The sequence below is a fragment of the Sturnus vulgaris genome, chromosome W (assembly GCF_052056855.1).
Source record: "Sturnus vulgaris isolate bStuVul1 chromosome W, bStuVul1.hap1, whole genome shotgun sequence".
NCBI lineage: Eukaryota > Metazoa > Chordata > Aves > Passeriformes > Sturnidae > Sturnus > Sturnus vulgaris.
The window spans coordinates 30,584,508-30,728,686 of record NC_142282.1 but is presented as its reverse complement, the minus strand read 5'-3'; positions in this window follow the sequence as shown (position 1 = coordinate 30,728,686).

The window sequence follows — 144,179 nt, the reverse complement described above, 5'->3', positions numbered from 1 at the left end:
TTGTGAACATCAGCTGCCAAGAGGAAGGACATTTCCTCCAGTTTCACAGAATACTTGGTCAGTACATCTGCTATCTGTGCAATCAAAGAACACAGAAAAGCAACAACAATGAAAGGAAGAACTCAAATATCAATTTCCCAAGTTAAAATCTACATGAACAAGACAATTTTTCCATTCAAGTGAATTCGATTTAATTAATTCATTAACTACATAAGTATCATTCTCTCGTTCAAGAATAGAATTCAAAGAATCAACGTTGCTTCTTCTGAGACATTGAAGCCTCAGTAGATCCCAACTTCAAATCTATTAGGACGGCATGAAAGCAATACCTGCTACATTTAGTACATGTAAACTACAAAGACATCTTGAACAGCTCTAAAAGTTGAACAAACCCATGAACTTTGAAGGAGACGCTAGCAAGAAATGTGGAAATAGGCTTTATCTGCCCAGTGCTTTTCCCAAAAGCTTGGGCAGTCCTTTGCGTCAGTGAGAGTCTCTGTCTCATTATACAGCAGCTGGCTTAGGGTAAAAAAGGATGCATGCAATCACTTCATTCCTGTTCATGACATAAACTTACTGCATCATCATGGAAGCCATTTAATTGGAAATATAGCCTAAAATATAGGTGTCAGACCGGGTACATATCTAGGTTGCTATGAGCAAAACCAATTTATTTTTAACAGGAAAGCCATACAATATGCCTGCCATGGCAAATATTAGTCTACTAGCCCTGCACTTCAACGGGCAGTGAGCTGCTCATTACACCAAATTTACGTTGGGCAAGGAGACAGTCTATTTATTACAAGCCCCTAGTTCTAGAACCAAGAATTCAGGAGTTGCTCCTTCCCAATGAAAATCTGTCCATTTCAGACCTTTGGGGTTTTATGCTTCTGTTCTTTACCTGTCTTGAGTGTGGCTTTCTTGTGAAGTCACTGATGGGTGTTTTTCCAACACATTTCGACTGATTACACGGTAATTGCATGGCATCAGCAGACTTCTCTGAATGTCTCTTTAAAGTATGCTTTTTACTCTTCTTAGAGGACCTTGTCTTCTTCTTTTCTTCACCCAAAAGGTGGGCTAAGTGAGCCTTCAAAGAACCATCATCTCAACAATTAGAATTCTTTCAAACCTACTGAATGGAGAACAGCGACAAAAAAAATTTAAAAAAAATAGTGTGTGAAAGACAGCAGAAGAGAAAGGTGAAATAATGAATCCTACATGCCACATGAATAACTCTCTTCATTCGAGGCTATTTTCAAAATGAGAGAAAAAAAAAAAAAAATATCATCTTCTCCTCAGAGAGGAAAAGTGGAGTAACTGGATTGTGTTGCCTTGCTTACAGTTACCAGAAAAGTCAACAGCAGAGTTGAAAACTCCTGAAGCTGGCTAACTACACCTCTAAATGTTTTACTACTGTGTTATGATTCTGTCTTCGGTTAATAGAACCTGATATACAACAAAGAGATGGGAGCACATGGAGATGCATTGGAGAGCCTACGCTGGAGGTAACACATTCATTATTTACTCAAACAAATCCAAAATAGAAATGTTGAAAATGACCTGGGGCCATTTCAACAGCCAGCAAACTGACTAACACAACCAACCTTTGGCTTTTATTCCATCCTTTGCTTGTTTTACCTGGGCCTTGAAGATCTGTCTGCAGCCTTCCTCTCTGCAAATATATCACACTCGTCCTATTGAGAAGCCATGGCTCATCACAGCTGCTTGGCCAGGCCTGCTTCTAGAAGAACTGGCATCTACAAGCTGGGAGCCAAGAGATACAACACTTCACTTGGAAAAGGGCCTTTCATGAATCCTAGAATCCCAGAATGGTTTGGACTGGAAGCGACCTTAGAGATGATAGATTATCTTCTTCCCACATCCTGACATGGGCAGGGACACTTTTCCACTAGTCCAGTGTCCTGGGTTTGGGCAAATTTGGGGGAAAACCTCCAGAAGGAGCCCCCAGACAGCAAAACCCACGACTCCTCCCCCCCCACCCCACCGGGTTCGGGAAGAATTTCCTTGGAGAAGAGTGGGAGAAAAAACCTGTTTATTTAACAAGCAAGACACTCCCCAGCACAGGGAAAAAAGACAACACCAGCTGACAAAAAAAAACTCTTTCACCGTTCTGAAGGGATGACAAACTCAGTCTCTCTGGCGAGTGGTCGCTCAGTTATCAGTCTCTGGCGCTGGGGATGACTGCTGCAGGTGACAGAGTGTAGCCTCCCGGTGTTTCTTGGGGTTCCCAGGTCCCCGTCCGTTCAGATGGTATCCAGGAGAGGGAGGGGACGGGGTGGAAGAGAAAACAGTCCAGGGAAAAAGTTGGACTGCCTAGCTGAACTAACTAATAAGCAGAAAGCAAGGGCAAAGCGAAGGAAAGAAAAAGGCAGAAGCGAGCAAGCAGGCAAGCAAGCAGGCAAGCAAGCAAGCAAGCAAGCAAGCAAGCAAGCAAGCAGGCCGAGCTAAAACCTCTCCTAAACATAGACCATGGGGGAGGTGAGCCGGCTGATAACAAGACAAAACAAAGCTTCACTCTCAGACTCAGTCCTGGAAGCACAGGACATAATACCAAACATAATCAGGACACACGATTGGAGATAGAAACACCATAACATCACCCTAGGACATTCCACCCCTTATCTCCATATCGTGAACATACTAAACAGCATGTAAAAACTTCAGCAAGTAGAAATTTCCATCTTTCACTTATTCGGACACATTTCCTTCTGTCTCATGCTGCCTCACCCCACAATCAGATCTCCCTGAGGCACACATCGTGTTGTTCCAACTCTCTGCATTACCCACCATGTACAACCTGGTCCTTGAGCAAAGACAATCCCACGAATGGGTTTGTCTGTACTCGGGGCAGAATTGATCCAAACTGCCTTCCCCAACAAACCTCTGATATGTGCCACTGGGACTTTGTCTCCATCTACTATATTCAGGGACTTAGACTGGGCAGGGCCCGCTCGGTTGGTGGAACCCCGGGTGTTAACTAACCAAGTGGCCTTTGCCAAATGCTGCTCCCAGTTTTTGAATGATCCCCCACCCAATGCTCTCAAGGTGGTTTTTAACAGTCCATTGTACCTTTCCACCTTCCCTGCAGCTGGTGCATGGTAGGGGATATGGTACACCCACTCAATGCCATGTTCCCTAGCCCAAGTGTTGATAAGGCTATTCTTGAAATGAGTCCCATTGTCTGACTCAATCCTCTCAGGGGTGCCATGCCTCCAAAGGACCTGCTTTTCCAGGCCCAGGATGGTGTTACGGGCTGTAGCGTGAGACACAGGGTAGGTCTCCAACCATCCAGTGGTGGCTTCCACCATGGTCAGTACATAGCGCTTGCCCTGGCGGGTTTGAGGCAGTGTGATGTAGTCAATCTGCCAGGCCTCTCCATACTTATATTTGGACCACCGCCCCCCATACCAGAGGGGCTTCACCCGCTTGGCTTGCTTGATGGCAGCGCACGTCTCACAGTCATGGATAACTTGAGAAATACTGTCCATGGTTAGATCCACCCCTCGGTCTCGTGCCCACTTATATGTGGCATCTCTGCCCTGATGACCTGAGGCATCATGGGCCCATCGAGCCAGGAACAACTCTCCCTTGTGTTCCCAATCAAGGTCTATCTTCGACACCCCTATCTTTGCAGCCTGATCTACCTGCTGATTGTTTTTCTGCTCTTCATTAGCCCTACTTCTGGGAACATGGGCATCTACATGGCGAACCTTCACAGGTAATTTCTCTAACCGGGTAGCGATATCTTTCCACTCTTCGGCAGCCCAAATTGGTTTTCCTCTACGCTGCCAGTTAGCCTCTTTCCATCTCTCCAACCATCCCCACAGAGCATTGGCTACCATCCATGAATCGGTATAAAGGTAAAGCTTTGGCCACTTCTCTCTTTCAGCAATGTCTAAGGCCAGTTGAACCGCTTTGAGTTCAGCAAGTTGACTGGATCCACCCTCTCCTTCAGTGGCCTCTGCTACCCGTCGCGTGGGGCTCCATACGGCTGCTTTCCACCTCCGATTCATCCCCACAATGCGACAGGAACCGTCGGTGAATAGAGCATAGCGTGTTTCCTCTGCTGGCAGTTGGTTATATGGTGGAGCTTCTTCAGCCCGTGTCACTGGTTCTTGTTCCTCATCTGTGACACCAAAACTTTCACCTTCAGGCCAATTTGTAATTACTTCCAAAATCCCAGGGCGATTCAGTTTTCCAATCCGGGTGCGCTGTGTAATGAGGGCAATCCACTTGCTCCATGTAGCACTGGTGGCATGGTGGGTTGAGGGAACCTTTCCTCTGAACATCCACCCCAGCACTGGCAGTCGGGGTGCCAGGAGGAGTTGTGCTTCTGTGCCAACCACCTCTGAGGCTGCTTGGACCCCTTCGTAGGCAGCCAAGATCTCCTTCTCTGTTGGGGTGTAGTTAGCTTCAGACCCTCTGTAGCTCCGACTCCAAAATCCTAATGGTCGGCCTCGAGTCTCACCAGGCACCTTCTGCCACAGGCTCCAGGACAGACCATGGTTCCCGGCTGCAGAGTAGAGCACGTTCTTCACATCTGGTCCCGTCCTGACTGGGCCAAGGGCTACTGCATGAGCAATTTCCTGCTTTATCTGGGCAAAAGCTTGTTGCTGCTCAGGGCCCCAATGGAAATCGTTCTTCTTGCGGGTGACCAGGTAAAGAGGGCTCACAATCTGACTGTACTCAGGAATGTGCATCCTCCAAAAACCTATGGCGCCTAAGAAAGCTTGTGTCTCCTTCTTGTTGGTTGGTGGGGACATAGCTGTGATTTTGTTGATGACATCAGTAGGAATCTGACGCCGTCCATCTTGCCACTTCACTCCCAGGAACTGGATCTCTCGAGCAGGTCCCTTAACTTTACTCTTCTTGATGGCGAAGCCGGCTTCCAGGAGGATTTGGATGATTCTCTCTCCTTTCTTGAACACTTCTGCTGCTGTGTTCCCCCACACAATGATATCATCAATATATTGTAAATGTTCTGGAGCCTCACCTTTTTCTAGTGTAGTCTGGATCAGTCCATGGCAGATAGTAGGACTGTGCTTCCACCCCTGGGGCAGTCGATTCCAGGTGTACTGCACTCCCCTCCATGTGAAAGCGAACTGAGGCCTGCACTCTGCTGCCAGAGGAATGGAGAAAAATGCATTGGCGATATCGATAGTGGCGTACCACTTTGCTGCCTTGGACTCCAGCTCGTACTGCAGTTCCAGCATGTCCGGCACGGCAGCGCTCAGTGGTGGAGTCACCTCATTCAATGCACGATAGTCTACGGTCAGTCTCCATTCTCCTTCAGATTTACGTACAGGCCAGATGGGGCTGTTGAAGGGTGAGTGGGTTTTGCTGACCACCCCTTGGCTCTCCAGCTCACGGATCATTTTATGGATGGGAACCACGGCATCTCGAGTTGTTCTGTATTGTCGGCGATGCACTATGGAAGTGGCAATTGGTACCTTTTGCTCTTCTCCTTTCAGAAGTCCTACAGTACTTGGATTCTCAGACAGTCCAGACAAGGTGTTCAATTGCTGGATGCCCTCTGTCACCACAGTTGCTATCCCAAATGCCCACCTGAATCCTTTTGGATCTTTAAAATACCCCCTTCGGAGGTAATCTATGCCCAAAATGCATGGGGCCTCTGGGCCAGTCACAATAGGATGTTTTTTCCATTCATGTCCAGTCAAGCTCACATCAGCTTCCACCAAGGTAAAGTCCTGTGATCCACCTGTCACACCAGCAATAGAAACAGATTCTGCCCCCACATATCTTGATGGGACTAATGTGCATTGGGCACCAGTATCAACCAAAGCTTTATACTTTTGTGGTTCCGATGTGCCAGGCCAACGAATCCACACAGTCCAGAAGACACGATTTTCCCTCGCCTCTCCCTGGCTAGAGGCAGGGCCCCTCTAAGCCTGTTTATCCTTCTTTCCTTGGGCATATGTCTTAGAGGTTCCTTCAAGGGGATCAGATATATCATCATCATCATACTTGGCAGCTTGGCTACGGGCAACTGGAGCTGCTCTCCTTTTGGTGGAACTTCCTCTTTGGGTCTTGCCCTCCTTCAATTCACGCACCCGTTGTGCCAGAGCAGCAGTAGATTTTCCATCCCATCTCCTCATGTTTTCTCCGCAATCACGTAGGAAGAACCACAGCTCAGCTCGTGGGGTGTACCTCCTCTCCCCATCAGGGGAACGTCTGCGTTGGATACCAGGGCCTCTAATTTGTACTGCTGAGATTTGGAGAAGGTCCTCTTTAATCTCCTCCCTGAGTCTTTTATGATTCTCCTCTATCTTGTCTTCTAATTTCTGCAGACGTGTTTCCACAGCTGCAATTCTGGCATGTGTTGGGCCATGCACAGCATCTGCATATGCTCGGAGCTTCTTTGCCATATCAAGCACGGTCTCATCCCTCTCGTCCCGCTTCATTATTGCTAAAGCAGAAGCATATTCATGGGGCCCAAGTCGTACAAGTTTTCGCCACATCACAGATGTACATGGTACCAAGTCCGGATTCCTAGTTGTTATGTCATCTGAGAAGATAATCTCTGCCACTGCCATTTCTCTCAGGCGTTGGATCCCTTGTTCTATCGTCTTCCAGTGGGTCTGCTGCATATAAAGATCATCTGCACACAGGTATCTTTGTGCTACACTGTCCAGGACCCGTGCCCAGAGGCTGTGAGGGTTAGGCCCTCTCATCATTCCTTGGTCGATGACAGGATCATGTGACAGGGATCCCAAATGCCTGGCTTCAGTGCCATCCAGAATTGTAGCCTCGCCTGCAGCATCCCAAAGACGGACCAACCAACTAATTATAGACTCATCAGGTCGTCGGGTGTAATCCTTTCTTAGGCCACGGAGGTCCTTTAGGGAAAAAGACTCAATATTGGCCTCTGATCTTTTACCAGTTGCTTTGACTCCTGGTTTTATGTCAGGAGGCGTCGAGGGTCCTTCTCCTGCATCATCATCATCATCATCCACTGGTCGATCAGTCTTGTCTGTGCACTTTCCACTTCTCGTGCTGGTAGCAACAGCCATTGGTTGAGGCTTACTGACAGGTTTAGCTGCTGGCTTAGGCTCACTGTCTGGTGTAGTTGTTGGCCTCGAGCCTGGGGTGTTGGCTGCAGCCTGAGTGACTGGGATAGTGGCTGATTTATCTGCCTGTCCCCCTTCCTCTGTCTGCTGCCCTACAGTATCTAACAGGGTACGGTAAGCATATGCCAGGGCCCAGCTCACTGCAATGATCTTCTTCTCCTTAGAATTACCATGGCACTTCTCTTTCAGGTACTTTGCTACCTCAGCTGGGTTCTGAATTTGTTCACATGGAAAATCCCAGGATGTAGGGTCAGAAAATTCCTTTAAGATTTGGCCCATATCCTCCCATTTCCCACACCATTCAGGATTCCTCACGCCTGGCTCTACTCTGGGGTCAAGGGTCTCAGCCCCTCTAGAAATCTCAGCTCTCATTCTAGAGAAACTGCAGACTGTATAGAGAAAGCTTACTATATTAAACACCAGAAAGATGGTCTCTTTAACACTCAGGGGGAACTGAACATTCTCTAATAAGGATGTAACAAATTCAGAGGAGAAGAAGGAGAACAAAGGCTGAAAAGCCTCATCCCCTGCTTCTCCTCTAACAAACTGAGTGCACAACCACAACCAAGAACCATACATTCCTGGAACAGATTCCAGCACCTTTATAAATCTCCTGCAGGCCATTAAAACCAAGCCCAGCCCGATGGATATTTTGGTCAATGCCCCTCTGCTACAGAAACTACGCATTAGGGACAATACCGGAGCTATTTCTGGATAAGCAAATAAACCCAGGGACCACAAAGGTATTAAGACTTCAAAAAACCCTAGGGACCAAAATCCCATGCAGGTCTCCACCCCAAAAGACATGAATTCCAACAACATAGCCAATAACTGCTCTATACCAATGCAAAAGAATTTGAACCAAATTATTATTATTAGAACAGGGTTTTTTTCCCACTTTCTCGAGCCTCGAGTTGGGCGCCAATTTATTTGTCCTGGGTTTGGGCAAATTTGGGGGAAAACCTCCAGAAGGAGCCCCCAGACAGCAAAACCCACGACTCCTCCCCCCCCACCCCACCGGGTTCGGGAAGAATTTCCTTGGAGAAGAGTGGGAGAAAAAACCTGTTTATTTAACAAGCAAGACACTCCCCAGCACAGGGAAAAAAGACAACACCAGCTGACAAAAAAAAACTCTTTCACCGTTCTGAAGGGATGACAAACTCAGTCTCTCTGGCGAGTGGTCGCTCAGTTATCAGTCTCTGGCGCTGGGGATGACTGCTGCAGGTGACAGAGTGTAGCCTCCCGGTGTTTCTTGGGGTTCCCAGGTCCCCGTCCGTTCAGATGGTATCCAGGAGAGGGAGGGGACGGGGTGGAAGAGAAAACAGTCCAGGGAAAAAGTTGGACTGCCTAGCTGAACTAACTAATAAGCAGAAAGCAAGGGCAAAGCGAAGGAAAGAAAAAGGCAGAAGCGAGCAAGCAGGCAAGCAAGCAGGCAAGCAAGCAAGCAAGCAAGCAAGCAAGCAAGCAAGCAGGCCGAGCTAAAACCTCTCCTAAACATAGACCATGGGGGAGGTGAGCCGGCTGATAACAAGACAAAACAAAGCTTCACTCTCAGACTCAGTCCTGGAAGCACAGGACATAATACCAAACATAATCAGGACACACGATTGGAGATAGAAACACCATAACATCACCCTAGGACATCCAGGTTGCTCCATGTCCGCTCCAGCCTGGCCCTGGACACTTCCTGCCATGGGGCTCCCACACAGCCTCTTTGAGCAACATGTACCAGGCCTCAGCACCCACACAAGGAAGAATTCCTTTCCAATATCCCGTTTACCCAAGCTCTCTGGCAGTTTGAAGCTATTCCCCCTTGTCCTGCGAGTCCAGACCCTTTTCCAAAGTCCCTCCCCATCTATCTTGGAGCCCCAGCAGGCACTGCAAGGGGCTCGAAGGTCTCCCTGGAGCCTTCTGTTCTCCAGATTGGACACCCTCAGCTCTCCCAGTCTGTCCTAGAGCAGAGGAGCTCCAGCTTTCAAAGGAGCTTAGCAGCCTCCTACCCGTGAAACTCAACGCCACCGCAGGCCTTTTGGGCCCTACGGATATCGCTTCCGGTGTCGCTCAGGGTCACTCCCGGCTCTCTCCCCGCCCCCCATGGGGCCCTTAGGCGATGCCGCTCGGACGCCACTCCTGCCGCTGTCAGACCAACGGGAGGCGCTGGGCCAGCCCAGCCTCATCCACAATCCACAGTGTCCTCGGCGGCTGCTGCAGGCTTATGGCGCCCCACACACCCGGAAGCAGTGCTCCAGAACAGAGGATCATAGCCCCACATTTGTGGTCGTCTCTGCACAAGGCAGGCCAGAATTGCCATGCCCGGACTTTTCAGTTCAGCACGAGAATGAGAATACACCTGTGCCATGTGGGAGGAAACCTCTAAAGACTCCCTCATTTGTGGTCTCTCATCTTAATGCCTAGGCACTTGCCAATCCTGAGGATACACTAACACCTTTTTTACCTTGCGGGTAAGAAATGCCATTGTTCTGGTGTGCGGCTAAAGGCGCAGCACAGGCAGGCCAGGCCAAAAGTTGGGGCAGTGCCCTTCCTCACACCTTCACAGTGGTGTACTGAGGCTTTTGCTCTGCCCTAAAATAGGGTTCTTCACCCTTCCTCCGGTCTAGCTCATGTGTTAGGATGACGCCTCCAGGGACCTTGCCTCATTGGCGTAAATAAGATAACAAAAGGGGCTCTTTTCCCTGATGAAGTTGCAGGGTTTATTTCTCGTGGGGAGCTTGGAAAAGAGGGAGAAAGAGAATAAGAGAAAAAGAAACAGAGGTCAGGGGGTACAGATCTTTTCTAGGGTCTGAAAAGGGGGTCGGGGAGAAATTGGATGCCAGCCAGCCCTGTATGGCTAGGAGGGGAGAGGGACCAATCTACAGGGCATAGCAGGGGGCACGGAAAGTACCATTTACAATGCATCTAGGAAATGCAACATCTCCCCATTTTTTGTTTAACAAAGTTGAAAGAAGGATATTAGTTTCATTCAAATAATGATTTTGCCTACCACCCTGTGAGTCCCCAGCTTTTGAACAGTCCATTGAACCAATCTTCAGATTAGGGTAGCATGGATGTTAGGAATTTTTGAGGTTAGGTCCATACAGCAAAGTCCTTCAAATTCCTGGCACTCATGTCCGTGCAGTAGTAGGAGAAAATCTGTAGCAGCACGATTTGGGAGTGGTGTGCCAGGGTCACCCAGATGTTCTGACGTGGCTGAAGGACGATTCATGCAGCTGCTAAACTGTTCAGCGTTAACAGGAATACAACTTGAATGGGGTTCCTCGCAGGACCTAGAGAAGGGAAGCTTTTCTCTAAAAGGAAAGACAAACATTATAAAACCTGTTAAAAGACTCTAACTGCCAGAATGTCATCCTTTAGGAGGATTTCTTTTTCTTTTTTCTGGCAGCGTCTTCTTTTTGAAGCCACAGCCACCTGCTCCTCGTTCCCCTCAGTTGGAGCAGGATGTTTGGGGACATACGGTTTCACCCACGTTTGGGGAATCCACCGAGGGCCTGAGGGAGTGGATACGCACACATAGCCACGTCCCCAGGTGATGAGCTCATAGTGTTGCCCGATGCCCCAAACAGAACACAAACTAACAGAGTTAGTTTATGCGGTGCTTTATTCAGGGCCCGGGGAACCTGCGGACTAGCGTCCAAAGTCAGGGTCCCACAGTTCCCTTTTTCGTCAAGTTTTTTATACCTTTTTACAAAGTAGTCTACGTGCAGAGGTACACATTCTTCAAGACAATACAGATACATAAATCTTGTAGGTATCATTCCTAAAAGTTATAAATTTTGCATGCTTGTCTATTCAAAACTATAGGCTACCCCCCTTTAATTCCCCCTTGCATGTTTTCCCATCACCAGAACCCTTTATTTATTATTATACTTTAGCCTTATCCTGAAAGTTTCTAAATGTTCTATATGCTCCACTAAATTCTTTAATTATCTTTAATTATTGTTTCCACAGTCCCCAGCTCATTCCCAGAGCTGGTTCCCAGGGCCTGTCCGAGAACTGCAGTTTTCTAAGCCTTAGCATGACTACTACTATATCTACATTAGTCCTTTTTCTCATTATTTTGGTATCAACTCCCCCCTTTTGAGCATTCTTCAGATTTTCTGCAAGGATGCTCAATTCTGCAAGTTATGGTTTCTAAGTAGGATGGTGAGTCTTCTTTTCGAGTTGGCAGGATTACTTCTTTCCGGGTCAGTGCTCTCATAACACGTCGAGTATGAGTTCCTTCTCTGGCAATCATTCCTAAAAGACATCTATACATAATCATGCATACTACAATAATCAATACAATCATTATTACATATTGTACAATTGATGATATCCAACCAGAGACTTGGATTCCTAGGGAGCTAAACAGTGCTCCTACCCAGTTATGTTCAGCTTCCTCCTGGACTTCATGCACTTTTGTTTCAATTTGTTCTAATTGGCTTATGTCTTTTTCTACTTCTTCTGTGACATTTGGGATATGTACGCAGCAATGGTCAACCTTTCCTTGGAGGTACCCACAGACTCCATGTTCTTTTAATAAAAGCAAATCTAATGCCATTCTATTTTGAATTGTCATTCTTGTCGTTGCCTGCAACTGTAAGTTTAGATCCCTAAATCCTTTCTTTGTAACTGCGGCTAGCCTCTCAGTTTGTCCTACTAATTTGTACAGCATCTCCCGGTTTCTTTATGTAGAAATTGGTGCAAACAAGGATTCCAATACCCATCCAAATTTAACTCCTGATGAGGGTTCATGCCATTCATCTTCATCTCCCAATCCTAGTTCTTCTGCCACTTCATTTGTTTCTCTCTTTGTTCGTGACTGCATCTCTTTCTGTGTTAATTTAGACTGTTTCCAAAAAGGGCAAAGTGTAGGGACTCCTAAAGTAATCTGTGTGACCGGGCCATTAATAGGCATATGAGTAGTCCACTATCCGTGCCCCATTACCCACACTGAATGCCCTGGACTCCTGATGGTAGTCGTCTGACAGTCTTTCCATGCCCCTTTTATTTCACCTGTTATTGTATGATTATACCTTTGACATTCACAGCCCCATTTTAATAGTATCCATACTGGCACTAAACCAATTTGGGATTCAGGGGTATCACAGGTGATGATTTTGCTACAATTCCAGCTAGGTGTGAGGGTCACTCGATCCCGTCTTACTGTTTCAGTTCCTAACACTCCTAGATGTCCTTGCTCTCTCTGGCCTGACCATTCGACACACCAATGTACTGGTCCTATGTAACTGTAAGGTTCTAACAAACTAGGACCCCAAATCGTTTTCCAATGTTCACATTCTTCCTTCCCTTCTTGACATACTATCTCATAAGAAAATTCTGTGACTGGTTTTTGTCTTTTTTGTCTTATGTCATAAGTACACCATCCTACATTCTTGAACCGTCCAATTCTTGTAAAAACTGGATTTAGTAATTTTAGGCACTCACTCCTTTGTCCCGGTGTTGACCATTTCCCTCGAACTGTATAGGTTTCCTCTATCATCTTAGTATGATTCCGTATTTCTTTATTACATCTTTTTGTCCCATTTATAGTTACTGGAGGCATTTCCCCAACGGGAATGATGCCCCATGGTATTGGATCTCCCGCCGCTTTAGGTAAAGGTAAACATGCAGTGATGGACGTAGTATTTTGTACTTGTCCAAAATCCCTAACTAATCCCACTATTAAATTCTCTTGTCCCAATTCTTGTTGTGTTTTTCCAGCATCTGTCACCTGCCATGTTCTCCCATTCTCTTTTAGAATACCTACATTTATGTTCCCATAATCAAAACTTTCTCTAATCCGCACAATGCATGAGAATTGTCCTACCTGATCAGCTTGCATATGAGATATTGTCAATGTGGTGTTACCTCTTTGCTGTTCCATATCCCAAAGTGTCACAATTCCTTCTGTAAATACCTCGTCTGTGGTGATTTGTCTCCAGGCTGCATGTACTTCTTTTAATCCAGTTCTCTGGTTGTCAGAAAACAAACAGGTTAAATTTACTCCCGCACCCTCAGGCACCATTACATCTGGCTCCGGAACTGTAATTTTAACAAACGCTTCTCCCACCTGCATTATACAGACTAATGTTAAAAGAACTAAGGCCTTGCCCTGAACACCAGCTTTGTTGCTGACAGAGGCTGTACTTCCCATCTTGACGGGACCTTCTTGATTCGAGTGTAGTGAATCCAGTTTTCGATCCCTTGGACTTTCACTGCCGTGTAGGTAGTCATGATCACCTGGTGAGGACCGTCCCATACTTCTTTCAAGGGTTCCGTATTCCAGTTTTTCACATATACTTGATCTCCTGGCTGTATGTCATGGACAGGATTCTCCAAGGGCAGAGGCCGGTTCCACTGCAATGCTCCTCGCAGCGCTGTAAGGACTTTATTTAAAGACAAAATGTAACTCAACAATACTTGATCTCCTACTAAGTGAGGGTCCCCTTTGTAGGTTGTAGCATGATATGGTTTGCCATACAAAATTTCGTATGGACTTACTCCTATCCTTTCTCTGGGTTTAATCCTGATTCTTAGCAAGGCTAGAGGTAGTGCCTGAGGCCACTGTATCTTCGCTTCCTGACAAATTTTCTTAATCTGCCCTTTTAATGTCTGATTCATCCGTTCCACTTGGCCACTAGATTGTGGTCTCCAGGGCGTATGGAGATGCCAAACTATCCCTAACACTCTGGCTACCTCTTGGACTACTCTAGCTACAAAGTGAGGTCCTCTATGTGAGGACATTCCTAATGGGATTCCAAATCTAGGGATGATTTCCCGTAGTAAAGTTTTAATTACTTCCTTTGCTTGGTTAGTCCTGCATGGGAAGGCTTCTGGCCACCCTGAAAAGGTACACACATACACCAGTAAATAACGGTACCCTTGTGCTTTTGGTAGCTCTGAGAAATCTATTTGCCAATAGTCTCCTGGTTGCGGCCCCACTTGTAACTTTCCTAGTTGTATTTGCCTTCGTGTCACTGGGTTATTTTTAATACAGACTGGACACATGGCGTTAATCCGTTTTGCCATTGTTAACATCCGATTGGAAATCATCTCACGTTTTAAAAATTGTACCAATGCGTCTGCTCCCCAATGGCACTTGTTATGTTCGATTTCTAAAATTGTTTTCATTACTTTTGTTGGCAGTACAACCTGACCTTCAGCTGTGACATACCATCCTTTTTCGTTCTTCTGGGCCTGAACAAATTGAGCAAGCTTCTCATCTTCATGTGTATACCATGGTTTCTGCTCAAGAAAAGAAGTGGCAGGGTTAATTCGCACTGGCAATAAAGCTAATTGTGTCCATACCTCTCGAGCAACCTGTTTGGCAACTCTGTCAGCCAGCTGGTTTCCTTGAAACGCTTTTCCCTCTTCCTTTTGATGTCCTTTTACATGCATCACTGCTACTGCCTGAGGTTTATGCACTGCTTCCAATAGTGCTAATATTTGTTCTTTGTGCTTAATTTCTGATCCTTGAGAATTCAACAGTCCTCTTTCTTTCCACAGTGCTCCATGTACATGTATTACTCCAAAGGCATATTTTGAATCAGTCCAAATGTTTACTCTTTTCCCCTGACTCAATTCTAAGGCTCTTACCAGAGCTTGTATCTCGGCTTTCTGGGCTGAAGTTCCCGGGGTTAAAGCTCGAGCTTCTATTATTTCTGTCAAAGTCACTACTGCGTATCCCGCATACCCGATTCCGTTTTCCACAAAGCTGGATCCATCTGTAAACAGTTCCCATTCCGGATTTTCCAAAGGCTCATCTTTCAGGTCCTTCCGGCTGGCATACACCTGTTCAATGATTTCTACACAATCATGTGTCAATTCGCCTCCTTCTTCCTGGCTGCTGCTCCTAAGAAGTTCTGCTGGATTGAGATGATTGGTTATTTTTAATTCAATGTCATCCTGTTCTAGGAGGAGTGCCTGATATTGTAACATGCGACTCGACGAGAGCCAATGCCCCCCTTTTTGTTCCAAAACTGCAATGACCATATGGGGAACAAATACTTCCATCCTTTTTCCCAAAGTCAATTTTCTGGCTTCTCGAATTAGGAGCACTGTTGCTGCCACAGCCCTAAGACAACTGGGCCATCCGGCACTTACAGAGTCTAGCTGCTTTGAGAAGTACCCCACCGGGCGCTTCCATGAGCCCAATTTTTGGGTGAGAACCCCTATTGCCAGTCTCTGTCTCTCATTTACGTATAGTTGAAAAGGTTTTGTGAGATCTGGCAATCCTAGTGCTGGGGCTTCCTTTAAAGCTTGTTTCAGACTCTGAAATGCCTTTTCTTGCGTTTGTCCCCACTGAAACACAGGGCTTTTGGCTGCTTCATACAAGGGTTTTGCTTTCAGTCCAAATTCCGGAATCCACAAGCGGCACCACCCTATCATGCCCAAAAAGGGTCTTAACTCTTGTGGATTTCGTGGTGTGGGTATGGTGCAAATTGCTTGTACTCGATTGATTCCTAACTTTCGCACCCCTTGTGAAATTTCGCAGCCTAAGTAAATCACTTGGGTTCTTACCAGCTGAGCTTTTTCTTTCGATACTCAGTATCCAGCCTGTCCCAGCATATTAAGTAATTCAATGGTGAGTCTAAGGCAAAATTCCTTTTCTGCGGAGGCTATAAAGATATCATCAACATATTGTAGGAGAACATATAAGAAAGGTGATTCTTTTACCTGAGTCATCTTCCATTCTTCTAACTCTCGAGCCAATTGATTTCCAAAAATAGTTGGTGAGTTTTTGAATCCTTGTGGTAGACGCGTCCAGGTGAGCTGCTTCTTGCGTCCCGTGTCTGGGTTCTCCCACTCAAAGGCAAAGTATTTCCTACTTTCAAGTGCCAAGGGGATACAGAAAAATGCATCTTTCAAATCAATCACTGTGAACCACTTAAACTTTTCCGACACAGCTGTCAACAATGTATACGGATTAGCTACTACTGGGTGTATATCTTTAGTGATATTATTAATCGCTCTTAAATCTTGAACTAATCTATACTTACCATTTGGCTTTCTAACTGGGAATATCAGAGTATTGAATTCTGACTCACATTCCTGTAAAATTCCTAAGCTAAGAAATTGTTCAATCATAGGTGCTATTCCTATTCGTGCTTCCAATTTCAAAGGATATTGTTTTACCCTTACTGGGGAGGCTCCTTCTTTTAGTTCTATTACAACCGGTTGTGCCGCTTTTGATTTTCCAGGTACTCCTGTTTCCCATACCCATGGTACTACAGCTTGCTCTATTTCTTGTGGTATTTCTACTGCTTCTACTTCTTTCACTACAAACAGCTTAGCAATATTCTCCTCGGGAAATTCCAATCTTACTCTACCTTTTTCAAATATTATCTTCGCTTCTAACATTGACAATAAATCCCTCCCAAATAGTGATTCTGGGCTATTTGGCATATATAAAAATCGATGGTCAAATTCCTTCCCCCCAAATTTTATATCTAATGGCCGCAAAAATGTTCGTTCCTCAACTTGTCCCGTAACTCCCACTACTTGAATAGTAGAATCACTCAAAGGTCCCATCTTAGTGTTGACAGCTGAGAATGATGCCCCAGTATCTACTCTAAATTCTAACGGTTCCCCATCTACTTCCATTATTACCTTTAAATCCTGGTCTAGTCAGCTCTGATTCTGGTAATTCCCCATCATAAAGGCCTGGGCGACACCTTGTGGATTTCCCGGGAAAGCACCTGTATTATTCATCAGTCCCTGATTTCCATCCCCACTGGCTATAATTCCTCCCCCAAAACCCATTCCTTGGTTGAGAGGACACTCATTTTTCCAATGTCCTCTATTTTTACATAGAGCACATTGATCTATCCCCAGCTGCATTCTTCCTCTTCCCATATTCAATTGTCCCATGAGTCCTCCCGCCCCCATTGGCATTTCCCCCTTTGCTATTCCTCTTCCACTTCCTCGTCCACGTCCACGGCTCCCTCCTCTCATATTATTTCCAGCCACTTGCTGTAACACCGCTAACATAGTAGCCTGTTGTTTCCTGGCCGTTTCTTTTTCCCTGTTATTATATACCTTCCACGCAACTTCCAATAGTTTATCTAAATTCCGAGTATCTTCTCCCTCCAATTTTTGTAATTTCTTTCTAATATCTTCCTGGGACTGCCCCATAAAAATTAATGCTAGCTGTAATTTTCCCAATTCTCCCTCAACTTCTAAATTAGTGTATCTACGAGCTGTCTCCTTAAGCCGCTCTAAAAAGGTTGATGGAGACTCATTCTTTTCCTGTCTGACCGAATATAACTTAGACCAATTCAAAGTTTTTGGTATTCCATTCTCTATTCCTTCTGTTAACAAATCCTGATAAGCTTTAAGTCTCCGAGACCCGCCCGTCGAGTTGGGATCCCACTCGGGATCTTCCCTAGGCACTAAGTCATTTACTGTACCATCCGCAAGCCGCAACCTAATCATTTCCCGTGCTTTCTCTGTCATGGCTTTAAACACCATTTCCTTTTCAGTAGAATCCATTATTGTGTCTAACAGAACTTGTAAATCATTCCAATCTGGGTTCTGAGTCTTAATTACCATTTTTACCACCCGCGCAGTTCGTTCAGGATCCTCCCGATACGCCCCCGCTGATTGTTTCCAAATTAGCAAATCATTCGGAGAAAAGGGAACTTTCACTATGACCCGTTCCCCCTGCGGCCCGACTGCTTCAAGCAGCGGAACCATTAAATGAGCACCTCCTCCCTTTTTCTTCCTTTCTACCTCCCACCGCCCTCTCCGAGTTCTTTCGCATAAGGGGGTTTGTGGTATATCTGTGGTTCCTATTTTTGTTTCTTGATCCTCCCTTTCTGCCTCTAACATACTTTCTCCACGTTCTTCCATCGGAGGGGCACTAGGGGCTATCAGCAAAGAAACATCCTCTTCAGGTTCCGAAAACTTAACTGAGCATTCCTTCTCTTTCTGCCACCCCTTACATCCTTCACAATTCAGGTTTAATGTTTTCAAAACCATGATCCCACACTCCTTTTGCCACTCTGGTTTATCTTTCAAATAATAAAAGAGGTCTAGGTACGGTATTTCATCCAATTTTTCATTACTTTGCAGGAAATGCATCAAAGGTGTAATAATGTCAGGATTCAGTGTACCGGTCCTAGGCCATTGCATACCATCGGGTTCATATAAAGGCCATACATGATTACAAAAATCAATCAATTTCCTTTTACTTAATTCTTGACCAAAGTTCCCCGCATTCCAGTGTTGTAATAAACAGCCCAATGGATTTCCATCCCGGAACTTGCTAGAGTTTTAAACGTTTTTAAAGGCATCATTACACTTTATTTTTTTTTTTTTTTTTTTTTTTTACACAATACACACCACACACAACACTCACACCCTTTCCAATACACACCACACACATCACTCACACCCTTTCCACAAACCTTGCCTTTCTGGTCTCTGCGAGTGGCAAGTGCTGAACCTGCGCAGTCACTGCTGCGTCTGACGGTCAGCGCCTAGGCTTTTCCACAACCTTAAAGACGTCTGTGACCCCCGTGCGGAAACGCCGTTCCGACTTAATTTGCAGGCCCCCCTTTCCCTCGATAAAAGGAATAAAGCACCTTCGGGCTTACCTCCTGGTCATCCGTCAGGCGCGGGGTTGGGCACGGGTTGATGTCCTCCCCAGAAATCACCTGGTGCCGGCGTGGAGTGGATCAGCCCACGAACCGCCCCTGCCGCCTCCGGAGTCCCATCTGGGGTGCCAGAAAACTGTTGCCCGATGCCCCAAACAGAACACAAACTAACAGAGTTAGTTTATGCGGTGCTTTATTCAGGGCCCGGGGAACCTGCGGACTAGCGTCCAAAGTCAGGGTCCCACAGTTCCCTTTTCGTCAGGTTTTTATACCTTTTTTACAAAGTAGTCTACGTGCAGAGGTACACATTCTTCAAGACAATACAGATACATAAATCTTGTAGATATCATTCCTAAAAGTTATAAATTTTGCATGCTTGTCTATTCAAAACTATAGGCTACCCCCTTTAATTCCCCCTTGCATGTTTTCCCATCACCAGAACCCTTTATTTATTATTATACTTTAGCCTTATCCTGAAAGTTTCTAAATGTTCTATATGCTCCACTAAATTCTTTAATTATCTTTAATTATTGTTTCCACAGTCCCCAGCTCATTCCCAGGGATGGTTCCCAGGGCCTGTCCGAGAACTGCAGTTTTCTAAGCCTTAGCATGACTACTACTATATCTACATTAGTCCTTTTTCTCATTATTTCGGTATCAATAGGGACCTTTGATTTCCCAGGTTTCTGGGTCCCTAATCAAAACTGGAGGATGTTGGGATAACTTGAATTGTTTACTACTGTTAAAGTGACGTACCACAGGTGGACTCATGTTCTGAAATGAACAATTCAGGAAATTGATAGTAAACATGGCTTTGAAGAGCTTCTGCTGTGGAGACATCCACGCAGTTGAATTGCTCTGTGTAGCCAAAACCTGCTTGAGCATCTGATTAGCTCGCTCAGCAACACCTTGGCCTGTGGGGGAGTGGGAGGTGCCAGTTTTATGTTCCACTCCCCACTGCCGGACGAATTCTAGGAACTCCTTGTACTTATACGCTGCGCCCTTAACAGTTTTGATTTCCTTAGGGATCCCCAACACTGAAAAGTCTTGCACTAGTTGTTTTTTGGCGTGCATTGCCCTTTCTCCTGCATGGGCAGAGGCAGAGACGGCGCCTGAATATGTGTCAATGCTTACATGCACATATTTGAGGCGAGCAAAACTAGCAATGTGTGTGATGACTGTCTGCCATACCTCACAACTGCCGAGACCTCGGGGGTTAACCCCCATGCCCATTGAGGGCATGGTGTGCAACTGACAGTTGGGACAGGTGGCCACAATGGCTAGAGCCTGACTCCGTGTTAGCTGGAACTGACGCATTAGACCTGGTGAATTTTGGTGATACTGCTGGTGGCTCAGCTTTGCCTGTTGGAAGATGTCAGGAAGGCATGCTTGTTCTGCTGGGGTTGCTTGTTCTGGTGGGGTTGCAAGGGAGTCTGCCTGACGGTTCCCTTCTGCAATTTTGCCTGGCAAACCTGTGTGTGCTCTCACATGCATCACATAGAACGGGTGTTCTCTAGGAGAAATCAAATAAATTAGTTTGGAAAGCAACCTGAAAAGCTGCTCGTTCTCGAAGTCTCTGAGCACTGCCTGCTCCGCCCTGGACACTACCCCCGCTGCATAGGCTGAGTCTGTTACCAAGTTGTTTTCCTCTGAGAACTTCTCAAAGGCTCTCACGACTGCTGCCAGTTCAGCTACCTGGGGTGACCCCTCCACAAACTCAACACCAGCTTCCCAATGCTGAGTCTGAGGATTTCTCCAAGTCATCACCTACTTGTGGGACGCCCCAGATGCATCCGTGAACACAGTGAGAGCTTTGAGTGGTCTCCCACTCCTCTTCTCACGAGGAATCAGGTGGAATTCCTCATTGAACAGCTTGTGAGATGGGGCATGGACTGATATTTGTCCTCTGTAGGTGTCCAGGGCTAATTGGAGACTGGCATTGCTCTGGAACAAGTGCTCATATATCTCTTTAGTCAATCTTTCAGGAGAGTTCCTTCCCTCCTCAGACAGTTTAACAGGGAGGTGAATACATGTGAAGTCACAACCAGCTAGTTCATACAGTCTCATCCTTGCTTTCCGAATCAGCTGAGCTATCATTTCCTGTGGCTTAGTGATAGTTTTGGATCTTTGGTGGGAGAGGAAGACCCACTCTATGATTAAGAGTGACTCTCTCTGCCCCTGGATCCATTGGAATATTAACCCGTGTAAGCGTGGCAGTTTTCCTAGGACAATGAATTTGAAGGGCAGCTCGGGCTGGTAACGGTGAGCTTGCCTCTCTCCTAAAGTCTTTTGAACCTTTTCGATTGCAGTCTTTCCCTCTGGGGTCAGTTCCCTGGGAGAAAGCAGCTCTCTCTCCCCCTTCAATAAATTGAAGAGAGGTTCTAGGTCCTCATTAGTGAGGCCTAGCCAGGGCCTAACCCAATTCAATGACCCACACAGGGAATGGAGATCTGCTAAGGTTTTTGGATTACAATTAATTTCCAATTTCTGCGGAACAATGGTCCGTGCAGAAATTTCCAAGCCCAGGCACTTCCAAGGTGGCATCCTCTGGACTTTGTCCTCCTGCAATTCAAATCCAGCAGAGGTTAAAACTTTAACCACTAGGTCAAGTGTGTCTTGGAGTAGAGAGTTATAGGGGGCACACACAAGCACATCATCCATGTAATGAAGGATGATGGCCTCCCCTCTCTGGGCAAGCACCTGGCACAACAATGAAGCCACATGGCACTGGCAGATGGAGGGACTACATTTTAATCCCTGGGGCAAAACCTTCCAGTTGTAGCGCTTCATTGGGGCTTCTGGATTTATGGCAGGGACCGAGAAGGCGAACCGTGGGGCATCTTCTGGGTGTAGAGGAATGTGGAAGAAACAGTCCTTGATGTCTAGAACAGCCAATTGCCAATCTTTAGGAAGCATTGTTGGAGAAGGCATTCCAGGTTGGAGAGACCCCATCCATGTCCTCAATTACTTTGTTTATTTCCCGGAGGTTGTGGAGAAGCCTCCACTTGTCCTTCCCCGGTTTCTTTATCACAAAAACCGGGAAATTCCACGCACTTGTAGTCTCCTCTATGTGGCCTTTAGCCAATTGCTCCTCCACAAGCTCCTCAAGGGCCCTGAGCTTCTCCTTACTCATCGGCCACTGTGCTACCCACTTTGGGGTATCATCTAGCCATTTCAACTTTTGGGTAGGGCCCTGTACAGTGGCCGCCTCTAAAAATCCCGAGGAGTCTTAGGAATAATCAATTTTACCCCCCACTGGGACATGGTGTCTCTCCCCCATAGAGGGCATTTATAGTCTGTAACAAATGGACGGATGCTAGCCAATTTTCCATCCGGCTCCTAAATTTGTACGATTCTTTTTGATATTTTTGCCAATTTTACTCCTCCTACACCTTGGATTTTGCCTGCCACAGGCTGAAGTTCCCAATGTGACGGCCACATCCTTTCGGGTATGATAGTCACATCAGCACCTGTGTCCAGTACGCCCTCCACATGGAGGTGATCTCATCCGCGGGTTAGGTTGCATGCCAGAGCAGGTTTGTCCTCACCCACCACTTCTGCCCAGTAGACTTCAGATGATTTTCCATCTACTGGGAAGTCTGCTGGAACAGGAATGGCCTGGGCAAGGATTTGTCCCTCAACCAGGTAATATGGTGGTAGAGGACATCATGCCAGGAGAATGAGGCCAGTTATGCTTCCCTTGATGGTCATGGGAGCTACCTCAATCTCTGGGGGTGTGTGTGCTGTGTCCCCGACAACAAAGTACTCACTGTCCAGTTTCATGTGGTTTAACGTCACGTCCTGTGTACTGTTAGGTAAGTCCACTGTAATGACTGTCCAATCAGGTGACCTGAAATGAAAACCTTTGTTAGTCACAAGCCTAAAACCGCCTAGTGGCTTCCAAACCTTGTTAATTGAACATTTAATATTTTGATTGCCATGCATCCCCACACCCTCTATCCCATCCTCCCCCTTTTTGTTTATTAAGAGAGAGTCCTTTGCGCGTGCGGAGCCCGCCGCATTCATAGCCGAGCGCGCTATTGTGTTAATGGCAGGTACGGGCTGTAAAGCTAGTTTTTTTGTTTGTTGGTCTTCTTCTGTTTCTGGTTGTGTGGACAGTCTCTGGCGAAGTGTCCTGGCTGCTTGCACTGGAAGCAGAGGATGTGCTGCAGCTGCTCTGGTGACATTGGTTGCTTCTTGGCTTCTGGTGTTACAGCTGCCATGGTCTTTGGGTGTGCCAGTCCTGGATTTCTCTCGTGTCCACTGAGCAGTTCTGCTTTCCTGGCGCAGGCTTCTATCATCTGTGCTAAGCTAGGTGCTGGCTCGAGGGGAAGGCCAAGAACAACCCAACGGCAGGTTTCATTAGCATTCCTCTGAGCCATCTCTTTAATTAATTCAGTTTGTACCCCTGGATCAGACACCTGTCTTTCCACTAGCGCACGAAGGCGGTCCACAAACTGTAAGAAATTCTCAGAAGCAAACTGTTTAATGTTAACATAACTGCCTCTAGTATCTACTGTTGGTAATTGATTAAAAGCCTTTTCTGCAACATTGCATATTTTATCCAGGACAGACTTGGATAGTACTCTGGTTTGGCTTTCGGGGCAATGCCAATCCTTTTCCCCACATAGGTGTTCATATGTTATGTCATTATTATCAGCATCTTTTGCATCATCTGAGCTTTTTAAAAGCTCTAGTAAAAGCACTTTCAAAGATCTTTTCCACAGGCTTACCCATAGATCATATTCTGAAGGAGTTAACAGACATCGGAAAAGCTCTTTGATATCATATGGAACCAGTTCGTTTGAGTTAAAGGTGGCTCTCATCATGCCTTTAAAGATGTCCCTATTTCAACCAAATTCTCTCTGTAATTTACAAATTTCTTTTTTATCTTGGTAGGACAAAGGTTGATAACTTCTTCTACCATTCCTCTTACCAAGATAAACTACAGGAGCAACTGATGGTATATACTCTTTTTCCTGGTGTTGACTTTCAGGGCTGGGCATCCCCCCCCCAACCGGACCCGGGGGCTGCCCACCCCCCCCCACCACGGGGACACCATCAGTCCCGCAGGGGCTGTGAGATGATCCCTCCCCACCCCCACCGGCACTGGCACTGAAACTAGCAGGGGCTCCACTGCCCTCCCCCACCCCGCAGCAGCTTGGAGGGAAGGAATGTGAAACCGGAGCGGGGGAGGGGTGGTGGGATTCAGGGTTGCGGCACCTGTGGGCGGGGTCGCTGGTTGCCGTGCAGGGCTGGGTCTTGGATGGGGGAGGGGGCAGTGGAGCCGAGGGCAGGGATGGGTTATGGCAGGGGACAGGCTTAGGGGCAGCGTCCGGAGGGTGAAGGGGGTTGCGGGATGATGGAGGAGACACGTGGCTGCCACCATATGGGACCCCCCCCCTACGGGCTGTATCGCATGGCCAGAGCTATCTGGGACCCCGACACCTTCAGGTGTAGCCACGTGGCCGTTGCCCAGAGGGGAAGGGAACAAGGAAGGAGTGCTGACAATTTTCGAAAAATTATCAGAACCGGGATACCGGGGAGGACCCATGGACTCAGAGCAGCCACAGCAGTGCTGGGAGCCCTGCACCCCCCAGGGAGACCCGTGGGTCCCCTCCAGCTCTGGGTTATAGGGTTTTGGGGAAAGGGAAGGTGAGTCTGAACCGTTTTGCTGCTGCTGTCTGTTGTTTTCTGTCTGAATTAAAAGTTTCCGAATTTGTAAAAACTTCGGGAGGAATACAGAAGCTGTTTTATCTCCATTTTCCACTTTTAAAGTTAATAAATCCCCTATTTCATCCCAAAATGAAATCGAATTTATATTTTGCAATTCAAAGTCAGATTTTTCAACAGACAGCCAGCTGGCAAAACGGGCTAATTTTTTCTTAGATATTAAAACATTTCCTGAACTTAATATTTCCCTTAGTTGGTTTCTTATACTCTTTTGTAAGGCAGATTGCTGTAAGCCCATGATGTTTAGCAATTTGCCACTAAATCTACCCCACTACAGTTAAAAACACAGGAAGACAGTTAGTTGTTAAGACGTGCTAGGTACACTATGGTTTTCAGGCTTTACCAGATGCGGAGCCGATGTTAATTTCGCCGTTTCTGTCGGTAAAACCCACGTGGCACCCGCGCCGCTGTAGGGACCGACCCCGCAGCAAAAACCCACAAAAACCGCAAAAAAACGCAAAAAAACCTCCGTGCCACCGGTTTGAAACCGATCAAAGCTGCCTGCCTGCCACCGCTCCGTGTCTCTCCTCGAGAGCAGCGCCACGCCAACCAAATGCCACCAGTGAGACCCCCACACGGAGCTCCAGGAACCCACCCGCTGCGAAAGGAGGCTTCCAGTCACCTTTTTTTTTCTTGCAGGCAGAGGGGTCTGAGTAACTGTAGTGTGTCTACTTCCAGAACCGACCTCCGTGGGCTTCTGACAGGCTCCCGGTTCGTGCTTAAAAGTCTTCGAACTGCACAAAATGCAGATAAAAGAAATTTAAGCTAGTTGATCAGCTCCAAGGCTTTCTGAATCCTGAAAATAGGAGTCACAGCTGAACGTGGGGTGCTCTGTAGAGACCATTCACGTTGGGCGCCGACTGAGGCTTTTTCTCGGCCCTAAAATGGGGTTCTTCGCCCTTCCTCCGATCGAGCTCAGGTGTTAGGGTGATGGCTCCCGGGGCCCTTTCCTCAGGGACGTAAATAAGATAACAAAAGAGGATCTTTTCCCTGATGAAGTTACAGGGTTTATTTCTCGTGGGTAGCGAGGAAAAGAGGGAGAAAGAGAAAAAGAGGGAAAAAGAGACAGAGGTCAGGGGGCACAGATCTTTTCTAGGGTCTGAAAAGGGTGTCAGAGAGAAAGTGGATCCCAGCCAGCCCTGTATGGCCAGGACGGGAGAGGGACCAAGCTACAGGGCATAGCAGGGTTCACGGAATGTACCATTTACAATGCATCTAGGAAATGCAACAGTCTTTCCTACCTGCTCGATCAGAGGTACATTAGAAGAGCAGTATGGACCTGAGGGGCAGATGCACATACCTTCACAGACTTGGCAGTGGGACTGTGGCTAGAGCTGGAGGTTTGATATTCTTCCTGATAATTTGAGCCGTTAAAACAAAGCCAGAGGTAACAGACCAAGTGAAAATACAATGCCATGTTGCAGAAAGAGAATATTACCTATCTGAACACCTACATAAATTCCCCATCATTCTCTTTGTTTAGGAGACCAAGCCAATGTCCGTGTAAATGAAAACAAGTGTGAATATTGATTTTTCTTGAATCAAGACTCCGCTCTATGTCCAAGTCAAAGGCCAATAAACCAGAAAGGCTCCGCTGAGCAGAGTGCAGAACTAACATGGAAGACAGTAATTTGACCTCTTATGTAAGCAGTTTTGGAATGGTTCCCCATCCAAAAGGAAAGATGTCAAATGCTGCTTTGGAAATATTTTAACTTCTGTGCATTTCTTTCTTTGTAATGAACTAATCTCTAACAAGCCAGGACGTGATTGTGTTCAGTAGAAACAGATCAATGGCAACATTTAGCCCAAAGGTTTTATGAGATTGATCAGGAAGTTCGATTTAGATTTAAAGGCACTGTAGTCATATTTAATTTTATTTCTCTCCGTACTTGAGTCTCTTAAACAGGGACCTTCAATTGGACAGGAACGGGACACTGAAGCAAATTGTAATGGATGACGTAATGGCTTACCCGGAAGCATTTCGTGGGAATTGATTTCTTCTAGGTATCCATCAGCCAGCATTTTAGTGTTTAGGGAATCTTCAAATAGGAAAAAGAAAAATTCCCGTTGTTTTAAAACCTGACTGCTACATTAATTTTTCACTTTTGAGAAAATTTTCATGACCTTTAAAATTCAGAGTATATCAAGTATTGTTTCAGCCATTGAAGAAAGTGCTTTTGAAAGAGATAGGAGAGGGAAACCAAAACATTTCTCAGAGCCACACTTTCAACTCTGTCCTTGTTACAAATGGCACTTGAGCAAATTCATTTACCTTTGGAACAGAAAACGACAAGGTAACAGGCTTATCATTACGGATTTGAGTGTTCCAGGTCCTTTAGATAGTAAGTGATCTATTCAAGATGATCTCTTACTGAAATAGATCCATTTTGACAAGGGAAATGGATTTCTTAGAAGAAAGCAAATCCCTATGTTAAAACGGTGTGGTGGGTGTTTTTTGTTGTTGTTTAGCTTTTAGAACTTGCAAGGCACAATCGACTTCATAGTTCGAGATCCAAATAAGACCACGACATTCCAAACAGCTGTTTCTTTTTGTTTGTTTTTCAATCTGTATATCTTTGGATTGTAACCAGTAGAACTGTGCTTGAACTGGAAAGAAGTAGCTGAGGTTTCAGAAGTGGAACATACGGTGGAACAGTAAGCTGTGAGCATTATGCAAGGAGAGGAAAGAGGGGGAAATGGTAAGAGTTTCCTGAGTCGGAAGGGACCCCTAGGGATTGTCAAAGTCCAACTCCTGGCCCTGCACAGACACTCCAACAGTCCCACCCTCTGCATCCCTGAGAGCATTGGCCAAACGCTCCTGGATCTCTGGCAGCCTTGGGGCTGTGCCCATTGCCTGGAGAACCTATTCAGTGCCTGACCAGCCTCTGAGGAAAAAACCCTTTCCCTGATAGGCAGCCTAATCGTCCCCTGACACAGCTCCTGGCATTCCCTTGGCTCCTGTCCCTGGTTGCAGAGAGCAGAGAGCAAAGCTGTCCCTGTGCTGCCCTTGAGAGGAGCTGAGAGGTCCAAAGTGAGGTGTGAGCTCAGTGTCCTCTCTGCAGCTAAACCAAATGCCTTCAGCCACTCTTTGTATGGCTTTCCCTCCAGCCCCTTCACTATCTCTGTGTCCCTCCTTTGGCCATTTCTCCAATAGCCTGAGGTTTTTCAAACGGTGTGGCATCCAAAATTGCCCCCAGGGCTTGAAGAGAGCGCAGTCCCAGCCCAGAGCAGAGCAGGACAATCACCTCTCTTGAGTTAGGGGTGCCACAAGATAGGGAAAGTTGTCAAAAATCAGCTGGAGAAACAAATCTAACAGAGAAACAGGTGATATAGGCACATGAAATGGAAGAACTAGGGGAAGAAGAAGATGAGGAGAGGATTCCTTGTAAAAGTGAAGAAAATGAGCATGCAGAACAGGGACTAAGCATTATGCAGGTAAGTGAGCAAGAGAATAATTTTGAAAGTGAAGGCAGTTTTGTCAAAAAGAAGGAGGAATAGCAAGTCTTTTTGCTGAAAATTAATAGAAAGGTATTTTCCGTTTAGTTTGTATACGAAGCGCTGAGGGCTCTAGATCCTTTTGTGGGAAAATGGAGTGTGTAAAGTTGCCAATCATTTTGGAGCGAATTTGGAGGGTTTTGGGGTCCCAGGTGAAATTTGGGTAGAATTCTGGGGATTTGGGGGTTCCCAGGTGAATTGGGGGGGGGAATCAGGGGAGATCCAGGTGAGTTTTGAGGGGTCCCAGGTTGATTTTGGGGGAGAATTTGTGGAATTTTGGGGGATCCCGGGTAGCGAGGTTTGGGGTTGTGTTGGTTTGAAAGTAAAACCAGTGAAAGACTCCAAGTCAGTCATACAATTTTATAGGAGAAAAGAGAAAAAATAAAATAAGTGCAATAATATATAAGAAAACCACCAACAAAGTCAGAAATACAACCTGACACCCTGTCAGGCAGGGTGTTGGTTGTAGTCCGTTTAAATGGTGGCTGCAGTCCTCCTGGATGACAGATGTGGTTCAGTTGAAGCAGTGCTCCTGTAGAAGGTGCAGTTTTCCTCCGAAGATCCAGCGATGATGTGGAAAAAGGTCCGACTTTCCTCTGGGATCCAGTGGAAAGGACTGACTTGGTGTTCCAAATCTGAGTTTTTATCTAGGTAGGAAATGTTTGTCTCCTCCCCCTGGCTGGAACATCTCCCAAAGGGATGATGTAATCTTATCAGTCACACAATAGGACTTAATGGCCCATTAACAGAATCTGTCTTCTGGAGGAAGGATGGGTTGTGAAAAGATAACGATGATCATCCCCCTGATCTTATTAGATGGCACATCAGCAAAGGATATCTCCCACAGAGATAAGGATCACCACCCGTCCCACATTTTAACAGATCTTGATAGAATACACATTTTTGCATTGTACCCCAGGACAGGGGTGAATTTGTGGAATGTGGGGAGTCCCAGTTGAATTTTAGGGTGAATTTGTGGAATTCTAGGGATCTCAGGGGAATTTTGGGGGAATTTGTTGAATTTTAGGGTATACATGTGAATTTAAGGTTTCTCAGGTGAGATTTGGGGACGCCAGGCGGATTTTGGGGTGAATTCTGTCGATTTTGGGGTATCCAGGTGAGCATTTGGGAGTCGTGGGAGAATTTTGGGATGAATTTGGGGGGATGCAGGTGGATTTTCCAGGGAATTTTAGTGATTTTTGGGAGTCCCAGCTGGGTCTTGGAGTGAATTTGGTGGATTTGGGGGTATCTGGGTGGGTTTTGAGGGGGATTGGAGACATTTTGTGGCGAATTTGGGAGGTGTTCGAAGGACTGGGTCTTGGGGGTAATTTGAGGGATTTTGGGGGTTGCAGGTGGGATTTTGCGGTGAAGCCCTGGGATTTGGTGGTTCCCCGTGAATTTTGGGGTGAATTTGTGGAATTTTGGGAGTTGCCAGGTGAGTGCTGGGCATCCCAGGGGGGACTTCGGGGTGAATTTTGGGGATTTTGGGTTTCCCAGGTGAATTTCTGAGGTGAAAATTTTCAAAAAGGTTTTTTTTGAAAACAAATTAAAGCCAGAAGATTTTAGAAAATTAATAGATGTGTTGCAAGTAGCTAATATGCAGACAATACACAGCGAGACAAATCATGGGAAAAATACAGTGGTAACACATGAGTGTGTGAGGATGGGATCAGTATAGCTAAGGCTCAGTTGAAGCTGAATTTGGAAAAGCATGCCAAAAATAAGAATAATAAAGGCACCTATGGGTATTTCAGTGGGAAAAGGAAGATGAAAAGTAACCTATCACACCTCCCCTATTCCCCCCCACCCCCATAAGCCAGACAGGACTAGTGACAACAGACAAGGAGAAGGCTGAGGTACTCAACAAGTTTTGGCCTCAATTTTTACTGCCAGTCTCTATTTCCACATCTCTCCCCTTATTGGACTGGTGGACTTGATTCTAAGCCATAGTAGCAGGTCAACTTTCAGACCACTTGAGGAACCTGAGCGTGCAAGACCATGCGACCCACCCAGAGGCATGTCAGGGCACTGAGAGAACTGGCATCTGTAGTTGCTAAGGTGCTGCCTCCATCATATTTGAGAAATCAAGGCAACCAGCTGAAGTCTCCAGACACTGTGTTGTATTGACTCCAATACTCTTGGTCTTTTTTGTAAATCTTAGAGCTCTGAGTCAATTTCTGCAGAGGATTCCTAATGCAGTTTCAAAAATGGAATCTTTGTTATTGGTCCTCATGTTGATCTTGGATATTTCCATTTTCTGCACTCCTATATTTTCAAAACATTTGTAATGACTGAAAAGAAAGCTGAGACGAGGCATTATGCTCTTTCCATTCATATAAATGGACCAGTGTTCTTTTCAGATAAATATGTTTTTGCTGTGTCTAAGCACATGTGCATGCCTGTGTTTGATTTATGTGTCCAGGTTTTGGCAATGGGGCAGCCACAGGGCCGTCCTGTGACAATGGCCCAGGTGCTGCCCTGTCCCGCTTTCTTCCAACTGGCTCCACTTCAGGATGTCCTCCCTGCTGAGAGAAGAGGCTGGGACAGCACCTTTAGAGATGTGACTTTCTGGGTTTGTTTTGTTTTGTTTTGTTTTGTTATTTCTAAAGTTACTAAAAACCTTCACCCTGATTTTTGATGTGTTGGGTTTGGGTTTTTTCCAGTTTTGGGTGGCTTTTCGTGGGCTTTTTTTGTGGGCTTTTTTGTCTCTTTGGGGATTATTGGTTGGGGTTTTTTGTGTGTTTTTTTGTCTCCTTGTTTGTATGTTTGTTTGTTTATTGCGGTTTTGTAGAGTTTTTTAAGCAAATTCATTGGAATACTGATTAGTCCTCCACTATAGTCTCCTGGATTCACCTGAGACTCTTCCTAGGCATCGCCCTGATCCTTTTTGCAATAAGTCTCACATCATTCTCCTGAAGAAATTGTCTGCTTATGGTTTGGATGGGTGGGCTGTTTGCTGGGTGACAAACTGGGTGATGGCCAGGCCCACAGAGTGGTGGGAAATAGAGTTCATCCAGCTGGTCCCCAAGGCTCAGTCTTGGGCCCAGTCCTGTTTAATATCTTTATCAGTGATCTGGACAAGGGGATAGAGTACACGCCCAGGAAGTTCACAGATGATGCAAAGTTGGCTGGTAGTGTTTTTTTCTTCTGGACGACAGCAGGCTCTGCTTCTTCTTCCTCCTGTTCTGAGGTCGCTGCTCCCTCTTCATCCCTCATTAAGTGTGCTGATTTTGTCACTTGGATGAGAAAACAAACAATTTTAGCAACAATACTAGTGGCAGGGTACAAGAAAGGAAGTGTTCACATGAAATCCCCCCACCAACAACAGACAATACCTGATGGCTCCTCTGCCCAGCTTACTGACTACACCAGAACCCATTGTCCCCCAAAGATACTCCCTTCTCCCTGCCCCCAGCCATGATGTGAGATGGAATAGAATAACTAAGATTAAGATTCTCCCTATGTAACTCCATCATACTTCGATTCTGGGAAATAAAATTTCTTGAAAAAAAAAGCCAAGTGGGGAGCAAAGTGATACTTAAGAGCGGTTTACTGAAAGCGGATATCTGGTGAAAAAAAGTCCAAGAGTGAAGGAATAACAGGGAAAATGAAACTAAGGAAGGAAATCAATCTCAGCTCATCATTTCAGAAGCTAACAAGTTGTCATTGCAATGATGTATAAAGTGAGAAATAATAAATATGTCTGCTCCAAAATCTAAAATATGAATTTATTGCATTCTGTCTTTCACGGAATCAGACAACAGTCTGTGATTAAAGATCATCTAGTCCAACTTTCTTGCCAGGTAGATCTTACAGTAGATGAAATTGTTCTAGACTAGCCAAACTGATAAGGAGCACTCTCAATGATGGGGTATCCACAACTTCTCTGGAACACCCGTTTGAGTGTCTCACCAGCTTCATTGTAGAAAAGTTTTTCCTTTCAGCCAATCTAAACCTAGTCTCAGTTTGAAAGCATGGCCCCTTGTCCTGTCTCTGCAAACCTTCCTAAAAAGTCTTTCTCCATTTGCCTTATACCCTCTTTACATATTCAAAGGCCACAATACTGTCTCTCCAGAAACCTCTCTTCTCCAGGCTAAAAGATCCTACTTTTCACAAGAACCAGGTCATAAACTGAGATGGAAGACATCTCAGGAGATCAGATCATCCAACAGCTCAGCGTAAGAATAGCTCTGAAGTCAGATCAACTAGCTTAGGGCTGTGTCTGTTTGAATTTTGAAAATTACCAGGAATTGAAATGCTTCAAGGAAGAGAACTCTGGGTGGCTCCAGAAACAGCCTGAGAAACTCGAGCAAACTCAAAACCTCAGAAACTACCACTGCTTTCTCTCCCTCAGCCCAAGCAGTCACAAAGAAGAAGTGTTCCCAGCAGGCTGGGATAGCACACGTATACACTACATGACAGGCATCGCCAGCAGCCACATCCTGCTCCTTTCTGTGGCTGGCAGGAGTGAGACTGGATGTTTACATGTGGGCAAACTGGGTCCCTCCAGCAGCTCAGACACTCAGCCTGCCCAGTGACCCCACTGATTTCCAGTATTCGCACTGTCCCAATGTCACAGCACTACTCCGCTTGCTGGCACAGACCATCACATGCCTCCAAAATCAGTCAGGACTCCCCTGGTCCCACTGCACCCCAATTGTTCTCCCCCAGGCCACTGCCATTGTTCACCAACTTCTCCACTTTGATCTTTGCTGGTGCTCTCAACACTGGCACACCCAGATGTTCTGCAGCTGTTGTCTCCGGGTGGAAAGGACTTGTAAAGCCATGTTTCCTAAGAGGACTTCCACAACCTTTCAAAGCAACCTTTTCTGGGGTATGAACAATCTCATTCAAATGTCAACATTTCTTTTCCCATATGTGAAATCAGAACGTCCTTCTTCCGGGCATGCCCAAAACAAGGCACAAACTACATTATCCCTTCTGTTTCACATGCTGACTTGTTTGTAAACAATGTTAGGAGAATACCTGTTTTGATCCAAGCTAATCTCTGGCCCTTATAGTGCTTTCGGTAGTTAGTTTTGCTTTGCTATTTACTTGATGTCCCATTGAATTGTTGAATCATAAACAGACTATTTGTCTGTATAGCAGCATAGCAGTGATGAATAAATGCAAGTACCATCTGCTCCTTTACCAACTTTTCCATTTGCATATTCACAGTTGGGGGATTCTGTATTTTTTCACTTGCCATAAATTCCGTGCAGGATGGAAAGTAGATATGTAGAAGGAAATCACATGATATATGTGATATCATATGTGATATCACGTAGAAAAAAATACTGATCAAGTATTACTTGGATAAAAACCAGAAGTGAACACTAGCCACTTTGTGTTGCTCATTGTCCAAAGGAAGACTGCCACATTTCTGACCTGAAACTCTGAACTACACACTTCTTTTGCATGAGCTTCCAGTCCTTGACTCTCCCGAGCCATTTCAGTTGATGCCATTTTTCTTTCTCAAGCTCTGATATCATTCGATTCAAGAGTAGCTTGGCAGTTGCCCTCTCATTATCCAGCAGTGCACTCTTTACATTCTGTGTATTAAAAAATAAAACCAGAAGTAGAAGAAGCATACAACATGCAAAAACAAACAAAAAATTGTCTCTTCTACAGAAAATGAGGGGAGAAAAGAACACAAATGATAACCAATACCCTGCCAAGTAGAAATTTCTTCTATATTTCAGTGATTGATAGGCAGAAAAAATGAATTTCATTTGGGGAAAGAAAAACATTCTAGGAATATTCAGACTGCTACCTTGCCCCAGGTAAAACATTTACAATGGCCTTAGCGTTAATGAGCTTGTGAACATCAGCTGCCAAGAGGAAGGATATTTCCTCCAGTTTCACAAAATACTTGGTCAGTACATCTGCTATCTGTGCAATCAAAAAATACAGAAAAGCAACAACAATGAAAAGCAGAACTCAAATATCAATTTTCCAAGTTAAAACCTACATGAACAAGACAATTTTTCCATTCAAGTGAATTCGATTTAATTAATTCATTAACTACATAAGTATCATTCTCACGTTCAAGAATAGAATTCAAAGAATCAACGTTGCTTCTTCTGAGATATTCAAGCTTCAGTAGATCCCAACTTCAAATCTATTAGGACAGCATGAAAGCAATACCAGCTACATTTAGTACATGTAAACTACAAAGACATCTAGAACACCTCTAAAAGATGAACAAACACATGAACTTCCAGGAAGACGCTAGCAAGAAACGTGGATATTAGCTTTATCTGCCCAGTGCTTTTCCCAAAAGCTTGGGCAGTCCTTTGCGTCAGTGAGAGTCTCTGTCTCATTATTCAGCAGCTGGCTTAGGGTAAAAAAGGATGCATGCAATCACTTCATTCCTGTTCATAACATAAACTTACTGCATCATCATGGAAGCCATTTACTTGGAAATATAGCCTAAAAAATAGGTGTCAGACTGGGTACATATCTAGGTTGCTATGAGCAAAACCAATATCTTTTTAACAGGAAAGCCATACAATATGCCTGCCATGGCAAATATTAGTCTACTAGCCCTGCACTTAAACAGGCAGTGAGCAGCTCATTACACCAAATTTACGTTTGGCAAGGAGACAGTCTATTTATTACAAGCCCCTAGTTCTAGAACCAAGAATTCAGGAGTTGCTCATTCCCAATGAAAATCTGTCCATTTCATACCTTTGGGGTTTTATGCTTCTGTTCTTTACCTGCCTTGAGTGTGGCTTTCTTGTGAAGTCACTGATGGGTGTTTTTCCAACACATTTCGACTGATTACATGGTAATTGCATGGCATCAGCAGACATCTCTGAATGTCTCTTTAAAGTATGCTTTTTACTCTTCTTAGAGGACCTTGTCTTCTTCTTTCCTTCACCCAAAGGTGGGCTAAGTGAGCCTTCAAAGAACCATCATCTCAACAATTAGAATTCTTTCAAACCTACTGAATGGAGAACAGCGAAAAAAAAATTATAAAAACTAGTAGGCAAAAGACAGCAGAAGAGAAAGGTAAAATCATGAATCCTACATGCCACATGCATAACTCTCTTCATTCTAGGCTATTTTCAAAATGAGGAAAAAAAAAATCATCTTTTCGTCAGAGAGGAAAAGTGGAGTAACTGGATTGTGTTGCCTTGCTTACAGTTACCAGAAAAGTCAACAGCAGAGTTGAAAACTCCTGAAGCTGGCTAACTACACCTCTAAATGTTTTACTACTGTGTTATGATTCTGTCTTCAGTTAATAGAACCTGATATACAACAAAGAGATGGGAGCACATGGAGATGCATTGGAGAGCCTACGCTGGAGGTAACACATTCATTTTTTACTCAAACAAATCCAAATTAGAAATGTTGAAAATGACCTGGGGCCATTTCAACAGCCAGCAAACTGACTAACACAACCAACCTTTGGCTTTTATTCCATCCTTTGCTTGTTTTACCTGGGCCTTGAAGATCTGTCTGCAGCCTTCCTCTCTGCAAATATATCACACTCGTCCTATTGAGAAGCCATGGCTCATCACAGCTGCTTGGCGAGGCCTGCTTCCAGATGAACTGGCAACTACAAGCTGGGAGCCAAGAGATACAACACTTCACTTGGAAAAGGGCCTTCCATGAATCCTAGAATCCCAGAATGGTTTGGACTGGAAGCGACCTTAGAGATGATAGATTATCTTCTTCCCACATCCTGACATGGGCAGGGACACTTTTCCACTAGTCCAGGTTGCTCCATGTCCACTCCAGCCTGGCCCTGGACACTTCCTGCCATGGGGCTCCCACACAGCCTCTTTGAGCAACATGTGCCAGGCCTCAGCACCCATACAAGGAAGAATTCCTTTCCAATATCCCATCTACCCCAGCCCTCTGGCAGTTTGAAGCTATACCCCCTTGTCCTGCAAGTCCAGACCCTTTTCCAAAGTCCCTCCCCAGCTATCTTGGAGCCCCAGCAGGCCCTGCAAGGGGCTCTAAGGTATCCCTGGAGCCTTCTGTTCTCCAGATTGGACGCCCTCAGCTCTCCCAGTCTGTCCTAGAGCAGAGAAGCTCCAGCTTTAAAAGCAGCTTAGCAGCCTCCTACCCGTGAAACTCGATGCCACTGCTGGCCTTCCGGGCCCTACGGATATCGCTTCCGGTGTCGCTCGGGGTCACTTCCGTCTCTCTCCCCGCTCCCCATGGGGCCCTCAGGCGATGCCGTTCAGCTGCCACTCCTGCAGCTGTCAGACCAACGGGGATCGGGCAACCGGCCCAGCCACATCCACAATCCAGAGTGTCCTCGGTGGCTGCTGCAGGCTCATGGCGCCCCACACACCCGGAAGCAGAGCTCCGGAACTGAGGATCATAGCCCCACATTTGTGTTCGTCTCTGCACAAGGCAGGCCGGACTGGCCATGCCCGGACTTTTCAGTTCAGCACGAGAATGAGAATACACCCGCACCATGGGGGAGGAATCCTCTAAAGACTCCCTCATACGTGGTCTATCTACATTATGCCTAGGCACTTGCCATTCCTGAGGCTTCACGAACGCCTTTTTTACCTTGAAGGTAAGAAATGCCATTGTTCTGGTGTGCAGCTGAAGGTGCAGCACAGGCAGGCCTAGGCAAGACCTGGGGCAGTGCCCTTCCTCACACCTTCGCTCTGGTGTACTCCATGCCGCTAGAGCGAAGCGAGAAGGACGCGAGGAAGAAGGACGCATTCTTAAAGAAGCCCTCTGTCAAGCAGCCCTGAAAGGGTGCATACCACACGGCGTCTTGCTGCTCTACATTCTACATACTCGCAGCTCCCTTCGCCACCTTGCAAAAGATGCTACCAGAGCAGAGGGGGCCAGATTGAAGAGGCAGTGCCTAGGTTCACCTTCTACTTATTGCACATAAGCCCCGTCCAGCTCCTCGCTGCACTCTGTATTTCCCTTCTCCGTGGCATGTACCGTGGTGCTCTCTGCAACTCGGCACCTCGAAGTGACCGCCAATGTTTCCACAGCAGGCTGCAAGGGAACCAAGGAGCAGCACAAGCAGCAGTGCTTCAGCTTGCTCCTTCCGACTGCTAAGGGCACTTGGGAAGGCAGGCGAGAGGCAGTCACCTTCCTCTCCTAGTAGCCTGTAACATGGTGCACACTAGCACGGTACTTGTGCTGCTTCGTTCACCGCCCTCGCCCACGCCTGGTGCCGCTTTCAGACCCCGGCGGCCAGAAGCCGCTGAGGCAGGGCCACACAGCCAGCAGTATGCCGGCAGACAAGCGCTCGAGAATGGTGCTTCTGCCCAAGCCCGCCTAGGGCGTGCACCTTTGTTCTCAGAGCTCCGTGCAACAGTCTGCCTCTCTCACAGTTCGAATGGAAAACGAAACCTTTTCGCCTATGCCCTTCATACAGATCCCTGGCCAGGACGAGAAGGTCTAGTGGCCGGAGCTCGTCCCCAAAGCGAGGAAGCTGCTATTAGCACCGCATTGCAGGGGCACTTCTCGCTCCTTGACTACATGCTCAGCCCTCTCCGAATTCGCTGCTAGCTCCACGGTCCTTCTCACCTGCAAGTAGCAGCGCTCACAGTACACAGAGATTCGCAAAGACCGAAGACCTGGAGGGACATATCGCACAAGAAAATGGGCCAGGACAGAGATGTGTTCTACATTGTCCCTTCTCGTCATCCAGTTTGTGCTTCTGCTGCTTCTGCTGTTAGGAATCGCTCCTTGAAAGATGAGCGAGAGCGTCTTTCTGGGTGCATTGCACTGAGTGAGAGCTCGCTAGGGACTTTGCACTAGGAGCCAAGACAACAGGGCGTGCTTGCCCGCAGAACTGAGGACAGGCTGTTGGGCAGAGCTGAAACTGACCCCAGGAGTTGAGCTCTGTCTGGACGACAGAAGGTGAAGAACGAAGCCGCTTGCGAGCGCAGTGCAGCTAAGAGCACACGAGCAGCCAAAGAGCTCCTTCACAATCCCTTTCACTTCTCAGTGCCCTTGCTGCTTGGAAAAGTAGCTCAGAGTGTTGCACGCCAGGGCAAAAGCTGGGGCAGTGCCCTTCCTCACACCTTCGCTGTGGTGTACTCCATTGCTGGGGGTTGAAAACTTCCCTTTTCTTTCTGTGGAATTTATCCCATTTTTATGCTAATTGGCTACATCTTTAGGTAATGTTCTCTCCCAGGGAGGTGTGTGGAGGGAGGGGGGGTGAAATGGGAAAAAGGAAAGGTGGGATGGAAAACTCTCTTGTTTGGCCCGTGGAGGGAGATGACGTCTCGTGCTCTGATCTATCATCTCCCCTGCCACCCCAGCGCTGAGATCCACGCACCCTGCCTTTGGACATTGCTCTGCTGCTCTCCCACCTCACCCTACTACCTCCGAACACTCTGCCAAGAACCATGACCGACACCGTGAGGGGGGAGTCACTTTCCCCATCCCTCTCACCCCTGGGCCGCTGCCGCCTTCACTCCAGCCCTCTTCAACTGCGCTGGACTTGCCCTGCCCCCACAGCATTGGTAACTGATCACAGGGAGACGGCCTACAGCCAAAAGGGTCTGGAAGTGAGTTACACTGTTCTGTTCTGTTGTCAATTTTTATAGCTGTTGTTGTTTTCTGCCTTGTTAGATATCAGTCGAGAACTGTTATTCTTATCCCCACATCTCCTGCCTGAAGGCCTCTGATTTAAAACTAAAATAATTAAAAGGGAGGGGCGTTGCACTCTGCATAGCAGTAAAGGGGCTCTTGCCTTTCTTTAGACCATACCTGTCTTTCAAACCAAGACAGATTTTGGTGCCTGGAACGTGAGGCATTCCCTGAGGGCATTGAGAGAGGGGTAGAAAAGGGAATAATAGTTCTTGAATTACCCAAGCTTGTGGTAGGTGACACCATGTTGTCCAGCTTACCCTGGATTGGCTTCCATGTGGTCACTGCTATATCTCTCCCATTTGCAAGCCTTTTTTTAAACATGAGTCTCATAACTAAGATTACTGTGGCTATTATCCAGTTCATTTTGTGGGTTGATCAGTTGAGGAATTAATGGATTTTTAATTTTCTCTGGAAGATGGCCACATGGATTCAGAGCTATCGCACGCTAAGTGTGTGTTTCTGGGGCTACTTCAATAATGGTACTTACTGTGAGGAAGTGGCAGCAGGTGAAATCTTCTCCAAACCCATCACATAGTTTTTCAAGTTCACCCCACCAGTCTTCAAGGGGTTCAAATCTGCTTTAAATGCTAATGACATTATATTGTGGCTAGTGTTGCTTATATCCCTGTTAAACCTGTTCTATCTAACATTCAGATGTAAGGGGAGATTGACTTGGATAACAACCCTGATACCTACTGCAGGGACTTGGGATGTTACTCCACAGCCTGATCCTGTTCCAGAGACTAGGGATATTAACCCAGCGTTTGACCCTGCCCCACAGCCCACGTTGGAAATGAACCACCCATAATGGGTGGGGGTGCTAGCGAAGGAGATACATGAGATGGGCCAGATGCTGAAGGAGTACCTCTCCCCAGCTGGTGAGAAACCCTCCCCCTGCCTTAAAGTGGGAGACTCTGATGGTGCAGCAGTGGGACCCACAGACGTTACATCTGTCCAGGTTCCAGCTGAACTGCAAGGGCACTCAGCAGCAGCAGTTGCCCCTGTGGAAGCTAGGAAGTCTAAGATGAAAACAAGGCACCCAAATAATAAGGGTCAGGAAGGGGGCCCCTCACAACCAGCAAGGGAGCCAGAAGTTGAGATCATCACCGAGTCCCTGTCATACGAGAGCCTCCGTAACCTGAGAAAAGACATTGTACGACGGGGCCGTGAGCCTTTTACAACCTGGTTACTGCGGGTCTGGGACCTTATGGGCACAGGTGTGCAACTGGATGGTACTGAGGCAAGGAATTTGGGAGCCTTGACCCAGGACTCAGGTGTGGACCAAGTATTTGTAAGGGAGACCGGTCTCCTTTCTCTCTGGGAGCGACTTTTAATGAGTGTGAGAGAGAGATTTGTCCACAGGGAAAGAATGCAGGAGCACCACCAGAGAACGCCTTGGAATACCCTTGAGGAAGGGATCCAACAGCTGAGAGAAGTGGCAGTACTGGAGGTGCTCTTTGGGAGGGATGGACAGCATGACAATGACCCTGACAAGGTCAGGTGCACAGGGCAGAGGTTGTGGAATCTGGCAAACCTGGGCCCATCTCAATATACCCCCTTTATTGCAATGATTAATGCTGATACCAACCAAGTGACAGTGGGTTCTGTTGCCAACAGGCTCAGGAATTATCAGAGTATGATGGCTGGCCCAATGCAGGCTCATGTCTCTGATGTGGCTAAGGACCTCAGAGAGGAGTTTAAGGAGGAGATGAAGGAGATAAGGGAAGAGGTGAGGAAGATCAGTGCAGCACCAGTGTGAGTCATGGACCCCAAAAGCGGAGCCCAATGCCCCCCAGCTAGGGAGAGAGGGTACACCCCACGTGCTGACCTGTGTTTTTTTCTACGTGACCACGGGGAAGACATGAGAAGGTGGGATGGGAAACCCACTTCTGTCCTGGCAGTACGGGTGCGCCAACTCAGGGATGGGAACACCAGCAGAGGGAACTCCACTAAAGTGAAGGTAGCCTCAGCCTCCCATGACCAAGGTGCAGGGTATTACAGAAGGGAAGATGATCTGTCAGATCCCCTTGAAGGAACCTCCAGTATGTATGGCCAGGAGAGAAATAATAACCAGGGCTAGAGGGGCCCTGCCTCTAGCCAGGGAGAGGCACGGGAAAACCGGATCTTTTGGATGGTGTGGATCCCATGGACTGGCACATCAGAGCCACAGGAACACAGTGCATTGGTTGACACTGGTTCACAGTGTACATTAATACCATCAGGACATGTTGGGAAGGAACCTGTTTCAATTGCTGGGGTTACGGGGGGATCTCAGGAATTGACTTTGCTGGAGGCTGAGGTGAGCCTGACTGGGAAAGAGTGGCAGAAACATCCAATTGTGACTGGCCCAGAGGCACCATGTATCCTAGGCATAGACTTCCTCAGGAACGGCTATTACCAAGACCCAAAGGGACTCAGGTGGGCTTTTGGAATAGCTGCTGTGGCGGCAGAGGGCATTAAGCAGTTGAACACCCTGCCTGGGCTATCAGAAAACCCATCTGCAGTGGGACTCTTCAGCGTGAAAGAGCAACAGGTACCAATTGCTACCTCAACAGTGCACCGCCGGCAGTACCGGACGAATCGAGATGCCGTGATCCCCATCTACAAGATGATCCGTGAGCTGGAGAGCCGAGGGGTGGTCAGTAAAACCCACTCACCCTTCAACAGCCCCATCTGGCCTGTGCGTAAATCTGAAGGAGAATGGAGATTAACCGTGGACTATCGTGCATTGAATGAAATGAATCCACCACTGAGCGCTGCTGTGCCGGACATGGTGGAACTGCAGTACAAGCTGGAGTCCAAGGCAGCAAAGTGGTACGCCACCATTGACATCGCCAATGCATTTTTCTCCATTCTTCTGGCTGTAGAATGCAGGCCTCAGTTTGCTTTCACCTGGAGGGGTGTGCAATACACATGGAACCTACTGCCCCTGTGGTGGAAACACAGCCCCACCATCTGTCATGGATTGATCCAGGCTACACTGGAGAGGGGCGGATCTCCAGAACATCTGCAGTACATTGATGACATCATTGTGTGGGGGGACAGGGCAATGGAGGTATTTCTGAAAGGAGAAAAGATCACTGAGATTCTGCTGGGAGCCGGCGTCTCCATTAAGAAGAGCAAAGTCAAAGGGCCTGCCCAAGAGATCCAGTTCCTGGGAGTAAAGTGGCAAGATGGACGGTGCCAGATTCCCAGTGAAGTCATCAATAAGATCACTGCAATGTCTCCACCAACCAGCAAGAAGGAACCACAAGCCTTCGTAGGTGCCATAGGCTTTTGGAGAATGCACATTCCTGAGTACAGCCAGATTGTGAGCCCTCTTTACCTGGTCACCCGCAAGAAGAACGATTTCCACTGGGGCCCTGGGCAGCAGCAAGCCTTTGCCCAGATCAAGCAGGAGATCGCTCATGCAGTAGCCCTTGGCCCAGTCAGGACGGGACCAGATGTGAAGAACGCGCTCTACTCTGCAGCCGGGAACCATGGTCTGTCCTGGAGCCTGTGGCAGAAGGTGCCTTGTGAGACACGAGGCCAACCACTGGGATTCTGGAGTCGAAGCTACAGAGGGTCCGAGGCCAACTATACTCCAACGGAGAGGGAGATCTTGGCCGCCTATGAAGGGGTTCAAGCTGCCTCAGAGGTGGTTGGCACGGAAACAACTCCTCCTGGCACCCCGATTGCCAGTGCTGGGGTGGATGTTTAAAGGAAAGGTTCACTCAACCCACCATGCCACTGACGCCACATGGAGCTAATGGATTACCCTCATCACACAACGCACCCGTATTGGAAACCCGAATCGCCCTGGGATTTTGGAGATAATTGCCAACTGGCCGGAAGGGGAAGACTTTGGTCTTGCCAACGAAGAGGAACAGGAACAAGTGACCCGGGCTGAAGAAGCCCCACCGTATAACCAACTGCCAGCAGATGAAACATGCTATGGTTGCACCTGGCAGGTGATGCAAAAGAGTGGAGAGACCCGATGCATACCCCAAGGAGACCTTGTTTTAGGGTGAAATACCTATAGTACTGTTCCTATGTCTCTGACTGCACGTATGTATATATAATGTAACGGTTTAATTTGATATAGCATATTAGTATGGGAGAAACAATGGGGTGGATAATGTTGGGGGTTGAATGCTTCCCTTTTCTTTCTGTGGAATTTCACCCATTTTTATGCTAATTGGCTACTTCTTTAGGTAATGTTCTCTCCCAGGGAGGTGTGTGGAGGGAGGGGGGGTGAAATGGGAAAAAGGAAAGGTGGGACGGGGGTCGGGAGCTGGCTGGAAAACTCTCTCGTTTGGCTCGTGGAGGGAGAGGACGCCCCGTGCTCAGATCTGGCATCTCCCCTGCCACCCCAGCGCTGAGATCCACGCTCCCTGCCTTTGGACATCGCTCTGCTGCTCTCCCACCTCACCCTACTACCTCCGAACACTCTGCCAAGAACCATGACCGACACCGTGAGGGGGGAGTCACTTTCCCCATCCCTCTCACCCCTGGGCCGCTGCCGCCTTCACTCCAGCCCTCTTCAACTGCGCTGGACTTGCCCTGCCCCCACAGCATTGGTAACTGATCACAGGGAGATGGCCTGTGGCCAAAAGGGACTGGAACTGAGTTATACTGTTCTGTTGTCAATTTTTATAGCTGTTGTTGTTTTCTGCCTTGTTAGATATCAGTAGAGAACTGTTATTCTTATCCCCCCATCTCCTGCCTGAAGGCCTCTGATTTGGACCTAAAATAATTAAAAGGGAGGGGGTTGCATTCTGCATCTCAGGAAGGGGGCTCTTGCCTTTCTTTAGACCATACCTGTCTTTCAAACCAAGACAGATTTTGGCGCCCGGAAAGTGAGGCATTACCTGAGGGCATTGAGAGAGGGGTAGAAAAGGGAATAAGAGTTCTTGAATTACCCAAGCTTGTGGTAGGTGACACCATGCTGTCCAGCTTACCCTGGATTGGCCTCCATGTGGTCACTGCTATATCTCTCCCATTTGCAAGCCTTTTTTTAAACATGAGTCTCATAACCAAGGTTACTGTGGCTATTATCCGGTTCATTTTGTGGATTGATCAGTTGAGGAATTAATGGATTTTTAATTTTCTCTGGAAGATGGCCACATGGATTCAGAGCTATCGCACTCTAAGTGTGTGTTTCTGGGGCTACTTCAATAATGGTACTTACTGTGAGGAAGTGGCAGCATGTGAAATCTTCTCCCAGTCCATCACACGGATATTGAAGTTCACCCCACCAGTCTTCAAGGGGTTCAAATCTGCTTTAAATGGTAATGAAGGAGAAGAAGGAAGCCGCAGGCCACCGGGATTGAAGCGCAGTGCAGCGAAGAGCACACGAGCAGTCAACGAGTTTCTTCACAATTGCTTTCACTTCTCAGTGCTCTTGCTGCTTGGAAAAGTAGCACACAGACGTTGCACGCAAGGGCAAAAGCTGGGGCAGTGCCTTTCCTTACAACTTCGCTGTGGTGTTCTGCATGCAGCTAGAGCGAAGCGAGAAGGATGTGAGGAAGAAGAAGGCGTTCTTAAAGTAGACCTCTGTCAGCAGCCCCGAAAGGGCACATAACACAAGGCGTCTCGCTGCCCTCTATTCTACATACTTGCAGCTCCCTTTGCTGACATGCAAAAGTTGTTACCAGAGCAGAGGGGGCCAGATTGAAGAGGCAGTGCCTAGGTTCACCTTCTACTTATTGCACATAAGCCCCGTCCAGCTCCTCGCTGCACTCTGTATTTCCCTTCTCCGTGGCATGTACCGTGGTGCTCTCTGCAACTCGGCACCTCGAAGTGACCGCCAATGTTTCCACAGCAGGCTGCAAGGGAACCAAGGAGCAGCACAAGCAGCAGTGCTTCAGCTTGCTCCTTCCGACTGCTAAGGGCACTTGGGAAGGCAGGCGAGAGGCAGTCACCTTCCTCTCCTAGTAGCCTGTAACATGGTGCACACTAGCACGGTACTTGTGCTGCTTCGTTCACCGCCCTCGCCCACGCCTGGTGCCGCTTTCAGACCCCGGCGGCCAGAAGCCGCTGAGGCAGGGCCACACAGCCAGCAGTATGCCGGCAGACAAGCGCTCGAGAATGGTGCTTCTGCCCAAGCCCGCCTAGGGCGTGCACCTTTGTTCTCAGAGCTCCGTGCAACAGTCTGCCTCTCTCACAGTTCGAATGGAAAACGAAACCTTTTCGCCTATGCCCTTCATACAGATCCCTGGCCAGGACGAGAAGGTCTAGTGGCCGGAGCTCGTCCCCAAAGCGAGGAAGCTGCTATTAGCACCGCATTGCAGGGGCACTTCTCGCTCCTTGACTACATGCTCAGCCCTCTCCGAATTCGCTGCTAGCTCCACGGTCCTTCTCACCTGCAAGTAGCAGCGCTCACAGTACACAGAGATTCGCAAAGACCGAAGACCTGGAGGGACATATCGCACAAGAAAATGGGCCAGGACAGAGATGTGTTCTACATTGTCCCTTCTCGTCATCCAGTTTGTGCTTCTGCTGCTTCTGCTGTTAGGAATCGCTCCTTGAAAGATGAGCGAGAGCGTCTTTCTGGGTGCATTGCACTGAGTGAGAGCTCGCTAGGGACTTTGCACTAGGAGCCAAGACAACAGGGCGTGCTTGCCCGCAGAACTGAGGACAGGCTGTTGGGCAGAGCTGAAACTGACCCCAGGAGTTGAGCTCTGTCTGGACGACAGAAGGTGAAGAACGAAGCCGCTTGCGAGCGCAGTGCAGCTAAGAGCACACGAGCAGCCAAAGAGCTCCTTCACAATCCCTTTCACTTCTCAGTGCCCTTGCTGCTTGGAAAAGTAGCTCAGAGTGTTGCACGCCAGGGCAAAAGCTGGGGCAGTGCCCTTCCTCACACCTTCGCTGTGGTGTACTCCATTGCTGGGGGTTGAAAACTTCCCTTTTCTTTCTGTGGAATTTATCCCATTTTTATGCTAATTGGCTACATCTTTAGGTAATGTTCTCTCCCAGGGAGGTGTGTGGAGGGAGGGGGGGTGAAATGGGAAAAAGGAAAGGTGGGATGGAAAACTCTCTTGTTTGGCCCGTGGAGGGAGATGACGTCTCGTGCTCTGATCTATCATCTCCCCTGCCACCCCAGCGCTGAGATCCACGCACCCTGCCTTTGGACATTGCTCTGCTGCTCTCCCACCTCACCCTACTACCTCCGAACACTCTGCCAAGAACCATGACCGACACCGTGAGGGGGGAGTCACTTTCCCCATCCCTCTCACCCCTGGGCCGCTGCCGCCTTCACTCCAGCCCTCTTCAACTGCGCTGGACTTGCCCTGCCCCCACAGCATTGGTAACTGATCACAGGGAGACGGCCTACAGCCAAAAGGGTCTGGAAGTGAGTTACACTGTTCTGTTCTGTTGTCAATTTTTATAGCTGTTGTTGTTTTCTGCCTTGTTAGATATCAGTCGAGAACTGTTATTCTTATCCCCACATCTCCTGCCTGAAGGCCTCTGATTTAAAACTAAAATAATTAAAAGGGAGGGGCGTTGCACTCTGCATAGCAGTAAAGGGGCTCTTGCCTTTCTTTAGACCATACCTGTCTTTCAAACCAAGACAGATTTTGGTGCCTGGAACGTGAGGCATTCCCTGAGGGCATTGAGAGAGGGGTAGAAAAGGGAATAATAGTTCTTGAATTACCCAAGCTTGTGGTAGGTGACACCATGTTGTCCAGCTTACCCTGGATTGGCTTCCATGTGGTCACTGCTATATCTCTCCCATTTGCAAGCCTTTTTTTAAACATGAGTCTCATAACTAAGATTACTGTGGCTATTATCCAGTTCATTTTGTGGGTTGATCAGTTGAGGAATTAATGGATTTTTAATTTTCTCTGGAAGATGGCCACATGGATTCAGAGCTATCGCACGCTAAGTGTGTGTTTCTGGGGCTACTTCAATAATGGTACTTACTGTGAGGAAGTGGCAGCAGGTGAAATCTTCTCCAAACCCATCACATAGTTTTTCAAGTTCACCCCACCAGTCTTCAAGGGGTTCAAATCTGCTTTAAATGCTAATGACATTATATTGTGGCTAGTGTTGCTTATATCCCTGTTAAACCTGTTCTATCTAACATTCAGATGTAAGGGGAGATTGACTTGGATAACAACCCTGATACCTACTGCAGGGACTTGGGATGTTACTCCACAGCCTGATCCTGTTCCAGAGACTAGGGATATTAACCCAGCGTTTGACCCTGCCCCACAGCCCACGTTGGAAATGAACCACCCATAATGGGTGGGGGTGCTAGCGAAGGAGATACATGAGATGGGCCAGATGCTGAAGGAGTACCTCTCCCCAGCTGGTGAGAAACCCTCCCCCTGCCTTAAAGTGGGAGACTCTGATGGTGCAGCAGTGGGACCCACAGACGTTACATCTGTCCAGGTTCCAGCTGAACTGCAAGGGCACTCAGCAGCAGCAGTTGCCCCTGTGGAAGCTAGGAAGTCTAAGATGAAAACAAGGCACCCAAATAATAAGGGTCAGGAAGGGGGCCCCTCACAACCAGCAAGGGAGCCAGAAGTTGAGATCATCACCGAGTCCCTGTCATACGAGAGCCTCCGTAACCTGAGAAAAGACATTGTACGACGGGGCCGTGAGCCTTTTACAACCTGGTTACTGCGGGTCTGGGACCTTATGGGCACAGGTGTGCAACTGGATGGTACTGAGGCAAGGAATTTGGGAGCCTTGACCCAGGACTCAGGTGTGGACCAAGTATTTGTAAGGGAGACCGGTCTCCTTTCTCTCTGGGAGCGACTTTTAATGAGTGTGAGAGAGAGATTTGTCCACAGGGAAAGAATGCAGGAGCACCACCAGAGAACGCCTTGGAATACCCTTGAGGAAGGGATCCAACAGCTGAGAGAAGTGGCAGTACTGGAGGTGCTCTTTGGGAGGGATGGACAGCATGACAATGACCCTGACAAGGTCAGGTGCACAGGGCAGAGGTTGTGGAATCTGGCAAACCTGGGCCCATCTCAATATACCCCCTTTATTGCAATGATTAATGCTGATACCAACCAAGTGACAGTGGGTTCTGTTGCCAACAGGCTCAGGAATTATCAGAGTATGATGGCTGGCCCAATGCAGGCTCATGTCTCTGATGTGGCTAAGGACCTCAGAGAGGAGTTTAAGGAGGAGATGAAGGAGATAAGGGAAGAGGTGAGGAAGATCAGTGCAGCACCAGTGTGAGTCATGGACCCCAAAAGCGGAGCCCAATGCCCCCCAGCTAGGGAGAGAGGGTACACCCCACGTGCTGACCTGTGTTTTTTTCTACGTGACCACGGGGAAGACATGAGAAGGTGGGATGGGAAACCCACTTCTGTCCTGGCAGTACGGGTGCGCCAACTCAGGGATGGGAACACCAGCAGAGGGAACTCCACTAAAGTGAAGGTAGCCTCAGCCTCCCATGACCAAGGTGCAGGGTATTACAGAAGGGAAGATGATCTGTCAGATCCCCTTGAAGGAACCTCCAGTATGTATGGCCAGGAGAGAAATAATAACCAGGGCTAGAGGGGCCCTGCCTCTAGCCAGGGAGAGGCACGGGAAAACCGGATCTTTTGGATGGTGTGGATCCCATGGACTGGCACATCAGAGCCACAGGAACACAGTGCATTGGTTGACACTGGTTCACAGTGTACATTAATACCATCAGGACATGTTGGGAAGGAACCTGTTTCAATTGCTGGGGTTACGGGGGGATCTCAGGAATTGACTTTGCTGGAGGCTGAGGTGAGCCTGACTGGGAAAGAGTGGCAGAAACATCCAATTGTGACTGGCCCAGAGGCACCATGTATCCTAGGCATAGACTTCCTCAGGAACGGCTATTACCAAGACCCAAAGGGACTCAGGTGGGCTTTTGGAATAGCTGCTGTGGCGGCAGAGGGCATTAAGCAGTTGAACACCCTGCCTGGGCTATCAGAAAACCCATCTGCAGTGGGACTCTTCAGCGTGAAAGAGCAACAGGTACCAATTGCTACCTCAACAGTGCACCGCCGGCAGTACCGGACGAATCGAGATGCCGTGATCCCCATCTACAAGATGATCCGTGAGCTGGAGAGCCGAGGGGTGGTCAGTAAAACCCACTCACCCTTCAACAGCCCCATCTGGCCTGTGCGTAAATCTGAAGGAGAATGGAGATTAACCGTGGACTATCGTGCATTGAATGAAATGAATCCACCACTGAGCGCTGCTGTGCCGGACATGGTGGAACTGCAGTACAAGCTGGAGTCCAAGGCAGCAAAGTGGTACGCCACCATTGACATCGCCAATGCATTTTTCTCCATTCTTCTGGCTGTAGAATGCAGGCCTCAGTTTGCTTTCACCTGGAGGGGTGTGCAATACACATGGAACCTACTGCCCCTGTGGTGGAAACACAGCCCCACCATCTGTCATGGATTGATCCAGGCTACACTGGAGAGGGGCGGATCTCCAGAACATCTGCAGTACATTGATGACATCATTGTGTGGGGGGACAGGGCAATGGAGGTATTTCTGAAAGGAGAAAAGATCACTGAGATTCTGCTGGGAGCCGGCGTCTCCATTAAGAAGAGCAAAGTCAAAGGGCCTGCCCAAGAGATCCAGTTCCTGGGAGTAAAGTGGCAAGATGGACGGTGCCAGATTCCCAGTGAAGTCATCAATAAGATCACTGCAATGTCTCCACCAACCAGCAAGAAGGAACCACAAGCCTTCGTAGGTGCCATAGGCTTTTGGAGAATGCACATTCCTGAGTACAGCCAGATTGTGAGCCCTCTTTACCTGGTCACCCGCAAGAAGAACGATTTCCACTGGGGCCCTGGGCAGCAGCAAGCCTTTGCCCAGATCAAGCAGGAGATCGCTCATGCAGTAGCCCTTGGCCCAGTCAGGACGGGACCAGATGTGAAGAACGCGCTCTACTCTGCAGCCGGGAACCATGGTCTGTCCTGGAGCCTGTGGCAGAAGGTGCCTTGTGAGACACGAGGCCAACCACTGGGATTCTGGAGTCGAAGCTACAGAGGGTCCGAGGCCAACTATACTCCAACGGAGAGGGAGATCTTGGCCGCCTATGAAGGGGTTCAAGCTGCCTCAGAGGTGGTTGGCACGGAAACAACTCCTCCTGGCACCCCGATTGCCAGTGCTGGGGTGGATGTTTAAAGGAAAGGTTCACTCAACCCACCATGCCACTGACGCCACATGGAGCTAATGGATTACCCTCATCACACAACGCACCCGTATTGGAAACCCGAATCGCCCTGGGATTTTGGAGATAATTGCCAACTGGCCGGAAGGGGAAGACTTTGGTCTTGCCAACGAAGAGGAACAGGAACAAGTGACCCGGGCTGAAGAAGCCCCACCGTATAACCAACTGCCAGCAGATGAAACATGCTATGGTTGCACCTGGCAGGTGATGCAAAAGAGTGGAGAGACCCGATGCATACCCCAAGGAGACCTTGTTTTAGGGTGAAATACCTATAGTACTGTTCCTATGTCTCTGACTGCACGTATGTATATATAATGTAACGGTTTAATTTGATATAGCATATTAGTATGGGAGAAACAATGGGGTGGATAATGTTGGGGGTTGAATGCTTCCCTTTTCTTTCTGTGGAATTTCACCCATTTTTATGCTAATTGGCTACTTCTTTAGGTAATGTTCTCTCCCAGGGAGGTGTGTGGAGGGAGGGGGGGTGAAATGGGAAAAAGGAAAGGTGGGACGGGGGTCGGGAGCTGGCTGGAAAACTCTCTCGTTTGGCTCGTGGAGGGAGAGGACGCCCCGTGCTCAGATCTGGCATCTCCCCTGCCACCCCAGCGCTGAGATCCACGCTCCCTGCCTTTGGACATCGCTCTGCTGCTCTCCCACCTCACCCTACTACCTCCGAACACTCTGCCAAGAACCATGACCGACACCGTGAGGGGGGAGTCACTTTCCCCATCCCTCTCACCCCTGGGCCGCTGCCGCCTTCACTCCAGCCCTCTTCAACTGCGCTGGACTTGCCCTGCCCCCACAGCATTGGTAACTGATCACAGGGAGATGGCCTGTGGCCAAAAGGGACTGGAACTGAGTTATACTGTTCTGTTGTCAATTTTTATAGCTGTTGTTGTTTTCTGCCTTGTTAGATATCAGTAGAGAACTGTTATTCTTATCCCCCCATCTCCTGCCTGAAGGCCTCTGATTTGGACCTAAAATAATTAAAAGGGAGGGGGTTGCATTCTGCATCTCAGGAAGGGGGCTCTTGCCTTTCTTTAGACCATACCTGTCTTTCAAACCAAGACAGATTTTGGCGCCCGGAAAGTGAGGCATTACCTGAGGGCATTGAGAGAGGGGTAGAAAAGGGAATAAGAGTTCTTGAATTACCCAAGCTTGTGGTAGGTGACACCATGCTGTCCAGCTTACCCTGGATTGGCCTCCATGTGGTCACTGCTATATCTCTCCCATTTGCAAGCCTTTTTTTAAACATGAGTCTCATAACCAAGGTTACTGTGGCTATTATCCGGTTCATTTTGTGGATTGATCAGTTGAGGAATTAATGGATTTTTAATTTTCTCTGGAAGATGGCCACATGGATTCAGAGCTATCGCACTCTAAGTGTGTGTTTCTGGGGCTACTTCAATAATGGTACTTACTGTGAGGAAGTGGCAGCATGTGAAATCTTCTCCCAGTCCATCACACGGATATTGAAGTTCACCCCACCAGTCTTCAAGGGGTTCAAATCTGCTTTAAATGGTAATGAAGGAGAAGAAGGAAGCCGCAGGCCACCGGGATTGAAGCGCAGTGCAGCGAAGAGCACACGAGCAGTCAACGAGTTTCTTCACAATTGCTTTCACTTCTCAGTGCTCTTGCTGCTTGGAAAAGTAGCACACAGACGTTGCACGCAAGGGCAAAAGCTGGGGCAGTGCCTTTCCTTACAACTTCGCTGTGGTGTTCTGCATGCAGCTAGAGCGAAGCGAGAAGGATGTGAGGAAGAAGAAGGCGTTCTTAAAGTAGACCTCTGTCAGCAGCCCCGAAAGGGCACATAACACAAGGCGTCTCGCTGCCCTCTATTCTACATACTTGCAGCTCCCTTTGCTGACATGCAAAAGTTGTTACCAGAGCAGAGGGTGCCAGATTGAAGAGGCAGTGCCTAGGTTCACCTTCTATTTATTGCACGTAAGCCACGTCCAACTCCTCGCTGCACTCTGTATTTCCCTTCTCCGCGGTATTTACCGTGGTGCTGTGTGCAACTCGGTGCCTAGAAGTGACCGCAAATCTTTCCACAACGGGCTGCAAGGGAACCAAGAAGCAGCACAAGCAGCAGTGCTGAGGCTTTTTCTTGGCCCTAAAAATGGGGTCTTCACCTTTTCCTCTGGTCTAGCTCAGGTCTTAGAATGAAGCCTCCTGGGCCCTTGCCTCATGGACCTAAATAAGATAACAAAAGAGGCTCTTTTCCCTGATGAAGTTGCAGGGTTTATTTCTCGTGGGTAGCGAGGAAAAGAGGGAGAAAGAGAGGGAGAAAGAGACAGAGCTCAGGGGGTACAGATCTTTTCTAGGGTCTGAAAAGGTCGGCGGGGAGAAATTGGATGCCAGCCCTGTATGGCCAGGAGGGGAGAGCGACCAAGTTACAGGGCATAGCAGGGGTCACAGAATGTACCATTTACAATCCACCTAGGAAATGCAATATCTCCCTGTTTTTTGTTTTACAAAGTTCAAAGAAGGATATTAGTTTCATTTAAACTATGACTTTGCCCACCGCCCTGTGAATCCCCAGCCTTTGAACAGTCCATTGAACCAATCTTCAGATTAGGGTAGCATGGATGTTAGGAGCTCCCGAGGTCAGATCCATACAGCAAAGTCCTTCAAATTCCTGACACTCATGTCCGTGCAGTAGCAGGAGAAAATTTATTGCAGCACGATTTTGGAGTATGTGTGCCAGGTTCATCTAGATATTTTGACGTGGCTGAAGGAGGATTCATGCAGCTGCTAAACTGTTCAGTGTTAACAGGAAGACAACTTGAATGGGGCTCCTCACAGGACCTAGAGAAGGGAAGCTTTTCTCTAAAAGGAAAGACAAACATTATAAAACCTATTAAAAGTTTCTATCTGCTGGAATGTCATCCTCTGTGAGGATTTCTTTTTCTTTTTTCCGGCGATGTCTTCTTTTTGAAGCCACAGCCCCCTGCTCCTCGTTCCCCTCAGTTGGAGCAGGATGTTTGGGGACATATGGTTTCACCCACCTTGGGGAATCCACCGAGGGCCTGAGGCCGTGGATACTCACGCATAGCCACGTCCCCAGGTAATGAGCTCATAGGGACCTTTGATTTCCCAGGTTTCTGAGTCCCTAATCAAAACTGGAGGATGTTGGGATAACTTGAATTGTTTACCACTGTTAAAGTGACGTACCACAGGTGGACTCGTGTTCTCAAATGAACAATTCAGGAAATTGATAGTAAACATGGCTTTGCAGAGCTTCTGCTGTGGAGACATCCACGCAGTTGAACTGCTCTGTGTAGCCAAAACCTGCTTGAGCATCTGATTGGCTCTCTCAACTACACCTTGGCCTGTGGGGGAGTGGGAGGTGCCAGTTTTATGTTCCACTCCCCACTGCTGGACGAATTCCAGGAACTCCTTGGACTTATACTCTGCGCCCTTATCAGTTTTGATTTCCCTAGGGATCCCCAAAACTGAAAAGGCTTGCATTAGGTGTTTTTTGGTGTGCATTGCCCTTTCTCCTGCGTGGGCAGAGGCATAGACTGCGCCTGAATATGTGTCAATGCTAACATGCACATATTTGAGGCGACCGAAACTAGGAATGTGTGTGATGTCTGTCTGCCATACCTCACAACTGCCTAGACCTCGGGGGTTAACCCCCATGCCCATTGAGGGCATGGTGTGCAGCTGACAGTTGGGACAGGTGGCCACAATGGCTAGAGCCTGACTCCGTGTTAGCTGGAACTGACGCATTAGACCTGGTGCATTTTGGTGATACTGCTGGTGGCTCAGCTTTGCCTGTTGGAAGATGTCAGGAAGGCGTGCTTGTTCTGCTGGGGTTGAAAGGGAGTCTGTCTGACAGTTCCCTTCTGCAATTTTGCCTGGCAAATCTGTGTGTGATCTCACATGCATCACATAGAACGGGTGTTCTCTATGAGAAATCAAATAAATTAGTTTGGAAAGCAACCTGAAAAGCTGCTCATTCTCGATGTCTCTGAGCACTGCCTGCTCAGCTCTGGACACTACCCCTGCTACATAGGCTGAGTGTTACCGAGTTGACTGGCGCTGAGAACTTCTCAAAGGCTCTCGCAACTGCTGCCAGTTCAGCTATCTGCGGTGATCCTTCCACAAACTCAACATCAGCCTCCCAATGCTGAGTCTTGGGATTTTTCCAAGTCATCACCTACTTGTGGGACGCCCCGGATGTATCCGTGAACACTGTGAGAGCTTTGAGTGGTCTCCCACTCCTCTTCTCTTGAGGAATGAGGTGGAATTCCTCATTGAACAGCTTGTGAGACGGGGCATGGACTGATATTTGTCCTCTGTAGGTGTCCAGGGCTAATTGGAGACTGGCATTGCTCTGGAGCAAGTGCTCAAACATCTCTTTAGTCAATCTTTCAGGAGAGTTCCTTCCCTCCTCAGACAGTTTAACAGGGAGGTGAATACATGTGAAGTCACAACCAGCTAGTTCATACAGTCTGATCCTTGCTTTCTGAATCAGCTGAGCTATTAACTCTTGTGGTTTAGTGATAGTTTTCGATCTTTGGTGGGAGAGGAAGACCCACTCTATGATTAAGAGTGACTCTCTCTGCAGCTGGCTCTATTGGAATATTAACCTGTGTAAGTGTGGCAGTTTTCCTAGGACAATGAATTTGAAGGGCAGCTCGGGCTGGTAAAGGTGAGCTTGCCACTCTCCTAAAGTCTTTTGTACCTTTTCGATTGCCGTCTTTCCCTCTGGGGTCAGTTCCCTGGGAGAAAGCAGCTCTCTCTCCCCCTTCAATAAATTGAAGAGAGGTTCTCGGTCCTCATTAGTGAGGCCTAGCCAGGGCCTAACCCAATTCAATGACCCACACAGGGAATGGAGATGGGCTAAGGTTTTTGGATTACAATTAATTTCCAGTTTCTGCGGAACAATGGTCCGTGCAGAAATTTCCAAGCCCAGGTACTTCCAAGGTGGCATCCTTTGGACTTTGTCCTCCTGCAATTCGAATCCAGCAGAGGGTAAAACTTTAACCACTAGGTCAAGTGTGTCTTGGAGTAGAGAATTATCGGGGGTACACACACTCTTGGACTTTTTTTTCACTAGATTTCCTCTTTCAGTAAAATGCCCTTAAGTATCACTTTGCTCCCCACCTGGCTTTCTTTTCTTTTTTTTCAATGACACCTTTTCACTGGTTCGTTTTGGGCCTTTGCTGCTTGAAGTCCAGCAGCCTCCTTGTCTGAGCATTATGGAGCTTTCTTTACAGCTTCATCACTATGGAAAAAGCCATAACTTACTGTGTTCCATCTCACATACCATCAAGTATCACACTAATATTCCCTCTGCTGAATAGCTGGTTGGCTTACATAGACCAGCCAAATACCAGGAAATCCAGATGGCAGCAAGAATCTTGTAGACTACTCCTTCTGTTCATTGAAATTCTGGAGAAGTCACGTGAGGTATCACATTCTCTTGAAAGAAGTGTATATCATCTCGGACATTCTAGAATGGGCTATTAATATTGTCATGAGTTTCTGGCTAGACCTTTTAGTATGCAAATTCAAATTCAACTGATCTGAAATGATAGAACTTCAAGAAATTTTTTTCCCCAGAATCGAAGTATGATGGAGTTACATAGGGAGAATCTTAATCTTAGTTATTCTATTCCATCTCACATCATGGCTGGGGGCAGGGAGAAGGGAGTATCTTTGGGGGACAATGGGTTCTTGTGTAGTCAGTAAGCTGGGCAGAGGAGCCATCAGGTATTGTCTGTTGTTGGGGGGGGGATTTCATGTGAACACTTCCTTTCTTGTACCCTGCCACTAGTATTGTTGCTAAAATTGTTTGTTTTCTCATCCAAGTGACAAAATCAGCACACTTAATGAGGGATGAAGAGGGAGCAGCGACCTCAGAACAGGAGGAAGAAGAAGCAGAGCCTGCTGTCCTCCAGAAGAAAAAAACACTACCAGCCAACTTTGCATCATCTGTGAACTTCCTGGGCGTGTACTCTATCCCCTTGTCCAGATCACTGATAAAGATATTAAACAGGACTGGGCCCAAGACTGAGCCTTGGGGACCAGCTGGATGAACTCTATTTCCCACCACTCTGTGGGCCTGGCCATCACCCAGTTTGTCACCCAGCAAACAGCCCACCCATCCAAACCATCAGCAGACAGTTTCTTCAGGAGAATGATGTGAGACTCATTGCAAAAAGCATAAGGGAGATGCCTAGGAAGAGTCTCAGGTGAATCCAGGAGACTATAGTGGAGGACTATTCAGTTTTCCAATCAATTTGCTTAAAAAACTCTACAAAACCGAAATAAAAAACCAACCAAACAAACGAACAAACAAAGCAGACCAAACAAACACAGAAAAAACCTCAACCAATAATCCCCAAAGAGACAAAAAAGGCCACAAAAAAACCCACCCTAAACTGAAAAAAAACTCGAAACCCAACACATAAAAAATCACGGTGAACGTTTTTAGTAATTTAAAAAATAACAAAACAAAACAAAAAAACCCAGAAAGTCATATTTCTAAATGTGCTGTCCCAAGCTCTTCTCTCAGCAGGGAGTACCTCCTGAAGTGGAGCCAGTTGGAAGAAAGCGGGACAGGGCAGCACCTCGGCCATTGTCACAGGACGGCCCTGTGGCTGCCCCATTGCCAAAACCTGGACACATAAATCAAACACAGGTATGCACATGTGCTTAGACACAGCAAAAATATATTTGTCTGAAAAGAATACTGGTCCATTTATATCACTGGAAAGAGCATAATGCCTCGTCTCAGCTTTCTTTTCAATCATTAAAAATGTTTCGAAAATATAGGAGTGCAGAAAATGGAAATATCCAAGATCAACATGAGGACCAATAACAAAGATTCCATTTTTGAAACTGCATTGGGAATCCTCTGCAGAAATTGACTCAGAGCTCTAAGATTTACAAAAAAGACCAAGAGTATTGGAGTCAATACAACACAGTGTCTGGAGACTTCAGCTCGTTGCCTTGATTTCTCAAATATGATGGAGGGAGCACCTTAGCAACTACAGGTGCCAGTTCTCTCAGGGCCCTGACATGCCTCTGGGTGGGTCCCATGGTCTTGCACGCTCAGGTTCCTCAAGTGGTCTGAAAGTTGACCTGCTACTATGGCTTAGAATCAAGTGGGAGGGGAATAGGGGAGGTGTGATAGGTTACTTTTCATCTTCCTTTTCCCACTGAAACACCCATAGGTGCCTTTATTTTTCTTATTTTTGGCATGCTTTTCCAAATTCAGCTTCAACTGAGCCTTAGCTATACTGATCCCATTCTCACACACTCATGTGTTACCACTGTATTTTTCCCATGATTTTTCTCGCTGTGTATTGTCTGCATATTAGCTACTTGCATCACATCTATTAATTTTCAATAACTTCTGCCTTTTACTTGTTTCCAAAAAAAACCTTTTTGAAAATTTTCACCTCAGAAATTCACCCGGGAAACCCAAAATCCCCAAAATTCACCCCGAAGTCCCCCCTGGGATGCCCAGCACTCACCTGGCAACTCCCAGAATTCCACAAATTCACCCCAAAATTCACGGGGGACCCTCGAATCCCAGGGCTTCACCCCAAAATCCCACCTGCAACCCCCAAAATTCCTCAAATCACGCCCAACACCCAGTCTTCCCAACACTTAGCAAATTCACCCCAAAATGTATCCAATCCCCCTCAAAACCCACCCAGATACCCCCAAATCCACCAAATTCGCTCCAAGACCCAACTGGGACTCCCAAAAATCACAAAAATTCCCTGGAAAATCCACATGCATCCCCCCAAATTCATCCCAAAATTCTCCCATGACTCCCAAATGCTCACCTGGATACCCCAAAATCGACAGAATTCACCCCAAAATACACCTGGCATCCCCAAAATTCACATGAGAACCCTAAAATTCACATGTATACCCTAAAATTCACAAAATTCCCCCCAAAATTCCCCTGAGATCCCTAGAATTCCACAAATTCCCCCTAAAATTCAACTGGGACTCCCCACATTCCACAAATTCACCCCAAACCTCCCTACCCGGGATCCCCCAAAATTCCAAAAATTCGCCCCCAAAATCAACCTGGGACCCCTCAAAACTCACCTGGATCTCCCCAAATCCCCCCCCCCCCCCAATTCACCTGGGAACCCCCAAATCCCCAGAATTCTACCCAAAATTCACCAGGGACCCCTAAAACCTCCAAATTCGCTCCAAAATGATTGGCAACTTTACACACTCCATTTTCCCACAAAAAGATCTAGAGCCCTGTGCGCTTCGTATACAAGCTAAACGGAAAAAACCTTTCTATTCATTCTCAGCAAAAAGACTTCCTATTCCTCCTTCTTTTGCAGAAAACTGCCTTCACTTTCAAGCTTATTCTCTAGCTCACTTACCTGCATAATGCTTAGTCCCTGTTCTGCATGCTCATTTTCTTCACATTTACAAGGAATCCTCTCCTCATCTTCTTCTTCCTCTGCTTTTTCCATTTCCTGTGCCAAGATCACCTGTTTCTCTGTTAGATTTGTTTCTCCAGCTGATTTTTGACAACTGTCCCTATCTTGTGGCACCGCTCGCTCGAGAGAGGTGATTGCCCTGCTCTGCTCTGGGCTGGGACTGTGCTCTCTTCAAGCCCTGAGGGCAATTTTGGATGCCACAACTTCAGAAAGACCTCAGGCTATTGGAGAAATGTCCAAAGGAGGGACACAGAGATAGTGAAGAGGCTGGAGGGGAAGCCATACAAAGAGTGGCTGAGGGCATTTGGTTCAGCTGCAGAGAAGACACTGAGCTCACACCTCACTTGGGACCTCTCAGCTCCTCTCAAGGGCAGCACAGGGACAGCTTTGCTCTCTGCTCTCTGCAACCAGGACAGGAGCCAAGGGAATGCCAGGAGCTGTGTCAGGGGACGATTAGGCTGCCTATCAGGGAAAGGGTTTTTTCCTCAGAGGCTGGTCAGGCACTGAATAGGTTCTCCAGGCAATGGGCACAGCCCCAAGGCTGCCAGAGATCCAGGAGCGTTTGGCCAATGCTCTCAGGGATGCAGAGGGTGGGACTGTTGGAGTGTCTGTGCAGGGCCAGGAGTTGGACTTTGACGATCCCTAGGGGTCCCTTCCGACTCAGGAAACTCTTACCATTTTCCCCTCTTTCCTCTCCTTGCACAATGCTCACAGCTTACAGTTCCACCGTATGTTCCACTTCTGAAACCTCCACTACTTTTCTCCAGTTCAAGCACAGTTCTACTGGTTACAATCCAAAGATATACAGATTGAAAAACAACCAAAAAGAAACAGCTGTTTGGAATGTCGTGGTCTTATTTGGATCTCGAACTATGAAGTCGATTGTGCCTTGCAAGTTCTAAAAGCTAAACAACAACAAAAACCACCCACCACACCATTTTAACATAGGGATTTGCTTTCTTCTAAGAAATCCATATCCCTTCTCAAAAGGGATCTAATTCAGTAAGAGATCATGTTGAATAGATCACTTATTATCTAAAGAACCTGGAACACTCAAATCCGTAATGATAAGCCTGTTACCTTGTCGTTTTCTGTTCCAAAGGCAAATGAATTTGCTCAAGTGCCATTTGTAACAAGGACAGAGTTCAAAGTGTGGCTCTGAGAAATGTTTTGGTTTCCCTCTCCTATCTCTATCAAAAGCACTTTCTTCAACGGCTGAAACAATACTTGATATAGTCTGAATTTTAAAGGTCATGAAAAATTTCTCAAAAGTGAAAAATTAACATAGCAGTCAGGTTTTAAACCAACAGGAATTTTTGTTTTAGCTGTTTGAAGATCCCTTCACACTAAAATGCTGGCTGATGGATACCTAGAAGAAATCAATTCCCACAAAATACTTGTGGGTAAGCCGTTATGTCATCCATTAAAATTTGCTTCAGTGTCCCGTTCCTGTCCAATTGAAGGTCCCTGTTTAAGAGACTCAAGTACGGAGAGAAATAAAATTAAATATGACTACAGTGCCTTTAAATCTAATTCAAACTTCCTGATCAATCTCATAAAACCTTTAGGCTAAATGTTGCCATTGATCTGTTTCTACTGAACACAATAAGTCCTGCCTTGTTAGAGATTAGTTCATTACAAAGAAAGAAATGCACAGAAGTTAAAATATTTCCAGAGAAGCATTTGACATCTTTCCTTTTGGATGGGGAACCATTCCAACACTGCTAACATAAGAGGTCAAATTACTGTCTTCCATGTTAGTTCTGCACTGTGCTCAGCAGAGCCTTTCTGGTTTATTTGCCTTTGACTTGGACATAAAGCTGAGTCTTGATTCAAGAAAAATCAATATTCACACTTGTTTTTCATTTACACGGACATTGGCTTGGTCTCCTAAACAAAGAGAATGATGGGGAATTTATGTAGGTGTTCAGATAGGTAACATTCTCTTTCTGCAACCTGGCATTGTATTTTCACTTGGTCTGTTACCTCTGGCTTTGTTTTAACGGCTCAAATTATTAGGCAGAGTATCAAACCTCCAGCTCTAACCACAGTCCCACTGCGAGGTGTGTCAAGGTATGTGCATCTGCCCCTCAGGTCCATACTGCTCTTCTAATGTGCCTCTGATCGAGCAGGTAGGAAAGACCTCCTGGGTGTGTGAACAGTGCTGCTTCCTCTACGTCATCAGAGTTGCTGATAAGATCTTCAGGAAGGAGAGTGGTATTGTACCAATTTTTAGATGGTTTTTAAAGTTGCAAGTGCTTGGCTATCTTAAACTTCTGAGTTCCTAAAACTTTGAATGAGATGAAACCTATGAGTGAAGAGATGATGGTGCAGACCAACTTCTGATTCCGGTGACCCAAGAATCTGCACTACTCCTTTTACCTTCTGAATAAGGCATGGATGTGATGGTATGCACAGTAATACTGATGTGCTATGGTTTTTGAATGATAGCAGTCTTCCTTTGTCCCATTCCTAAACCGTGGGCATTATTTGCATTAACCTTGTTCAGTAGGGCCATTATTCTATATTCTTTCATGAAGTGAAAAGCACACTTTTTCCATACCATCACACAACAGCATTAAAACAAGGCCTAAGTAGTACAACCAATGTTCAAAGATGCTCTGCCTTTTAAGTTGACAATACAAAATTCATCCCTTGTTCTAATTTCTCTAATTGTTCTAATATCTCAAGAAGAAAGGGTGTTCTCCAAATACTCCTTCAGCTCTTCCTCACAGCTCACCATTTTCCTTTTATCTAAAATTGTATCCAGATCACTTTCATCATCTAAGGCCACATAAAAAAGCTAGTAAAAATGGCTACTAAAATCTCCCCCACTATTTAGGATTCAAGGAAGTTAATTATGCACATATATTCTACACCCAGAAGAGAAAGCTACCTCAGCAAAACTCATCGCCTATAAAAATCTTCCTAGATAATGAAGACCTCTGACACTGCCACCCCGAGTTGCTTGTTGAAACAATGAGAACCTCACATCCAATCAGACTCTAGACCTGCACAAGATCTCGTAATAGCAACTTGCAGCCACTGTCTACAGAAAGCAGCAGTGATCTCTATCACTGTTGCCATACCAAGAATAAGACAGGACTGTCCATTCAGCGTGAATCAAGCAGTTAGCAAAAATGCACCTGACAGAATGAAATTGAAGAGTAGAAATTCCCATCTAAAAGTCAAAGATTACATTTTTAATTTTATATCAGGTATTTTGAATTTCAGAGGGCTCTTTGCATTAAGAAGTCCTGTCTTTATAGCACACCCTTGATTTTATGTTTCTACCTGTATTATGGCCATTTAGCCGTCTCCTTAAAATCACTCCAAAGAAAAACATTCAAGTTAACAAGTTCTTTCTAAACTGCTGGAAGGTGAAATGAATGAGTAAGAGGATATGTAACATGATAAAAGGCTGCCTGGAATTTTACGACTGGTATCCAACATGGCGTCTTCTACCTGGAGAGTAAAAAAAATCAGCCTCCAAGTAAACTGCTAAGAATGCGGATTATCCAAACTTCTGTTTATTCTGGCACCATAAAGCACCAAATCACATTCTATAATTTATCCCTTTAGAAACAACTGCCCGATTTTTTTATGTATAGAAAAGATTGGAAGACATTTGGGAGATCATTTCCAGCTATACCTAAAGTCTGATCTTAAGCAGACTGGGCCATACGTCATTCATCGCTATCATATGCATTTCAGATAGAAATGATCATAAAAATACAATCTATTTATATTGCAAATAATAAACACAAGAATTATGAACACTTCCACATGAAACTCTTCCACACCAAACTGTTTCTTTGGAGTGTTTTGCCACACTATGGACCTCTTTCTAAGGTGACATCAATAGCCTACCACGCAGAAGGCATTGCAGGTGGGAGCACAGGAAGAACAGACTAATCCCAAGGAGTGATGAAAATATATTTCATCAAATAAAAGAAACGTACATCCACACGCTCCACTTCTTCTTCAAACCTACATTTTAGTTTCTCAGTCATCTGAAGCATATTGGAGTACACAACTTCAGCATCTTCTGCTCTGCAAATGTTCATATCCAACAGGGTCATCTGAAGAAAAAGAACAACAAATTATTGACATGCACAGAAGAAATACTGTGTGGCTTTCAGAGAGCCTGGCTAAACGTAGTGTTTCTTTTCTTGTGATGGACAGAGATAGATTCAACCTCCTACATGCCATATTAGATTAGTAAACAATACCATCTGGTTGGACACAAAGGGAGAAATTGAGGCAGAGGTGGAATTTCTTTCCCAAGACAAGACAGATTTAGCACAAGGGCTGAGGCTCCTTGCATCTTCCACATTCACGTAGGACAGCACTCCCTTCATTACCAGCATTTGTTACGGCTTTTCCACATTTCAAGTACAAATACCAACTACTACTGTGAAACCAAACGGATGGCTTACTTTTTGAACAGAGTAAGACAGGTTAAAAAGGAATTCCACTTGTTATCTCAATGTTTGGTGCATCCTCAGACGCATTTTTCTCTAATGACACATTGGACCACGGCTATCTCAGCCAAAAGCTGTGGCACTCAACTTGCACATCTGCCCTTTCTCCTGACATTTGCCCTCGACCAGCTCATACTGGATGCTCATTTTCTCCACGCACTCCACATTAGGGCTGTCTGAATGCTATGGAACAGACTGTAGTCAAAATTCCCAATTTCATAGTGCAGTGTGACATGGAAACATGACAGAGACCATGTGCTGAATCTCAGCACACGGAACAGATCCCAGCAGTGCCTACAGACCTTTGCCTACAGACACCAGACACTACCAGCCAAAGAAATCAAGACATTTTCATACACAGCTCTTTATCATTATGCTTCCAAGTAGCAAGGTACTTACAATCGCTACCAACTTCTTTGCTACCATACAGGATACAAACATCCCAACAGGATGCGCTCTGGAGCAAGAGAAGGCAGACACAGAGAGGGAAGGCATGCTGCAAGGACACAGTGAAAGGAAGTATCTCCAACACTTCCCCTCTTCTTTACATACTTCCCCACTTCTTCTGCAAGAGTTAAAAAGGAGTATTTTTTTATGATTGAGAAGGGATCCATGTCAAAATTAACTTTTGATTTCCCCCAGATTCATTCTAACCAAGCCAGTTCCTGCTAGATCTCACCATGCACAGGTGTTTGTACTGGCCAAAGGAAAGCCATGCCACAGGCTGCTTATTTGGCTCTTACTGCCACCTCCAAGCAACTGAGAAGGTATGTGGGAACGCACAAAACAAAGAATAGAGCAAACATGCACTCTCAAAGCAACTGTCTACCTCATCGCTGCCTGGGAGGAAAGAAAATATTGCTTGAATTCCAGAATGTTCTTAGGATTTCCCGCCCTACCTAGACTTGTGTTTCAATTCTCCAGAGTTCTGCACCATTCGCTTCCATCAGATTTGGCACGTGTTGGAGGCAACAAGGTGCTATCAAAGTAGGAAACAAGAGTCAGGTATCAATTCGATTTAATTAATTCATTAACTACATATGTATCATTCTCACGTTCAAGAATAGAATTCAAAGAATCAATGTTGCTTCTTCTGAGACATTGAAGCCTCAGTAGATCCCAACTTCAAATCTATTAGCACGGCATGAGAGCAATACCTGCTACATTTAGTACATGTAAACTACAAAGACATCTAGAACAGCTCTAAAAGATGAACAAACCCATGAACTTTGAAGTAGATGCTAGCAAGAAATGTGGAAATAGGCTTTATCTGCCCAGTGCTTTTCCCAAAAGCTTGGGCACTCCTTGGCGTCAGTGAGAGTCTCTGTCTCATTATTCAGCAGCTGGCTTAGGGTAAAAAAGGATGCATGCAATCACTTCATTCCTGTTCATGACATAAACTTACTGCATCATCACGGAAGCCATTTACTTGGAAATATAGCCTAAAAAATAGGTGTCAGACTGGGTACATATCTAGGTTGCTATGAGCAAAACCAATTTCTTTTTAACAGGAAAGCCATACAATATGCCTGCCATGGCATATATTTGTCTACTAGCCCTGCACTTCAACAGGCAGTGAGCTGCTCATTACACCAAATTTACGTTGGGCAAGGAGACAGTCTATTTATTACAAGCCCCTAGTTCTAGAACCAAGAATTCAGGAGTTGCTCATTCCCAATGAAAATCTGTGCATTTCATACCTTTGGGGTTTTATGCTTCTGTTCTTTACCTGCCTTGAGTGTGGCTTTCTTGTGAAGTCACTGATGGGTGTTTTTCCAACACATTTCTACTGATTACACGGTAATTGCATGGCATCAGCAGACATCTCTGCATGTCTCTTTAAAGTATGCTTTTTACTCTTCTTAGAGGACCTTGTCTTCTTCTTTCCTTCACCCAAAAGGTGGGCTAAGTGAGCCTTCAAAGAACCATCTTCTCAACAATTAGAATTCTTTCAAACCTACTGAATGGAGAACAGCGAAAAAAAAATTTAAAAAAAACTATCACGCGAAAAACAGCAATAGAGAAAGGTAAAATAAGGAATCCTACATGCCACATGCATACCTCTCTTCATTCGAGGCTATTTTTAAAATGAGAAAAAAAAAAGAAAAAAGATCATCTTTTCGTCAGAGAGGAAAAGTGGAGTAACTGGATTGTGTTGCCTTGCTTACAGTTACCAGAAAAGTCAACAGCAGAGTTGAAAACTCCTGAAGCTGGCTAACTACACCTCTAAATGTTTTACTACTATGTTATGATTCTGTCTTCAGTTAATAGAACCTGATATACAACAAAGAGATGGGAGCACATGGAGATGCATTGGAGAGCCTACGCTGGAGGTAACACATTCATTTTTTACATAAACAAATCCAAATTAGAAATGTTGAAAATGACCTGGGGCCATTTCAACAGCCAGCAAACTGACTAACACAACCAACCTTTGGCTTTTATTCCATCCTTTGCTTGTTTTACCTGGGCCTTGAAGATCTGTCTGTAGCCTTCCTCTCTGCAAATATATCACACTCATCCTATTGAGAAGCCATGGCTCATCACAGCTGCTTCGGGAGGCCTGCTTCCAGAAGAACTGGCAACTACAAGCTGGGATCCAAGAGATACAACACTTCACTTGGAAAAGGGCCTTCCATGAATCCTAGAATCCCAGAATGGTTTGGACTGGAAGCGACCTTAGAGATGATAGATTATCTTCTTCCCACATCCTGACATGGGCAGGGACACTTTTCCACTAGTCCAGGTTGCTCCATGTCTGCTCCAGCCTGGCCCTGGACACTTCCTGCCATGGGGCTCCCACGCAGCCTCTTTGAGCAACATGTGCCAGGCCTCAGCACCCACACAAGGAAGAATTCCTTTCCAATATCCCATCTACCCCAGCCCTCTGGCAGTTTGAAGCTATTCCCCCTTGTCCTGAGAGTCCAGACCCTTTTGCAAAGTCCCTCCCCAGCTATCTTGGAGCCCCAGCAGGCACTGCAACGGGCTCGAAGGTCTCCCTGGAGCCTTCTGTTCTCCTGATTGGACACCCTCAGCTCTCCCAGTCAGTCCTAGAGCAGAGGAGCTCCAGCTTTCAAAGCAGCATAGCAGCCTCCTACCCGTGAAACGCGACACCACAGCTGGCCCTTCGGGCCCTACGGATATCGCTTCTGGTGTCGCTCGGGGGCACTCCCGGCTCTCTCCCCGCACCCCATGTGGCCCTCAGGTGATGCCGCTTGGACGCCACTCCTGCTGCTGTCAGACCAACGCCTATGGCGTGCACCTTTCTTCTCAGAGCTCCGTGCAACATTCTGCCTTTCTCGCAGTTCGAATGGAAAACGAAAGCTATTTGCCTACGCCCTTCACAGAGATCTGTTGCCAGGACGAGAAGGTATCGTGGCCGGAGTTCGCCCCCACAGCGAGGAAGCTGCTATTAGCACCGCTTTGCAGGGGCGCTTCTCGCTCCTTTAATACGTGCTCAGCGCTGTCCAAATTTGCTGCTAGCTCCACGGTCCTTCTCAGCTGCAAGTAGCAGCGTTCACAGTACATAGAGCTTCGCATGAACTGAGGACCTGGAGGGACATATTGCACAGGAAAATGTGCCAGGAGAGAGACGTGTACTACATCATCCCTAATCGTCATCCAGTTTGTGCTTCTGCTGCTTCTGCTCTTAGAAATTGCTCCTTGAAAGACGAGCAAGAGCATCTTTCTGGGTGCATTGCACTGAGTGACAGCTCGCTAGGGACTTGGCACTCGGAGCCAAGGCAACAGGGCGTGCTTTCCCACAGAAATTAGGACAAGCTCTTGGGCAGAACTATAACTGACCGCTGGAGTTCAGACCTGTCTGGATGGCAGAAGGCGAAGAACGATGCCACAGGGCACCGGGCTTGTGAGCGCCGTGCAGCGAAGAGGACACAAGCACTCAAAGAGCTCCTTCACAACCACTTTCACTTCTCAGTGCTCTTGCTGCTTGGAAAAGTAGCACACAGCCGTTGCACGCCAGGGCAAAAGCTGGGGCAGTGCCCTTCCTCACACCTTCGCTGTGGTGTACTCCATGCAGCTAGAGCGAAGCAAGAAGGACGCCAGGAAGAAGAAGGCATTCTTAAAGTAGCCCTCTGTCAGCAGCCATGAAAGGGCGAGTAACACATGGCGTCTCGCTGCCCTCCATTCTACATACTCGCAGCTCCCTTTGCCGACCTGCAAAAGTTGTTCCCAGAGCAGAGGGGGCCAGATTGAAGAGGCAGTGCCTAGGTTCACCTTCTACTTATTGCACATAAGCCACATCCACCTCCTCGCTGCACTCTGTATTTCCCTTCTCCGCGGCATTTAACGTTGTGCTGTGTGCAACTCGGCACCTCGAAGTGACCGCCAATGTTTCCTCAGCGGGCTGCAAGGGAACCAAGGAGCAACACAAGCAGGAGTGCTTCACCTTGCTCCTTCCAACTGCTAAGGGCACTTAGGAAGGCAAGTGAGAGGCAGCTACCTTCCTCTCCTAGTAGCCTGTAACGTGGTGCACACAAGCACGGTACTTGTGCGGCTTCGTTCACCGCCCTTCCCCACGCCTGGCGCCGCTTTTACGATCCACTGTTAGTACGGAGGGGGGGTCATGATGGTTCTTTTGATCTTAAAGGTGCAAACAGGCAAAGTGAAGGAGACAAAATCAGTTTATTCAACAGCAGAAAATCGGTTTATTCAACAACAGCAATGCATTTCATCAAATGCAAACAACTCAGTTACGGTAAGGGGGAGAGGTATAGGAAACAAAGTATAGGGAGAGGGGAAGGAAAGAAAGGGATGGGAAAATAGCTACCAACAGACGAGACAGGCATCCTCACGGGTCATCCGATAGACGAGTCTTCGTCCGTGGGGAGATCTCAGGGGTCTTCTCCAGGGGGTAGACGGGTCTTCATCACTGGAGAGACCTCAAAGGGTCTTTCTCAGAGAGTTACTCTTTTATAGTCCTTCTCCAAAGCGAGTGGCCTCTGGCCAAGAGGTGGGAAGATTTATGGACCATTGTGTGGTGCTGCAGGAGACAGGTACGGTCAAGCAGTCCTCAGTTGGTGGTACAACACAACCTCTGGTTGGTGCCATGACAGCACAGTCCAGTGAACACAATACACCAGCACACAGTCACGAGCATCCACCTTGGCCAGGCCAGGAAACCATTGTTCAGAGTCAGCCTGGGTGGGGGTCCTCGAGGTCTCCTTGCGACGGTTGGGAGGCAAAATCGAGGGGAACTTCGGACCGACCCTTACACAACCCCGTGACTCACGATCGTCGTCAAGAGCACCCCTTTGTAGAGTCGTGGTGGAGTCTTCAGTTTTGGTGTCTTCAGGACTCGTCCAAGTTGGTAGCATATCCCGGAAAACAGAGACAGGAAAGTAGGAAAAAGATAAGGGACAGGATAAGGAAAAGGAGAAAAAAGGAAAACAAAAAAGATCAATTATATTCAATTTTTGATTACTAACAATCTTAAACAATTTGTTCAATTCTTTAATTTTTCAATTTTTGATTAGAAATAAATCAAATTTTTAAAGCAAAATTTTGATTAAACAATTTTAATTGCAATTTGAAGATAATCAGTTCTAGTTAAAAATCATATTTTATCCTATTTAAAACCTTGTGTCAATAACCCTAGGGATGTCATCAGTAACCGATCTGGATACATTTGTCACAGATGCCAATTGTGCTAACCGTTTCATTATTCTCCAACTCATGATGTATAGGATTGCTGATAAAACAAAACCAATTAAAACCAAAATCAAGAGAACAATGGTGGGATGACACAATTTGTTCAGGACACCTGTAGCAGTAGGTGACCACCCAAATAGAGTATCCCACCACCTGTGTTCAGCATCTGTCTTTACCCTTTCCAAAACATGATGTATTTTTTCCACATTGTGATTAACAGCTATTAGAGTTTTCTGTCCCTTTTCCTTGATCTTCTCCAAAATTTCGATCAAATCTTGGTGGAGCAACAATTGCTTCACCAGAGAGAGGTTCATTCCAATTGGAGTGGGCAATAGATGGTGGATCAGTGTGTAATTTGACTGCAAAAGATGGTGAGAAGTAACTGGGGCTACATAGGAAAAATCACTTCCTGAAATCCTAGTAAAGTTACAGACACAAAAGTTTGAATGATTCTTAGTATTCACTACCAAATTTTCTATGAAAACACTATCACAAGCAGTTCTAAAGCATGCACATCCATTGCCTACATATACCAGTACTGTTTCAGGAATCTCGTTTGGATGAATTTCAAAATTGCAAACGTTCTGTTCTGTGTCCAAGCAGATATCTTGAGCTCTAATTGCATTACTTTCACAGATAAACCCTTGTTGTTCCCGGACAATGCAAGTTTCCAAATTGACAGTTTGCCACCGCCCACCAATTTGACGGGCCCATTCCCTATGCTCGAAAGGATAGAGAATAGCTCCGTCATGGTTCAACCCTAATGCAATGATGGGGAATATTGAATGCACTGAAGCATTACGTATAGTCAGTACAAAGGCTGTGGCTGTGTTTGTGCTGGGATCATAGGTAAAATTTACTAAGTTCCACCAGGACTGGAATTCTTTTTCAAAATCAGTGGCACTGTCCCAGACTAACTTTCGAATTTCAGTGGGAAAAGTGCCTTCCTCACCTTCTCTTATAATTAAAGCAGCAACCGACTGCATCCACAACTGAGCCTGGATACAACTGAGAGCCAAAGAGATGTTATTTTGTGTAGCACCAAGTGCATCGATTTTCAATTTGTGGTCATTTACATTTACCTTTTCCCAACTTGGTAATATGTTTGATAACAACCACTGTTGAGTCCCCAAAGCTGTTAAGGTTGTTTGCAGGGGCCGTTGTAATTTGGTTACATCTCCAGCTGTGGTAGCCAATTTATTCATTAGTACTTCTGAATCGATGCTATTCAAAATTCCCAATCCTGTTCCCACAACACCGGTTATGTCTCTTTGCCATTCGTATTTTGGAAGGATTACGTTTCCGCAACCAGGTTGTCCATCCCTCAAAAGAAGTCTGTAGAAAGGGTGAACAAGCTGGCTGAACATCTGAGACATTATTTTGCATCAGCAATTTGATTTGTTTGAGAGACCATGCCGGATTAAACAATATTTGTTGTTGGCCAGTTTTTCTAAATACGTATGGCCCAAATTGAAAAATCGTAGGGCTCAACACAACCGGTGGTTGGGTGGTAGGTGTTACAACATTAACATCAAGTTCCCCCCAGTATTTTGTATTGTTTTTTCCACACATGACTTTATAGGAAAATTGTATAGCAGTTAAATTTAGCCAACAGTCTTGATTTTGGGTTCTACAATATAAAGTCAGGCCATGGGGTCCTATGCCATAACTGTATGCAGGTTCGGTGAGGGATCCAGCCACTAATTTACAAGTTATTGTGACGTCATCACCTTGCGTCACCACGAAATTAGGGAAAACCTTGTTTTTGTCATCCAACACTAAGGGGGTGCTTACACCATGGTATGCAACTACTGCGGTCAGTGTGGGTTTTTCTATGGCATTTATTTTGAACCTATAGGTCAGACCTTTCAAGCTGGACTCATCTGTTGTGTTATTCTGCCAGGAGCATGTTACATAGGTTGGTCTGGTTAAAGTAAAGTTATGCCAACAGTCAGTAAGTTCATCCACACAAAGCTTTGTAACGTCGACGTTGTTGGCGTCAGGGTCCAAGGTATAGTTACCAACCTTCCTTTGGCCACAGCACAGTATTAGGGGGACTTGCTTTTTACATGTCCATACTGTCGTGGGGCAGAGACTCACCGTGATGTTAGGGTGCAAGCTAATAGTTATATCTGATTTTAAGTAATTCCCGGCGATTGCAATGGTAGTGGCTTTCTCATGAAGGGATTTCTCCACTTTTCTGCATCCTACCTTGATTTCTTCACCAATTGTTCCTATTAGTACCCTAGCCCAGTCCTTTTTGTCCCAACCCCAGTCACTTGAACGGTATACCTCAGAATCGTGCAGTACTACGGTCGCAAGGCTTAGGTGACGATCTCTGGGGTAGGGTCCTAAAGCACTGGTATATCTGATGGAAGCTTCAGACCACGGCCACTCGGCCGAGTTTTGGCCATGGTGTTGTGGTAGGATACAGAGAAGTATCAAAAAGGTGATCATGGTTTGTCCGGTTCCCATGTCCCTCGGCGTTCTTCTGTGAAAAGTAAACACAACAGAGTCTGCCACCAAGAGGCAGGAGGTCAAAATGATGGAACAATCCAACGGGTACTTATCCGATGCTCCTTTCCCAGAGCATTGGTGGCTACCCATGCATATTTATTCAGAGGAGTTTTTAGTACCAGTGGTACTTCTACAGTAGGGAGGTTTACTAAAACAGGTTGTCCACGGTAATGGGCTGGATTTTTAGGATCCTTAGGTCCCTGTAGTGCAGGAATGATGCCTGGGGCTTTTGGACAAAAAGCTGTTATTTTGGGACACACGTTTACCCCCCATCTATCATTTATACCTTTTACAGCTTGCCATAATCGAAGATCCCAACTTCCCTCATGTGGTTTTAGGAGTCGCTTCAGAAGACCATTTGTCCTTTCTACAATCCCGTTGGCTTGAGGGTAATAGGGGGTGTGAAAAGTCCACTTTATTCCTTCCTCCCTTGCCCATTCCTGTACTACTTTAGCAGTAAAGTGAGACCCATTATCAGATTGAATCTCCTGTGGCTTTGGAAAAGTTCCAAACCATTCTTGTAATGCCTTAACAGTGTTTTCTCCCGTAGCTCTGTTAAAGGCTTCAGCTTGAGCTAACCCTGATATTATTTCCACTCCTACCAGCACGAAATGTTTACCACCAGACTTCTTAAAGGGACCGATATAATCTACCTGCCACGCGTCCCATAAGCCTTTACCTTTCCTTAAGTGCAAAGGGTCATCTTCCAAAGGATGCCTTTCTAGTCGTCTGCGGCATTGTTCACAAGCTGATATGCATGTTTTACACATTTCCCTGGTGACAGGCCAGCCACGAGCAAGGGCTTCTTTGTACAAATCTTTCGCACCTGTATGTTGTCTTTTTATATGCAGCCATTCTAGCAGGTGCTCCCAATCCTCTGTAATTTGTTCCTTTTTCAGGGGACTTAGTCTTGCTAACTCATCAGCAGCATTATTCCACTCACCAGCTAAATTTCCATCTGTCTGATGAGAAGCCACCCACCCCACAGCAAAGTTTCCTTGATTGGCTATATCTAGAATTTCTTGCCATTTTTCCTTATGCCATACTGGGATCCTGTTAACTTCCCAATCATTTGCCTGCCAGAAAGGAAGCCACTCTGTACATCCTTTAAACAGAGCATAGGAGTCAGTGTAAATACAAACAAGAGAGGTATTATGTACCTCATGCTTGAAAACACTCCATACAGCAATCAGCTCACCAACCTGAGCACTGCCTTCTCCCTCAGTAATAATTCGTTCACCAGATGAAGTATGGAGAGCTACTGCCCTGTATTTCCACACCTTTCCTTCTCGTTTAGCAGAAGCATCAGTAAACCAAGAATTCACTGATTGTTCAGGGGAGAAAGGAGGGGCCACTTTAATTACTGAGGCAGGTTTATCGTGGCTGCTAGCCAAGTTCTCAGTTTCTTGTATAGCCAGTTTTTTTACAGCTCCTTCTGTTACAGAGAAGATGTTACAGTAATGTTCTATCTGGGCATACCACTTCCTAACTGAGGATCTCTGGGCCACCCCGTCAGGGGGAGGGGTCCCGCTGGTGACTGTTTTAATAACTTTAAAAGGGCCTCTTAATACAATTGGTTGCTGACGTGTAATTTTCTCCACTTCTATGAGAGCTATGCTGACAACAAAAAGCCCTTTTTCCCAGGTAGTGTATCTTTTTTCAGCATCTTTAAAACCATGAGAATAAAAACCAACAGGCCTTGTAGGGCCTTCTGGGCCTCGTTGCCATATGTGCACTGACAACCCCGAGGTGGCAAATCCCCATTCTACCTGGAAAGGATCTGTGGGATGAATAGGGCCTAGAGCTTGATGTGCAGTTGCTTCAAAAATCAGCAGTTGTAATGCTTCCTCCTGAGAAGGAGTCCAATCCCATTTTACCCTTTTCCTCAGCAAGTCATAAAGAGGTCTAGCAATAATTGAAAAATCAGGGATGTGTTTTCTCCAAAACACTAATAATCCCAGAGCTTGTTGAAGCTCTTTCCTGGATCCAGGCATTTTAATTTGATCTAGGGAGGTTAGGGTATCAGGTGGAATGCATGTCATACCTCCTTTCCACCAAATCCCCAAAAACTTCACCTCCTGAGAAGGTTTCTGAATTTTCTCTGGGGGAATTTGTAAGTCAAGGCTTTCCAGATGAGAGATTATTTTCTGTTGGGTATCCCCCACTACTTCTATTTCATCTCCCCCCACCAGAATATCATCAATGTATTGATAGACAGCTACATTGTCAGGTTTGGGTATCTTTTCTACTTCCTGTGCTAAAGCATGGTGGGCTAGAGTAGGGGAGTGTTTGTACCATTGAGGAAGCTTAGTGAACGTGTATTGCTGTCCTTCCCATGTGAAGGCAAAACAGTCCATGTCCTCTGGCTGTATAGGTATCATAAAGAACATGTCTGACATCTATAGTTGCCATGATTGTATGAGCCTTCTCCTGAATTGAAGTTATAAGTTCAGCTAAATTTGGGACAGCTGCTGTGAGAGGATCTGTGTTTGCATTTAGTCTGCGAAAATCTACTGTCAGCCTCCACTTTCCGTTAGGTTTAAGGACTGGCCACACTGGAGAGTTAAAGGGAGAATGAGTGTCAATTATCACTCCCTGATCTCTCAGGTCCTGAATTGACGTTTCTTCCACCCGCTGCCCACCTCACCTGGGCTACCGGCTAGCTCCGGGAAGCCTACGTCAGTGAGTGGCCCCTCCCCGGCACCACTCTGGGAGCTGCAGAAGGGGTGTAGCAACAGCTACGCCTGGGCGAGTCGTCAGGGAGAGTTAAAGAGTCGCAGTGTTACCGTATGGACTAGAAGTCCTGAATATTGGAATATAAAGTGTATAAACCATAATAGTAGTAGTAATGCTAAGGCTTGGAGACTGCAGTTCCCAGAGTAGGCCCTGGGAAACTAACTTAGGAATGTGCTGTGCTGAGGAAACAATGTTCAAAAGATTTAGCAGAGCATGCAGAACTGTTAGTGATAAGGTTAGAGTATAATCATAAATAAAGTACTGGTGGTGGGTAGTGGCGTAAGAGGGAGATTAAGGGGGAGGACACTATAGTCCTAGGGTAAGCAACCATGTAGGATCTATGATGTAAAATGTTATCTACAAGGTGAATCTATCTATATTATTTAGAAGAATGTGTACTTCTACACGTAAACCGTTTGTAAAAAAGGGTATAAAAACCCTGTGAAAAAGGGAACCAGTGGGATTCTGACTTTGGACGTGAGTCCGCAGGTCCCCGGGCCCCGAATAAAGCACTGCATAAACTGACACTCTGTTAGTTTGTGTTTCAATTTGGGGTATCGGGCAACAGCAGGAGAGACCTTTTACCGTTCTGGGGGAAGGGATTTATTGAAGGAAAAGGTAACAAGTCGGGAGGTTAGGAGGGGGAACCGCAAAAGGCAGTTAGAAGGGGGTCTACACCGGCTTAAGTACGGGGGAGGAGCAAGGGGATGGCACAAAACCCTGGCCAATAACGGGTAACGGGGGGAGGTACAGAGGGTGGGGAAAGGGGTACATTGAGCCAATAAGGCAAACCGAGGGTGGGGATACATACAATATAACCAGTCATGAATACAAAAGGGAATGCTTGACACAGAAACTTCTAGAACAAAGGGAGGGGCTACAAAGGATTGACATCCCGTGGGGCAGGGTTTAGGGTGAGGGACAGGGAAGGTTCCAGATAAAGGGGAGGGGTTTAGGATGACTGACTAGGAGAAGGGCAGGAAAGGGAAAAAACATTATGCACTTAACTTAGGGGAAAGAAACTGGGATGAACCATAAACACAGAAGGAAAATTAACATTAAACAACATAACACAGCACTGAATAACTGGCTTGATTCCTTCTTTGGCACCAGTGGGAAGTGGGTATTGTTTCACATTAGTAATTTTACTGAAAGGTAAGGAAGGTGCGGATTGAAGCAGATTAATGTTAAAACGTGGTGTGCCAAAGGACCAGAGACAACCCTCCTCGTCTTCCCACTGTCTTCCAGCAAGGACATCTATTCCCAATAAATCATTTGGAATATCTCCAATTACAATTTTGATAAGTAACAAATTCTCCTCTCCAGGTAGTAAGATTTTTATCAGAGCTATATCCATAGCTTCTGTGGTCCCCAAGGCATTGAGAACAAAGCATTGTCTCCTTGTTGGAACAACTCCACATTTCTGCGCAGCTTTTCTTGTTAGTGCAGAAATTTGGGCTCCAGTGTCAACCACAAAGGTAACAGGTGACCTTTTAGGGCCAACCATTGCTGTTATCAGGAGGTCCCCAGTATTAGGATTTCTGGTGAGCGTTCTAATAAATAACCAGTTCCCCCCCCCATGCCTCTGCCCACCCACGAGAGACGGGGTTTCTAGTTTCCCTGCTTCTGAAGCCGTTTCAGTTCCATTCCCAAAAACTGAGAAGGAGGAAACTCTGACTCAGCTCTCAGAACCTGTGGACGAGATTGATTTGGCTCACTGCCCAGAATCTGTGGAGGGGTTAAGTTTGACTCACTGACCACAACCGGTGGAGGAGGAGGTGCACTCGGCTGGACAGTAGGAGAGTTTGATGTAAGGATCTTAGGGCAATGCCAATTCACAACAATTTTTATCAACTTGTCAAGTGGTAAGCCATCCATAACATCTTTAGGAATTTGTTTCTTTAACCCCAACGACAACCAGTACTGACGGGGAGTATTCAATTTCCCCTTTTCTGGCTTATCACTAGGAGAAACAATGTGTCTAACACCTTTAGTTTTCTCCACTTTATCCTCTGGGACTTTTACAGGTCCCATATTTCCAGCTGTAATTCAACAATTCCTCTGCAACTTCGCTCCATGTCCAAACTTTCCGGTTATTGTCAGGAGATTCTGGAGTCCGTCTAGAGGGGGATTCATAGGGAGGGAAAGAGTCCACGGAACCAGATCGCTCATGTGAGTTTCCAAGAAATCGATCTAATCTTTCTACAGGTGTCATGGATGCGATAGTTTTTTGAAGGAGAATTGCGGTAGATTTGAGTGTTTCTGGGAGACCACGAATTAAAGGGGTCATGATTTCAGGCATTACAGGCAATTGCATAGGTGATTCATAGGTGGTAGTCAGTTTTCTCTCATGTATCATATGCAAGCAAGCAGCTTTGTGAATGTTTTCCGAAAGTTGGTCGGGAGTACCAGCTAAAGCTATAGGGTCCCCCCTTTCCAGGGGGTTAAGCCCCCCAGCCCAAAAATCTGCACTTGGGTCAAGGACCATGGGTAGCTCTTATCTCCGGTTGTTAAGAAGACCCCATGTCCCCAATACCCACTAGCTTCACTTTCTGATAATTTAATCTGATCTCCCCCAGTAAGAGACACGCGAAATACATATTCAGTCTCTGTTTCATGAGGGAGTCGCCCATATTCCTTTGTCAGTTTTGCTAATTCAGTGGCAGAATATGGGATTTCTTTTGTAGAAATGTTTGGTACAAAATCATCAGGACCAAGATAAGTATATTGTGTTTTAATCATAGGTCTCAACTTCGGACAGCAGTGTTCCCCAAGATTTTTCATTATATTTAACTCCTTTTGGGGATAAATTTGATTAATGTGAACAATCTCCTTCTCTTCTGTTTCTGCGTGTGTTTCATTCTGCTTTACTTTTTGGGTACTTTCTTCTCTTAGGGCAGCCTGTAGCAAATGTTTTTCATCTCGCAACAAACGGTTCTCATTCCTTTCTTGATCTAATTGTTTTTGCAGAATTTGAACAAGATTTTGCAAAGAATCTATAATTGTACTTTCTTCACTAACTCGCTTAGAGCGAGTTTCTATGGCTGCCGTAAGACAAGCTCCCTAAACTGAGAAGAGTATGGTTTTATTTTTGCCCAGTTTGAACTTTGATTCATGTTGCCAAGAATATATTCTATCAATCACATTCTCCAGATTAAACCAATTACTGTTGGCCCATTCCTCCCCACCTTGGGACGGTCTGGCGCTATACTTAGCTAATAGAGCATAAAATGCAGCTTTATCTGTTATGGTGGAATTCTCAGTCATTTTGTGAAGGGATAAGTAAAAACCACAACAGGGAGGTCTATTGCTTAAGTTACCACACACAACGAAACAGCTTTCACTGTGTACCCCCCTTCAGTTCCCTGTGCGGGTGAAGAGACCAAACTACTTGAGAGGCAATCCTTAGTTACAAAACACCAGGTTGTCTCTTCACTACACCAAGGATCAAAAACATCATAAAAACAACAACAACAACAACAACAGCAGCGTCCCGCCTATTGCACCAGTAGATCTTTTGTGAAATTCTGACTACAGAGCCCTCAAGCAAGTCTGGGGATGCTCCACATCAAGGTGTCTGCAGTCTGCGGGAAATCAGAAAAACCCCCCTTGCTTTCTAGACAGGCTCACCCATCCAAGGTGGCCAGCTAGGTGAGGCTGGAGTAAGACTTCCTTCCCCTGATACAGACTACAGACAACCTTGCATCCCTTCTGTCTGTAAGTATATCCTGTCGGTGACGCCAATTTAACGTCATGATCCGCTATTAATACAGAGCGGGAGTCATGATGGTTCTTTTGATCTTAAAGGTGCAAACAGGCAAAGTGCAGGGGACAAAATCAGTTTATTCAACAGCAGAAAATCAGTTTATTCAACAACAGCAATGCATTTCATCAAATGCCAACGAATCAGTTACGGTAAGGGGGAGAGGTATAGGAAACAAAGTATAGGGAGAGGGGAAGGTAAGAAAGGGATGGGAAAATAGCTACCAACAGACGAGACGGGCATCCTCACGGGTCATCCGATAGACGAGTCTTCGTCCGTGGGGAGATCTCAGGGGTCATCTCCAGGGGGTAGACTGGTCTTCGTCAGTGGAGAGATCTCAAAGGGTCTTTCTCAGAGGATCGCTCTTTTATAGTCCTTCTCCAAAGCGAGTGGCCTCTGGCCAAGACGTGGGAATATTTATGGACCATTGTGTGGTGCTGCAGGAGACAGGTAAGGTCAAGCACTCCTCAGTTGGTGGTACAACACAACCTCTGGTTGGTGCCATGACAGCACAGTCCAGTGAACACAATACAACAGCACACAGTCACAGGCATCCACCTTGGCCGGGCCAGGAAACCATTGTTCAGAGTCAGCCTGGGTGGGGGTCCACGAGTTCTCCTTGCGACGGTCAGGAGGCAAAATCGAGGGGAGCTTCGGACCGACCCTTACAGCCCCCGACGCGAGGACGCTGCTATTAGCACCGCATTGCAGGGGCACTTAACGCTCCTTGACTACGTGCTCAATGCTCTCCGAATTCGCTGCTAGCTCCACGGTCCTTCTCAGCTGTAAGTAGCAGTGCTCACAGTACATAGAACTTCGCATGAACTGAGGACCTGGAGGGACATATCGCACACAAAAATGTGTCAGGACAGAGACGTGTCCTACATTGTCCCTTCTCGTCATCCAGTTTGTGCTTCTGCTGCTTCTGCTGTTAGGAATGGCTCCTTGAAAGACAAGCGAGAGCATCTTTCTGGGTGCATTGCACTGAGTGAGATCTCGCTAGGGACTTTGCACTGGGAGCCAAGGCAACAGGGCGTGCTTGCCCGCGGAACTGAGGACAAGCTGTTGGGCAGAGCTGAAACTGACCACTGGAGTTCAGCTGTGTCCGGACGGCAGAAGGCGAAGAACGAAGCCGCAGGGCACCGGGCTTGCGAGCACAGTGCAGCGAAAAGCACACGAGCAGTCAAATAGCTCCTTCACAATCGCTTTCACTTCTCAGTGCTCTTGCTGCTTGGAAAAGTAGCACACAGCCGTTCCACGCCACGGCTAAAGCTTGGCCAGTGCCCTTCCTCACCCCTTCGCTGTGGCATACTCCATGCAGCTAGAGCGAAGAGAGAAGGATGCAAGTGTGAGGAAGAAGAAGGCGATCTTCAAGTAGCCCTCTGTCAGCAGCCCTGAAAGGGCGCATAACACACGGCGTCTCGCTGCCCTCCATTCTACATACTCGCAGCTCCATTTGCCTACTTGCAAAAGTTGCTACCAGAGCAGAGGGGGCCAGATTGAAGAGGCAGTGCCTAGGTTCACCTTCTACTTATTGCACGTAAGCCACGTCCAGCTCCTCGCTGCACTATGTATTTCCCTTCTCCGCGGCATGTACGATGGTGCTGTCTGCAACTTGGAGCCTAGAAGAGACCGGCAATGTTTCCACAGCAGGCTGCAAGTGGAACCAAGGGGCAGCACAAGCAGCAGTGCTTCAGCTTGCTCCTTCCGACTGCTAAGGGCACTTGGAAGGCAAGCGAGAGGCAGCCACCTTCCTCTCCTAGCAGCCTGTAATGTGCTGCACACTAGCACGGTACTTGTGCAGCTTCGTTCACCGCCCTCGCCCACGCCTGGCGCCGCTTTCAATCCCTGGCTGCTAGAAGCCGCTGAAGCCGCGCCACACAGCCAGCAGTATACCCGCGGCCAAGTGCTCGAGAACGCTGCTTCTGCCCAAGCCTGCCTAGGGCGATCACCTTTGTTCTCAGAGCTCTGTGCAACAGTCTGCCTCTTTCGCAGTTCAAATGGAAAACGAAAGCTTTTCGCCTACGCCCTTCACAGACATCTGTTGCCAGGACGAGAAGGTCTAGTGGCCGGAGCTCACCCCCACAGGGAGGCAGATGCTATTAACACTGCATTGCAGGGGCACTTCTTGCTCCTTGACTACGTGCTCAGCGCTCTCCGAATTCGCTGCTAGCTCCACGGTCCTTCTCAGCTGCAAGTAGCAGCGCTCACAGTACATAGAGCTTAACCACGGCCAAAGATTAGGAGGGACATGTTGCACATGAAAATGTGACAGTACAGAGACATTCTACAGCGAGTAGAGACAGAGACACACAGAGAATTCTACACTGCCCCTTCTTATCGGCCATCTTGTGCTCCTGCTGCCTCTGCTGTGATGAATCCTTCCTTGAATGATGAGCGAGAGTGCCTCTCCAGGCACATTGCACTGAGGAGAGCTCCCTAGGGACTTTTGGATGTAAAACCTTTTCCACCTCCAAAAATATATGGGTGAGTCCTAAAAGTTTTGGTTCTATTAAGAATAGTTACGTCCAAATATTGCTGTTCCAAACACCCTTGGTTTCAGTCTGAAATTAACTGCTTGTTTCTGTCTTTTTGCCTAGTGGCAATCTAATTCTAAGGTAACTAGATGTGTTGGAAATCCATAAATTACATCTCAGGTTAGGTGGGATAATTGGCTGGGAAGAAAACAGAATTGAGAATTTGGAAAGAATCCAAAGTGAGCTGATGTCACCATCTGAGATTCCCTTGGGTTCCAAATCCTTTAATTTGTGTTTTTGTGGGCTTTTTTGAAGGCGGTGTACAGTTGAAGCCATGATTTCGCTGTGGTGACACCTGCTCCACTGTAAAAGCATTATTTTCTCAGTGAGCATGGACAACAGTTACAGTGTCGTCTTTTAAGATTCCCTGCACTCCACTTATGGTGGCAAAAGCAGTGCCTTGACTGTAATCATAAAAGTGATTACAGCTTCATTGCTTTGACATCATGGAGGATGCTTCCTCCATCTGCTGTGGTCAGCATTAAGTAACAGATTTCTCAGTTTCTAGGAAGAGTCTAGCAAACAATCACCTTGCTCCTTCTCTTGCATTTATTCATCACTGCTATGCTGCTATACAGACAGATAGTCTGTTTATGATTCAACAATTCAATGGGACATCAAGTAAATAGCAAAGCAAAACTAACTACCGAAAGCACTACAAGGGCCAGAGATTAGCTTGGATTCAAAACAGGTATTCTCCTAGCATTTTTTTACAAGCAAGTCAGCATGTGAAACAGAGGGCACAATGTAGTTTGTGCCTTGTTTTGGGCATGCCCGGAAGAAGGAAATTCTGATTTCACATATGGGAAAAGAAATGTTGACATTTGAATGAGATTGTTCATACCCCAGAAAAGGTTGCTTTGAAAGCTTGTAGAAGTCCTGTTAGGAAACATGGCTTTACAAGTCCTTTCCACCAGGAGACAACAGCTGCAGAACATCTGGGTGTGCCAGTGTTGAGAGCACCAGCAAAGATCAAAGTGGAGACGTTGGTGAACAATGGCAGTGGCCTGGGGGAGAGCAAGTGGGGTGCTGGCTGTGGAAACAGGGGAGTCCTGACTGATTTAGGACGCGTGTGATGGTCTGTGTCAGCAAGCGGAGTAGTGCTGTGGCCTTGGGACACTGCGAATACTGGAATTCAGTGGGGTCACTGGGCAGGCTGAGTGTCTGAGCTGCTGGAGGGACCCAGTTTGCCCACATGTAAACATCCAGTCTCACTCTTGCCAGCCACAGAAAGTAGCAGGATGTGGCTGCTGGCGATGCCTGTCATGTATATGTAGTGCATATGTGTGCTATCCCAGCCTGCTGGGAACACTTCTTCTTTGTGACTGCTTAGGCTGAGGGAGAGAAAGCAGTGGTAGTTTCTGAGGTTTCGAGTTTGCTCGAGTTTCTCAGGCTGTTTCTGGAGCCACCCAGAGTTCTCTTCCTTGAAGCATTTCAATTCCTGGTAATTTTCAAAATTCAAACAGACACAGCCCTAAGCTAGTTGATCTGACTTCAGAGCTATTCTTACGCTGAGCTGTTGGATGATCTGATCTCCTGAGATGTCTTCCATCTCAGTTTATGACCTGGTTCTTGTGAAAAGTAGGATCTTTTAGCCTGGAGAAGAGTGGTTTCTGGACAGACAGTATTGTGGCCTTTGAATATGTAAAAAGGGTATAAGACAAATGCAGAAAGACTTTTTAGGAAGGTTTGCAGAGACAGGACAAGGGGCCATGCTTTCAAACTGAGACTAGGTTTAGATTGGCTAAAAGGAAAAACTTTTCTACAATGAAGCTGGTGAGACACTCAAACGGGTGTTCCAGAGAAGTTGTGGATGCCTGTCTTGGTTTAATTTTGACTTTCCCGGCTAACGCACCAAATTAATGTCTTCGTTTTGAGTTGCCAATTTAAATAAACTTTTTTTTTTCTGTTGTGAGACAGAACCAGGAGCAAGAGAGCAAGGCAGGACTAAAACTTGAGACAGTATAAAAGAAAATTTATTAACTACACAAACAAAAAGAGAGGAAAAAAAAATTCAGAATAAGATTTTTCAGATCACTCCTTCCCTCCCTCTCCCAATCTTCATAACAACAAAACAAACATATAACAAATACTTCGGTCAGTCCCCAATTTAGTCTTTCTCTGTTCACTTTTGGAGAGAGAAGCCTCTTCTTGTTGAAGTTGTAGGGATTTTTCCAACAAGAAGGAAAAAGACAGTTCTCTCGTGGTTTTATCTTTCACGATTTGCATCCTCCCGGGAACCTGCAACCGTGACACTCCTCCCAACTCTACAGCCGTCCCAAAGTTGTAGATGTGGGCCATGTCTGTCTCATGGGGTATTACATGCAAGAATGAACTGTTCGACAGCAAAGATTCTCTCTGTCTCCTTTCTCTCTGCTCAGGCTTCATCTTCAGAAAACCAAAATCCCCTTCTTTTCTCAGGGCAGAAATTCTCAACACGGGTGCTTTTTAGTCAAATCATCTATTAAATGGAACATTTCCATCCCCCCATGTCTCTTTCCATGGTTTATAGGAATATTCAGTACATCAGTTCATTCCTACAATTTCACAAAAAGATTTTCAGCCATTTCAGCATCTTCTCATTCTCCTTCCATCTTAAAAACTTAGCTCTTACATCACTGACTTCAGAAATCTTCTTATTCCCTTTCATATTCAAAGGAAAGGCTGGAGGCTTTGCAAATCTTATCTGAACACTAAAGAGTTAAAGTTTAACACAACTACTAAAGTTGGGCCAGGCTCAGGCCCCGCTGGGGAGACGGCTGAGGTGTTAATCAGACTTTCTGGGGCTGGGCTGCAGCCCCACACTGCTCATGGCCACCCAGGCAGGCCCGGCCTGTCCGGCAGCAGCAAGAGTCGGCCTCCCCTCCCACGCCAGAGCCGCAGGCCCTTGGAGGAGGAAGCTGTGAAGGTCTTATCACACGACTTTTTCTCCCCCCGGCCATCGGGTCCCCTTGTAGGCAAACAGGGCCCAAGCGGCCTCCCGAGCCTCCCCCCCCGCAGGGGGGAGGGGGAAGCTCGGGTTGATGTTACCTGCTCAGCCGCCGGAAAGACAAGGGGGCGAAGTTCCGGATTACCTCCTTCAAAACGTGTGTGCACGGAGCGAACTAATTTTCTCTAATTGGCTGTTGCAGGTATCCCAACCCCCACAGAGGAAATTCCCTTAGGAAGAACCTCTTCTGAGTTTCTTCTTCCTAAGTCAACCTATCACAATGCCCCATCATTGAGAGTGCTCCTTATCAGTTTGGCTAGTCTTGAGCAATTTGATCTACTGTAAGATCTACCTGGCAAGAAAGTTGGACTAGATGATCTTTAATCACAGACTGTTGTATGATTCCGAGAAAGACAGAATGCAATAAAGTTCATATTTCAGATTTTGGCGCAGACATATTTATTATTTCTCACTTTATGCATCATTGCAATGACAACTTGTTAGCTTCTGAAATGATGAGCTGAGATTGATTTCCTTCCTTAGTTTCATTTTCCCTGTTATTCCGTCATTCTTGGACTTTTTTTTCCACTAGATTTCCTCTTTCAGTAAACTGCCCTTAAGTATCACTTTGCTCCCCACCTGGCTGTTTTTTTTTTTTTAATGACACCTTTTCACTGGTTCGTTTTGGGCCTTTGCTGCTTGAAGTCCAGCAGCCTCCTTGTCTGAGCATTATGGAGCTTTCTTTACAGCTTCATCACTATGCAAAAAGCCATAAATTACTGTGTTCCATCTCACATACCATCAAGTATCACACTAATATTCCCTCTGCTGAATAGCTGGTTGGCTTACATAGACCAGCCAAATACCAGGAAATCCAGATGGCAGCAAGAATCTTGTAGACTACTCCCGCTGTTCATTGAAATTCTGGAGAAGTCACGTGAGGTATCACATTCTCTTGAAAGAAGTGTATATCATCTCAGACATTCTAGAATGGGCTATTAATATTGTCATGAGTTTCTGGCTAGACTTTTTAGTATGCAAATTCAAATTCAAATGATCTGAAATGATAGAACTTCAAGAAATTTTTTTTCCCAGAATCGAAGTATGATGGAGTTACATAGGGAGAATCTTAATCTTAGTTATTCTATTCCATCTCACATCATGGCTGGGGGCAGGGAGAAGGGAGTATCTTTGGGGGACAATGGGTTCTGGTGTAGTCAGTAAGCTGGGCAGAGGAGCCATCAGGTATTGTCTGTTGTAGGCGGGGGAATTCATGTGAACTCGTCCTTTCTTGTACCCTGCCACTAGTATTGTTGCTAAAATTGTTTGTTTTCTCATCCAAGTGACAAAATCAGCACACTTAATGAGGGATAAAGAGGGAGCAGCGACCTCAGAACAGGAAGAAGAAGAAGCAGAGCCTGCTGTCCTCCAGAAGAAAAAAACACTACCAGCCAACTTTGCATCATCTGTGAACTTCCTGGGTGTGTACTCTATCCCCTTGTCCAGATCACTGATAAAGATATTAAACAGGACTGGGCCCAAGACTGAGCCTAGGGGACCAGCTGGATGAACTCAATTTCCCACCACTCTGTGGGCCTGGCCATCACCCAGTTTGCCACCCAGCAAACAGCCCACCCATCCAAACCATAAGCAGACAGTTTCCTCAGGAGAATGATGTGAGACTCATTGCAAAAAGGATAAGGGAGATGCCTAGGAAGAGTCTCAGGTGAATCCAGGAGACTATAGTGGAGAACTATTCAGTTTTCCAATCAATTTGCTTAAAAAACTCTACAAAACCGTAATAAAAAATAAACAAAAAACAAAGAAAGAAACAAAAAAAGCAGACCAAAGAAACACACAAAAAACCCCAACCAATAATCCACAAAGAGACAAAAAAGTCCACAAAAAAACCCACCCAATACTGAAAATAAACTCCAAACCCAACACATCAAAAAATAAGGGAGAAGGTTTTTAGTAACTTTAGAAATAATAAAATAAAGCAAAACAAAAAAACCCAGAAAGTCACATTTCTAAAGGTGCTGTCCCAGCCTCTTCTCTCAGCAGGGAGGACATCCTGAAGTGGAGCCAGTTGGAAGAAAGCGGGACAGGGCAGCACCTCGGCCATTGTCACAGGACGGCCCTGTGGCTGCCCCATTGCCAAAACCTGGACACATAAATCAAACACAGGTATGCACATGTGCTTAGACACAGCAAAAATATATTTGTCTGAAAAGAATACTGGTCCATTTATATCACTGCAAAGAGCATAATGCCTTGTCTCAGCTTTGTTTTCAGTCATTACAAATATTTGGAAAATATAGGAGTGCAGAAAATGGAAATATCCAAGATCAACATGAGGACCAATAACAGAGATTCCATTTTTGAAACTGCATTGGGAATCCTCACCAGAAATTGACTCAGAGCACTTAGATTAACAAAAAAGACCAAGAGTATTGGAGTCAATACAACACAGTGTCTGGAGACTTCAGCTGGTTGCCTTGATTTCTCAAATATGATGGAGGAAGCACCTTAGCAACTACAGCTGCCAATTCTCTCAGGGCCCTGACATGCCTCTGGGTGGGTCCCATGGTCTTGCACGCTCAGGTTCCTCAAGTGGTCTGAAAGTTGACCTGCTACTATGGCTTAGAATCAAGTCCACCAGTCCAATAAGGGGAGAGATGTGGAAATAGTGACTGGGAGTAAAAATTGAGACCAACACTTGTTGAGTACCTCAGCCTTCTCCTTGTCTGTTGTCACTAGTCCTGTCTGGCTTATGGGGTTGGGGGAGGGATAGTGGAGGTGTGATAGGTTACTTTTCATCTTCCTTTTCCCACTGAAATACCTGTAGGTGCCTTTATTATTCTTATTTATGGCATGCTTTTCCAAATTCACCTTCAACTGAGCCTTAGCTATACTTATACCGTCCTCACACACTCATGTGTTAGCACTGTATTTTTCCCATGATTTGTCTTGCTGTGTGATGTCTGCATATTACCTGCCTGCATCACATCTATTAATTTTCAATAAGCTTCTGGCTTTAACTTGTTTTCAAAAAGAACCTTTTGGAACCTTTTCACCTCAGAAAATCACCTGGGAAACCCAAAATCCCCAAAATTCACCCCAAAATCCGCCCGGGGATGCCAAGAACTCACCTGGCAACTCCCAGAATTCCACAAATTCACCCCAAAATTCACGGGGGACCACCAAATCCCAGGGCTTCACCCCAAAATCCCACCTGCAACCCCCAAAATCCCTCAAATCACCCCCTAGACCCAGTCCCCCCAATACCTCCCAAATTCACCCCAAAATGTCTCCAATACCCCTCAAAACCCACCCAGATACCCCCGATTCCAGCAAATTCACTTTAAGACCCATCTGGGACTCCCAAAAATAACCAAAATTCCCAGGAAAATCCACCTGCATCCCCCCAAATTCATCCCAAAATTCTCCCATGTCTCCCAAATGCTCACCTGGATACCCCAAAATCGACAGTATTCACACCGTAATCGGCCTGGCATCCCCAAAACTCACCTGAGAACCCTAAAATTCACATGTATACTCTAAAATCCTCCAAATTCCCCCCAAAATTACCCTGAGATCCCTAGAATTCCACAAATTCCCCCTAAAATTCAACTGGGACTCCCCACATTCTACAAATTCACCCCGGTCCTGGAGTACCATGCAAAAATGTGTATTCTATCACCATCTGTTAAAATGTGGGAGGGGTGGTGATCCTTATCTCTGTGGGAGATATCCTCTGCTGATGTATTGGGAATCCAAATCACCCTGAGATTCTGGAAATAATTACAAATTGGCCTGAAGGTGAGACTCTTGGATTGTCTTCTGAAGAAGAAGAGGAGCAAGTGGCACGTGCTGAGGAAGCCCCACCATATAATGAGCTACCGGAGACTGAAAGATGATATGCCCTCTTCACTGATGGTTCCCGCCGAATAGTAGGCACTAACCGGAAATGGAAAGCTGCAGTATGGAGCCCCACACGACATGTTGCACAAGCTACCGAGGGACAAGGTGGATCGAGTCAGGTCACAGAGATAAAAGCCGTCCAGTTGGCTTTGGATATTGCTGAACGAGAGAAATGGCCAAGGCTTTATCGCTACACTGACTCATGGATGGTAGCTAATGCTCTGTGGGGATGGCTGGATCGCTGGAAAAAGGCCAAGTGGCAGCACAGAGGGAAACCCATCTGGGCAGCTGAGATTTGGCACGACATTGCTGCCTGAGTAGAGAAATTGACCTTAAATGTTCAACACATGGATGCACATGTACCCAAAAGCCGGGCTAATGAAGAACATCACAACAAAGAGCAGGTGGACTGAGCCGCCAAAGTGAAAATATCACAGGTGGATCTAGACTGGCAGCACAAGGGAGAATCATTCCGAGCTCGTTGGGCCCATGATGCCTCTGGTCATCAGGGGAGAGATGCAACATACCGATGGGCCCATGACCTAGGGGTGGACCTTACCATGGACAGCATCTCACAGGTCATCCACGACTGCGAGACCTGTGCCGCAATCAAACAGGCCAAGCGGGTGAAGCCTCTGTGGTACCGTGGACGATGGTCAAAGTACAGGTATGGAGAAGCCCGGAAAAATTGACTAAATCACCCTTCCCCAAACCCACCAGGGCAAGCGCTGCATACTGACCATGGTGGAAGCAACTACAGGATGGTTAGAAACCTACCCTGTGCCTCATGCCACTGCCCGGAACACCATCTTGGGCCTAGAAAAACAAGTCCTTTGGAGGCATGGTACCCCTGAGAGAATTGAATCAGACAAGGGAACCCATTTCAAGAACGGCCTTATCAACACCTGGGCCAAAGATCATGGTATTGAATGGATATATCATATCCCTTACCACGCGCCAGCTGCTGGGACAGTTGAACGGTCTAATGGACTCCTTAAGACTACTTTGAAAGCACTAGGTGGTGGAACCTTCAGAAATTGGGAAATGAACTTGGCCAAAGCCACCTGGATGGTTAACACCCGAGGGTCCATCAATCGAGCCGGTCCTGCCCACTCTGAACCCCTGCACACAGTGGATGGGGACAAGGTCCCTGAGGCACATATGAAAGGTATTTTAGGAAAGACTGTTTGGATTAATCCCACCACAGGCAAAGGCAAACCGATCCGTGGGATTGTTTTTGCTCAAGGACCTGGTTGCACTTGGTGGGTAATGCAGAAAGATGGGGAAACCCATTGTGTACTGCAAGGAGACTAAATTTTAAGTAAGAACTGTATGTAAGGTTTCATTTTGTATTATATATCTGTAACAGGGGATTGGTTTGGGTATGATGTAGACGGTAATAGAATAAGGGGTGGATTATGTCCTGGGGTACAATGCAAAAATGTGTATTCTATCAGGATCTGTTACAATGTGGGAGGGGTGGTGATCCTTATCTCTGTGGGAGATATCCTCTGCTGATGTGCCATCTGATAAGATCAGGGGGATGATCATCGTTTTCTTTTCACAACCCATCCTTCCTCCAGAAGATATATTCTGTTAATGGGCCATTAAGTCCTATTGTGTGACTGATAAGATTACATCATCCCATTGGGAGATGCTCCAGCCAGGGGAAGGAGCCAAACATTTCCTACCTAGATAAAAACTGAGATTTGGAACACCAAGGCAGTCCTTTCCACTCGATCCCTGAGGAAAGTCGGACTTTTTTCCACATCATCGCTGGATCTTCGGAGAAAAACTGCCCCTTCTACAGGAGCACTGCTTCAACTGAACTACATCTGTCATCCAGGAGTACTGCAGCCACCATTTATACGGACTGCTACCAACACCCTGACTGACAGGGTGTCAGGCTGTATTTCTAACTTTGTTGGTGGTTTTTCTTTTCTATTACTGCATGTATTTTATTTTTTCTCTTTTCTCTTATAAAATCGTATTACTGACTTGGAGTCTCACACTGGTTTTACATTCATACCAACACAACCCCAAACCTCACTAACCGGGATCCCCCAAAATTCCACAAATTCTCCCCCAAAATCAAACTGGGACCCCTCAAACTCACCTGGATCTCCCCAGATTCCCCTCACCCCCCCCCCCCCCCCCAATTCACCTGGGAACCACCAAGGCCCCAGAATTCAACCCAAAATTCTCCTGGGACCCCAAAAACCACCAAATTCGCTCCAAAATGACTGGCAACTTTACACACTCCATTTTCCCACAAAAGGATCTAGAGCCCTGGGTGCTTCATATACGAACTAAACAGAAAAAAACTTTCTATTCATTCTCAGCAAAAAGAATTCCTATTCCTCCTTCTTTTGGACAAAACTGCCTTCACTTTCAAACGTATTCTCTTGCTCACTTGCCTGCATAATGCTTAGTCCCTGTTCTGCATGCTCATTTTCTTCACTTTTACAAGGAATCCTCTTCTCATCTTCTTCTTCCTCTGCTTCTTCCATTTCCTGTGCCAAGATCACCTGTTTCTCTGTTAGATTTGTTTCTCCAGCTGATTTTTGACAACTGTCCCTATCTTGTGGCACCACTGGCTCGAGAGAGGTGATTGTCCTGCTCTGCTCTGGGCTGGGACTGCGCTCTCTTCAAGCCCTGGGGGCAATTTTGGATGCCACGACGTCAGAAAGAAATGTCCAAAGGAGGGACACAGAGATAGTGAAGAAGCTGGAGGGGAAGCCATACAAAGAGTGGCTGAGGGCATTTGGTTCAGCTGCAGAGAGGACACTGAGCTCACACCACACTTGGGACCTCTCAGCTCCTCTGAAGGGCAGCACAGGGACAGCTTTGCTCTCTGCTCTCTGCCACCAGGGACAGGAGCCAAGGGAATGTCAGGAGCTATGTCAGGGGACGATTAGGCTGGCTATCAGGGAAAGGCTTTTTTCCTCAGAGGCTGGTCAGGCACTGAATAGGTTCTCCAGGCAATGGGCACAGCCCCAAGGCTGCCAGAGATCCAGGAGCATTTGGCCAATGCTCTCAGGGATGCAGAGGGTGGGACTGTTGGAGTGTCTGTGCAGGGCCAGGAGTTGGACTTTGACGATCCTAGGGGTCCCTTCCGACTCAGGAAACTCTTACCATTTTCCCCTCTTTCCTCTCCTTGTACAATGCTCTCAGCTTAATGTTCCACCATATGTTCCACTTCTGAAACCTCTGCTACTTCTTTCCAGTTCAAGCACAGTTCTACTGGTTACAATCCAAAGATATACAGATTGAAAAACAACCGAAAATAAACACTTGTTTGGAATGTCGTGGTCTTATTTGGATCTCGAACTATGAAGTCGATTGTGCCTTGCAAGTTCTAAAAGCAAAACAACAACCAAAAACACCCACCACACCGTTGTAACATAGGGATTTGCTTTCTTCTAAGAAATCCATATCCCTTCTCAAAATGGATCTATTTCGGTAAGAGATCATCTTGAATACATCACTTACTATCTAAAGAACATGGAACACTCAAATCCGTAATGATAAGCCTGTTACCTTGTCGTTTTCTCTTCCAAAGGCAAATGAATTGGCTCAAGCGCCGTTTGTAACAAGGACAGAGTTCAAAGTGCGGCTCAGAGAAATGTTTTGGTTTCCCTCTCCTATCTCTATCAAAAGCCCTTTCTTCAATGGCTGAAACAATACTTGAAATAGTCTGAATTTTAAAGGTCATGAAAATTTTCTCAAAAGTGAAAAATTAATATAGCAGTCAGGTTTTAAACCAACAGGAATTTTTGTTTTACCTGTTTGAAGATTTCCTTCACACCAAAATGCTGGCTGATGGATACCTAGAAGAAATCAATTCCCAAAAAATGCTTCTGGGTAAGCCATTACGTCATCCATTACAATTTGCTTCAGTGTCCCGTTCCTCTCCAAATGAAGGTCCCGGTTTAAGAGGATCAGGTACGGAGAGAAATAAAATTAAATTTGACTACAGTGCCTTTAAATCTAAATCGAACTTCCTGATCAATCTCATAAAACCTTTAGGCTAAATGTTGCCATTGATCTGTTTCTACTGAACACAATCACGTCGTGGCTTGTTACAGATTAGTTCATTACAAAGAAAGAAATGCACAGAAGTTAAAATATTTCCAAAGAAGCATTTGACATCCTTCCTTTTGGATGGGGAACCATTGCAACACTGCTTGCATAAGAGGTCAAATTACTGTCTTCCATGTTAGTTCTGCACTGTGCTCAGCGGAGCCTTTCTGGTTTATTTGCCTTTGACTTGGACATAAAGCTGAGTCTTGATTCAAGAAAAATCAATATTCACACTTGTTTTCATTTACACGGACATTGGCTTGGTGTCCTAAACAAAGAGAATGATGGGGAATTTATGTAGGTGTTTAGACAGGTAACATTCTCTTTCTGCAACCTGGCATGGTATTTTCACTTGGTCTGTTACCTCTGGCTTTTTTTTAACGGCTCAAATTATTAGGAAGAGCATCAAACATCCAGCTCTAACCACAGTCCCACTGCGAGGTGTGTGAAGGTATGTGCATCTGCCCCTCAGGTCCATACTGCTCTTCTAACGGGCCTCTGATCTAGCAGGTAGGAAAAACCTCCTGGGTGTGTGAACAGTGCTACTTCCTCTATGGCTTCAGAGCTGCTGCTAAGATCTTCAGGAAGGAGAGCGGTATTGTACCAATTTTTAGATGGTTTTTAAAGTTGCAAGTGCTTGGCTATCTTAAACATCTGAGTTCCTAGAACTTTGAATGAGATCAAATCTATGAGTGAAGAGATGATGGTGCAGACCAACTTCTGATTCCGGTGATCCAAGAATCTGCACTACTCCTTTTACCTTCTGAATAAGGCATGGATGTGATGGTATGAACAGTAATACTGATGTGCTATGGTTTTTGAATGATAGCAGTCTTCCTTTGTCCCATTCCTAAACCGTGGGCATTATTTGCCTTAACCTTGTTCAGTAGGAACATGATTCTATATTCTTACATGAAGTGAAAAGTACTCTTTTTCCATACCTTCACACAACAGCATTAAAACAAGGCCTAAGTAGTACAACCAATGTTCAAAGATGCTCTACCTTTTAAGTTGACGACACAAAATTCATACCTTGTTCTCATTTGATCTCAAGAAGAAAGGGTGTTCTCCAAATACTCCTTCAGCTCTTCCTCACAGCTCACCATTTTCCTTTTTTCTAAAATTGTATCCAGATCACTTTCATCATCTAAGGCCACATAAAAAAGCGAGTAAAAATGGTTTCGTAGCTACTAAAATCTCCCCAACTATTTAGGATTCAATGAAGTTAATTATGCACATATATTCTACACCCAGAAGAGAAAGCTACCTCAGCAAAACTCATCGCCTATGAAAATATTCCTAGATAATGAACACCTCTGACACTGCCACCCCAAGGTGGTTGATGAAACAATGAGAACCTCACATCCAATCAGACTCTAGACCTGCACAAGATCTCGCAATAGCAACTTGCAGCCACTTTCGACAGAAAGCAGCAGTGATCTCTATCACTGTTGCCATACCAAGAATAAGACAGGACTGTCCATTCAGCGTGAATCAAGCAGTTAGCAAAAATGCACCTGATAGAATGAAACTGAAGAGTAGAAATTCCCATCTAAAAGTCAAAGATCACATTTTTAATTTTATAGCAGGTATTTTGAATTTCAGAGGGCTCTTTGCATTAAGAAGTCCTGTCTTTATAGCACACCCTTGTTTTTATGTTTCGACCTGCATTATGGCCATTTAGCCGTCTCCTTAAAATCACTCCAAAGAAAAACATTCAAGTGAACAAGTCCTTTCTAAACTGCTGGAAGGTTAAATGAATGAGTAAGAGGATATGTAACATGATAAAAGGCTGCCTGGAATTTTATCACTGGTATCCAGCATGGCGTCTTCTATCTGGAGAGTAAAAAAAATCAATCTCCAAGTAAACTGCTAAGAATGCGGATTATCCAAACTTCTGTTTATTCTGACACCATAAAGCACCAAATCACATTCTATAATTTATCCCTTTAGAAACAACTGCTCAACTTTTTTTATGTATACAAAAGATTGGAAGACCTTTGGGAGATCATTTCCAGCTATTCCTCAAGTCTGATCTTAAGCAGACTGGGCCATACATCATTCATCGCTATCATATGTATTTCAGATAGAAATGATCATAAAAATACAATCTATTTATATTACAAATAATAAACACAAGAATTATGAACACTTCCACATGAAACTCTTCCACACCAAACTGTTTCTTTGGAGTGTTTTGTCACACTATGGACCTCTTTCTAAGGTGACATATATAGCCTACCACGCAGAAGACATTGCAAGTGGGAGCACAGGAAGAACAGACTAATTCCAAGGAGTGATGAAAGCATATGTCATCAAATAAAAGAAACGTACATCCACGTGCTCCACTTCTTCTTCAAACCTACATTTTAGTTTCTCAGTCATCTGAAGCATGTTGGAGTGCACAACTTCAGCATCTTCTGCTGTGCAAATGTTCATATCCAACAGGGTCATCTGAAGGAAAAGAAGAACAAATTATTGGCATGCACAGAAGAAATACTGTGTGGTTTTCAGAGAACCTGGCTAAACTTGGTGTTTCTTTTCTTGTGATGGACAGATATTGATTCAGCCTCCTACATGCCATATTAGATTAGTAAACAATACCATCTGGTTGGACACAAAGGGAGAAATTGAGGCAGAGGTGGAATTTCTTTCCCAAGAGAAGACAGATTTAGCACAAGGGCCGAGGCTCCTTGCATCTTCCACATTCACGTAGGACAGCACTCCCTTCATTACCGGCATTTGTTACGGCTTTTCCACATTTCAAGTACAAATATCAACTACTACCGTGAAATCAAACGGATGGCATACTTTTTGAACAGAGTAAGGTGGAGTTTAAAAAGGAATTCCACTTGTTATCTCAATGTTTGGTGCATCCTCAGACGCATTTTACTCGAATGACACATTGGACCACGGCTATCACAGCCAAAAGCTGTGGCACTCAACTTGCACATCTGCCCTTTCTCCTGACTTTTGCCCTCCACCAGCTCATACTGGATGCTCATTTTCTCCATGCACTCCACATTAGGGCTGTCTGAATGCTATGGAACAGACCACAGTCAAAATTCCCATCTTTCATAGTGCAGTGTGACATGGAAACATGACAGAGGCCATGTGCTGAATCTCAGCACACGGAACAGATCCCAGCAGTGCCTACAGACCTTTGCCTACAGACACCAGACACTACCAGCCAAAGAAATCAAGACATTTTCATACACAGCTCTTTATCATTATGCTTCAAAGTAGCAAGGTACTTACAACCGCTACCAACTTCTTTGCTACCATACAGGCTACAAACATCCCAACAGGATGTGCTCTGGAGCAAGAGAAGGCAGACACAGAGAGGGAAGGCATGCTGCAAGGACACAGAGAAAGGAAGTATCTCCAATACTTCCCCTCTTCTACTCATACTTCCCCTCTTCTTCTCCAAGAGTTAAGAAGGAGTATTTTTGTATGATTGAGAAGGGATCCATGTCAAAATTAACTTTAGATTTCCCCCAGATTCATTCTAACCAAGCCAGTTCCTGCTAGATCTCACAATGCACAGGTGTTTGTACTGGCCAAAGGAAAGCCATGCCACAGGCAGCTTCCTTGGCTCTTACTGCCACCTCCAAGCAACTGAGAAGGTATGTGGGAACACACGGAACAAAGAATAGAGCAAACATGCACTCAAAGCAGCTGTCTGCATCATTGTTGCCTTCGAGAAAAGAAAATATTGCTTGAATTCCAGACTGTTCTCAGGATTTCCCAACCTACCTAGCCTTTTGTTTCAATTCTCAAGGGTTCTGCACCATTCGTTTCCATCAGATTTGGCGCATGTTGGAGGCAACAAGGTGCTATCAAAGTAGGAAACAAGAGTCAGGTATTCTAAAATACAAACCAGTCAGTACTTCACATATAAAATTATGAATCCGAATATCCATACTACTGGGCTTTCTTTTATTTACAGCCATCTTGGCAATGAAAATAAACCTGAGATTGTTGTTGTTCAAGGCCAACTGTTTACTGCCCGATAAGGAACTGTCATCTACCTTGTTCCTACATCCACCATAAAAAACCTCCCTATAAAGATCATAATGCATTACACCCACACCAATGCGTCTTGTGTTCAGGATGGGTATTCAAACGTAGCAACGTTAGATTTCTATCCAGACTCCTCTCTTAATTTATTACACAAATAAAATCCCACGCCATGGAGAAAAAATGCCTTGACAAAAGCACCAACTTCTAGCTCTCCACCCATCTTCGCCCATTTCTACTATGTTTCAAGATTTACTTCTGCATTCCTCCATTTTTAGAGCCTGATCGCCACCTATTAAGTGTAGCTGGGGCACTGAAAATCAAGAATGCATTTTCTCCATTCAAAAGAGCTGTACAGAAATAGATGTAGACCCTGCCTTACTGCTGCATTTAGCAATCACACATTGACAGGAAGCAAAGTGCATTTTGTAGCCAAGTCCTTCATTAACTCCAGCAACAATTGTTTTCCTTTATGCTATACCCTCTTTTGCCATACCCGATATATTGCAAAACCTTCAGTCTCTGTTCACTGAGTACCAGCTGCTCCTTTACCAACTTTTCCATTTCCATATTCACAGTTGGGGGATTCTGTATTTCTTCACTTGCCATAAATTCTCTGCAGGATGGAAAGTAGATATGTAGAACTGAATCACTTGATATATGTGATATCATATGTCATATCACGTATAAAGAAATAATGATCAAGTATTACTTTGATAGAAACCAAAAGTGAACACTAGCCACTTTGTGTTGCTCATTGTCCAAAAGAAGACTGCCAAATTTCTGTCCTGAAACTCTGAACTACACACTTCTTTTGCATGAGCTTCCAGTCCTTGACTCTCCCTCGCCATTTCAGTTGATGCCATTTTTCTTTCTCAAGCTCTGATTTCATTCGATTCAAGAGTAGCTTGGCAGTTGCCCTCTCATTATCCAGCAGTGCTCTCTTTATATTCTGTGTATTAAAAAATAAAACCAGAAGTAGAAACAGCATACGACATGCAAAAACAAACAAAAAATTGTCTCTTCTACAGAAAATGAGGGGAGAAAATAACACAAATGAAAACCAATACCCTGCCAAGTAGAAATTTCTTCTATATTTCAGTGATTGATAGGCAGAAAAAATGAATTTCATCTGGGGAAAGAAAGACATTCTAGGAATATTCAGACTGCTATCTTGCCCCAGGTAAAACATTTACAATGGCCTTAGCGTTAATGCACTTGTGAATATCAGCTGCCAAGAGGAAGGACATTTCCTCCAGTTTCACAGAATACTTGGTCAGTACATCTGCTATCTGTGCAATCAAATACAGAAAAGCGACAACAATGAAACGTAGAACTCAAATATCAATTTCCCAAGTTAAAATCTACAAGAACGAGACAATTTTTCCATTCAAATGAATTCGATTTAATTAATTCATTAACTACATCAGTATCATTCTCACGTTCAAGAAAAGAATTCGAAGAATCAACGTTGCTTCTTCTGAGACATTGAAGCCTGAGTAGATCCCAACTTCAAATCTATTAGGACGGCATGAAAGCAATACCTGCTACATTTAGTACATGTAAACTACAAAGACATCTAGAACAGCTCTAAAAGATGAACAAACCCATGAACTTTGAAGAAGACGCTAGCAAGAAATGTGGAAATAGGCTTTATCTGCCCAGTGCTTTTCCCAAAAGCTTGGGCAGTCCTTTGCGTCAGTGAGAGTCTCTGTCTCATTATTCAGCAGCTGGCTTAGGGTAAAAAAGGATGCATGCAATCACTTCATTCCTGTTCATGACATAAACTTACTGCATCATCACGGAAGCCATTTACTTGGAAATATAGCCTAAAAAAGAGGTGTCAGACTGGGTACATATCTAGATTTCTATGAGCGAAACCCATTTCTTTTTAACAGGAAAGCCATACAATATGCCTGCCATGGCAAATATTAGTCTACTAGCCCTGCACTTCAACGGGCAGTGAGCAGTTCATGACACCAAATTTACGTTTGGCAAGGAGACAGTCTGTTTATTACAAGCCACTAGTTCTAGAACCAAGAATTCAGGAGTTGCTCAGTCCCAATGAAAATCTGTCCATTTCATACCTTTGGGGTTTTCTGCTTCTGTTCTTTACCTGTCTTGAGTGTGGCTTTCTTGTGAAGTCACTGATGGGTGATTTTCCAACACATTTCTGCTGATTACACGGTAATTGCATCGCATCAGCAGACATCTCTGCATGTCTCTTTAAAGTATGCTTTTTACTCTTCTTAGAGGACCTTGTCTTCTTCATTCCTTCACCCAAAAGGTGGGCTAAGTGAGCCTTCAAAGAACCTTCTTCTCAACAATTAGAATTCTTTCAAACCTACTGAATGGAGAACAGCGACAAAAAAAAAAAATTAAAAAAACTAGTACGCGAAAGACAGCAGAAGAGAAAGGTAAAATAATGAATCCTACATGCCACATGCATAACTCTCTTCATTCGAGGCTATTTTCAAACTGAGAAAAAAAAAATGAGCATCTTTTCCTCAGAGAGGAAAAGTGGAGTAACTGGATTGTGTTGCCTTGCTTACAGTTACCAGAAAATTAAACAGCAGAATTGAAAACTCCTGAAGCTGGCTAACTACACCTCTAAATGTTTTACTACTGTGTTATGATTCTGTCTTCAGTTAATAGAACCTGATATACAACAAAGAGATGGGAGCACATGGAGATGCATTGGAGAGCCTACGCTGGAGGTAACACATTCATTTTTTTCTCAAACAAATCCAAATTAGAAATGTTGAAAATGACCTGGGGCCATTTCAACAGCCAGCAAACTGACTAACACAACCAACCTTTGGCTTTTATTCAATCCTTTGCTTGTTTTACCTGGGCCTTGAAGATCTGTCTGCAGCCCTCCTCTCTGCAAATATATCACACTCGTCCTATTGAGAAGCCATGGCTCATCACAGCTGCTTGGCAAGGCCTGCTTCCAGATGAACTGGCAACTACAAGCTGGGAGCCAAGAGATACAACACTTCACTTGGAAAAGGGCCTTCCATGAATCCTAGAATCCCAGAATGGTTTGGACTGGAAGCGACCTTAGATATGATAGATTATCTTCTTCCCACATCCTGACATGGGCAGGGACACTTTTCCACTAGTCCAGGTTGCTCCATGTCCACTCCAGCCTGGCCCTGGACACTTCCTGCCATGGGGCTCCCACACAGCCTCTTTGAGCAACATGTGCCAGGCCTCAGCACCCATACAAGGAAGAATTCCTTTCCAATATCCCATCTACCCCAGCCCTCTGGCAGTTTGAAGCTATTCCCCCTTGTCCTGCGAGCCCAGACCCTTTTCCAAAGTCCCTCCCCAGCTATCTTGGAGCCCCAGCAGGCACTACAAGGGGCTCGAAGATCTCCCTGGAGCCTTCTGTTCTCCAGATTGGACAACCTCAGCTCTCCCAGTCTGTTTTAGAACAGAGGAGCTCCAGCTTTAAAAGCAGCTTAGCAGCCTCCTACCCGTGAAACTCCACTCCACTGCTCGCCTTCCAGGCCCTACGGATATTGCTTCCGGTGCCACTCGGGGTCACTCCCAGCTCTCTCCCGCCCCCCATGGCGCCCTCAGGCAATGCTGCTCCCACGCCACTCCTGCCGCTGTGACCAACGGGGGCCGGGGGGCCAACCCAGCCTCATCCACAATCCACAGTGTCCTCGGTGGCTGCTGCGGGCTCATGGAGGCCCACACACCCGGAAGCAGAGAGCCGGAACAGAGGATCATAGCCCCACATTTGTGTTCGTCTCTGCACAAGGCAGGCCAGAATTGCCATGCCTGGACATTTCAGTTCAGCACGAGAATGAGAATACACCTGCGCCATGGGGGAGGAAACCTCTAAAGTCTCCCTCATACGTGGTCTCTCACCTTAATGCCTAGAGACTTGCCATTCCTGAGTCTACACTAACACCTTTTTTACCTTGCGGGTAAGAAATGCCATTGTTCTGGTGTGCAGTTAAAGGAGCAGCACAGGCAGGCCAGGTCAAAAGCTGGGGCAGTGCCCTTCCTCACACCTTCGCTGTGGTGTACTCCATGCAGCTAGAGTGAAGCGAGAAGGGCGCGAGGAAGAAGAAGGCGTTCTTAAAGTAGCCCTTTGTCAAGCAGCCCTGAAAGGGTGCATAACACACGGCGTCTCACTGCCCTCCATTCTACATACTCGCAGCTCCCTATGCCGACTTGCAAAAGTTGTTCCCAGAGCAGAGGGGGCCAGATTGAAGAGGCAGTGCCTAGGTTCACCTTCTACTTATTGCACGTAAGCCACGTCCAGCTCCTCGCTGCACTCTGTATTTCCGTTCTCCACGGCATTTACCATGGTGCTCTCTGCAACTCGGCGCCTAGAGGTGACAGCCAATGTTTCCAAAGTGGGCTGCAAGGGTACCAAGGAGCAGTACAAGCAGCAGTGCTTCAGCTTGCTCCTTCTCACTGCCAAGGGCACTTGGGAGGGCAAGCGAAAGGCAGCCACCTTCCTCTCCTAGTAGCCTGTAACGTGGTGTGTGAGGTTTCTGGGGACCTCCAGGTGCCTCTTGTGCACCCACACTGTCAGGCTACTTCTTTTATGTAAAAAGCAAATCAGCTAATAGTAGCTGTAAAGTTATTTATTGCAGAAGCACATCAGTCTCAAATGCAGAGTCAAAGCTAACAAAGTCCATTCCAGGTTCTAGCTCAAAGTCCCAAACAGAAGCAGAAGCTCCTCGTGGTCCCAGCAGGGCAGTAGGAGCCGGGAAGCTCCTATCTTCTTATCGGGTCTTGATTTCAGCAGCGAAAACAAAAGCAGAGCAAAAGCTGTGGCATAAAAGCAATGGCTAAAAGCAATGTCTCTTTCCAAGCCTCTTCTTTTAGGGAATCTTTCGAGCAGACTAAGACGGAGAATCGGAGCAGACTCGGACCACTACTTCTTAACCTATTAGAATTCTAATTTCTTAACACACCAAGCTACGTATAAATTACATTCATGGCCTATCTTGTTCTAACTGAAAAATGTAAGCAATATTCTTAACTCTATTATGTCTAAAGCTAAGTTCTTGTAGCCTCTAAGAAAACACTAGCATGTTTTTCAACCTTCACTAGAACATGTACTACTTCTTTGTCATCTAAGACCTTTTGCTCACTGAAAGCACTTAAAACTTATTCCATTTACTTACTTATTTTCTTTCTCTTATGTTATAGCTTAAGTCTACACCTCTGCCTGATAAGTAAGAGGCCTAATATACTTCAATCCATCCAAAGGATTCAACTCAATCCCTGCATTCTGACCTCTCCCTGAAGGATTCAGAGAAACTCCTGACTTACTGACTCCAACATCTCCCCCTCCTCTTTGGACCATAAAGATCCCCTCAACAGATCTTTCAATTATCCGTCGAATACATCGGAAAAGACGGGGCACCATAATTAGTACCACTATTATAATAACTAAAACATATAAACCCATTTTTAAAAGCTTCTTTGCCCACGACATCACGTCTAATCCATTAAACAAATCATCTAACCAAGTTCCATCATCAGTTTTGATGTTTGCCACACCTTCCCTGAGCCGTTGTATACTTTTATGAATGGATTCTGAATGATCAGATAAATTCATGCAACACATTCCGTCAAAATCTTCACATCCATGGCCATGTGCTAACAAAGGGAAATCAATTGCAGCTCTATTTTGCAAAGTTGCATGTCTATTACTGCTAACATCCATTAACATATCACTCACTGCAAGGGAAGTAACATTGGTCTCTCTACTCAACCAGCACTCCAATTGATCTAATTGCTTCAATGCCACTGCCGAACTAAGTTGTGGCAAAAGAAGAGACGATGGAAGTCTCTTCCCAAGACCCCAAGGTGTAAAATCAACCTTGCAGTCTGGTTTGTAAAGATGGGTAAATCTCCTCACTCTATACTTCATAGACTTCTTCATTTTGGGTGCTAGCAAAGTAAGTTTTCCAATACTACATGGTCCACCTTTGATGTGCGCTGGGATGGCAGGCCAAACTCTGTCCCCACAAATAAAAAACATCCCTCGTGGCAACTGATAAGTAACATTATTAAACGTCAATTGGACCAAAAAAGTCTGATTACACCAAAAAGTTTGATTTTTATAAATAACATGATGGGGAGAAACATCTTTAATTAAAGCTCGATTTTCTTCTGTGTAGTTAAACACAGCACAAAAGTTCATTTTCACAGAACCAAAAATGTCCAATTCTTATGGTTCTGAAATTGTTTCAGGAAGATGGGGAACCCACCACTCCCACGTACTAACAGGGGTTTGAAGGTCCCATTTTGGCGTTCCTGCCAAAGGTCCTCGTATAGCTCTATCAACTTCTATGGGAATTGGACAAACATCCACAGTCACACCAACTAAACAAGTTGAAAATGGCTTCTCCGGGGTTGTGTTGGACAGACATATAGTATCCAGACCGGTCACATTAACTAATGTCACCCAAACATTCGTCTTAGTCTGGCTAATTGGCAAATCTGTACTACTAATAGTAAACAAAGCAAAGCAATAAAAGCACAGCATAAAATGAAAACCCATATTTCCCTAAACTAATACAAAACAAAATTCTACAATACTACTGATTCCCCCTCTTTTTTTTTTTTTTTTAAAAAAAAAGAACAGAGCACACAGTCTTCTTTAGATGAAGCGTGAGATATCAGGTGTACGTAAAGATCTTTAACAGTTCACGTTTGTGTGCCCGCTTCTTCACTGGAGGAGTGGGTAGTGCTTTCTTGCTCTTGGAAAGGTTTCACGTTCTTATCTGGAATCCACTTCGGTCCTGAATCTGTGGAAATACAAGCAAAACCCTTGCCCCAAGTTATTAAAGGAAATGGGCCTTCAATTTTCCCAGTTTCTTAATTTTTGATCAAAACTGGAGGATTTTCTTTCCATTTTGCCCGTGTATTTTTATAGAAATGCCTAAAAATCGGTGGGTCAGGCTCTGTAGGAGAGCTATTAAAAATTATAAACATAGAAAGCTTTACTCAATCTCATTTGCGGTGTGGCTTGTGCCAATCCTCCTTTCTGCTGATCTAAGATACGTTTTAAAGAGCGATGCGTTCTTTCAACAATTGCTTGATCCGTGGAAGAATGAGCGATACCTAAAACATGTCGAACACCCCAATCCATCAAAAAATCAGACAATCTTTTGGCCTTATATGCTGGGCCATTGTCAGTTTTTATCTCCTGAGGCACACCCAATGAAGCAAAAGCTTGCAAAAAATGTTGACACACCTGGTTAGCTGTCTCCCCTGTATGAAGGGAGGCATAAACTGCACCTGAAAAAGTGTCCACTGACACATGGATGTTTTTAAACTTCCCAAATGATGGGTACTTAGTAATATCTGTTTGCCACAATTCAAGGCTGTGTAACCCTCGTGGATTGACTGCTCCTGTGGAGACAGGAGGTTGCACCAATTGACAGTCAGGACAGGCACTTATAATTGCCTTCGCCTGATCTTTAGAAAGGTGAAAGGTCCGCACAAGTGCTTGAGCATTTTGGTGAAAGAAGGCATGACTCAATTTTGCTTGCTCAAAAATGTTGGGCAAAGTATTAACAACAGCCACTGTCAGCTCATCAGCCCTAGCATTCCCTTCTGCCAGAAATCCTGGAAGTGAAGAATGAGCCCTAATATGGGAAACAAAATATGGATTAGTTCTATTTTGCAAGATAGTATAAAGACATGCAAGGTATCGATATAAATCATCATTATCGACATCTTTTAGAATTGATCCCTCTATTCTTTTTACTATATTTGCTACATATGCAGAATCTGTGATCAAATTAAAAGGCTCTGGAAAAAGGTGAAACGTTCTAACTACAGCTGCTAACTCCACAACTTGATGTGAACCTTCCACTGACTGAATATCTGACTCCCATTCTTTAGTTTTTTCGTTTTGCCACGTAATAACTGACTTATGGGGTCTCCCTGAACCATCAGTAAACACTAATAGCTTCCAGAGGCACTTGACTTAAAATGGGCTTTTCCCTAAAATTTAATTTTGCTTGCAATAACTTGTGACTTGGGAAATGTATAGAACAAATACCCGAAAAATTTAGCAACACAATCTGCAAATCCTCTGACTTTTGCAATGCCCAATCAAAATACTCTCTCCTCAAAGGCAAGTAGATTATGGTAAAATCCCGACCTGCAATGGCCATTAACCTTTCTCTGGCTCTAATTACAATCTGAGCCAACACTTCCATCGTGGTAAAAATTGTCTTGGTAGACCTAGAAGATAAAAAGACCCATTCTATTATCAACAAAGGGTCCCCTTTCAGATCGTCCCACTGAAATATCAGTCCATATAACTGTTTGTTTCCCCCCAAAATTGCAAGAAAATAAGGCAATGAAGGCACACATGGATGAGCTTGTCTAGATTGAAGGGCTTCGGTGACCTTTTCAAGGGCTTTCTGAGCTTCAGGTGTCAAAGATCTCTGAGAAGTGATGTCACAATTCCCTCTAAGCAAGTCAAAAACCGGAGCAAGTTCATCATTGGTAATCCCTAAAGTAACTCTGATCTAGTTGATTTCCCCCAAAAGTTGCTGCAGATCTTCTAAGGTGTTGACCTTAGTTTGGAGCTGAATTTTCTGAGTCTTGATGGAATGCTCTGTCATTCTCCACCCTAAATACTTCCATGGTGAAACTTCTTGTATTTTTTCAGTGGAGATTTCAAGTCCTGCTTCCTGAACTGCTGCAACAACATTATCACAAACCTCTTTTACTTCCTTTTGAGTCGAAGCTGAAATAAGCAAATCGTCCATGTAATGTAAAATCATTGCTCGAGGATGCTTTTGCTGCACAGGGGCCAAAGCCTGAGCCACAAACCATTGACATATAGTAGGAGAGTTCTTCATTCCATGTGGCAGAACCACCCAGTGGTATCTTTGCAGGGGTTCTTGTCTGTTGATACTTGCAATAGAAAAAGCAAACCGTGGAGCGTCATCTGGATGGAGTGGGATATTGAAAAAACAGTCTTTTAAGTCAATAATAACACGAGGCCAGTCTCTCGGGATCATTGAGAGCGAAGGGAGACCCGGTTGTAGTGGTCCCATGTCTTCTATTACTTCATTGATCTTCCTGAGGTCTTGAAGCAGCCTCCAGGTACCAGATGCTTTCTTGCGAATGACAAACACTGGTGAATTCCATGGACTGTTCGTCACTCTAATGTGGCCTTTTTGTAGTTGTTCTCTAATCAGTTCTTTATGAGCACTCAATTTCTCTTCCTCCAGAGGCCATTGACTCACCCATACAGGATTATTAGTTTTCCAGGATAATTTTGGAGTCATAAATGCTGTCATGGCTTTTCACAAAAATCCACTTCCAGCCTTGCTCCCCACTGAGACAGCAGGTCCCTTCCCCAGGCTGTGATGGGTCTTTGCACCACAAAGGGACAGATGGCCACTGTCTTCCCCGCTGGTCCTCTGACTGTGATCACGTATTCACTTCGTTGACAAACAGTGGCCCCTCCGATACCTGTAATAGGATCTAAAGGAGTAATTAAAGTCCAGTCCTTTGGCCAAAGCAAATAAGAAATCACTGTAACATCAGCACCAGTGTCCAGGAGACCTGTAATTTCAATAGTTTTGTTATTATGAGTTAGGCTGCAAGTCAGTTTTGGTCGGTTGCGGCATATATGTTCCACCCAAAAAACATGAGAAGCTATATCCATGTTCCCAGTTGACATCTGTTGACCTTCAACAAGCTGCTCCTCTATATTAGATGGCAAAGCAACAGCTGTAGCTATTGGAGTTCCTGCTGGAATGGCAAGTGGAAGGCACCAGGCTTGAACTAAAACTGTCAATTCTTCATGACAATTTGCTGAAACAATAGTCGGAAAAACCACAAGTCCCAAAATACGATTCCTTTCTTTACCTATAATTAGAAAATCTTGTCTCCTTTGTGAAGTTCCTGTCACTCCTGTAGAAACAACTGCATGACAATTCTGTAAAAAGCAGGTTAATTTGGAAGTTGCCAGCTTGCATTGTGCCCCTGGGGGTAAAAGGGTGGGATCATTGGGTAACTGACTGGCCACCCAGGGTATGATGGGGCCATATAATTCATGTATCCTGCCCCAGGGAAGCCTCCTGGCTGCTGGAAAGCCACTCTTTGTTTCGGCACGCGGTGGGGCCCCCTCACTCTCCCGTTTCCCGTCAACAGATTCCCTTCAATATCATATTTAGAACGGCATTGGCTAGCTTGATGCTTCCCCTTTCTGCATCTTGGGCAACGACCAGCTGACTTTTTGCTCTCTGCTGGCTCTGGGCAATTCTTTATCAAACGTCCTGATTTTCCACATCCATAACATGATCCTTTAGAAGCCCCATCTTTCTGAAACTTATTATTTTGCAAAAGTCTGAACTAATATTATCAAGAGTCTTTGCAAGGTAATCATTATTCTCTTTAAGTTTTGCCCCAATCTTCTCTCCCATAGCATATGCTTGAAGAGTAGCTATATGTTGGTGAGTGCCAATCTTACTGCAAGCCTCTAGCATCCGTGAGAGATCGGGGTTAGAATCTGGCAGGCTTTGAATAACTTTTTTTACACTCACTATTAGCATTCATGAAAGCAAGAGTTTGAAGCATCAGTGTACGGATTCTATCATCTTCACATTGCCTGTCCAGGGCCTGTGATAGGCGGTCAACAAATGTTGCATAGGGTTCTGTTGGCCCTTGTTTAATTTGCACAAAATCTCCCTCTGGGGTCCCCCCTGGCTGAGTCAGAAGCAAGGCTTTGCAGGCAGCCCTCTTAATATCACTGAGCACTGCTCTAGGCAAATCTACTGCCTGGTCTTCAGTTCTATCATGTGGGGCTTCTCCTGCTAAATCTGCCAGTGTAAACTGAGCATTGGGACCCCCAGCATATCCTTCAATTAATTGATTTAAAAACCTTTTCCACCTTCCTTCCCACAAAATTAATTGCGATTCCGTCAACAATGCTCCAGCAATACAACGGCAATCATGCGGTGTCAAATCCACACTGTTAAACATTCCTCTCAATAATTGCCTAAAATATGGTGAGCCCAATCCATCCTCCTTCAATACCTTCCTCAGCTCCTTAACATCTTGATGATCTATTGGTTCCCATCTAGGGTTCGCTCCTCCTCTGCCGTATCTAACAGGCAGAGCTAATAACGGTTCAGTAGCTAAATGAAAATCTTTCTCTTTAATTGCTTGGTGCCTCATTGCTGTCCAATTTACAGAAACATGCTGTGGAGTCTTTGACTGAGAATCCTCAGGCTTAAAAACAGACGAACTTCTTTCCCCGTTTGAGATTTCTGGCTTTGATGTTGGAACCTCTGATCTCCCTGGAACGGGACAATCAACTCCTCTCTTTTTCTCAACAGCCCACTGATCTTCCCTCTCACCCTCAAGCACGCCATCCGGCCCCTCCTCCCTCCAATTCCCCCTCTTCTTTGCCAACTCTGCCTCATCTATGGACACAGAAGGAGGGTGGTCCCATGTAGGCACAGAAACCGCAGCACCGCAGCTAAGCGGGGGGGGGGGGGGGAGGGGGGATCCCGATCTCCCGATCACATTGCCGGTCCGGCTGGGGGCGGGGACCGGCAACTCCGCCTCCGAAGGTGGGCGAGAAATCCGGCGGGGGGCGGGAACCGGCGGCTCCGCCTCCTTAGGTGCACAATGAACACAGCAACGCGGGGCGGGTTGGGGACCCGCAGGTGCAGAAGACGCGACGGCTGCCCGACGCAAAGGACTGACGTCATGCGGCAGCCCTTGTTCGAAAACTTCCGCGCGGTCCCGATAAGTATGCAGAGATGGAAAACCCCCCGAACGCGCTCCCGAATCCAAACTCGAGGCATAAGATATGAAAGCCGACTGAGTCATTTGTGGAAAAGGCGCGTAAAAAGCCCGCATCGTCCCGGTGCAAGGTAGAAAAAAACCGCGGCGCAGCTACGGTTAAAGGAAGCGGCCCGCATGGCAGGTACCTAGCACCGGCAGTCATGCCGTAAAAATCGCGACGTGCTTCCAGCGCAGCCAAAACTGGCGCTGCCGCTCGACTCAACCGCGGAGGGGAGGGAAACTGACAATCACCCGAATCCCCGACACCGAAGCCGGTACAGGACCCTCAGCTCTTTCGCCCTCGAAACTCCGTTCGGGGGCCGGTGGGACAGAACCAGGTCCCGCACTCGCAAAACAGGGCTCACTGTGTAACAATCGTGGCGGCGAGACCCCGAGATCGCGTTCAGGGCCATCCTCCCTAGCTGCAGGAGACCGCGGTGGGGTGGCTGCCCGAGATCGCGGTGGGGGGGGGGGGGCTCGGTTCCAGAATTTCCCTCAAAGGCTCGCAACGGCATCACAAAAGGGAGAGAGGAAACCTCTGTATCGACAAGATTATGCATTAACAGAGAATCACTAACATTCTTCCAAGTTGGTAACAGCAACGGGGCTGTCTTATCACCTCGAGTAACATCTTCAAAAAGCTTAACTCCTATCTGATCCCAATAAGAAGCACTTAAGGCAGAATCAAGATCTATATCAGGAAACACACTATGAGCATATACTAAAAGCTCTTTCAACTTTTTTTCAGAAACGTTAAAACCATGCTTTCTTAATAAGAATTTTAAGTAATCAAAGACATATTTCTGCTCTTTTGGCATATTATTTCGCATTTCTCTAATTCTAAATGGCACTACTCTTCACCCCAAAGCTCACCTCAATATAAGACAGGCGATGAGAAGGTCCAGACCCAGCCCACTTCGTCCACCTTTTAGGGGTGCTTGTTCCTCTCAGCAACCGGTGGGGAGTCCAGCCTTCTACTTGCCACACTCAAATGAGGGTTCCAGGGAGGCCCGACAGTAGATATAAAGCCTTGCAAAGCTAAGCGAAAGCACGGAACCAAACACGGGGCACCAAATGTGAGGTTTCTGGGGACCTCCAGGTGCCTCTTGTGCACCCACACTGTCAGGCTACTTCTTTTATGTAAAAAGCAAATCGGCTAATAGTATCTGTAAAGTTATTTATTGCAGAAGCACATCAGTCTCAAATGCAGAGTCAAAGCTAACAAAGTCCATTCCAGGTTCTAGCTCAAAGTCCCAAACAGAAGCAGAAGCTCCTCGTGGTCCCAGCAGGGCCGGAGGAGCCGGGAAGCTCCTATCTTCTTATCGGGTCTTGATTTCAGCAGCGAAAACAAAAGCAGAGCAAAAGCTGTGGCATAAAAGCAATGGCTAAAAGCAATGTCTCTTTCCAAGCCTCTTCTTTTATGGAATCTTACGAGCAGACTAAGACGTAGAATCGGACCAGACTCGGACCAGTACTTCTTAACCTATTAGAATTCTAATTTCTTAACACGCCAAGCTACGTATAAATTACATTCATGGCCTATCTTGTTCTAACTGAAAAATGTAAGCAATATTCTTAACTCTATTATGTCTAAAGCTAAGTTCTTGTAGCCTCTAAGAAAACACTAGCATGTTTTTCAACCTTCACTAGAACATGTACTACTTCTTTGTCATCTAAGACCTTTTGCTCACTGAAAGCACTTAAAACTTATTCCATTTACTTACTTATTTTCTTTCTCTTATGTTATAGCTTAAGTCTACACCTCTGCCTGATAAGTAAGAGGCCTAATATACTTCAATCCATCCAAAGGATTCAACTCAATCCCTGCATTCTGACCTCTCCCTGAAGGATTCAGAGAAACTCCTGACTTACTGACTCCAACAGTGGCGCACACAAGCACGGTACTTGTGCGGCTTCATTCACCGCCCTCACCCACATCTGGCGCCCCTTTCACTCCCCGGCGGCCAGAAGCCGCTGAAGCAGCGCCAATCAGCCAGCAGTGTGCCGGCAGACAAGCGCTCGAGAATGGTGCTTCTGCCCAAGCCCGCCTAGGGCGTGCACCTTTGTTCCAGAGCTCCGTGCAACAGTCTGCCTCTCTCACAGTTCGAATGGAAAACGAAACCTTTTTGCCTATGCCCTTCACACAGATCCCTGGCCAGGACGAGAAGGTCTTGCGGCCGGAGCTCGTCCCCAAAGCGAGGAAGCTGCTATTAGCACCGCATTACAGGTGCACTTCTCACTCCTTGACTACATGCTCAGCGCTCTCCGAATTCACTGCTAGCTCCATGGTCCTTCTCAGCTGCAAGTAGCAGCGCTCACAGTACACAGAGATTCGCAAAGACCGAAGACCTGGAGGGACATATCGCACAAGAAAATGGGCCAGGACAGAGATGTGTTCTACATTGTCCCTTCTCGTCATCCAGTTTGTGCTTCTGCTGCTTCTGCTGTTAGGAATCGCTCCTTGAAAGACGAGAGAGAGCATCTTTCTGGGTGCATTGCACTGAGTGAGAGCTCGCTAGGGACTTTGCACTAGGAGCCAAGACAACAGGGCGTGCTTGCCCGCAGAACTGAGGACAGGCTGTTGGGCAGAGCTGAAACTGACCGCTGGAGTACAGCTCTGTCCTCACGGCAGAAGGCGAGGAACGAAGCCGCTTGCGAGCACATTGCAGCGAAGAGCACACGAGCAGCCAAAGAGCTCCTTCACAATCGCTTTCACTTCTCAGTGCTCTTGCTGCTTGAAAAAGTAGCACACAGCCGTTGCACGCCAGGGCAAAAGCTGGGGCAGTGCCCTTCCTCACACCTTCGCTGTGGCATACTCCATGCAGCTAGAGCGAAGCGAGAAGGATGCGAGGAAGAAGAAAGGGTTCTTATAGTAGCCCCCTGTCAGCAGCCCTGAAAGGGCGCATAACACACGCCTAAACAATAGATAATGTTCTCTCATACGGGGGTGGGTGGAGGAGGAGGGGGGGAACCGGAAAAGGAAAGGTGGGAAGGGGGGTCAGGAGCGGGCAGGCACTCTCGTTGGCTAGTGGAGTCGGAGGACAGCCCGGGCTCCGATCTGGCATCTCCCCTGCCACCCCAGCACTAAGATCCACACTCCCTGCCTTTGGACATCCCTCTGCTGCTCTCCCACCTCACGCTACTACCTCCGTACATTCTGCCGAGCACCATCACCGACACCATGAGGGGGGAGTCATTTTCCCCATCCCTCTCACCCCAGGGCCGCTACTGCCATCACTCCAGGCCTCTTCAACTGTGCGGGACCTGCCCTGCCCCCACAGCACCGGTAACTGAGCACAGGGAGACGGCCTGCGGCCAAAAGTGACTGGAAGTGAGTTATACTGTTCTGTTCTGTTGTCAATTTTTATAGCTGTTGTTGTTTTCTGCCTTGTTAGATATCAGTCGAGAACTGTTATTCTTATCCCCACATCTCCTGCCTGAAGGCCTCTGATTTAAAACGAAAATAATTAAAAGGGAGGGGGGTTGCACTCTGCATCGCAGGAAAGGGGCTCTTGCCTTTCCTTAGACCATACCTGTCTTTCAAACCAAGACAGATTTTGGCGCCCGGAACGTGAGGCATTCCCTGAGGGCATGGAGAGAGGGGTAGAAAAGGGGATAACAGTTCTTGAATTACCCAAGCTTGTGGTAGGTGACACCATGTTGTCCAGCTTACCCTGGATTGGTGTCCACGTGGTCACTGCTATATCTCTCCCATTTGCAAGCCCTTTTTTAAACATGAGTCTCATAACTAAGGTTACTGTGGCTATTATCCGGTTCATTTTGTGGGTTGATCAGTTGAGGAATTTATGGATTTTTAATTTTCTCTGGAAGATGGCCACATGGATTCAGAGCTATCGCACTCTAAGTGTGTGTTTCTGGGGCTACTTCAATAATGGTACTTACTGTGAGGAAGTGGCAGCAGGTGAAATCTTCTCCCAACCCATCACACAGTTTTTGAAGTTCACCCCACCAGTCTTCAAGGGGTTCAGATCCCCATAAATGTTAATCAAGGTGAAGAACGAAGCCGCAGGGCATCGGGCTTGCGAGCGCAGTGCAGCGAAGAGCACACGACCAGCCAAAGAGCTCCTTCACAATCGCTTTCACTTCTCAGTGCTCTTGCTGCTTGGAAAAATCGCACACAGCCATTGCACGCCAGGGGAAAAGCTGGGGCAGTGCCCTTCCTCACACCTTCACTGTCGTGTACTCCATGCAGCTAGAGCGAAGCAAAAAGGGCGCGAGGAATAAGAAGGCGTTCTTAAAGTAGCCCTCTGTCAAGCAGCCTTGAACGAGCACATAACACACGGCGTCTCACTGCCCTCCATTCTACATACTCGCAGCTCCCTATGCCGACTTGCAAAAGTTGCAACCATAACTGAGGGGGCCAGATTGAAGAGGCAGTGCCTAGGTTCACCTTCTACTTCTTGCATGTAAGCCACGTCCAGCTCCATGCTGCACTCTGTATTTCCCTTACCAGCTGTATTTACTGTGGTGCTGTGTGCAACTCGGAGCCTAGAAGAGACCGCCAATGCTTACCCAGGGGCCTGCAAGTGGAACCGCGGACCAGCACAAGCAGCAGTGCTTCAGCTTGCTCCTTCTCACTGCTAAGGGCACTTGGGAAGGCAAGCGAGAGGCAGCCACCTTCCTCTCCTAGTAGCCTATAACGTGGTGCGCACAAGCACAGTACTTGTGCATCTTCGTTCACCGCCCTCGACCATGCCTGGTGCCGCTTTCACTCCCCGGCGGCCAGAAGCCACTGAAGAGGAGCCACACAGCCAGCAGTATGCCCACAGCCAAGTGCCCGAGAACGCTGCTTCTGCCCAAGCCCGCCTAGGGCGTGCACCTTTGTTCTCGGAGCTCCGTGCAACAGTCTGCCTCTCTCGCAGTTCAAATGGAAAACGAAAGCTTTTCGCCTACGCCCTTCACGGAAATCGGTTGCCAGGATGAGAAGGTCGTGTGGCCGAAGCTCACGTCCGACGCGAGGAATCTGCTATTAGCACCGCATTGCAGGGGCACTTCTCGCTCCTTGACTACCTGCTCAGCGCTCTCCGAATTCGCTGCTAGCTCCATGGTCCTTCTCAGCTGCAAGTAGCAGTGCTCACATTACATAGAGATTAACAGGGACCGAAGACCTGGAGCGACATGTCGCGCAGGAAAATGTGCCAGGGCAGAGACTTTCTACACTTGGTAGAGACAGAGACAGACAGAGAGTTCTACACTGCCCCTTCTCGTCGGCCATCTTGTGCTCCTGCTGCCTCTGCTGTGACAAATCGTTCCTTGAATGATGAGCGAGAGGGCCTCTCCAGGCACATTGCACTGAGTGAGAGCTCACTAGGGACTTTTGGATGTAAAACTTTTTCCACCTGCGAAAATACATGGGTAAGTCCTAAAAGTTTTGGTTTTATTAAGAATAATTAAGTCCAAATATTGGTGTTCTAAACACACTTGGTTTCAGTCTGAAATTAACTGCTTGTTTCTGTCTTTTTGCCTAGTGGCAATCTAACTCTAAGGTAACTAGATATGCTGGAAATCTATAAATTGCATCCCTAGGTTAGGTGGGATAATTGGCTAGGAAAAAAATGGAAATCAGAATTTGGAAAGAAACCGAAGTGAGCTGATGTCACCATCCGAGATTCCCTTGGGTTCCAAATCCTTTCATTTGTGTTTTTGTGGGCTTTTTTGAAGGCGGTGTACAGTTGAAGCCATGATTTAGCTGCAGTGAGACCTGCTCTGCTGTAAAAGCATTATTTTCTCAGTGAGCATGGACAACAGTTACAGTGTCGTCTTTTAAGATTCCCTGCACTCCACTTATGGTGGCAAAAGCAGTGCCTTGACTGTAATCATAAAAGTGATTACAGTTTCATTGCTTTGACATCATGTAGGATGTTTCCTCCATCTGTTGTGGTCAGCATTAAGTAACAGATTTCTCAGTTTCTAGGAAGAGTCTAGCAAACAATCACCTTGCTCCTTCTCTTGCCTTTATTCATCACTGCTATGCTGCTATACAGACAGATAGTCTGTTTATGATTCAACAATTCAATGGGACATCAAGTAAATAGCAAAGCAAAACTAACTAGCGAAAGCACTATAAGGGCCAGAGATTAGCTTGGATCAAAACAGGTATTCTCCTAGCATTGTTTACAAACAAGTCAGCATGTGAAACAGAGGGCACAATGTAGTTTGTGCCTTGTTTTGGGCATGCCCGGACGAAGGAAATTCTGATTTCACATATGGGAAAAGAAATGTTGACATTTAAATGAGATTGTTCATACCCCAGGAAAGGTTGCTTTGAAAGGTTGTGGAAGTCCTGTTAGGAAACATGGCTTTACAAGTCCTTTCCACCAGGAGACAACAGCTGCAGAACATCTGGGTGTGCCAGTGTTGAGAGCACCAGCAAAGATCAAAGTGGAGAAGTTGGTGAACAATGGCAGTGGCCTGGGGGAGAGCAAGTGGGCTGCTGGCTGTGGGACCAGGGGAGTGCTGACTGATTTAGGAGGCGTGTGATGGTCTGTGCCAGCAAGCAGAGTAGTACTGTGGCCTTGGGACACTGCGAGTACTGGAATTCAGTGGGGTCACTGGGCAGGCTGAGTGTCTGAGCTGCTGGAGGGACCCAGTTTGCCCACATGTAAACATCCAGTCTCACTCTTGCCAGCCACAGAAAGGAGCAGGATGTGGCTGCTGGCGATGCCTGTCATGTATATGTCGTGTATATGTGTGCTATCCCAGCCTGCTGGGAACACTTCTTCTTTGTGACTGCTTGGGCTGAGGGAGAGAAAGCAGTGGTAGTTTCTGAGGTTTCGAGTTTGTTCGAGTTTCTCAGGCTGTTTCTGGAGCCACCCAGAGTTCTCTTCCTTGAAGCATTTGAATTCCTGGTAATTTTCAAAATTCAAACAGACACAGCCCTAAGCTAGTTGATCTGACTTCAGAGCTATTCTTATGCTGAGCTGTTGGATGATCTGATCTCCTGAGATGTCTTCCATCTCAGTTTATGACCTGGTTCTTGTGAAAAGTAGGATCTTTTAGCCTGGAGAAGAGAGGTTTCTGGAGAGACAGTATTGTGGCCTTTGAATATGTAAAGAGGGTATAAGACAAATGGAGAAAGACTTTTTAGGAAGGTTTGCAGAGACAGGACAAGGGGCCATGCTTTCAAACTGAGACTAGGTTTAGATTGGCTAAAAGGAAAAACTTTTCTACAATGATGCTGGTGAGACACTCAAACGGGTGTTCCAGAGGAGTTGTGGATGCCCCATTATTGAGAGTGCTCCTTATCAGTTTGGCTAGTCTTGAGCAATTTGATCTACTGTAAGATCTACCTGGCAAGGAAGTTGGACTAGATGATCTTTAATCACAGACTGTTGTATGATTCCGTGAAAGACAGAATGCAATAAAGTTCATATTTCAGATTTTGGCGCAGACATATTTATTATTTCTCACTTTATGCATCATTGCAAGGACAACTTGTTAGCTTCTGAAATGATGAGCTGAGATTGATTTCCTTCCTTAGTTTCATTTTCCCTCTTATTCCTTCACTCTTGTACTTTTCTTCACTAGATTTCCTCTTTCAGTAAACTGCCCTTAAATATCACGTTGCTCCCCACCTGGCTTTTTTTTTTTTTCAATGACACCTTTTCACTGGTTTGTTTTGGGCCTTTGCTGCTTGAAGTCCAGCAGCCTCCTTGTCTGAGCATTATGGAGCTTTCTTTACAGCTTCATCACTATGCAAAAAGCCATATATTACTGTGTTCCATCTCACATACCATCAAGTATCACACTAATATTCCCTCTGCTGAATAGCTGGTTGGCTTACATAGACCAGCCAAATACCAGGAAATCCAGATGGCAGCAAGAATCTTGTAGACTACTCCCGCTGTTCATTGAAATTCTGGAGAAGTCACGTGAGGTATCACATTCTCTTGAAAGAAGTGTATATCATCTCGGACATTCTAGAATGGGCTATTAATATTGTCATGAGTTTCTGGCTAGACCTTTTAGTATGCAAATTCAAATTCAACTGATCTGAAATGATAGAACTTCAAGAAATTTTTTTTCCCAGAATCGAAGTATGATGGAGTTACATAGGGAGAATCTTAATCTTAGTTATTCTATTCCATCTCACATCATGGCTGGGGGCAGGGAGAAGGGAGTATCTTTGGGGGACAGTGGGTTCCGGTGTACTCAGTAAGCTGGGCAGAGGAGCCATCAGGTATTGTCTGTTGTTTGGGGGGGATTCATGTGAACATTTCCTTTCTTGTACCCTGCCACTAGTATTGTTGCTAAAATTGTTTGTTTTCTCATCCAAGTGACAAAATCAGCACACTTAATGAGGGATGAAGAGGGAGCAGCGACCTCAGAACAGGAGGAAGAAGAAGCAGAGCCTGCTGTCCTCCAGAAGAAAAAAACACTACCAGCACACTTTCCATCATCTGTGAACTTCCTGGGCGTGTACTCTATCCCCTTGTCCAGATCACTGATAAAGATATTAAACAGGACTGGGCCCAAGACTGAGCCTTGGGGACCAGCTGGATGAACTCTATTTCCCACCACTCTGTGGGCCTGGCCATCACCCAGTTTGTCACCCAGCAAACAGCCCACCCATCCAAACCATAAGCAGACAGTTTCTTCAGGAGAATGATGTGAGACTCATTGCAAAAAGGATCAGGGAGATGCCTAGGAAGAGTCTCAGGTGAATCCAGGAGGCTATAGTGGAGGACTAATCAGTATTCCAATGAATTTGCTTAAAAAACTCTACAAAACCGTAATAAAAAAACAAACAAACAAGGAGACCAAAAAAACACACAAAAATCCCCAACCAATAATCCCCAAAGAGACAAAAAAGCCCACAAAAAAGCCCACGAAAAGCCACCCAAAACTGGAAAAAAACCCAAACCAAACACATCAAAAAATCAGGGTGAAGGTTTTTAGTAACTTTAGAAATAACAAAACAAAACAAAACAAAACTAACCCAGAAAGTCACATTTCTAAAGGTGCTGACCCAGCGTCTTCTCTCAGCAGGGAGGACATCCTGAAGTGGAGCCAGTTGGAAGAAAGCGGGACAGGGCAGCACCTCGGCCATTGTCACAGGACGGCCCTGTGGCTGCCCCATTGCCAAAACCTGTACACATAAATCAAACACAGGTATGCACATGTGCTTAGACACAGCAAAAATATATTTGTCTGAAAAGAATACTGGTCCATTTATATCACTGGAAAGAGCATAATGCCTCATCTCAGCTTTCTTTTCAGTCATTACAAATGTTTTGAAAATATAGGTGTGCAGAAAATGGAAATATCCAAGATCAACATGAGGACCAATAACAAAGATTCCATTTTTGAAACTGCATTGGGAATCCTCTGCAGAAATTGACTCAGAGCTCTAAGATTTACAAAAAAGACCAAGAGTATTGGAGTCAATACAACACAGTGTCTGGAGACTTCAGCTGGTTGCCTTGATTTCTCAAATATGATGGAGGAAGCACCTTAGCAACTAGAGCTGCCAGTTCTCTCAGGGCGCTGACATGCCTCTGGGTGGGTCCCATGGTCTTGCATGCTCAGGTTCCTCAAGTGGTCTGAAAGCTGACCTGCTACTATGGCTTAGAATCAAGTCCACCAGTCCAATAACCTGAGAGATGTGGAAATAGTGACTGGCAGTAAAAATTGAGACCAACACTTGTTGAGTACCTCAACCTTCTTGTCTGTTGTCGCTAGTCCTGTGTGGCTTTAAGGGGTGGGGGGGAATAGGGGAGTTGTGATAGGTTTCTTTTCATCTTCCTTTTCCCACTGAAATACCCGTAGGTGCCTTTATTATTCTTATTTTTGGCATGCTTTTCCAAATTCAGCTTCAACTGAGCCTTAGCTATACTGATCCCATCCTCACACACTCATGTGTTACCACTGTATTTTTCCCACGATTTGTCTCGCTGTGTATTGTCTGCATGTTAGCTACTTGCATCACATCTATTAATTTTAAATAACTTTCCGCCTTTTACTTGTTTTCAAAAAAAAAACTTATTGAACCTTTTCACCTGTGAAAATCACCTGGGAAACCCAAAATCCCCAAAATTCACCCAGAAGTCCCCCCTGGGATGCCCAGCACTCAAATGGCAACTCCCAGAATTCCACAAATTCACTCCAAAATTCACGGGGGACCCCCAAATCCCAGGGATTCACCCCAAAATCCCACCTGCAACCCCCAAAATCCCTCAAATCACCTCTAAGACCCAGTCCCCCCAACACCTCCCAAATTCACACCAAAATCTCCCCAATCCCTCTCAAAACCCACCCAGATACCACCAAATACACCAAATCCACTCCAAGACCCAGCTGGGACTCCCAAAAATCACAAAAACTCCCCGGAATATCCACCTGCATGCCCCCAAATTCATCCCAAAATTCTCCCGTGACTCCCAAATGCTCACCTGGATACCCCAAAATCAACAGAATTCATGCCAAAATAGGCCTGGCATCCCCAAAACTCATGTGAGAACCCTAAAACTCACATGTATACCCTAAAATTCACCAAATTCCCCCCAAAATTCCCCAGAGATACCTAGAATTCCACAAATTCCCCCTAAATTCAGCTGGGACTCCCCTCATTCTACAAATTCACGCCTGTCCTGGGGTACAATGCAAAAATGTGCATTCTATCAGCATCTGTTAAAATGTGGGAGGGGTGGTGATCCTTATCTCTGTGGGAGATATCCCCTGCTGATGTGCCATCGGATAAGATCAGGGGGATGATCATCGTTATCTTTCACAACCCATCCTTCCTCCAGAAGATATATTCTGTTAATGGGCCATTAAGTCCTAGTGTGTGCCTGACAAGATTACATCATCCCATTGGGAGATGCTCCAGCCAGGGGGAGGAGCCAAACATTTCCTACCTAGATAAAAACTGAGATTTGGAACACCAAGGCAGTCCTTTCCACTCCATCCCTGAGGAAAGTCGCACTTTTTTCCACATCATCGCTGGATCTTTGGAGGAAAACTGCACCTGCTACAGGAGCACTGCTTCAACTGAACCACATCTGTCATCCAGGAGGACTGCAGCCACATTTATACGGACTGCGACCAACATCCTGACTGACAGGGTGTCAGGTTGTATTTCTGACTTTGTTGGTGTTTTTTTCTCTTATATTATTGCATGTATTTTATTTTTTCTCTTTTCTCCTATTAAACTGTATTACTGACTTGGAGTCTCGCATTGGTTTTACTTTCAAACCAACACAACCCGAAACCTCGCTACCCGGGATCCCCTAAAATTCCACAAATTCTCCCACAAAATCAACCTGGGACCCCTCAAAACTGACCTGGATCTCCCCAAATCCCCCCCCCTCCAATTCACTCGGGAACCCCAAATCCCCAGAATTCAACCCGAAATTCAACTGTAACCCCAAAAACCTCCAAATTCGCTCCAAAATGATTGGCAACTTTACACACTCCATTTTCCCACAAAAGGATCTAGACCCCTTGGTGCTTCGTATACAAACTGAACGGAAAAAGCCTTTCTATTCATTTTCAGCAAAAAGACTTCCTATTCCTCCTTCTTTTGGAAAAAACTGCCTTCACTTTCAAACTTATTCTCTTGCTCACTTACCTGCATAATGCTTAGTCCCTGTTCTGCATGCTCATTTTCTTCACTTTTACAAGGAATCCTCTCCTCATCTTCTTCTTCCTCTGCTTCTTCCATTTCCTGTGCCAAGATCACCTGTTTCTCTGTTAGATTTGTTTCTCCAGCTGATTTTTGACAACTGTCCCTATCTTGTGGCACCACTGGCTCGAGAGAGGTGATTGTCCTGCTCTGCTCTGGGCTGGGACTGCGCTCTCTTCAAGCCCTGGGGGCAATTTTGGATGCCACAACGTCAGAAAGACCTCAGGCTATTGGAGAAATTTCCAAAGGAGGGACACAGAGATAGTGAAGAAGCTGGAGGGGAAGCCATACAAAGAGTGGCTGAGGGCATTTGGTTCAGCTGCAGAGAGGACACTGAGCTCACACCTCACTTGGGACCTCTCAGCTCATCTCAAGGGCAGCACAGGGACAGCTTTGCTCTCTGCTCTCTGCGACCAGGGACAGGAGCCATGGGAATGCCAGGAGCTGTGTCAGGGGACAATTAGGCTGGCTATCAGGGAAAGGTATTTTTCCTCAGAGGCTGGTCAGGCACTGAATAGGTTCTCCAGGCAATGGGCACAGCCCCAAGGCTGCCAGAGATCCAGGAGCATTTGGGCAATGCTCTCAGGGATGCAGAGGGTGGGACTGTTGGAGTGTCTGTGCAGGGCCAGGAGTTGGACTTTGACGATCCCTAGGGGTCCCTTCCGACTCAGGAAACTCTTACCATTTTCCCCTCTTTCCTCTCCTTGTACAATGCTCTCAGCTTAATGTTCCACCATATGTTCCACTTCTGAAACCTCTGCTACTTCTTTCCAGTTCAAGCACAGTTCTACTGGTTACAATCCAAAGATATACAGATTGAAAAACAACCGAAAATAAACACTTGTTTGGAATGTCGTGGTCTTATTTGGATCTCGAACTATGAAGTCGATTGTGCCTTGCAAGTTCCAAAAGCAAAACAACAACAAAAAACACCCACAACACCATTTTAACATAGGCATTTGCTTTCTTCTAAGAAAACCATAGCCCTTCTCAAAATGGATCTATTTCAGTAAGAGATCATCTTGAATAGATCACTTACTATCTAAAGAACCTGGAACACTCAAATCTGTAATGATAAACCTGTTACCTTATCGTTTTCTGTTCTAATGGCAAATGAATTTGCTCAAGTGCCGTTTGTAACAAGGACAGAGTTCAAAGTGCGGCTCAGAGAAATGTTTTGGTTTCCCTCTCCTATCTCTATCAAAAGCACTTTCTTCAATGGCTGAAACAATACTTGAAATAGTGTGAATTTTAAAGGTCATGAAAATTTTCTCAAAAGTGAAAAATTAATATAGCAGTCAGGTTTTAAACCAACGGGAATTTTTGTTTTACCTGTTTGAAGATTTCCTTCACACTAAAATCCTGGCTGATGGATACCTAGAAGAAATCAATTCCCACAAAATGCTTCCGGGTAAGGTGTTACGTCATCCATTACAATTTGCTTCAGTGCCCCGTACCTGTCCAATTGAAGGTCCCTGTTTAAGAGACTCAAGTACGGAGAGAAATAAAATTAAATCTGACTATAGTGCCTTTAAATCTAAATCGAACTTCCTGATCAATCTCATAAAACCTTTAGGCTAAATGTTGCCATTGATCTGTTTCTACTGAACAGAATCACATCCTGGCTTGTTAGGGATTAGTTCGTTACAAAGAAAGAAATGCACAGAAGTTAAAATATTTCCAAAGAAGCATTTGACATCCTTCCTTTTGGATGGGGAACCATTCCAACACTGCTTACATAAGAGGTCAAATTACTGTCTTCCATGTTAGTTCTGCAATGTGCTTAGCGGAGTTTATTGGCCTTTGACTTGGACATAAAGCTGAGTCTTGATTCAAGAAAAATCAATATTCACACTTGTTTTCATTTACACGGACATTGGCTTGGTCTCCTAAACAAAGAGAATGATGGGGAATTTATGTAGTTGTTCAGATAGGTAACATTCTCTTTCCTACTGGGTGTGTGAACAGTTCTGCTTCCTCTATGGCTTCAGAACTGCTGCTAAGATCTTCAGGAAGGAGAGCGGTATTGTACCAATTTTTAGATGGTTTTTAAAGTTGCAAGTGCTTGGCTATCTTAAACGTCTGAGTTCCTAGAACTTTGAATGAGATCAAATCTATGAGTGAAGAGATGATGGTGCAGACCAACTTCTGATTCCGGTGATCCAAGAATCTGCGCTACTACTTTTACCTTCTGAATAAGGCATGGATGTGATGGTATGCACAGTAATACTGATGTGCTATGGTTTTTGAATGACAGCAGTCTTCCTTTGTCCCATTCCTAAACCGTGGGCATTATTTCCCTTAACCTTGTTCTGTACAGACTTTATTCTATATACTTACATGAAGTGAAAAGCTCTCTTTTTCCATACCTTCACACAACAGCATTAAAACAAGGCCTAAGTAGTACAACCAATGTTCAAAGATGCTCTGCCTTTTAAGTTGACGATACAAAATTCATACCTTGTTCTAATTTGATCTCAAGAAGAAAGGGTGTTCTCCAAATACTCCTCCAGCTCGCCCTCACAGCTCACCATTTTCCTTTTATCTAAAATTGTATCCAGATCACTTTCATCATCTAAGGCCACATAAAAAAGCGAGTAAAAATGGTTTCGTAGCTACTAAAATCTCCCCAACTATTTAGGATTCAAGGAAGTTAATTATGCACATATATTCTACACCCAGGAGAGAAAGCTACCTCAGCAAAACTCATCGCCTATGAAAATATTCCTAGATAATGAACACCTCTGACACTGCCACCCCAAGGTGGTTGTTGAAAAAATGAGAACCTCACATCCAATCAGACTCTAGACCGGCACAAGATCTCGCAATAGCAACTTGCAGCCACTTTCGACAGAAAGCAGCAGTGATCTCTATCACTGTTGCCATACCAAGAATAAGACAGGACTGTCCATTCAGCATGAATCAAGCAGTTAGCAAAAATGCACCTGACAGTATGACACTGAAGAGTAGAAATTCCCATCTAAAAGTCAAAGATTACATTTTTAATTTTATAGCAGGTATTTTCAATTTCAGAGGGCTCTTTGCATTAAGAAGTCCTGTCTTTATAGCACACCCTTGTTTTTATGTTTCGACCTGCATTATGGCCATTTAGCTGTCTCCTTAAAATCACTCCAAAAAAAAACATTGAAGTGAACAAGTTCTTTCTAAACTGCTGGAAGGTGAAATGAATGAGTAAGAGGATATGTAACATGGTAAAAGGCTGCCTGGAATTTTATGACTGGTATCCAACATGGTGTCTTCTATCTGGAGAGTAAAAAAAATCAATCTCCAAGTAAACTGCTAAGAATGTGGATTATCAAAACTTCTGTTTATTCTGGCACCATAAAGCACCAAATCACATTCTATAATTTATCCCTTTACAAACAATTGCCCGACTTTTTTTATGTATAGAAAAGATTGGAAGACATTTGGGAGATCATTTCCAGCTATTCCTCAAGTCTGATCTTAAGCAGACTGGGCCATACATCATTCATCGCTATCATATGTATTTCAGATAGAAATGGTCATAAAAATACAATCTATTTATATTGCAAATAATAAACACAAGAATTATGAACACTTCCACATGAAACTCTTCCACACCAAACTGTTTCTTTGGAGTGTTTTGTCACACTATGGACCCCTTTCTAAGGTGACATCAATAGCCTACCACGCAGAAGGCATTGCAGGTGGGAGCACAGGAAGAACAGACTAATCCCAAGGAGTGATGAAAATATATGTCACCAGTTAAAGTAACGTACATCTGTTGTGTTGCATTGTTTAATGTTAATATTCCTTCTGTATTGATTGTTGGTCCCAGTTTTGTTCCCCTAAGTTAAGTACATAATGGTTTCTCCCTTTCCCACCTTTTCCCTAGTCAGTCATCCTAAACCCCTCCCCTTTATCTGGAACCTTCCCTCTCCCTCACCCTAAACCCTGCCCCATCGGATGTCAATCCTTTGTAGCCCCTCCCTTTGTTCTAGAAGTTTCTGTGTCAAGCATTCCCTTTTGTATTCATGATTGGTTATATTGTATGTATCTCCACCCTCGGTTTGCCTTATTGGCTCAATGTACCCCTTTCCCTGCCTTCTGTACCTCCCCCGTTAACCGTTATTGGCCCTCCCCCTGCTCCTCCCCAGTACTTAAGCCTGTGTTGAACCCCTCAAACTGCCTTTTGCGGTTCCCTCTCCCAACCTCCTGACCTGTTGCCTCTTTCTTCAATAAATCCCTTCCCCCAGAACCATAAAAAGTCTCTCCTGCACCTCTTTGTCCCTCCCTGACGACTCACCCAGGCGTAGCTGTTGCTACATCTCTTTTGCGGCTCCCAGAGTGGTGCCGGGGAGGGGCCACTCACCGACGTAAGCTTCCCGGAGCTAGACGGTAGCCCAGGTGAGGTGGGCAGTGGGTGGAAGAAACGTCAGTTTGGCGCTCACCGCGGGGCCACTTCGCTGGTGACCCCACGAAGAGCCTCTTAGATCTCATGATCAGAAGCATTGGGCATGGACTACTCTGGTTGGAGCAGGCCAGGTCGGCAGCGCTCCCGGGGAGAAGGTGGCAAACCTTTGCGCCCGGAGGACCACTTTCGAGGGAGGGACTTCCTGTTTCTGCTCCTGTTCCAGAGGCCGATGGAGCCGGTAAGTATCCCCCAACGGGGTGCAGGGATGCATACCATTAGGCGGGGCGGGGTGTGCAGCCCTAGGTGTGGGGGCCCGTAAAAACACCCCTTTCTTTAGTCCCTGACGGTGGGGGACTCACTGGCCCTGGGACCCTTATTCTCAGTTGTTTCAGTTTTCCTTTGCTGCAGTGATAGAGTGAGTTCTGCTGTGTGGGTAGGCACACCATAATGGGTGCAAAGCTGTCCACACAGCAGCGGGAGATGTTTTTCCAAGTTGTGGGTACCCTGGAGGGAGGGAAAAAAAAGTTTTCACGGGCTTCGTTAAAGAAGTTGATAAAATGGCTTGCTTCCCAATTCCCCGGGGTGTCACCCCAGCAAATGGAGTCGGTCCAATTTTGGGAACTAGTAGGACAAAGGCTCATGGCGTTGAGCAATCAGGACGACACCTCCGTGGATCGGTTTTTCAGTTTATACATTCAAATTCCTACAGCTGTAAAAGAAAAGGCGGGGAGCACGCGCCCGGCCCCACCCCGCCAGGAGAGGGCAGGGAAAGGAAGCAAGCCATCCCGGGTTCCTCCAGTTGTTCCCCCCTCTCCTAACCCTCATTCCAATCCCTCTTCCCCTGCATCGGGGGATCCAAGACGGGCAGCTCGGCAACGATCGCAGACCTGCCCGGCCAGGGAGACCAGCCGCTGCTCGCCTGGCCCCTCTCAGTCCTCCCGATACCCTAGCCCCGGCGGCAAGGCGCCAGCCGTCAGGGAGCCTTCCCCTAATCCCTCTTCCCGCAGTTCCGTCTCTCCCAGTTGCACCCCGAGTTCTACCCTGAAACCTGTTTTAAAGAGTTGTAAAGTTTGTAAATGTACCCCGAAAACCCTCCCCCGCTCCTACCCCAGGCTCTACCCCAAAAACCCCCAAGTCAGTCAGATTCCAGTCATCCCCCCCGGAGCCACAAAATAGCCTCCTGGACTCCGGCACACAAGATGGCCACGGCCACGTGGTGTGGTTGGTCCCTTGTGCTCTGGCTCCTTTTACTTCCCAGAATCCCTTCCTCATTAATTAGTATCCTCCTCCGACTCTGGCTCCGCCCCCTACACCGTGTCCCAACCCCTTTCTGTTCCCGCCTCCTTCCCCAAGTCCTGCCCCTGTCTCCTCCCACGGGAGGGGTGTTCCTCCTCCCCAGGCTCCTCCTCCTCCTACTAAAACTCCTCCTCTTACTCCACCCGCAGAGAGGCGGTCCCCGAGCTCAACAGGTCCCACCCATCACCATGAATGTTGCCAGTGTTCTGGCTCCTCCTCAGTAAGCGGTCCTGCCCCTCTGCTTCCGACTTCCGATTCCCACGCCCCTCCTTCAGGTTCCCACGCTCCGGAAAACAGAAGTGACAGGGCAGGGGATCGGAACCCGGAACGGGAGACCACACTCATTGCCTCTCCGGTTTTTTATTCTTGGCAAAGGGGTATTCCAAATTGGTGGCCATTTGAATACTCCCATAAAAAGGAGCTCTGTAGGACACAGAAGGAGTTCGGGAGAAAGAGCGAATATTTTAAAGGCTTATTGGAATCGACTTTCTCCTCCAATATCGTGGTCCCTAGTGACTTGAAAGGATTGTTTAAATGTCTCCTCCTATCAATTGAGTACAGATTGTGGAAGGACACATGGAAAAGGATGCTAGGGGAACTCCTGCCTGAGCTCTTACAGACCCCAAGTGCGCCATTGACGCAGACAAAAAAACGATCACGATGGATCATTTGTGAGGCGAAGGGCAGTGGTCGCAGGCAGAAGCACAGGCAGAAAAAAATCCCAAAGCCTGTGATCTTAAAAATTCAAGCTGCTGCCGAGAAGGCATTCATGGTGATGCCGACCACCGAGCCCCGTGTCCACTATGCCTCCATCAAACAGGGGCCGGCGGAACCTATCATTGAGTTCGTGAAGAGGCTAATGATAGATATTGAAAAGCAAGTGAAAAACCAGGACACCCTAGAAGAACTAATAATGGAAATGATAAAGTTAAATGCTAACGATGCATGTAAACAGGTTATAACACCTCTACCTCTCTACCCTGAGCCGTCTCTCCAGCTTATAGTGGAGGCCTGTGTCAAGCGCGCACTTGTGCCAGCGCCACCTATTCCCACCAGAGGAGGAGTGAAGATGGCGGCGATGACTGCAGCTGCAAAGACTTTCCCTGTGCACTGCTTCCTCTGCAACCAGCTTGGTCACATCGCGCCCGTGTGCCCTCTTAAAAATAAAATCGATAACGGGCAGGGGCAGGGGGAGGTGGGAGGAAACAAACAAGCAAAAAAAAATGAACTGGGGAGAGCGACCCCGCGTCACATGAAAACAAAAATGAGGCGAGCCCGAGGGGGACCTTGGGGGGACAAAACTAATACCGGATGTGACATTCCCACCGGATCCGACATTTACCGAACACGACGAATAGCGCCAGGGTGGACTCCTCGTCCTCCCCTGAGCTTGGCCCTGACAGATAACACTTATTTTGAAACACAGGACTGGCGGTTGGTGTCGGTGAAGCCCACATCACCGGGTTTGTTCGCCGGACTCGACTGTACGTATGTCGTGCTTGGGGATACAAAGTGTACCCCTCCGGAGATTGAAATCGTGCCACAGACGCAGCTTTTGTGTCCGGACCGTTTCTCTCTCCTCGCACGGTGCATCCAGCCACCATACTTCCTGCCAAAGGAACAACTAGTAGCTCAGGCGATTCCGGTGCCCAACACCATCTTGGCGAAACCGGCTAATCCCTGCGTCTATTGGGCGGAAGTCATTGGTGAGGATAAACCAATCATTGGATGCGGACTCCGTCGGGGTGAAGACTACTTTTACCTCGACAGACTCTTCGATACAGGAGCAGATGTGACAATTATACCAACCGAGAATTGGCCATCACATTGGGAGTTGCAACCCGTGGCTGGCAGAATACAAGGAGTCAGGGGGTCCCAATTGGCTCGGCAGTCAAAAAGCGTAATTAAAATTGAGGGACCTGAAGGGCAGGTGGCTAATGTCTGCCCTTTTGTTATGGAGTATAAAGCTCCCCTGTGGGGCAGAGATGCCATGTTGCAATGGGGTGTTCGTATTGAGATCCCGAAAACCCTGCGGGATTTTTCTTAGCCGCCACTGTGGAGCGCCCTGTCCAGAAACTGAATTGGCTATCTGATGAACCAGTATGGATAGATCAGTGGTCGCTTAACAAACAGAAATTGCAGGCGCTCAAAGAAATCGTGGAGGAGCAGTTCGCCAAAGGTAACATCGAGCCAACCTGGAGCCCTTGGAATTCTCCGGTCTTCGTCATCAAAAAGCCGGGGAAGGACAAGTGGCGGCTCCTTCACGACCTTCGTGAAATAAATAAAAAGATAGAAGACATGGGGTCTCTGCAACCAGGTATGCCCTCACCCTCAATGCTGCCGCAAAATTGGAATCTGGCAGTCCTAGATATCAAGGATTGTTTTTTCCAAATTCCCATCAAACCCGAGGATGCACCACGGTTTGCCTTCTCGGTTCCATCCATCAACCGGGAAGCCCCAATGAGGCACTTCCATTGGCGGGTACTGCCTCAGGGCATGAAGAACAGCCCCAGTATCTGTCAATAGTACGTGGCCTCATTGCTGTCTCCTGTCCATGCCAAGGCAGGGGAGGCCGTCATCCTGCACTATATGGGTGACGTGCTAATTTGTGCCCCCACGGACGACATACTGCAGTATGTCCTTGACCTTGTCATCGAGGTTTTGATCTCTGCAGGGTTTGAGCTCCAGAAGGAGAAAGTTCAGAGGATGCCCCCGTGGAAGTATCTTGGGCTCCAAATTACCAGCAGGACTATTGTCCCACAGAAATTGGCAATTAACACCAAGCCAAAAACCCTTGCGGATTTCCACCAGCTGTGTGGGTCATTGAACTGGGTCAGACCCTGTCTAGGATTGACCACCGAGGACCTAGCTCCCCTTTTCAATTTATTGAAAGGGGGAGATGAGTTACTTTCTCCTAGGGTGCTGACCCCAGATGCGAGGGCAGCTCTGGAAAAGGTAGAGAAGGCGATGGGGACGAGACAAGCCCATCGCTACCTGCCGGACCTGCAATTTGAGTTTATTATCCTGGGACGGCTGCCACACCTCCACGGCTTCATTTACCAGTGGGACCAGGACCAGAGGTACCCCCTCTTGATTATAGAGTGGGTGTTCCTCAGTCATCAGAGGTCGAAAAGTATCACCAGGCCACAGGAGCTGATGGCACAGCTGATCAGGAAGGCCAGAGCCGGTTTGCGAGAGCTGGCGGGTTGCGATTTTGCCTTCATCCGAGTACCACTTGCCTTATCATCAGGCAAGCTGACTAAGGAGGTTTTGGAGCATTTGCTCCAGGAGAATGAGACTCTTCTCTTTGCCCTTGATAGCTATACAGGACAAACATCTGTCCAACACCAGAGTCATAAATTATTTAATTCAAATTTCAATCTGGTCCCGAAAGAAAAATTGAGCCGGGTGCCGCTCAAAGCTCTAACTGTTTTTACAGACGCATCTGGGGCTTTGCACAACTAAGTCATGACTTGGAAGAACCCCCAGGCTCAGCAGTGGGAGGCAGATGTTAAGGTTGTTGAGGGTTCCCCTCAAATTGCTGAGTTAGATGCAGTCGTTAGAGCTTTCGAGAGGTTCTCAGAGCTACTTAATATGGTTACAGATTTGGCCTATGTGGCGGGTGTGGTGTCAAGGGCAGAGAACGCTGTTTTGAAAGAAGTCTCTAATCCGAACCTCCACGATCTGCTCTCGAAGCTGATATATGCTGTCTCCCACTGGGAACATCCATACTTCGTGATGCACATAAGATCGCACACAGACCTGCCAGGCTTTATCGCCGAGGGTAACCAGAGAGAGGACACCCTGGCCGCACCAGCTGATATGGCCAGGATTCCTGATATTTACCAACAGGCAAAGCTGAGCCATCAGAAATTCCATCAGAATGCGCCTGGCTTGGTATGGCAATTCCAACTAAGCTGTGACCAGGCCAAGGACATTGTGGCCACATGTCCCCAGTGCCAGAAGCTCGGGGTGCCAACCCTGAGCTCTGGCGTCAATCCTAGAGGCCTTGAGAGCTGTGAGTTATGGCAGATTGATGTCACCCACGTTCGGCAATTCGGCAGGTTCAAATATGTACATGTGAGTGTGGACACCTTTTCCGGGGCAGTCTTTGCTTCTGCCCACACAGGGGAGAAGGCCAAGGACGTACAGAAACACCTAGTAGAGGCCTTCTCTGTGTTGGGGATCCCAAGGGAATTGAAATCGGACAATGGCCCAGCATATGCTTCCACGGCCTTCCGGGAGTTCCTGCAGAGGTGGCGAATCAAACATAAGACTGGCATCCCGTTATTCCCCCGCAGGTCAGGGCATGGTTGAGCGCGCCCACCAAACGCTCAAACGGGTCCTGGAGCAGCAACAGGGTGATACTCAATTCGATACACCTCATACTAAATTGCATAAAGCCCTTTTTACCATCAACTTTCTTAACTGCTCCTTCGAAGTGCTGAGTCCTCCCATTGTGAGGCACTACGCGAACTCTTCATCATTACTGTTGAGAAAACACCCTCCCGTGATGGTGAAGAACCCGGAGACCCGTAAAACGGAGGGCCCACATGAGTTAGTCACCTGGGGTCGTGGGTACGCTTGCGTATCCACGCGCTTTGGTTTGAGGCGGGTCGCTCAAATGTGGGTCCGGCCCTATACTGCCAGTCAGGGACATCTGTCAGGGCCAACCTCCGGAGATGTCAAATATGCAGCGCTTCGTCGTCCCTGGCGCCCCTCCCTGGAACACCAAGGGTCCCCCAGAGGGCGGGACAGCCCCTTCTCCAAGTTGTTTCCTCCCCCTGAAGTTCAGGACCTATTTGAGTAACCCATTCCCTTTTCCTGTTCTGTTTTAGTCAGCCACCCGGAGCCCCACGATGTGGTACGCCCTTGTCATCTGGGCATGCCTCTGCCAGTCTTCGGTGGAGTGGATAGTCCCGCAGCCGAGGAAGAATGTGCGGGTCACCCTGGCCCAGGCCATGCAGCAGGACCATCTCTGCTTATCAATTGCGGCAACAGGGAACCCACTTTCAACCTGCCTGGTGGGGATCCCATTTCAGCCTGACGAATATCCCAAGACAATCATCAACATGTGGGATGATTTTAACCCCTGGTGGTGGCACCCCTCCTATGCCTCCTATCCTATGACCAGCCCCCTCTGGGTGTGGCGGGAGTGGTCTAAAGACCTTCCCAAAGCACTCGAGGAACCTCAGGAATTAGAGTTACTTGGTTCAGCCCCATCCCCTTTTTGTGTTCAGAATTATTATAGATGGTCCAACCCCAAATCATACCCAAACGTTATCCAACCCAACCTTGACTATAGAGCTGCCGCGTGGTGCAACGCCACCTCCCAGATTGAGGGGACCCCTGTAGACCAACCTCGTCAGCTAGGTAAGGGGGTCTTCTTGATCTGCGGCGACCGGGCGTGGGCAGGTATCCCCTCTCGCCTGATAGGAGGGCTGTGCACCCTTGGAGAACTGACCCTGTTTTCGCCTAACCATACCCAAATTTCGAATTGGAAATCTAAAAACATAAAATCGGCAATCCAAAAGAGAGAAGCTCATAATTTGGACGAAAATTGCAATGCAGATGTTTTTCATTGGTCTAAGTCCAAAAGAGTTGCTGTCTCCATCTTTTTACCGTGGGTGGCAGCGGCTAAAGCCCTAGGTGAATTGGGCCGCCTAGAGTGCTGGGTAGCGAAACAGGCAAAACTTACGTCAGCGGCCTTAAGCGACCTTCTAGCAGATGAGGAAATTACCAGGCAGGCGACCCTACAAAATCAGGCAGCAATAGATTTCCTGTTGCTTGCGCATGGCCACGGCTGCGAGGACTTCGAAGGCCTCTGCTGTCTCAACTTGTCATCTCGGAGCAGCAGTGTCCACTCCAAGATACAGCAAATACAAGGTCTTGTCACGAACATCAAGGAGGAATCCGAAGACTGGCTGAGAAACATCTTTAAAGGCTGGGGACTTTCGGGTTGGCTGGCTTCAGTGATCAAAACCATTATTTCTATTGTCCTTGTTATTATTCTCGTTTGTATTGCTATCCCCATTATTAAGACCTTAGTTGTCCGCAATATCTCCCCATCACCCCAAGTTAACCGTGCAGAGGTGGGGCCTATCCTGGATTGGGATCTCGAAGATCCCCCAACTGGTGAAGACATGAAAGCAGTTGAGGAAGAGAAGGATGGGCTCACCTCTGGCGAGGACTTCGAAAATGACTCTTCTGTTTAAAAAGAAAGGGGGAGTTGTAGTGTTGTGTTGTTTAATGTTAATTTTCCTTCTGTGTTGATGGTTGGTCCCAGTTTGTGTCCCCTAAGTTAAGTACATAATGGTTTTTCCCTTTCCTGCCTTTGCCCTAGTCAGTCATCCTAAACCCCTCCCCTTTATCTGGAACCTTCCCTGTCCCTCACCCTAAACCCTGCCCCACTGGGTGTCAATCCTTTGTAGCCCCTCCCTTTGTTCTAGAAGTTTCTGTGTCAAGCATTCCCTCTTGTATTCATGATTGGTTATATTGTATGTATCCCCGCCCTCGGTTTATCTTATTGACTCAATATACCCCTTTCCCCGCCTTCTGTACCTCCCCCGGTTAACCGTTATTGGCCCTCCCCCTGCTCCTCCCCAGTACTTAAGCCTGTGTTGAACCCCTCAAACTGCCTTTTGCGGTTCCCTCTCCCAACCTCCTGACCTGTTACCTCTTCCTTCAATAAATCCCTTCCCCCAGAACCGTAAAAGGTCTCTCCTGCACCTCTTTGTCCCTGCCTGACAACTCGCACAGGCGTAGCTATTGCTACGCCTCTTCTGCGGCACCCAGAGCGGTGCCGGGGAGGGGCCACTCACCAACGCAGGCTTCCCGGAGCTAGCCGGTAGCCCAGGTAAGGTGGACAGTGGGTGGAAGAAACGTAATACATCCACGTACTCCACTTCTTCTTGAAACCTACATTTTATTTTCTCAGTCATCTGAAGCATGTTGGAGTGCACATATTCAGCATCTTCCGCTGTGCAAATGTTCATATCTAACAGGGTCATCTGAAGGAAAAGAAGAACAAATTATTGACATGCAAAGAAGAAATACTGTGTGGCTTTCAGAGAGCCTGGCTAAACGTAGTGTTTCTTTTCTTGTGATGGACAGATATTGATTCAACCTCCTACTTGCCATATTAGATTAGTAAACAATACCATCTGGTTGGACACAAAGGGAGAAATCGAGGCAGAGGTGGAATTTCTTCCCCAAGATAAGACAAATTTAGCACAAGGTCTGAGGCTCCTTGCATCTTCCACATTCACGTAGGACAGCACTCCTTTCATTACCGGCATTTGTTACGGCTTTTCCACATTTCAAGTACAAATATCAACTACTACCGTGAAATCAAACGGATGGCATACTTTTTGAACAGAGTAAGGTGGAGTTTAAAAAGGAATTCCACTTGTTATCTCAATGTTTGGTGCATCCTCAGACGCATTTTACTCGAATGACACATTGGACCACGGCTATCACAGCCAAAAGCTGTGGCACTCAACTTGCACATCTGCCCTTTCTCCTGACTTTTGCCCTCCACCAGCTCATACTGGATGCTCATTTTCTCCACGCACTCCACATTAGGGCTGTCTGAATGCTATGGAACAGACCACAGTCAAAATTCCCATCTTTCATAGTGCAGTGTGACATGGAAACATGACAGAGGCCATGTGCTGAATCTCAGCACACGGAACAGATCCCAGCAGTGCCTACAGACCTTTGCCTACAGAAACCAGACACAGAGAGGGAAGGCATGCTGCAAGGACACAGAGAAAGGAAGTATCTCCAATACTTCCCCTCTTCTTCTGCAAGAGTTAAAAAGGAGTATTTTTGTATGATTGAGAAGGGATCCATGTCAAAATTAACTTTTGATTTCCCCCAGATTCATTCTAACCAAGCCAGTTCCTGCTAGATCTCACCATGCACAGGTGTTTGTACTGGCCAAAGGAAAGCCATGCCACAGGCAGCTGCTTTGGCTCTTGCTGCCACCTCCAAGCAACTGAGAAGGGATGTGGGAACACACGGAACAAAGAATAGCGCAAACATGCACTCTCAGAGCAACTGTCTGCCTCATCGTTGCCCAGGAGAAAAGAAAATATTTCTTGAATTCCAGACTGTTCTTAGGATTTCCCGACCTACGTAGACTTTTGTTTCAATTCTCCAGAGTTCTTCACCATTTGCTTCCATCAGATTTTGCACGTGTTGGAGGCAACAAGGTGCTATCAAAGTAGGAAGCAAGAGTCAGGTATCCGAAAATACAAACCAGTCATTACATCAAATATAAAATTATGAATCCAAATATCCATACTACTGGGCTTTCTTTTATTTACAGCCATCTTGGCAATGATAATAAACCTGAGATTTTTGTTGTTCCTGGCCAACTGTTTTCTGCCCGATTAGGAACTAACTGTCATCTACCTTGTTCCTACATCCACCGTAAAAAACCTCCCTGTAAAGATCGTAATGCATTGCACCCACACCAATGCGTCTTGTGTTCAGGATGGATATTCAAACGTAGCAACGTTCGATTTCTATCCAGACTCCTCTCTTAATTTATTACGCAAATAAAATCCCACGCCATGGAGAAAAAATGCCTTGACAAAAGCACCAACTTCTAGCTCTCCACCCATCTTTGCCCATTTCTACTATGTTTCAAGATTTACTTCTGCATTCCTCCATTTTTAGAGCCTGGTCGCCACCTATCAAGTGTAGCTGGGGCACTGAAAATCAAGAATGCATTTTCTCCATTCAAAAGAGCTGTACAGAAATAGATGTAGTCCCTGCCATACCGCTGCATTTAGCAATCACACATTGACAGGAAGCAAAGTGCATTTTGTAGCCAAGTCCTTCATTAACTCCAGCATCAACTGGTTTCCTTTATGCTACACCCTCTTTTGCCATACCCGATATATTGCAAAACCTTCAGTCTCTGTTCACTGAGTACCAGCTGCTCCTTTATTAACTTTTCCATTTCCATATTCACAGTTGGGGGATTCTGTATTTCTTCACTTGCCATAAATTCTCTGCAGGATGGAAAGTAGATATGTAGAATGGATTCACATGATATATGTGATATCATACGTGATATCACGTTGAAAGAAAAAATGATCAAGTATTACTTTGATAGAAACCAAAAGTGAACACTAGCCACTTTGTGTCGCTCATTGTCCAAAAGAAGACTGCCACATTTCTGACCTGAAGCTCTGAACTACACACTTCTTTTGCATGAGCTTCCAGTCCTTGACTCTCCCTTGCCATTTCAGTTGATGCCATTTTTCTTTCTCAAGCTCTGATTTCATTCGATTCAAGAGCAGCTTGGCAGTTGCCCTCTCATTATCCAGCAGTGCTCTCTTTATATTCTGTGTATTAAAAAATAAAACCAGAAGTAGAAGCAGCATACGACATGCAAAAACAAACAAAAAATTGTCTCTTCTACAGAAAATGAGGGGAGAAAAGAACACAAATGATAACCAATACTTGTAAGGGTCGGTCCGAAGTTCCCCTCGACTTTGCCTCCTGACCGTAGCAAGGAGACCTCGAGGACCCCCACCCAGGCTGACTCCGAAAAATGGTTTACTGGCCGGGCCAGGTGGATGCTCATGACTGTGTGCTGGTGTATTGTGTTCACTGGACCGTGCTGTTGTGGCGCCAACCAGAGACTGTGTTGTCTCAACTGAGGACTGCTTGTCCGTACCTGTCTCCTGCAGCACCACACAATGGTCCATAAATCTTCCCACCTTTTGGCCAGAAGCCACTCGCTTTGGAGAAGGACTATAAAAGTGCGACTCTCTGAGAAAGACCCTTTGAGATCTCTGTAAAGGCTTTTTCCTCGGCCTAAACAGAGTCTTTCACCCTCCTCCGGTCTAGCTCAGGTGTTAAGGTAAAATTCCCCTGGGCCCTAGCCACAAAGACGTAGTTAAGATATCAAAAGAGGCTCTTTCCCCTGATAAAGTTACAGGTTTATTTCTCGTGGGTAGTGAGTGAAAAGGGAAGGGAAAAGAGCGGGGGAAGAGAGAGAAAAGAGGGGGAAGGACAGGGAAAAGAGAACGGGGGAAGAGAAAAAGCGCAGGGGAAGAGAGTGGGGGGAAAAAAGAAAGAGCGGGATAAGAGAGTGGGGAGAAAAAAGAAAGAGCACGGGGGAAGAGAGCTTGGGGGAAAAAAGAGAGCGAGGTCAGCGGGTCCTGACCTTTTCTAGGGTCTGGAAAGGGGGGGCGGGGAGAAATTGGATCCCAGCCAGCTCTGTGTGGCCAGGAGGGGAGAGGGACCAAGATACAGGGCACAGCAGGGGTCACGGGATGTACCATTTACAATGTATCTAGGAAACGCAACAGATCTCTCCACTGATGAAGACCCCCTGGAGAAGACCCCTGAGATCTCCCCACGGATGAAGACTCATCTATCCGATGACCCGTGAGGACGCCCGTCTCGTCTGTTGGTAGCTATTCTCCCATCCCTTCCTTTCCTTCCCCTTTCCCTATCCTATACCTCTCCCCTTTACCGTAACTGAATTGTTGGCATTTGATGAAATGCATTGCTGTTGTTGATTAAACTGATTTTCTGCTGTTGAATAAACTGATTTTGTCCCCTGCATTTTGCCTGTTTGCACCTTTGAGATCAAAAGAACCATCACGACCCCCGCTCTGCATTAATAGCGGATCATGAAATTAAATTGGCGTCACGGACAGGATATTCTGGCAGACAGAAGGGATGCAAGGTTGTGTGTATTTGTTGGGGGTTGAATGCTTCGCTTTTCTTTCTGTGGAATTTCTCCCATTGTTATGCTAAGTAATTGTGGCTACACCTTAAAACGACAGATAATGTTCTCTCGTAGGGGGGTGGCTGGAGGGGGAGCGGGGGGGAACCGGAAAAGGAAAGGTGGGATAGGGGGGTCTGGAGCGGGGCTCTCTCTCTCGCTTGGCTCCTGGAGTGGGAAGACAACCTGGGCTCTGCTCTGGCATCTTCCCCTGCCATCCCAGCACTGAGATCCACGCTCCCTGCCTTTGGACATCGCTCTGCTGCTCTCCTAGCTCACCCTACTACCTCCGGACACTCTGCTGAGCACCACGACCGACACCGTGAGGGGGGAGTAACTTTCCCCATCCCCGCTCACCCCTGGGCCGCGGCCGCCATCACCCAGCCCTCTTCAACTGCGCGGGACCTGCCCTGCCCCCACAGCACCGGTAACAGCACAGGGAGACGGCCTGCGGCCAGAAGGGACTGGAGCGGAGCTAGACTGTTTCTGTTGCCAATTTTTATAGCTGTTGTTGTTTTTCTGCTTTGTTAGATACCAGTAAAGAACTGTTATTCTTATCCCCATATCTCCTGCCTGAAGGTGTCTGAATTGGACCTAAAATAATTAAAAGGGAGGGGGGTTGCACTCTGCATCGCAGAAAAGGGGCTCCTGCCTTTCCTTAGACCATACCTGTCTTTCAAACCAAGACAGATTTTGGCGCCCGGAACGTGGGGCATTGCCTGAGGGCATTGAGAGAGGGGTAGAAAAGGGGATAACAGTTCTTAAATTACCCAAGCTTGTGGTAGGTGACACCATGCTGTCCAGCTTACCCTGGATTGGCCTCCATGTGGTCACTGCTATATCTCTCCCATTTGCAAGCCCTTTTTAAAACATGAGTTTCATAACCAAGGTTACTGTGGCTATTATCCAGTTTATTATGTGGGTTGATCAGTTGAGGAATTCATGGATTTTTAATTTTCTCTGGAAGATGGCCACATGGATTCAGAGCTATCACACTCTAAGTGTGTGTTTCTGGGGCTACTTCAATAATGGTACTTACTGTGAGGAAGTGGCAGCAGGTGAAATTTTTTCTCAACCCATCACAGGGTTTTTGAAGTTCACCCCACCAGTCTTCAAGGGGTTCCAATCCACTTTAAATGCTAATGACATTATACTGTGGCTAGTGTTGCTTATATCCCTGTTAAACCTGTTCTATCTAACATTCAGAGATAAGGGGAGATTGACTTGCATAACAACCCTGATACCTACCCCAGGGATTAGTGATGTTACCCCAGAGCCTGATCCTGTCCCAGAGACTAGGGAGGTTACCCCAGAGCCTGATCTTGTCCCAGAGACTAGGGAGGTTACCCCAGAGCCTGATCCTATCCCAGAGACTAGGGATATTACCCCAGAGTTTGACCCTGCTCCACAGCCCACCTTGGAAAGGAACCACCCGGAATGGGTGGGGGTGCTAGCAAAGGAGATACGTGAGATGGGCCAGATGCTGAAGGAGTACCTCTCCCCAGCTGGTGAGAAACCCTCCCCCTGCCTTAAAGAGGGAGACTCTGATGGTGCAGCAGTGGGACCCACAGATGTTACATCTGTCCAGGTTCCAGCTGAACTGCAAGGGCACTCACAGCCAGCAGCAGTTGCCCCTGTGGAAACTAGGAAGTCTAAGATGAAAACAAGGCACCTAGATAATAAGGGTCAGGAAGGGGGCCCCTCACAACCAGCAGGGGAGCCAGAAGTTGAGATCATCACCGAGTCCCTGTCATACGAGAGTCTCCGTAACCTGAGAAAAGACATTGTACGACGGGGCCGTGAGGCTTTTACAACCTGGTTACTGCGGGTCTGGGACCTTATGGGTACAGGTGTGCAACTGGATGGTACTGAGGCAAGGAATTTGGGAGCCTTGACCCAGGACTCAGGTGTGGACCAGGTATTTGTAACGGAGACAGGTCTCCTTTCCCTCTGGGAGCGACTTTTAATGAGTGTGAGAGAGAGATTTGTCCACAGGGAAAGAATGCAGGAGTACCACCAGAGAACACGTTGGAATACCCTTGAGGAAGGGATCCAAAAGCTGAGAGAAGTGGCAGTACTGGAGGTGCTCTTTGGGAGGGATGGACAGCATGACAATGACCCTGACAAGGTCAGGTGCACAGGGCAGATGTTGTGGAATCTGGCAAACCTGGGCCCATCTCAATATACCCCCTTTATTGCAATGATTGATGCTGATACCAACCAAGTGACAGTGGGTTCTGTTGCCAACAGGCTCAGGAATTATCAGAGTATGATGGCTGGCCCAGTGCAGGCTCATGTCTCTGCTGTGGTTAAGGACCTCAGAGAGGAGTTTAAGGAGGAGATGAAGGAGATAAGGGAAGAGGTGAGGAAGATCAGTGCAGCACCAGTGAGAGTCATGGACCGCAAAAGTAGAGCCCAACGCCCCCCAGCTAGGGAGAGAGGGTACACCCCACGTGCTGACCTGTGTTTTTTTTCTACGTGACCACGGGGAAGACATGAGAAGGTGGGATGGGAAACCCACTTCTGTCCTGGCAGCACGGGTGCGCCAACTCAGGGAGGGGAACACCAACAGAGGGAACTCCCCTAAAGTGAGGGTAGCCTCAGCCTCCCATGGAGGTGCAGGGTATTACAGAAGGGAGGATGATCTGTCAGATCCCCTTGAAGGAACCTCCAGTATGTATGCCCAGGAGAGAAATAATAACCAGGGCTAGAGGGGCCCTGCCTCTAGCCAGGGAGAGGCACGGGAAAACCGGATCTTTTGGACGGTGTGGATCCGATGGCCTGGCACATCAGAGCCACAGGAACACAGAGCATTGGTTGACACTGGTTCACAATGTACATTAATACCATCAGGACATGTCGGGAAGGAACCTGTTTCAATTGCTGGGGTTACAGGGGGATCTCAGGAATTGACTTTGCTGGAGGCTGAGGTGAGCCTGACTGGGAAAGAGTGGCAGAAACATCCAATTGTGACTGGCCCAGAGGCACCATGTATCCTAGGCATAGACTTCCTCAGGAATGGCTATTACAAAAACCCAAAGGGACTCAGGTGGGCTTTTGGAATAGCTGCTGTGGCAGCAGAGGGCATTAAGCAGTTGAACACCCTGCCTGGGCTATCAGAAAACCCATCTGCAGTGGGACTCCTCAGAGTGAAAGAGCAACAGGTGCCAATTGCTACCTCAACAGTGCACCGCCGGCAGTACCGGACGAATCGAGATGCCGTGATCCCCATCCACAAGATGATCCGTGAGCTGGAGAGCCAAGGGGTGGTCAGCAAAACCCACTCACCCTTCAACAGCCCCATCTGGCCTGTGCGTAAATCGGAAGGAGAATGGAGATTGACAGTGGACTATCGTGCATTGAATGAGGTGACTCCACCACTGAGCGCTGCCGTGCCAGACATGCTGGAACTGCAGTACGAGCTAGAGTCCAAGGCAGCAAAGTGGTACGCTACCATTGACATCGCCAATGCATTTTTCTCCATTCCTCTGGCAGCAGAGTGCAGGCCTCAGTTCGCTTTCACCTGGAGGGGTGTGCAATACATGTGGAACCGACTGCCCCAGGGGTGGAAACACAGCCCCACCATCTGTCATGGGCTGATCCAGGCTACACTGGAGAAGGGTGGAGCTCCAGAACATCTGCAGTACATTGATGACATCATTGTGTGGGGGGATACGGCAATGGAAGTATTTCAGAAAGGAGAAAAGATCATTGGGATTCTGCTGGGAGCCGGCTTCGCCATTAAAAAGAGCAAAGTCAAAGGGCCTGCCCAAGAGATCCAGTTCCTGGGAGTAAAGTGGCAAGATGGACGGCGCCAGATCCCCAGTGAGGTCATCAATAAGATCACTGCAATGTCTCCACCAACCAGCAAGAAGGAAACACAAGCCTTCCTAGGTGCCATAGGCTTTTGGAGAATGCACATTCCTGAGTACAGCCAGATTGTGAGCCCTCTTTACCTGGTCACCCGCAAGAAGAACGATTTCCACTGGGGCCCTGAGCAGCAGCAAGCCTTTGCCCAGATCAAGCAGGAGATAGCTCATGCAGTAGCCCTTGGTCCAGTCAGGACGGGACCAGATGTGAAGAACGTGCTCTACTCTGCAGCCGGGAACCATGGTCTGTCCTGGAGCCTTTGGCAGAAGGTGCCTGGTGAGACGCGAGGCCAACCACTGGGGTTCTGGAGCCGAAGCTACAGAGGGTCCGAGGCCAACTACACTCCGACGGAGAGGGAGATCTTGGCCGCCTATGAAGGGGTCCAAGCAGCCTCAGAGGTGGTTGGCACAGAAACACAACTCCTCCTGGCACCCCGACTGCCAGTGCTGGGGTGGATGTTTAAAGGAAAGGTTCCCTCAACCCACCATGCCACTGACGCCACATGGAGTAAATGGATTGCCCTCATCACACAACGTGCCCGTATTGGAAACCCGAATCGCCCTGGGATTTTGGAGATAATTGCCAACTGGCCGGAAGGGGAAGACTTTGGCCTTGCCGACGAAGAGGAACAGGAACAGGTGACCCGGGCCGAAGAAGCCCCACCATATAACCAACTGCCAGCAGAGGAAACACGCTATGCTCTTTTCACTGATGGTTCCTGCCGCATCGTGGGGATGAACCGGAAGTGGAAAGCAGCCGTATGGAGCCCCACACGACAGGTTGCACAAGCTACGGAAGGAGAAGGTGGATCGAGTCAACTTGCTGAACTCAAAGCTGTTCAGCTGGCCCTGGACATTGCTGAAAGAGAGAAGTGGCCAAAACTCTACCTTTACACTGATTCATGGATGGTAGCCAATGCTCTGTGGGGATGGCTGGAAAGGTGGAAAAAGGCTAACTGGCAACGTAGGGGAAAACCAATCTGGGCTGCCAATGAATGGAAAGACATTGCCGCCCGGGTAGAGAAGTTGCCTGTGAAAGTCCGTCACGTAGATGCCCATGTCCCCAAGAGTCGGGCTAATGAGGAACACCGACACAATGAGCAGGTAGATCAGGCTGCACAGATAGAGGTGTCGCAGATAGATTTAGACTGGCAGCACAAGGGAGAGTTGTTCCTGGCTCGATGGGCCCATGATGCCTCAGGTCATCAGGGCAGAGATGCCACATATAAGTGGGCACGAGACCGAGGGGTGGATCTAACCATGGACAGTATTTCTCAAGTTATCCATGACTGTGAGACATGCGCTGCCATCAAGCAAGCCAAGTGGGTGAAGCCCCTCTGGTATGGGGGGCGATGGTCCAAATATAAGTATGGAGAGGCCTGGCAGATTGACTACATCACACTGCCTCAAACCCGCCAGGGCAAGCGCTATGTACTGACCATGGTGGAAGCCACCACTGGATGGTTGGAGATCTACCCTGTGCCTCATGCCACTGCTCGGAACACCATCCTGGGCCTGGAAAAACAAGTTCTTTGGAGGCATGGTACCCCTGAGAGAATTGAGTCAGACAATGGGACTCATTTCAAGAACAGCCTTATAAACACCTGGGCTAGAGAACACGGCATTGAGTGGGTGTACCATATCCCCTACCATGCACCAGCTGCAGGGAAAGTTGAACGGTGCAATGGCCTGCTTAAAACCACCTTGAAGGCACTGGATGGGGGAACTTTCAAGAACTGGGAGATTAATCTACCAAAGGCCACCTGGTTAGTGAACACCCGAGGTTCCACTAACCGAGCAGGCCCTGCCCAATCTGAGCCCTTGGGAATATCAGATGGAGATAAGGTTCCAGTGGTACACATGAGAGGTATGCTAGGAAAAACTGTTTGGGTGAATCCTGCCTCCAGCAAAGACAATCCCATCCATGGAGTTGTATTCGCTCAAGGACCAGGTTGCACCTGGTGGGTGATGCAAAAGAATGGAGAGACCAGATGCATACCCCAAGGAGACCTTGTTTTAGGGTGAAATACCTATAGTACTGTGCGTATGTCTCTAACTGCATGTATGTATATATAATGTAACAGTTTAATTTGATATATCATATTAGTATGGGAGAAATTCAGGGGTGGATAATGTTGGGGGTTGAATGCTTCGCTTTTCTTTCTGTGGAATTTCTCCCATTGTTATGCTAAGTAATTGTGGCTGCACCTTAAAACGACAGATAATGTTCTCTCGTAGGGGGGTGGCTGGAGGGGGAGCGGGGGGGAACCGGAAAAGGAAAGGTGGGATAGGGGGGTCTGGAGCGGGGCTCTCTCTCTCGCTTGGCTCCTGGAGTGGGAAGACAACCTGGGCTCTGCTCTGGCATCTTCCCCTGCCATCCCAGCACTGAGATCCACGCTCCCTGCCTTTGGACATCGCTCTGCTGCTCTCCTAGCTCACCCTACTACCTCCGGACACTCTGCTGAGCACCACGACCGACACCGTGAGGGGGGAGTAACTTTCCCCATCCCCGCTCACCCCTGGGCCGCGGCCGCCATCACCCAGCCCTCTTCAACTGCGCGGGACCTGCCCTGCCCCCACAGCACCGGTAACAGCACAGGGAGACGGCCTGCGGCCAGAAGGGACTGGAGCGGAGCTAGACTGTTTCTGTTGCCAATTTTTATAGCTGTTGTTGTTTTTCTGCTTTGTTAGATACCAGTAAAGAACTGTTATTCTTATCCCCATATCTCCTGCCTGAAGGTGTCTGAATTGGACCTAAAATAATTAAAAGGGAGGGGGGTTGCACTCTGCATCGCAGAAAAGGGGCTCCTGCCTTTCCTTAGACCATACCTGTCTTTCAAACCAAGACAGTAGTCTGTATCAGGGGAAGGAAGTCTTACTCCAGCCGCACCTAGCTGGCCACCTTGAATGGGTGAGCCTGTCTAGAAAGCAAGGGGGGTTTTTCTGATTTCCCGCAGACTGCAGACACCTTGGTGTGGAGCATCCCCAGACTCGCTTGAGGGTTCTGTCGTCAGAATTTCACAAAAGATCTACTGGTGCAAAAGGCAGTACATTGTTGTTGTTGTTGTTGTTGTTGTTGGTTTTTATGATGTTTGACTACTTGGTGCAGTGAAGAGACAACCTGGTGTTTTGTAACTAAGGAGTGCCTCCCAAGTAGTTTGGTCTCCTCACCCGCATAGGGAAGCGAAGGGGGGCACACAGCGAAAGCTGTTTCGCTGTGTGTGGTAACTTAAGCAATAGACCTACCTGTTGTGGTTTTTACTTATCCCTTCACAAAATGACTGAGAATTCCACCGTAACAGATAAAGCTGCATTTTATGCTCTATTAGCTAAGTGTAGCGCCAGACCGTCCCAAGGTGGGAAGGAATGGGCGAACAGTAATTGGTTTAATCTGGAGAATGTGATTGATAGAATATATTCTCTGCAACATGAGTCAAAGTTCAAACTGGGCAAAGATAAAACCATGCTCTGCTCGGTTTTAGGTGCTTGTCTTACGGCAGCCATAGAAACTCGCTCTGAGCGCAGAAATGAGGAAAGAACAATTATAGACTCTCTTCAAAATCTTGTTCAAATTTTGCAAAAACAATTAGATCAAGAAAGGAATGAGAACCATTTGTTGCGAGATGAAAATAATTTGTTAAAAGCTGCCTTAAGAGAAGAATGGGACGAAAATTCAAAGCATGCTGATTCACCAAAAGGAACACAGAAGAGGGAAGCTATTCACATTAATCCAATGTACTCTCCAAAAGACCTAATTTTGATGAAAAATTGTGGGGAACACTGCTGCCCCACCTTGAAACCTGTGATTAAAATAGAATATGATTATATCAGTGATGCACCCCCTGAGCAACCTTCTCCACAGGTTCTGGGCAGTGTACCAGACCAAACCTCTCCACAAGTTCTGAACAAAGCAACAAATCAATCTCCTGCACAGGCTCTGGGAGTTGAGCCAAAGCAGTACACCTGCACTGGGCTTTCCCAAGGGTCTGAACATTCCCCCACTTCGGCCCACCACACTTTAGCCCAGGAATTAGAAAAGATACCCAAACCTGACAATACAGCTGTCTATCAATACACTGATGATATTCTGGTGGGAGGGGATGAAATAAAAGTAGTGGGGGATACCCAACAAAAAATAATCTCTCATTTGGAAAACCCTGATTTGCAAATTTCCTCAGAGAAAAATCAAAAACCTTCTCAGGAGGAAGCACTACAACTTCTGATTTTTGAAGAAACTGCACATCAAGCCCTAGGCCCTATTCATCCCACAGATCCTTTCCAGGTAGAGTGGGGATTTGCTACCTCGGGACTATCAGTGCACATATGGCAACGGGGCCCAGAAGGCCCTACAAGGCCGGTTGTTTTTTATTCTCGTGGTTTTAAAGATGCCGAAAAAAGATACACTACCTGGGAAAAGGGGCTTTTTGTTGTTAGTATAGCTCTCATAGAAGTGGAGAAAATTACACGTCAACAACCAATTGTATTAAGAGGCCCCTTCAAAGTTATTAAAGCAGTCACCAGCGGGACCCCTCCCCCTGACGGGGTGGCCCAGAGATCCTCAGTTAGGAAGTGGTATGCCCAGATAGAACATTACTGTAACATCTTCTCTGTAACAGGAGCTGTAAAAAATCTGGGTATACAAGAAACTGAGAATTTGGCTAACAGCCACGATAAACCTGCCTCAGTAATTAAAGTGGCCCCTCCTTTCTCCCCTGAACAATCAGTGAATTCCTGGTTTACTGATGCCTCTGCCAAACGAGAGGGAAAGGTGGGGAAATACAGGGCAGTAGCTCTCCCCACTTCATCTGGTGAACGAATTATTACTGAGGGAGAAGGCAGCTCTCAGACCGGTGAGCTGACAGTTGTTTGGAGTGTTTTCCGACTTGAGGTACAGAATATCTCTCGTTTACATCTACACAGACTCCTATGCTGTGTTTAAAGGAGGTACAGAGTGGCCTCCTTTTCAGCAGCAAAATGACTGGGAAGTTAACAGAATTCCAGTCCACGCTACACACTGGATAGTTCCATCATTTTAATCTCCTGCCTCCTGGAGGCAGACTCTGTTTGTGTTTACTTTTCACAGAAGAACACCGAGGGACATGAAGAAGCACCCCCTTAGTGTTGGATGACAAAAACAAGGTTTTTTCCCCCTTTCATGGTGACACAAGGTGATGATGTCACAATAACTTGAAATTAGTGGCTGGATCCCTCACCGAACCTGCATACAGTTATGGCATAGGATCTCATGGCCGGACTTTATATTGCAAAACCCAAAATCAAGACTGTTGGCTAAACCTAACTGCTGTACAATTTTCCTATAAAATCATGTGTGGAAAAAATGATACAAAATACTGGGGAGAACTTGATGTTAATGTTGTAACACCTACTACCCAACCACCGGTTGTGCTATGCTCTACGATTTTTCAATTTGGACCTTATGTAATTAGAAAAACTGGCCAACAACAAATATTGTTTAATCCGGCATGGTCTCTCAAACAAATCAAATTGCTGATGCAAAATAATGTCTCAGAAGTTCAGCCAGCTTGTTCACCCTTTCTACAGACTTCTTCTGAGGGATGGACAACCTGGTTGCAGAAACGGAATCCTTCTAAAAAACGAATGGCAAGAGA